The following is a 104,717-nucleotide window of genomic DNA, read 5'->3' as shown; positions in this document are numbered from 1 at the left end:
CAGCATCCTTTCTCCCAGCAGCCTTTCCTCTGGTCACCGCAAAGCTGCGTGGCCCTTGGTGATGGAACGTTTTGTTCATGCTTGTGACATTCTCTTGATAATTGGTTCATTCAGCAGCTTGGGAAGATAAAGTTGTTTTGCGCAAGTTGTGAAAACAAAAAATGTGTTTCTAAATTCATGCCTTTGTAATTCCCCAAGAGAAATAAGGTTGTCAGATGGGGACTTAGCATTATCCAGGGGATAAAGATACTGGCTGGTAAGCTTGGCCTAGAGGAATGGTTATTGGTAAATAAACATCTTGGGAGTGAGTTGTGTTATCCGAGAGATTTGGATACCGGGAAGCTGGTTTATCTCAGAGGATTTTTATAATGGATTAAGGGAATTCCATGAATAAAAATGGCCTGCTCTTGGAGTAACTCAAAACACTTTGCCTGGCAAAATTTAAAGCCCCAGAATAATGGTTCTAGTTTCCTTTAGGAACAGATCCTTGGTGTTACATTAAAACTCTGCTCTTGTTTTCTCTTCCACACAAGTGAGCAAGAACGATATTAGTAAAGTCACATACGCTTCTAGAGGAGAGCTGCTGCTTTTCTGCAGTTCAGTGGCTGCATCACAAGTAGGGAGGTTTTTTAGTTGCCCAGTGTGATGATGTAAACTGATGATGTGAGTTTGCTTACCAAGACACTGGTATGGAGCTCAGTACCAGTGACAACAAAAGCTTTTTGTTGCAAACAGCCATGCTGGATAAGTTCCACTCTTGCAGACCACAGTTCTGCAAATACTTCTGCCTGTGCTCACAGACACCCACAGTTAAATCCCTGAGGCCAGTGGATTAATCACGGGCATCAAGTTAAGCATGCATGTCTTTAGCAGGAGTAAAGATTTGTTCCAAGCATCAGCTTTGTTCCAAGGATCAGCTTTGTTCCAAGGCCTGGCCCTGATCCACAAGTGGGATTTCTCTGTCCTACGGCAATGCAGGTAACAGAAATGTTTGCCCCGCTGGTGTCTTGAAATGCTTCTGCACTCTCCTTGCTCCTCTGCACACCTCGAGCCTTGGCTGGATGCTCTTGCTCGAGCAGAGCCCTCCACTCTGGGAGCCCTGCGTGCGGGAGCAGGCTCTGGGATTTTGCCTCCCCTGTCTTGCACCCCCCTGTATTCGTCCTGCTGGGTGGGGGTGGCGGGACTTCTTGTGTTCCTCCAGATGGGAACCCCTCTGTTTTCAAACTTGGAGCAGATGAATGCACGGGGTGTTACATTGAACCAGAGGTTTGGTTTTAAATGTCGAATGGACAGGATCTGGGAAGATGTGTGTCTCTGAGCTGCTTTCCTGCCTTTTAGTCTCAGGCATGTGGGACACCAGTGGGAATTCTGTTGTTGATTTATGGTGGGTTTTTTCTATTTTTGAGTCACCTTACCAGGAAATGTGATCAGCCTAGGTTATTTCCCATTTCCCCTGTTGCATTCAAATTCAGAAGCCGTGATTACCCTGTTAATTTTCACCATCAGAACCTGTGGCCCTATCTTATGTTAGAAGGAATTTCCTGTAAATGAAGTTCTGATAAAAGAGAGCTGCATTAATGCTAGAGATGAAAACTAATAACTGTCGCTTGTAGAACGGCCGGCTGTTGTCGCCTGGCCATACAAGGAGATAAGAGAAAACTATCCAGAAAACAAATGCATCTTTTTGTAACCCACACTTCATTTTTACAGCATTATTAAATTCCCTTGGAAGGCTTTCAGCAGAATTGGTTATTGAATTCAAAAGCCTGGCAGTCGTAGTATTTTTCCACATACATTTTGATCTGATCTATTTATCTGATGGTTTCAGATATGATGCATCGAGCGCTGGCTCCCAGTGCTAGCAGTTGCAAAGTTTCAGCAGTTATTTCTGATCACGTTTGGGTCTTTGGCTTCATTCCCTGTGGAGTCTCAAACAGGTACCGTGCTGTAATTAGGAATCGTCTCAATAAAACACCCCTGCATTGTAAATGCTTTTGTTTAGTGAGAGGCAGCGAGTGTCAGAACTGGAAGTGACCCACCAGATTGGATTGCTTCCTACCGAATAGGAACGGCCAAGGGGGACTTGGGAACGCAAGCTCATGGGAATTTGGTAGGCATTGGCTCTTGCTCTTCAACTAAATGATCTACTTTGAAATGTCTCAGTCAAACTTCATTTCACTCCACAGCCTTTGCTGGCCATTCTTTTTCGGGGATGAACTGTATGTTTGCCGTGGCTGTGAAGCTTCGTCACAGTGCGTCCCCGGGGCAGGATGCAAGCCCCTCTTCTGCAGTAAACACACCTCCGGTTTTCTTGTCCCCTTTGAAAAGGGACAAGAAAAAAAGAAAATTGTCCCCCACGTGAAACCAGCCTGCGATACTCCGTGTTCCATACTGTTTTCCAGAGGATTAATGTTTTGGGGCCTCAGTCTGGTCGGGACTTGCTTCCTCAGGGGGTTTCTGTTTCCAGGTGCTTTTTCCATTTGTGCACAGAGCTCAGATTTTAATGCTGCCTTCCATTACACCATGATCGCTTTGACTTTAAAACGGGCCAGGGCTTCAGGCTGTGGGAACGGGGCCATCAATTTAAACGAGGACAGGGTTTCTCTGCTCTCGCAATGTGCCACCCTGGAACGTGGAGTTACTGCATGTACTCCGACATACGGAAAACCCATCCCTCTACTGCAGAAAAAGTCACTCCAAGCTTTTCATCCCTGCTACCAATTTCTCACGATTTTTCTTGTTTTCAGCCAGACTCTCTCCCTGCTGGCAAAGGGGAAATCTGGGATAGTTTTTCCTGCTGGGTGAGTTTTCTTGGTGGAAATCTTCCTTGTTATTTCTGTATCACAAGGATTCCCTTTGATACAGGTGTGCCTGGGTGGGCCACACAGCAGATGTCTGGATATTTAAAATTCTTCCTGAGCGCTGTAATCTGTAATCTCAAGAACCAGCAGTGTAGAGCCAGGAGTTGTTGGTTTTGTTCTCCTTTGAGGAGGATTAGTTCCCAGCAGATGCCCTGAATTATTTCACCTTTTGTCTTTCATTCTTTTTCTTATCAAATAATTCATCCGTTTGTCATCTTTATATGGTCGCTGGTGACACAGGGAATGGTTCAGATGTAAAATGAGCCCCTCTGCTTCTCATCTATAAATGGTATCATTTTGGCTCTGCCAGCCACCCCGTCAGGTCTCCTTCTCCATCTAGGTGTCCGCAGGCTTCGTCATCTCCTATCACCTCTTGCTCTTGCTCCTTTCCCAGACACCCGAGTAACATTCATCCTCTTTCAAAGCTGTTTCATCCTGTTACATCTTGTGCTCTAAAGGTACTTGCTAGGTTATTTGAGGTAAGCAAAAGCTCTCCACACCTCACTGCCCAACCTAATGAGTCCAGAAAGTTTTAAAGCACCTCTGCTTAAAGTGCTTAACTCACTCACACCGGTCTCTGCTCCCAGAGCGGCATTGTTATTTCAATGATCTGTTAATTCAGTTCCTCCCATCTCCTCCCCATGGCCCAAGCACTCCTTCTTTGACGGATGGGGAGGTGGAGAGCAAAGAGCAGTGGTGGAGTTTAATGACCATTTTCTTCGGTGGTGGAGCTGGCAGAAGGAACCTTCTCCTTCCTCCTTTGGCCACGCAGATGTAACCACACTGATCAGAGTTACAAATAACCCGGTGTTTATGCTGTTGCTGGGCTCCCCGCTCTGGTCGGCTGTGTTGCCCAAGCTTGCACCATCACTGCAAGAGAAACATCAAGGGCTACGTGGGCATCTATGGCAGAGAGAGGAACAGCCCAAACCCCAGGGAGAAGGCTGTACCTCGCCTTCACCGCCCGAGTCCTGCTCCCTCCAATCTTGCTTGCTGTGGTCTAGCAAGAAAATGCGCGGTGTGTTTGTTTTTTGTTTTTTTTTTTTTTTTTTTTAATCTTGTCCTGGGAATTGCTCAAAACTCCACACGCTCCTGGCCTGCTCTGCCCAGGATTACCAGCCTCTTCCTCCTCCCTTGATGCAGCTGCCACTGCTCTCTTAACGGCTTGGTCATGCTCTCCTCATCTCCAACCAAAAAGCTCTTTAAATCTAAAACAAAAATGATTAGGCAGGCTTAGGAAACAGCAAAAGCTTCAAAGGATTAAATGCTAACGCTTCCTGCTACCCTTAGAGAGATCAAACATTCTGCTCTGTTAGCCCTGCAGCAGCAGAAAATGGTACTAAATCTTCCCCAGCAATCAGGGGATTTTGGTGGCCGCGCAGGATTGCATGTAAGGAGAAGAGCGGGAGACTGATTTATGAGGAAAGATTAAAATGACTAAATATACATCTCTTGGCCCCGCCATTGCTAAGGAGCAATGTGACAGCCACGCAGAAGGACCTGAAGGGCACGAAGAATGCAGGGAGAGTGGAAAAGTTCGGGGTGTTGCAGAGGTCCGTGATGGTAGAAATGGCTCAAAATGTGGGGTGATGGTAGAAATGGCTAAAAATTTGGGGATCTTGATGTGGCGGCAGGAGGCTGAGGCTCAGCTGCCACGTCCCCCGATTGCCGTCCATGCAATCCTGGGGCTTAAACCCCAGCGAAATCACTGCGAGTGAAACCCCAAAGAAACACCCATTTTAGCGAGCTGAAACCAAGGAGAGGAGCAGGATACGGCTCTTTTTGGGGAAATGCTGGATTAAGGAACAAAGGCGGCTTTGGAAACTCGGGGGGGGGGGGGGGGGGGGGGAGACGCGCCAGTCTCCCATCGATAATTAAAAGCAAAAACCATGGAAAGCGAGGAGATTGCTGAAGAGGAGGGCGATTAAGCTCCTCCAAGAGTCCTTGCAGCGGAGAAATTTAAGGCCCAAAAGTGGGGTTTTTTCGGCCGGACTCTAGGAAGGTCTCTACGGGGGCCGGAGGAGGGGGAGAGGGGCCGGACGGGGGCCTCGGCCCCCGTCCGGCCCCTCTCCCCCTCCTCCGGCCCCCGCGGGGAGGACTCAGGCCCCCGCCCGGCCCCGGCCCCTCCTCGCCCGGCTCTGCCCGCCTGACGCCTCCCCCGGCCGGCGCGGCCATGGCGGCGGGGCGGTGGCGCTGAGCGAGGCGGGTATGGCGGGTCCCGGCGCGGCCCCTCCGCGCCTGGCTCTGGTTCTCGCCGCTTTGGCAGCCATAGTGGCCGTTAAATACTACCGGGACGCTGAGGTAGCCCGGCAGCAGGTAACGGGAAGGGCGAGAGGTGGCGGGGGAGGAGGAGGAGATGGCGGGGGGACGGGGACGGTCCTGAGGCTGCGCTGCCCCTCACGGAGGGGAGGGAGGGATGAAATGGCGGGCGGGACGCCATCGCGCCGCCGGGGCTGAGGGGACCGCGGGCTTTGAGGTGGTCACCGCGGTTGAGGTGGCTGTTGCCGGGCTGAGGGGACCGCCAAGCAGCGGTGGCCACTGGGGTTGAGGTGGCCACCACTGGGCTAAGGGGACCACCAGGCATCGGTGGCCATCAGGGGGGCACTGGGGTTGAGGTGGCCGTGGGGCTTGAGGTGGCCACTGGGGTTGAGGTAACTGCAGGCATTGGTGGCCACTGGGGTTGAGGTGGCCATCAGGGCTGAGGTGGCCACTACTGGGCTAAGGGGGCCACCAGGCATCAGTGGCTGTCAGGGTTGAGGTGGGCACTGGGGTTGAGGTGGCCATTGGGGTTGAGGTAACCACCAGGCATCGGTGGCCACTGGGGTTGAGGTGGCTGCTGCTGGGCTGAGGGGACTGCCACACATCAGTGGCCACTGGGGTTGAAGTGGCCACTGCTAGGCTAAGGGGAGCACCAGGTGTTAGTGGCCACCAGGGTTGAGGTGGCCGTGGCCAGGCTGAGGTGACCGTCAGGCAGCGGTGGCCACAGGGGTTGAGGTGGCCACTAGGGTTGAAGTGACTCCCTGGCGTCAGTGGCTACGAGAGTTGAGGTGGCTATCAGGCATCAGTAGCCACTGGGGGTGAGGTGGCTGCTGCTGGGCTGAGGTGACCACCAGGCATTGGTGGCCACCAGGCTTGAGGGGATCACCAGGCATTGGTGGCCACAGGGTTTGAGGTGGCCACTGCTGGGCTGAGGGGGCCACCACACATAGGTGGCCACTGGGGTTGAGGTGTCTGTGCCTGGGCTGAGGTGATCGCCACGCATTAGTGGCCACTGGAGTTGAGGTGGCCACCAGACCCGAGGTAGATGCTGCTGGGCTGAGATGACCACCACACATCGGTGGCTACTCGGCTGTCACCAGGCCAAGGGGACCACAGAGCTGTGGTGGCTGCCACTGGGTTGTGGTGGCCACGGGGCATTGGTGGCTGAAGTCTTGAGGTGGCTGCTGGGATTGAGGTAGCCACTGCTGGGCTGTGGTGACTGCAAAGCCGTGGTAGTCACCAGCTAGGCTGTGGGGACAACCAGGTATCAGCAGCCATGGAGCTTGAGGTGGCCACCACCAGGCCATGGTGGCCACCAGCAGGCTGAGGTGACCGTTGAGCTGTGGTCCTCATCGCACGCCAGCAGCTATGAGCTTGAGGTAGCCGCTGCCAGGCTGGGGTTTTGTAGAGCTGTGGTGGCCACCGGGCTTGAAGTGGCCACAGGGATTGCGGTGGCCACCACCAGGCTGAACCAACCGCCCAGCTGTGGTGACTTTGCAGCCAGCCGCTCCCGCCAGAAGATGGAGGGAGAGCGGGAGCACCAGACCCCAGCCCTGCTCTTGGCGTAACGCTTCGCAGCTCCTGGCGATGTGGCCTCTGAAGGGGTCTTTCCTTCCTGCTTTATTCCCTGGAAAAAAAGGCCCAAAACTCTCAGATGTTCATGGATTTTTTTTGTATCAGAAATGCAGGTCTTGTGTGCCCTGAGTGACTCTGACCGTAGAAGCGGCAAAAGAATGGAGGATGTGAGCTGAAAAACAGGAAGGGGTTTTTTAGGGGTTTTGTTGTGGGGTTTTTTTTCTTTTAAATTAGGCTGATTGATATTGTTTTGGATTGTAATCCGTATAATTCAAGTGACTGCTGCGTGCTTTGGAGGGAGCATACCTTTGTTAAAGATCGTACTCCCCCGGCTCTTCGCTTCGGCGTGCGTCTTTGAACGTCTAAAAAGGTTTGCGGAAAAGAGCGGATATTTCTGTAGTAAAAAGACAAGTGTTTTTAAAGGATGCCTCTTTTCTTTGTCTCTTCTTGCATTGCAAAAAGGGAAAAATGGCTCAGAGGAGTTAATTAGAAGAATTCTTCTGATAGGGACAGAAGGGTCAGGACGGTCCTTCACAGGCTGGCGGAGAGGACCTCAGCCCTGCCTGACAAAAAGCCAGATTTTCTGGAAGTTTTGTTTTTCCTAGAGGACAGGCAAACAGCTCTGACTGGGCACCGCTGGAGAGGAGAACGAAACGTGAACAGCCCAAGGTTTTTATTTTTCCTTCATCTTGCTTAAAACATATGTCTTGTCTCTTTCTATGGAAATGTTTATTTAGCTAAACAACCCACAAGCAGGTGGGAGAAGAAAACTCTTTGTGAAAACCACAACTCTCCTCCTCTACAAAAAGACTGAAAAAGCTCAGTCTTACTCCTCTGGCACAAACAGGGAAACTTTTTATTTCTTATAATCCCAGATTAGAAAGAAAAAAGGAAAAAAAAAACCACAAGCTCTGGAGAGCTTTCTTTAACATGAATGTTATCAGAAAGCAAAAGGCCAAGCCCTGACATCTCTCTCCCCTTTTAAACATAATTTTTATCATCCCTTTTGACTGAGCGCAGCAGGACTGGTGCGTGCTCTGCGGAAGTCTTTGTTCCTCCGTGGCTGGGGTCTTATCTCCGGCCCGGTGCGTCCCTGCGGTCCCGCTGCAGGTGAGGCTGTGCAGAGGGGCTTGCGCCATGCTGCCGCTGAGCTGTCCTGCTTTTGTGAGTGTAGAAATGAACGTTTCCGAAGGGAGCGATCTGTCCTGTGGGGTTGCGCAGAGCTGATGTGCTGTGCCAGTCCTGCCTGGAGCGTGCCGTTGCTGGAGAAGCGGCTGTTTCAGCCGGCTCCGGGGAGGGCAGCGTCGTCTGGAGCAGGCAGGAGCCCGGTACCCATCCTATTAGCAGGGAGGCCGCGTGCAGCCAGCTGCTGACACGCGTGTGAGATGTGTGCATGCATGTCAGTCGCCTGACCGCTAAGCTACTGTATCTCTGGCCCGTTGTGGTTGTAGGAATAACCACCTGATGGTTCTGCAGCTGATGGTTTGTCGTTGCTTAACCTATGTGAAAGCGCAGTCTGAGGGGATGGGAACATGCTCTCGATTTAGATTGATTTTTGGATGCTAACATCCAACACTGGGCACCCGTATTCCCCCCTTCACGTTCTGTCTTAGACGCGGTCAGAGATGGTCTTCGGCATGTGTGGAGTATAACTGGTTCTCTTTCTTCCTTCAGCCCTGTTAAGTAAATGATCATGACTTTTTCCTTAATACTACAGCAGCAGGCGGTCTAACCAACTGAAAATGTTGTCGCTCATTTGCCTCCCATCCCTCGAGGTCCATGTCTGTGAATTGCGAAAAGAAGAGAGACTCTGAAAGATTCATCAGCAGGGAATTGCTGCTGCGCTGTGGAGAGGACTAGGAAATGGACCATCTCTTCAGAGCTCAGTACGCATCCAGGACAGCCTCCTCTGCAGAGGAGGAAGCCATCGTGCGCTCCCTGCACGCTTCCCTGCGCCGTGAGCCGGCTCCCAGACAGCGAGCGATCACACGGGCCCTTACGAGGTTAATGCGTTATGTGCCATGCACAAGCAAGATCTAGAGCCGAGGGGGTACTGAAGCCTGGCCCAAGGCTTCATGACGTGACCCTGGCACCTGGCTGTCAGGGAACGGGGCAGTTGCTCAGGAAAATGTCGTCACCTGTTTACAAGGCCAAGGACATGCATCCCCATTCATTTGGGGAACAAAGGCACAGTTTTGGCCCCAGGAACGTGGACAGTCGGGAGTGGATTGTTGCTGTGCGTAGATAAATAACCATCTTGTTCCTTCCTTCCTTTTTTCATCTCTGTAGTTCCTGTGCGCTCCCCTCCTTGTCTTTCCTCAGCCATGTCTGCGTCCAGATCTCTGGTTCGTATTCCAGGGTCTTTATTTCTGTCTGTCTCAGTCCTGAAACTGCCCTGGAAGGCTCTTAAGTGCTTTTGTTGCTGCAGTTGATGGGAGCAAAGCCTTCCAGGTTGCATTAGTGCTGCTTCAGGCTGGCAGGCAACAGATGGAAAATAAACTAGTTCAGGAGCTCTGGGGATGGTAATGGTGCTGCAGGCAATAGAGAATAAACACAGTTAAACAGCAGAATACAGAGTATTTATCCTCGCAGCTTTAGGCTTTTATGGGGGTGGCAGGGGAAGCTGCCCCAAATGATGGGTCACAGGGGATGTGCTGCAGGCTGGCTGGCAGGGATGTGGCTTGTCTGACTTGCTCTGTCTCTCTCTTCCTCTCACACCAACGTGGAGCTCTCTTGTCCTGCCTACAAGTTGTCCCTTTCCCTTCAGTGCTGAGTGCTGCGGAGTGGAAATGACTAGAAGCATCTAGAGCCTTTCTGGGGGCTGCTCCAAGGGACGCCTTGCCTTTCAGTGGTGTTTTCCACTGGATGTTCTCCGTCTGGACTTGGCAGAGGGAGAAACCGAGGCACAGGGTGGCTGGGATCTTGCAGAAATTTCTGGAGAAGACCATGGGATTTGTGGCTCCTCACTGTATGGCTGAATGGGTAGGCAGCGCTGCCTACGGAGCAAGGGGCCGAAATGCTCCATCCAGTCCTGAGGCTGGGGACCTGGAGGGGAACCTGAGCAGCAGTTGCGCACCGTAACGCTGGCACGGATCTCAGCACGGGTGTAGGCTAAGTTGCTTTCTGCAGAGTTACAAGGGCTCAGTTCATTTCCTTTGTGTTTTTGTAATGTGGATAGTCATGTATTTGACCGCCTTTGTTTCACTGCGCATCAGTTAATTACAGAATTCACGGTCTCCAGGTGCTCTGAATATCTGCCGGTTTAGGACTAACTATCTGGAAAAAGTTGGAAATTTTTCTGATGAAAGACTCTGAGGCCGACTCTGAGCAAATGATTCAGTTTGAATTACTCAGCCAGATGTAGTTTTAATATGCTCATGCCAACAGTTCCTGGACACCGATCCCTATTGTAAATAGCACAAAATCCTGCCAAGGGGCGTTAATCTTTCAATTTGATGGCTGTGTTTGTGTGCTGGAAAGAATGCAAATTAACTCTGAAGCTGAGAGGGGCCGGAGTGCGTTTCTGCAAGAGGTTGGAATGAAATCTCACTTGCCTCTTCTTCCCCAACTAGGAGCTGGCACTGAAGTCTTTGGGAAGCGAGGGGCTGTTTCTCTTTTCTTCTCTGGACACAAATAATGATCTGTACCTCAGTCCGGAAGAGTTCAAGCCGATAGCTGAGAAGCTGACGGGTAGGTATCTGTCTACCTCGCAGAGCTCTCTCTGCCAGACCGAGCAAAAGCCAAAGATAACGCACTCAACAGTTTTTATTCACGTCTTATTTTTTAATGGGTGCTGGTTTGGGTCTTATTTACGTGAAGAGAGGCTGCTAAGCTTTGCGTGTTTTTGAAAAGGCTGAAGCACTAGACATCACTTTCACAAAGTAGAGTTTTTATAAGACTGAAGATCGCATTGCTGGACTAGCAAAGGACGTAAGTTACTTTGTCTGGAGCTTAAAGGGGATTTGGGATAGGCGAATGCAACAAATACAGCTCAGCCCAGGCTAGGCCAAAACTATTACGGAGTCGCAGCGTTCCAGTCGTACGCTCCTCCGGCCATAGCAGTCTCTCTCGGATAGCAATTGTGAGAGATCGTGTTTGGAGACCGTATCAGCGTGTGGCAAATGTCTCTTGCTGGTGCCAAGCAGGAAGAAGTGTGGTGATAATAATGCATGGGAGAGCTTACAGTACAGTCAAAATACAGACAATTGTTTGCTGGTGCTGTAGTGAATTGGCCAAAGCACGTGTTCTGATCCCTCCTAGGTGAAATGAGGCAGCTTAGCTGAGCCATGGGGTTTAGAGGGTCCTCCACTAAAAGGAGGGCTCCCCTTTTAATTCATGCAGCCGAAGCTGGTCTCTGGGGCAGGTCTGAGTTCTGCCACTGCATAGAGTGTAGCGACAGCTGGGAAACTCCCAGTGCTCCTGGATTTGCCAGGATAAATGTGTAATCGCTTCACAATTGCTTAAAAGGGGAGGGAGGGGAAACAGCTGCTTAAGTTCCTGTCCTTTTGTCTAGGGGTTGCTCCCACCTCAGAATTTGAAGAGGAGGAGACGCCTGATCCAAGCGGGGAGACGTTGTCCATTGTGGCTAAATTCCAGCCTTTGGTCATGGAAACGATGACGAAGAGCAAAGATGGTTTCTTGGGAGTAGGTATCATGCAGGATGCGTATGGCCAGAAATTCTGGTATGAAGACATCCAATGGGCTGGTAGCATCACCAGGAGTAAGTGCTGGCGCATTAGGAGGGGGAGATGATCTTGCTCAAGCCCGTGGGATTTGCTTTGACGAGCAAGCTCGCTGCTTTCTGCAGCGTTTCGTTGTTTTCAGTGCACTCAGCAGCACTGTGCCCCAATTAATACGCCCTTCCTGGGAAGCTTGAAGCAGACGTTAGAGATGGCTCTCCTGGAGCTAAGTCCAAAAGCAGTGGTGTTATGTGGCATGTTCCCCTCTCTCCCATTTCCTATTACTCACATAATTGGAGGTTGACAGAACTATTTGGTGGTGTTTGGAGCGGTAGGATGAATTTAAAATGTCATACTTTTTTTTCCCCTTCTTCAAAGCCCACTTACACCCATCAGCACTACTGCACATTTGAAGAGTCCTGTCTAGGCTCTGATAGTGTCTTTTGTTCACAGATTTCTCATGTCGCTCTGTCCGGGCTGAGGAATTGGACTGCTCCGGCAGCCCCTATGAGCGTGATGCTTGCCAGACAGTTTAAAGCCTTTCTTCCTCCAAAGAATAAACTGGATCTTGGGGATCCGTGGTGGATAATTCCTAGCGAATTGAACATCTTCACTGGGTATCTCTCCAACAACAGATTTTACCCTCCACCTCCCAAGGGCAAAGAGGTGAGATACGAAACTCAATTTCTATATACCTGAGAGGTGGTTTGCATAAGTGTTCTGCCTTATAGCTCAGGTGAATCGCAGGAGTCCCTAGAGCGGACAAGGCTGTTGCATTATGTCTCCCTGGACTTTCTACAGGAGCAAAAAGGCTGCAGCCTACACCCAGAGTACCGTCTCCTAAATTGGAGATAAAACTGAGAGCAGGCAAAAGCGCTGGGTGTCTGTCATGGCCAGATGAGGCTGACTTGAGTAACTTCATCTTGCTTCATTTAAGTGTTTGGGTTTTTAGGTTAGTCTTTCCCGGGCAGGGAGGGGAGAGGGTTGTTCAGAAAGCACTTCTATGAAGAGATCGTGCCTTGTGGAACAGTTGCTGAGTGCCGTCCCAGAGGTGAGCATTTCACTGACAAGTGAAAGGATGTGTGTACATAGTTTGTAAAGCCAGGCGTGTATATCGCTGTTCCCCGGGGTACCCGGGTAGGTGTTAGTGATCACATAGTTGATATACCTTCGCAGCCTGGTGTGTTTATTGATTGTATACCCACTCTTTCAAAGTCTTAAGTAGTATTGATGGAGGCAAGTAGTATTGATGGAGGCAGCCTCGTAGATCAGTTTACCGTACTCAAGACATTCAAGCGATTGGGATGATGGAAACTTGCAAACAATGGGAACAGCATAAAAAGTGTGGAAGATGGATTTATTTTTAAAAGCAGTCTCTTGCTTTATCTCCTTGTTTTGTGATTAGGTAGGTCTCTGAGCTAATTTTTAAGTCACAGCGATTCTCTTGTCTTTCTGATCTGGTGGAGAGTTACTTTGGAGCTGCAGCTGACCTGCTGTGGAGGAGGTGTTCTCATTTTTGCTCTCTTAAAATTCTTTCTCTAGATCATAATCCACAGGCTTTTGAGCATGTTCCACCCACGCCCCTTCGTAAAAACCCGCTTTGCTCCCCAAGGAGCTGTGGCCTGCATCCAAGCCATCAGCACCTTCTACTACACCATAGCGTTCAGGTAAGGCCACAGGTCCGGGGTGTTAGAGGAGGGTTTGGGAGCAGTCCTGAATTTGTTCCGTATCTCAGAGGAGGGGAGAAGGCTGCTGTGAGCCCGTGGCAGAGAGTGTGCATGTCATTGCATGTGCAGTCATGTTCCCAAGCAAGACCAGATGTCCTGGCTGGGAGGGAGGCGAAGCAGTGCGAGGAAGAGGGTGGTTCACAGCCAGCTCTGGCCCGTGTGTGATGCTTTGCTGACTCCCGAAGAGGGCACCCGTGCTCCCAGTGTCGCTGGGGCCCTGGTGAGGCAGGGACTGTTGCCCAGATCCAGGACAGCAGCCTTCCTCCATCACCCTTGGTTTGGAACCATCCCTGGCTGAAAGGGGAGAGTCTGATTAGCAAGGAATTTGTTAGATTTTGTTTAATCAGGGAGTGGAGTGCCTTTCCAAGGGGGAGGGTCTGGGGAATTGTTCTCTTGTTTTACTGGGAGTGTTTGTTACAGACAGCTTTGATTTGCCTGATCAAGCTGGAAGGGAGGCTGAAGGGGTCTTAGTCTGTTCTTGTGTTTGAAGGAATGATACTGTAATTCATCCTTCCTGGATGGACACTTACTGCCCAGTTCCAAAAGGCATTGATACTGGAGATGATCCTGACCCAGGGGATCTGCTCCAGTCTTTTACCCTCTTCATCATGTGACATGAAAAGCTTTTTGAACTGAACCTCTGCCCCAGTTTAGCTTCATAATTTCTGGTGCCTGGAGATAGCTTCTCCCTGCTGTCATCTGCAGTGCTTGATCTGTTCTTGCCTCCCGGCGCTGCAGCTGATGGCTCCTTTCTCGTTTCAGGATCCACGCTGAGTTCCAGCTGAACGAGCCACCAGATTTCCCCTTCTGGTTTTCCCCAGGCCAGTTCACAGGTCACATCGTTCTTTCCAAGGATTCTTCCCATGTCCGAGAGTTTAAGCTCTTCGTCCCTAACAACAGGTACAGCTGTTTCGCTCTCTTCCTGGGTGCTGAACAGACCTGAGGATTGTTATAAATGAGGCGCTGTGGAACCCAGGGGCTCTGGGATCCTGTCCTGTGCAGGAGTGGGGGCTGGGGGCAGGGAGGCTGGTGGGCTCTTTTTTTATGAAGATGTAAGTGCGGTGACAGCTCTGTCCCTTGCAGTATGAGGGCATCCTGGCCCGTGCAGGGAAGGCAGATCTGCAGACTGAGCTTTGGGCAGGCTAGTTCTGCTGTTTGCTTATCTGTTTTCCCCACACATCCTTCTCTGCCAGCGGTCATCACAGTCATCATGTCCTCAATTCTCTAGATACAGTTGCTCCCTAAACTGGTTCTGATGCAATTTTTCGGGAATAGCTCTGTTTATCAATGGGTCTGGGGGGCATCTGGCTTGGAAGAGGCAGGGAAGGACAAGGGCAGAGGAGGGACAGGGGAGAAGCAGGGCAGAGGTTGCTGGGGACATGGAGCATGGGGTTGGGGACGGATGTCCTTGCACAACCTGGCTGCAGCTGGCACGTGCGTCAACTGAGCGTCCAAGCCTGAGCTGTCCTGTGCCAAACCACTTTAGAGGGAGGTATCTGCAGGCACATGGGAAGATGCACAGGGATGGAAAATTTAAATTGTCCTGAGGTTGCCCTAGAGACAGGCATCAGCTTCTTCGTTAGTAGCACTGCTGCAAGCACTGCTCCCCTTGACCTGTTCCAGCAGTCCCTGGCTGTGGCAGGGACTCTTGCAGATGTCAGATACCTGTTGCAAGCTGTAGAAGGCTCCTCGGGTGTCTGTGATGGATGAGCTCATGCTTTTCAGCCAAGTCCCTGGAAAATCTGAGTGAATTGAGCTCTGCAGTTGCCTGTAAAACTGGCAAATGCATTTCTACTAGTCACTGAGGATCCCTGACCCGTTTCAGAGTCTGATTCACTCACCAGTAACTGTCCCTTGGTACTTGGAGGATGGGGAGAGACGGGCAGGGTGTGGAGAAGCAGCCCCTGGCAATCCCAGTGCCTGGCTCAAAGCACGGAAGTTCATCAAAGCCTGATGCTCTTGCTTCAACATATTTTTTGCTTGGTGTTTCACAGGTTAAGGTTTTGCATGCATAGCTTCACACTAGCTTGTTCCTGATCTCTGGCAAGCAGCTGGAAGCGTTTCAGGGGAAAGAAGCTTCAAATCTCTTTGCCCATGACGGCTGGAGTGAAAATTCTATTATAACATTACCCTGGTGACTCAATCCCTACGGCTCTTGTCAGCACATTTGTGACAGCAAGCAGACACTTACGGCTCTGCCAGCAAGTCCTTACAAAAGCCTTTTGCTTCCCAAAAGCACTTTTAAAAGTTCAGCAGAATCAGAATGTGCAAGTTAAGTCCTGGGAAGGAAGGGGGAGCAAAGACACCCCTCTCCCTTACTTTGATGGTACTCAAGGGTGTGAGTGCCTTTGCCCACAGTGTTGGGTGGGCGCCTGGGCCCTGCTCCAGCAGCGATCTGGTGTTGCTGGTCTTGTGCAGGGAACACGGTGATCTCCAAGGAGCCAGAGGCTCTGGGCTTTAGTGCTGACCCTGCAAGAGGAGCACTGGATGTTCTCATTTGTTTGGGGTTTCCCCTACACAGCTTTAGCCTTGGATGACTTTGAACGTATCGGGTTCACCTTGCAGGTCTCTGAACGTTGATATGGAGTGGCTGTATGGGGCGAGCGAAAGCAGCAACATGGAAGTGGATATCGGTTACCTGCCTCAGGTCTGTAGTCACTCTCAGTCCTCTGTGTCCGTGCAGCATCTCAGCAGGGTTTTATGCTGCCATGATAACCTTAGGGATAACCTCAGTTAGCCCTGTTCTTTAGAGCTTTCTCTTGAACATTTCAATATAACAATATAATCTCTGTTGATCTGTGTACGTCCTTTGCAGCTGTGTGGCTCCCTGTTGCCTGTTCTTGTGATATTTTATTGTTTCCCTCTGTCTGGGTTGAATCCTAAGCTCCTGGAGCTGTGTGACTTTTTCCATTTTTAAAAAGTTGTCTGATAGGTAGGGCGGAAGATTAGGAGCTGAACCCAGGCCCTGAGCCCAGAGGGGTGTATTTAGAAACTGCGTGAGGTTATTCCTCTATTTTGTGGTAATCCCAGCTCTTGGGACAGGAAACATAAGTCAGGATTTCGAATGCCTGAATTTAACAGTCCCATTTTCTCCTAAACTAGATCCACAATTCTTTTTAATTGCCAAAAGTCAGGAAAAGAGACTTAGAAAATAATTTCAGATGTACCAGCACACTGAACTGCAGGAAGCTCCTGAACAGCTTTCCCTGTTGCACCCTCTTGCGGCTAGCCACGGGCTGTGCCAGGGCTCTGCCGGTGATACGAGCAAGACCTTCAAACTAGCCCTGCAGGTCCCAAGGATTTTAAGGATCTGGGGTCCCACAGTCAGAAATCTCCACTGGGAAGGTGGGAACATGGAGTGAACAGGTCTCATGCATTTCCAATCTAGCGAGCACAGTCAGACAATAATGGAAGGAAATGAAGTTGTGTTCCTGCTATTCCCTAACAAAACAAGTCTGCAACTGGTAAAGACAACAGATCAAGCTGTATCTTCACTAGAAGCTGCACAGTCTTATTTTGCAGCTTTATCCTGTCCTGGAGTACAGAAAAAACAGGAGTGGGATGTCTGCAATGTCTAACTCCGCCTGTTCTCCTGCAGATGGAGCTGGAATCGACAGGGCCTTCAATCCCCTCTGTGATCCATGATGAGAACGGAAATGTGATTGACAGCAGGGATCCCTCAGGGGAGCCCATTCAGTTTGTGTTCGAAGAGATAACCTGGCAGCAGCAAATCCCCTGGGAAGAGGCAGCTCAGAAGCTGGAAGTGGCCATGTATCCATTTAAGAAGGTGAGGAAGGGGCCGGGCTCTTCCTTGGCACGTTTATTTGGGGCAGGTCATCTTCACTGAGGTGTCCAGTCACCTCGAGGACCAGCAGAAACCAGAGGCCACAACCTGATCAGCATTCAGAGTAGTGTGAAGGTCTCCCAGCTCAGCGTGTGCCTCCCAGGCACTGCGTGTGTGGCTCGATGGGCTTCCAGTTTCCAGATGAGGGAGTAAAGGCCATTTGGGGTCGCGCAGCAGCACAGGCAGGAGCAAAGCCTGGATGTCATGTGTCCCAGGCTTGTAAATGTAGGCTCATCCTTCCTTCCTCTTATCAGTAGCTGCCGACGCGATTTCTGACTGAAGCAGGTAATCGCGCTGCTTACAAATGGTTTTCCTCTGGCGTTACTTTTGCATCGTTCAGCTACCTTTGGACCAAGCTTTCCTTATCAGCAGAAAACACACAATCCGCCTGTGCCTCTGCATCCCCCAGCGAGGCACAAATTTATAGCATTGGGTGACCCAAACTATATAACATGCCAGTAGCCTGGGGAGCAGATGGCTACTGCCTGTCACTGCTTGCTTGGCTGAAGGGACACGTTTCAGTGGCTGCCTCTTTGTGCCTGAGCTTACAAATGTCCCTTTGAGCTGCCAAGATGTTAATAAAGTTCTCTTCATTTGAGCGATTGGAACAATCTGCGCAGGGTCCCTCACAGCCAGTTTTTAGGCCGTTTCAGTGAGGTTTTGTAATAAATATCTCGAGGCCAGATTTCCCAGGCTGCTGAGGTGCGTTTGCAGACAGCCTGCCCGCAGTTGTGCAGGTGCTTTCTGCAGCATGTAAAGATGGGGCTCTGCAGGTGCCGGTAACAGCCCACTTGCTGTGAGGGGCTCGCTACAATCTCACCGGGAGATGAAGTTGTCCCTGGGGAAAGCACCACAGTTGTCATTTGCTTTAATCTGCAGGATCTACTGCAGATAAAACTCTCTGTGTGTCACCTATGGGATGTGGCAGGTCTGGTTCCTTCAGACGCGGCTCATATTTGAGATGGGCTGTTCTGTGTCTATTTCTCAAGCAGTCTCTCTGCCTCCAGGTCTCCTATCTTCCCTTCACACAAGCTTTTGAGAGAGCAAAAGCAGAAAAGAAGCTGGTGCACTCGATCCTGCTGTGGGGTGCCCTGGACGACCAGTCCTGCTGAGGTGAGGACATTCCCAGCGTGGCTAGAGGAATGATGTGCCTAGTTCAGGCTCTGAGAAGAGCTGGGGGTCAGGGAGCTGGTCACGAGCCAGCAGTAAATGTTGTGTTACTCCTTTTGGCATCGCTCATGCTGAATAGAAAAGGGCTGGAAGTGGGGAATTACTGATCAGAGCTTAGGTCCCCAGTGGCAGGATCAGATCTAGTTGAGGCAAGCCCTAGACCTACTTGCTAATTCGAGTGCCTTTGTCGAGGTGGAGGCATGGGTCTGGTCTTTCTCTTTTCTCTTCCCCTCAGTCTGCTGGGGCAGAGGCAGCATTTGAAGGGTGAAAGGGACGCTGCTCCCTGCTTTGTCCCTGACACCTGCATAGGAGAAGCCAGAGCCAGATGTGGGCTTGGGATTGTCCTGATGCTGTTTCCTCCCCCCAGCACCTAAGAACTTGCATGCCACGTTGAACAGCAGTGATGGGTGGGAGAGGGGCAGATATCTGTAGTCCTCTCTGCCCTTAAAATCTCTCCAGCATGTATGGGCTCTGCTCGGCATGAACAGCAAGGGGCACTCAGGGTGGATCCGCGGGGCCTGATCCTTTCCTAAATGCACCGCACCAGTCAGCCTCTGTGGCAAGCTTGTCCTGTTCCTTCTGTGGCCTTGGAAGTGGCTGGGGTTTGCTCTGGTGAGTCTTCTCTACCAGCAGCACACACAGGAAACAATAAGCTGTGGAAAACTTCCAACGAAGGAGAAAAAAGACAATGGGCTGGGCCGGGGGGAGCCCAAGCCAGCTGCCCCAGCAACCGGAGCGGTGGCATCAAACATAGCAACAGTCAGCTCGGGAAACACAGCAAACCACCGTCTGCCTCTCTTCCTGTGCCAGGTTCGGGGCGAACTCTCCGGGAGACCGTCCTGGAAAGTTCGCCCATCCTCGCCCTGCTGAACGAGAGCTTCATTAGCAGCTGGTCACTGGTGAAGGAGCTGGAAGAGCTGCAGGTGAGTGCCGCAGCCACATCTGCTGCCTTTGCGTTTGGCGCTGGTGAACGCAGACGTTGCTTGGCTCAGAGGTGCCAGTGGGAGGGGGAGCTCACACCTGCGCCAGTGGGGGATTTCGGTTCCAAGCCCTCCGTGTCCTAGCGATTGCAGGGGCCAAGCAAACACTGGATGGAGGCAAGCTAAGAAAATGGTACAATGACCCCCTTCGCTCTGTCACGGTGCCAATTTTAAAAGCCAAACCAGATGCTTCACTGTGAGATAGCCCTGCCCAAGGCCATTTGTGCCATCAACAAATTGACTTCTCTGTAACCCAGGGAGCAAGCAAATACTGTCTGAACCTTGAGTCTCCTGATTGCACTTTTCCCCACTTACGAGTTTGTCTCTGAGCCTGTGCTGTCAGCTGGGGTCAGTCACAGAGCTGGAGACTCTGGGAAAAGCTGGGATCACATTGTTGGTGTGCCTGGGAACTGCCAGTGATGGGGTGATTTTATTGTTTGGAGAGAAAATCTACAGCTGAAACGTGAGAGGGAGACTGACTGAAAAAAAATAGTAAAGCAGATCATGAGAATGGAGCCAGTTACCACCACGCTACAAAGCAGCTCTTCAGTCCCTCCCTTCCTCCTGTGTTCGGTGTACTCCTCCTGCGCCATTCTGCTAGTTTTGGTGCATGCAAACATGTTTCTTTCGGGTCTCCTTACAGACCAACAGAGAGAATGAGTTCTACAGCAAGCTGGCTGACCTGCACCTGGAGAAATACAACTTCCCCGTGGAGATGATCATCTGCCTCCCCAACGGCACGGTGGTACGTTCCTTACCCCTTAGCTAGGCTTGGCTCTTCCCATTAGAACGTGGTCTCTTCAGGGTCATCCGCAGATCCTGAAGCGAGTGTCCGCTCCCCCAGTCTCTCCCTGGCTCCTCGAGCCTTTGTGGGGCTGTTGTCCCTCACAGTGCCACGCTCTCAGGGATGCTGTGGCAGGCAGACAGCAGCTCTACCAAGAAATCTGAAACAAATGTCTTTTTATTCAGAGACAGAACAGCAGCAGCTCTGGGCGGGGCGGGGTGAACAATCAGACTTGAACCAACTGTCTGCCTGTGATTCCTCATTGTCCCTGGTTGGAGTCAATGACCTTTGGGAAGCCATCGTAGCTTGTTTCCTGCACCCCTTGTCCCTTGTGCCCATGCTTTGGAGAAAATCTCTCCTTATGAGCACCTTTTAGCACATTTATCTTTCTCTTGATTTCCCGAGTTTGTCGCAGCAGATCAGCCATTAGCAAGTCCACACGCTTCGGCTCTGCTGTGCTCCCCAGCAGCCCCCCTGCCTTGGATCTGAAGAACGACAACGGTTCCTGACACTTGACAGTGCGGTGCTTTGCTTTGTGTCAGCAGCCAGGCTGTCTGGAGTGGAGGATCCTGCCAGGGCTAATCTGATTGTGCCCCACACTTGCCAGATATTAGCTAGTAACACGCGCGGTGACTCCTTGCTGTCTCTTCAGTGGCTCCCCTCCAGCTGAGGCTGTGGGCTGGCGAGCGGCCTCAGCCTAGCCTGTCGAGGTTGCCGTGTTCAGTGGCCACGTGGCCCCCTTTCCCACCTCCGTGGGGGAGCAGAAAGCCCGGAGGCGTTTGGAGCTCAGGTGCTGGTTTTGCAGCTACGCTGGGCCGAGAGCACGCACTGCAGCGGTCAGTGTGGTTGGGCTGCCATCTCCCCAGCCCTTGCTCAGAGCTAGGTTTTATGCCTGTGTGATTTTTCCCAAATCGCCTTCATCTTCTTAACCTAAGTGAGGGGTCAGCACTCTTGGGGGAAGAAACAGACCGTTGTCTTTCAGACATCTTTCTCTGACTGTAAAATGCAAACCTGAATCCCAGATGCTGAGTTAGCATTTGCAAAGTATTAGAGATTCTTTAAGAGTTGTTAGTCTTCTCACCTGTGTCCTGGGCTAGAGGCCGAGGCAGCGGTTGGAGAATTGTTCGGGCCTTTAAAGACTCCTCTCCTCATCTGTTTTCTTTCCCAGGTTCACCATATCAATGCCAACTACTTCCTGGACATTACTTCTATGAAGCCTGAAGATGTTGAAAGTAGCATCTTTAGTTTCTCAAACAATTTTGAAGACCCTTCTACTACAACTTACCTCCAGTTCTTGAAGGAAGGACTGCAAAGAGCAAAACCGTACATGCAGACCTAAAAACAAAGGCACCTGAATGCCCCACAGAGATGGCCAAAGACTTCAGAGATCTATTTTGATTACAGCAATTCCTCCTCATCTTCGTGGCAGATGTTGATGTTAAGATGCAGGCAGTCCCAGGACTGGGGCTTTGCTCTGGGTGTTGGTTTGAGGCTAAGTTTCAAGTGATACCAGTTTACATAACCTGCCCTTTTGAGTTCAGGCAAATTTTTACAGGAGTGAAAATACTTGAATCTATAAACATTCTCGGCGCATACACTTTGGTTTGCCACTTACCCTCATGTTTTTCCAGCTCCTGTTCAGACTCTGTGGTGAAACTCGTCTAACAGCTATGCCAAGCGTCACCTGGAAAGCCCTGATCTCAAGGACTGGACTGTGTGTTGAATCACGGAGAATAGCGTTGCCGTTACAACCGAACACTCGCAGTGAGCGCCTGTGCCCTGGGGCCAAAGGCGCAGAATCCAGCGCGGGTAGGGAGCTCCTTCCTGGGAGCCGGTGTCCTCCACGCCTCCTCGCCAGTGGCAGCTCTGCACCGTAAGCTGCCGGGCGGCTTGGATGCCAGCTCTTCACAATGGCATTTATTGACAGCAGTGGCATAACGGGACTGTAGCTGGTAATGTGTAGGCATGAAAGGAGGAGGTTTGAACTGGAGGCTCTGGAGTAGCCTCCTCCCAGCACCCTGTGTGACACGGGAGAGCGGCCTCACTTATTCGGGTTCTGGGCATCTGAGGGAGGTGCTGAGGTTGACACAGTGAAATTAGGAATGGAGACGAGGGCATCGGAGGTATGGTGCAGCTCAGAGACGTCAGGCGTGGATTAACTCGGGGGGATTAGGGGCCAGAGTTTGTTGGTTCCACCAGTGCAGCACGTGCGCTCCAGGCTACAGGGCACAGTACGGAGTCGTGCCCCCACCCCATTCAGCCCAGGGCCGCTCCCACCCCACCGGCTTTGAGAGCTGTGTTCTCCCAGTGTCTCCTCATTGCTGGTGAAATGCCCTGTCCTTGTTTGCTTTGAGCTTCCAAGTCACACTGAATGCTGAACCATGGTGAAGTTCCCTTTGGGAACGGGAGGTTCAGCGTTGCCCTGAGAGCATTAGCTGGTTGAGAACCGAGCAGTTTTAAAAGCCAGCAGTACTAAAGAAATTTTTGGGGGATTTTTCCAAAGAAATTGTTAGGACAGAACACCACTGTCCCTTATCTGTAACCACCCTGAGCAGCTGCTCCTACTCTGTACCAATGCCTGGCTACTGAGGGAGCGTAATTTGGAGAAGGAAAGGTTAAACAAAACGGGTTTTAAAGCATATTCCTGCAGATAGGTGAGGAGACAAAGCATCTTCAATAGATGGCTGCAAACAGCCGTGGCTGTTGATGCTTTTTCTGCTCTCTGAAGCACAATTTTGTTGGACCAAATCAAACGGGGAAAAGCCATTTTTTTTGGAAGGGGTATTTTCATTCCTGGGCCTCCAGGACCTGGGAGGAACCCGGGGGCCGTGATTAGCCTGTCCCCACCCTGCCCCAGCCCCTCCTGTCTGTGTCCGTGGCTGGAGATGGAGCTTAGACGGACCTCTGGGCTGAACCGGTGTAGCTTCACTAATTGCTCTAGTGAGATTAATTACCCCTGGGATGTTTCTCAGTGTTGCCTTTTATAACTATGCATTAGCTCTGCACTTTTCTCGCACTCCAAGGGGCCTGTGGTAACGACAGGCTTGGATCTGGCGGCGCTTTCAGGTGTGGAAAGCGCCAAAGCCTCCAGGCAGCGTTCGAGACCGAGCTCCTGTCGCACCGGCGGTCTCGTCCCTTGCAGGGACTTTGGCCTGAGCGGAGAGCAGCAGAGGAGACCGAGTGCCTGCCTCCCCTGGCTCCTCGTGAGGCACAGCTCTCCCGTACATCTGCCCTTCTGGCTTTTACAAAGCTTCACGTGAAGTATTTTTGTTGCACCTTTCCCGAGCCCTTCGGTCAAGGGCTTCGGACTTGGTGTCTGTCAGTTGTGCTCAGGTGGAGAGTTCATTCCATTTGTTTTTCCTTTTTTGCAGCAGAAGGGCCCGGAGAGGCCAGCGGCCGAGCAAGCAGGGATTGCTTTTGTCTTTCAAGGCTCGGAAAACCAGGCGCAGGAGCGGTTCTGCAGGGCCAGGAGAGCCCCTCTCCCTCGGGCTGGGAGCTGCAAAGGGCAGCGTCGCTCTGTTGATCCCGCAGACACAGAGCTCTGGCAGGGACAGGGCCTGCCATAGTCCCACGCACAAGTAGGGCCCGTGCCTGAACCCGCGGCGAGCCCGGGCTCGTGCAAAGCCTTCAGGCTCCCTGAAGTACTTTGTTTTTTCGCTTGTGGTTCTCGCAGCCCTGCCCGCAGCCAGCCCTTGAGCGCTCCTGGGCCGCTTGAGCTGGGGGTGCAGGGGGTCGGGTGGCAGGAGGAGCCCAAACAGCCCGGTCCGGGGGATCGGGGGGACTCGCCCACGGCCCCCCGTTAACCCGCTGACCGCAAACCCGCCTAACTGGTGTGCCACTGCCGCGGGTGGCTGCGACAGGAGCTGTTGCCTGAGGCTTTAACGGGTGCCTAGCTTTTTGTCTCCTCTTTGTACACTTCCTAAGTTGTTTTTTGGATAGGTTTGCGGTGCCTCGGGGGGGGAGGAGGTGCTGCTTTCCCCCCCCTCCCCGCCTCCTGTGCTTTGTGACGCTCTGGTCTGAAACCCACGGCGGGCCAGAGCCGATGTTTGTCACAGAGGGTCCCGGGGGGGGGGGGGGGGGCAGCCCCGCGCGGTTCGGTGCCGGTTGGCGTGAGGGGCCCTTGGCCCCGGCTGTAGCTGCACTCGTTAAACCCATCCCACCAGCCCTCGCCTCCTGCAGTCCTTGCCTCCGCCGAGACCGGGGCCGGGTTTGGGGAGGTGGGAGGGGGGCGGCGGGCGCCATCGCGGGCCTGGCCCCGCCCCGTGTCGCGGCGCATGCGCGGGCGGCGCCGGAAGTGCGGGGGGCGCCGGAAGTGCGGGGGGGCGGGTTCTGCTTCCGGGTGATGGCGGCGGAGGGGCCGGGAGCGGGGCCGCGCTGCGCCGCTGCCCCTCAGGTACCGGCGGGGCCCCGGGGCGGGCGGAGCGGGGCGGGCACCGGCACCGGCCGAGGGGCGGGGGCTCGCTGCTGGCCGCGGGTGGGGGGGGCCAGGCTCGGGGGCTCCGCGGGCGGCCCCGGGCGCTGCCGGCAGCGAGCCACTTCTGCCTTGCAGTGAGAAGCGGCGGGCGGCGGGGGAAGATGAGCCCGGCCCGCGCCCGCGGGAGCCGCAGCACCCAGCGCTGAGCCCGCCCCGGCGGCCGCCGCCGCCACAGCCGGAGATGGCAGCGGACTCCGTAAGTGCGAACGGCGCCCGAAACGCCTCCCTCAGCCGGCGGGCACCCGGGCCCCGTCCCTCCCCGCCCCGGGCCCCGTCCCCCCCGGCTCTCCTGTGGCCGGCAGCCCCGGGGCCGTCACAGCAGTCAGTGCGCTCCCAGCTCAGAGATTCGATATGAAAATGCACATCAAGAATTGGAAATTTAAGGGTGTAAAACCGACGTTCAGGTATTGCGTGTGTAAGAAGCCTTGGTAATAAATAAATTAATGGATTTGTTGGCGGACTGAGCAAAATAACCTGTTTGGATTCCGGTTTGTCATTGTGGTATTCACTGTCCCGAGCCTTGCGCTGCCTCCTGTCATGAGAGCCTGTGGCGGACGTAAAACTGGCGGCGGGGAAGACGGTCAAAGGACGGAGAACTTCACCTTTTGAATCGGTTTCAGAAATATCCAGAGATCGCTAAAACAGTCGCTGCCCCTGAAAACATCCCCCAAGGCTCTTCTTGTCAGCCCTCAGTTGGGATGGGCTTCGAGTACACTTGTCGCTTTGCCGTCATCCAAGAAACGTTCCCAGTCTTTGATATCAGAGCTGCTTGTATTAAAGATCCTGTGGAAGTGAGAGTGTCCTTTAAATGAGACTCTCTTCTGATTTAAATTTTCTTCTGGGCCCCTCACATGACGCTGTTTTCCTCCTTTTGGCGTGTTTTCATTGGGAGCTCAGCGTCTGTCACTGAGTGCTTTTAGTTTTCAGTCCTGAAAATAACTACACCTGTGTTTAAAATGCTCCTTAAAATGCTCCTTAGTAACTGGCTGACTTTCACGTGTGTTCAGCTGAAACACAGTTTTATGGAATCGGGGCCTTAGTTATTAGAAGGTTTCCAATTAAAAGTATCACTCAACAAATAAAAAGTCGGAGATCGGAGCTCTTGAGTAGATTGTATAGGGCAATTTCTAATTTAATAAATTTTAAGAAGGGCTAGTGACTTGAAATATTAATTATATCACATGTCTTCTTGTAGACGATCCCCATCTGGCAGAACAAACCCCATGGCTCAGCACGCAGCGTTGTCAGGAGGATCGGGTCAAACCTCCCTTTAAAACCCTGTCCCAGAGCAACCTTTGAGGTAAGCGGACTCGCGGGGATTTGGTGGTCGCGTATAGAGCAGGACGAGGCACTGTCACGAGCTGCTGTTGTGTCAGCCACCTGTGTCTGCAGAGCTGTATTCACAAAAGTCATGTAGCAGTATAGTTAATCTTAAGATTTTTTTTTAATTTCCTTTTTTTTTTTTTTTTTTTAAATTCTGTTCTTGTAAAGTGATCACTGGTACCTTGAGGAAAATACCTCCTCAGATAGTGCCTACAGGCTGCGTTAGGAAGCTCAAGGAGATGGAAACATGGAGCTGCTGAACCAGTGCTTTGCTGTGTGACCTCCAGCAAGCCACGTGCCCGCCAGGCCTGTGTTTCCTAAACAGTAAAACAAGGTTTATGGAAACGCTTACCTCACCGTTTAAGTTCAAGGACAGCGCTGGGACTTGTAGTGGCAAAGTGTTGCACGTGGCCTCGGCAGCATGCTAAGCTGTATCAAGTACCCCTCTGCTGCCTCGCTCTTCAGTCTCACAGAGCACAGTGACATGCCCAGGAACGCGTGCGGAAGCGGACACGCGGAAGCGCTACGTTTCCGTAAGCCAAACGGCGTTGCTGTCGTGCATCTGACAGATGCAGCTGCCGGCCCGGTGCAGAGGAGGAAGGCTCTGACAGCCAGCACGGCGCATCTGGGGCGGCTTCGGGAGGCAGGACCACCATCTCCTTAATCACAAAATCATAGAATCGTTTAGGTTGGAAAAGACCTTTAAGATCATCCAGTTCAACCCTTAACCCAGCACTACTAAGTCCACACTAAACCAATTAAACCAATTAAGGGTAGAGTAGACTAAACCATTAATGTAACTTTCTTCATTTTAGGTTCTACCAAATGTTTCGGAGCTCTATTTAAATGACGTCCCTCCAGTCCCCACCTTGGCAGACATTGTGTGGATAGCAGCAGATGATGAAGAAACGTATGCCAGAGTCAGGTTGGTTCCCTCCTTGTGTCTGCTGATCCTTATTTTTATACGCTGGTTTATTTCATATAGCATAGGCCAGGCACTGATCAAATGCTCACAACTTCCAGTCCTGTCGAGATCTGATGTGGTGGTGCCTGTTGAAAGACATTTTTCCCAAGAGACAGGGAAAAAAAAAAATTGGACAAAGGACCCTGGCAATTCCCATAGGAAGTGCTAAGAGCCCGTGCCCTGCCGTTTTTTACTCATTGAAAGATCTGTGCAGAGTAACCCCCCTGATCCATGGTATTTTCTGGTGCTGTGGTTTAACCCCAGGCAGCAGCTCAGCACCACACAGCCGCTTGCTCACCCCCCTGCCCCAGTGGGTTGGGGGAGAGAATCGGAGGAGTAAGAGTGAGAAACACTCCTGGGGTGAGATAAGAACAGTTTAATAATTGAAATAAAGTAAAGTAAAATAGTAGTAGTAATAATAACAGTAATAATAATAATGTACAAAGCAAGTGATGCCTAATGCAATTGCTCACCACCCGCCGACCGATGCCCAGCCAGTTCCCGAGTAGCGATCGCTGCTCCCCAGCCAACCCCCCAGTTTCTATCCTGCCCATGACGCCGTATGGTATGGAATGGCCCTTGGGCCAGTTTGGGTCAACTGTTCTGGCCGTGCCCCCTCCCAGCTCCTTGTGCCCCCGGCAGAGCATGGGGAGCTGAAAAGCCCTTGACTGGCGTAAGCACTGCTCAGCAACAACTACACCATCAGTGTGTGATCAGCGTTATTCTCATCCTAAATCCAAACCACAGCACTGTGCCAGCTACTAGGAAGAAAATTAATGCTATCCCAGCCGAAACCAGGACATTTGGTTAGAAAGTTGAAGAGTTGAATTCTCCTGGGATTGAAATGTTTGGTTCTGGTCAGTTGAGCTTTTGCCCTTAAAGCAGGGCAGTAGTAATAGGTGTCTTGTGAAAGATAAAATGGACTTTGAAATCAGGCAAAAGTTAACAGGTAAGGACATTTCCCATGTGTACCCAGCGCACTGCCCGGCATGGAGACGCAGTTACCAGGAGAGAAGTGACTTGAAACCACGTGAGCACGCCCAGACTTTTGTCCCTGAGCCCTCTCCCCACATCTTGTGCCATTGGGTCATGATTTCTGTTCCTTGTAGCGCAGAGAGCACGTACAGCGAGCGCGTCTATACGGTGGTACGTATGGTGGTGCGTACGGCGGCGTGGCGCAGAGGCTTAATTCATTGTGTTGGAAGTCTGCTGCTGTCCTGAGGTGGAGGCACGGAGGGGCCTGGGCCATGTAAATGACCAACAGGTTTGTGTCCTGCAGAAGTGACACTCGCCCGCTGAAGCACAAGTGGAAGCCGAGTCCCTTCACCGTTATACAGCGAAATGCTTCAGTCCCCAACCTGAGGAAGCAGGAGGAGAAGCTGCTCGCCTTGAAGAAACCTGGTTTACCAGCACTGAGCCGAACAACAGAGCTCCAGGATGAGCTGAGTCACCTTCGGAGTCAGATAGCTAAAATAGTCGCTGCAGAGTCAGGTAGGAATAGAATGAGCTTTTCTTTGTTGAGCGAGAAGGGCTGAATTAGTGAACTGTGTTACTTCCTCCACGCAGAGCAGACTGGCACGTTTCTCCAGCAGAGCTGTGGCTCCCGTTGGTGAGATGCCGCCTTTGGCGTCAGCTCAGCGCTGGTTCTGCATTTAGCTGTTTGCTTCTTTCGCTGGAGGAGTCCTGCTTGTTTTTAAGAAATACCAAATGCTCCTTTGTTGACTGCATTTGCTGCATTTGATCTGGAGGCCAACTCTCATCTCGAGCACCGTGTTTCATGAAAACATTTGGTGTATTCTTGCCATTCCTGCTCCGAGTCAGCCATGCATCTTGATTTGGGTTACATCTTGATTTGGGTGGGAATGAGGTGTTAGTGTTTGTTTCTTCTGTGCAAACGACAGTGCCATTTCTGTAGCAAATGAGGTATTTGGGGAAAAGCCTAGCTGAACTGATTTATTTATTTCTTTTAGTAAATTTGTACGCAACTAAAAGCCATGTTTCAGTCGCAAAAGTGAACAGTGAGGAAAGACTTCTCTTCCTTTCACGGTTTTTCCTGTATACTCAAGCTCTGAAAATATGAAGACATTTGGTAGAATCCAAACCCAGCGGTTCTGCAAGGCTTGCTGGAACAGTGGCTGGTTTAGAGTGTGGAAACTAGTCAGATAAAAATACCTTGGTATCTATTCATGGAGGGTTCAGAAGGCAGAGTTGTTGATCTCCCAGCTCAAAAACATTGAACAGTTTTGCAAACTAAAGGAGTTTAGTCCTTCTTGAAGACAGTTTTTCTGAAAAGGTGCGTTTCTTGTATGCAGAATACTTTTGCCAATAACTAAGATGGCAGCTGTATTACGGCTGCTTTCCAGAGGAAAAGGAGGACCTGTAACTCTTCCTATTACTTTAAAAAAAAAAAACCCAACAGCAGGATTGTGCCACACTTGAAATGATATCAGGCGCGTTAGTTCCTGTTTATGATGGGTAGTAGTGGCTGATGAAACCTTCCTTATCCTGCATCTGAAAGCAAAAATTTTTCTTTAATTCCCAGATTACTACTTTGTGCTGCGCTGCATAGCGTGTGCATGAGACCAAATCTCTCATGATCTGGGAAAGGCGACGTGGTTGTCTGATTAGTGTGGCCCCAAGGGACTTGCAGCTTTAATGACTGCTTATATTTAGTCCAGCTCTCTGCGAGCCGTAAACGCATTTGAACACAAAGCAGAGTTGTGGTGGTTGATTTAGTTGGAACGGTGGTTTCTGCGTGAGAGATTTGGGGTTCTTTTTCAGTTCCATGTGGTGGTCGGTGGACTGTAAGAATCGGTTTGATATCAATAGTGTAAATATATATGCCACCACGTGAGAATATATACGATGTTTTTAGTGTGTGAGGCTGTATTTAGCTGAGCTAGTTCTTCACTTCCGTGGCAAAGGGCTGTTGTGAGGTGATGCACGTGCCGGCATTTCTTGTCACTTTGGTCCTGTCACAGGACACAGACGTGCCTCGACTCTTACAGCAGCGTGGTAAAATGAAGCCGCTCCGGGGGTGGGGGAGCCGTGTTTCCCTCAACTCTGCAGGGAATAAGCGTAAAACAAGGCATCGCAGGTGTCCCCTTCAGAGAGGCTGCCTGTGTCCTCTTTCTTCTTTTGTACAGAGGAACAACCAAAGTGAAATAAAGAACAGGGGAAATTCTGTGATTGATTTTTTTTTTTTCCTTCTAAGTTCTGTCTCAGCTCGACAGTTGCTCAAGCTGTGTGCTAGAGAAGTCCATTTTAATTCAGGGAGAGTAATAATGAGGAAAATTAGAGATCCAGATGGGAGAAAAATGATTTAATCATTTAATACCTTTTTCTCTCGTGCTCTACTCAGCAGCATGCCTGGTTGTTATCAGCTGGCATTTGAGAACAGCGCATATCGACTTCGCGTCCTCTAAGTCAATAACGGGGAGCTGTGATTTAGGGCCTAGCTGTAGCTCGGTAATCTGATGGAGGAGATAACTGTTTAGCAGGCTTATTTTAGAAAGATTGATGTCAAAAAAGAAATATTGTGCAATCTGCTTTATTATATACTGTTAGAGAAATCCCTTAATTGGAAATTGATAACTATCTACAAGTTTACTCCTGAGGCCAAGGGCTTTAGTGCGGTACGGTACACTTTGTTTTCCATACAGGAAGGTTCTTTCAAGGAGATGTGCACTAAGCATTTTTCTGGATTTTTGGTTGTTTTCCATTAGTGTTCTACACTGGAAATATCCTAACTCATTTTCACTTGATAACACTCAGAATTCATATAGCTGTTCTTATCCTCACCGCATTTTAACACGTGAACAAATAAATCCCATCTTCCCTGTGGAATAGGTGGATGCTGTTCTCATTTTACAGATGGCGATGGAAAGCAAAACAGGTCAAAATGCCTGCAGTCACAGAGTGATTGCTGTGACCCTCTAGAGTAAAACGCTGGAGCTCCTGAGCCAGCTCTGCGTTCTCCCCAGGCATAATGGTTAGGGGGGAAGGAGCCTGAAAGGAAAAGAAGGGCAAGCAGTTCTCAAGGCAATGAAGAAAAAGAGGAGGAAAGTTAAGACAATTAAGACCTATTAAATGACACGGGCTTCCTCCCTGACCCCGAGCAGCAACTAAATCTCTGCTCCTCCATTTCTTATCTGTAAACATGGAAAAAGTAAACAGTGCCTGACTTCTGCAGGGAGGGGGTGCAGTGTTTGAACTGGAGGGGTGGTACGGTGGTGAGCACCATAGGAATGGAGATGCGTAAGGGGGTTGGTGGGATAAAAGGGGGGAGAAGGTGGGAGAGGAGGAAGAGGTGGGAGAAGGTCTTGTGTTGCAAGATGGAGTCACAGGAAGCAGAGTGGACATGGAGGGTAACAGAGAATATGACGGATTTGTTTTCTCATAGCATGAGGGAGGCTGGCTGATGGTGCCACTTGATTTATATTCTGTTGTTTTGGGGAAAAAAATACCTACATGGTTTGGCATTAGTTTATCTATCCACCTATCCTGTTTTCTTTTTCAGCTTCTGCTTCGTTAACACCAGATTTATTATCTCCAGGAAGTTCAAATGCATCTTCTCCTTTACCTTGTTTTGGACCCTCTTTCCAATCTACAACTTCCTTTGTCATTAGCGATATCACGGAGGAGGAGGCAGAACTCGAAAGCCCCGAGCTCCCGTCAGTCTCCATGCTTTGTTCTGCAACCTCCGAGTGTTGTAAACCAGAACCAAAGGATCCTGACGAGGAAGATTCTGTGTCTCTCTCGAAGGCCAGCAGTTTTGCAGATATGATGGGCATTCTTAAAGACATCCATAGGATGAAGCAGAGCAAAGACTTGTAAGTGCTTCCTGAACTCTCTTGATTTTATCTCTTTTTTTTTAATCTGTCAAATCATTGTAGACACCAGACATGGCATTCACTGCTTGTTTGGTGCTGCTTTATATCCATGATTCACAGCGGGGAAATACCTGTTTATAGCAGAACTTGCTAACACTTAACATTTCTGGGCGGTTTTATTAATGATGGCCTGGATAGAAAGCAATGGAGGGGAATTTAAACCCATTAGCACAATGTTTGGCTGCTTCAACTTGGCCACCTGAGAAAAAGCTTGCGCTTGCCCAGATGAAGACCAGAACCGTGTGTACTGGCAACCGTCAGGGTGAGGGCCACACCGCGCTCTCTGCTTGCGGTGGTTCCAGGTGCTGGTGCGCAGACCGAGCAGTTGGGAAGCTCAGCAGCTTTTTCAGCCTGGCACATGCAGGAATTCACACGCAGAGCTTTTCGGCTTCTCAGCTTTTGCATCTGGCCCAGCTCTGAGCGTGGGCAGAGTGAGTTTTCACTTGTCTCGTGATGGGTTTACGCACTGATCATGAGAATGCCTCGAGCTGCTGACAGGCCAGCTGCTGTACAGCAGGGTTCTGCCCCGCTGATGAAGTGGCTTCTTTCGCGTTAGCTGTACGGCTTCTTTTCACATATGAAATCACAGTGATAAAGTTCAGTTTCCACAGTTTTCAGCCCAAGGATCTCTCCAGCCATTATGTTGTGCGAGTAAGATTCCTGGCCAAAAATACCATGTTGTGTGATGGCTGTTCGCAATTTCTATGCCTAATTCAGTTTAAAAGAAATTAAATTCTCAGCACTGAAAAAATTATATAGTCAAATGAGAGAAACATGTTCAGCTTGCATCCAGCATGCCAGTACAGTGTTACGCATCCATAATTCACACAGTGTAGCCTTTTGCTCTTGTTTTCCTAACACTACTCAAAGCTTAAATGCTCACTTGCTTTATATAAATGCCTGTAATCTTTCTTGGGGGTGCATAGAATTCATGGACCACAGATGAATTGCTCCTCTTCTTTCTTCCTGTCTGTTGCAAAGCAGTGTTTTGAGCATCCAAAAATAATTCTGAATTATTAGTCAAAAGGAGAGAGAATTCTCAAGAAAAATACCTGCTGCTGTGTGCGGCTCGGCCACGTTGGCTCAGCAGAGGTTTGGGTTAGGCTTTAGGCAACTTACTGCCAAGACTAGAACTGTGCCATTCTAATGGTTCTTCAATTAAATATTAAATCCAGAAAAGCTTGCAGGTGTTTCATGTTGTGACGTGGAATGTTTTAGCTTTATCAGAAAGGCTTGTACCTCTAGGACTAAGCATTCACATGTGCAAATGTAATTACCAGTCTTCTAATTAGCGCAGACTGGTATGTCAGCCTTCTATGGAAGCAGACTTTTCAGGGTAAGAAAACTGCCACCACCTGTGCCAGGTGAAGATAGGGAAAAAAAAATCAGGGGAAAAAACCTTGTACAAATCCGGGTTGTGGCGGGGAAATGGAGGCGTTTCTTACCCACGCCTGGCTGTGCCACCAAGGCTGCTGCCGGCGCTGCCCGAGTCACGAGGAGCCTGGTGCTGCCTGGGGGTCCACTGTGAAAAGCAGCATGTAGGTGACAGGGAACGTCGCGATATAGCGGGTCACAACTGTACTTGAATTTCCTCGACAGAACATATGAGAACAACTAATAATGGATGAAGGTGTTTGATCTTGCTGTCCCCCTGGGAGAGAAGCTGTGTGAGCGAGTGGGAGGGAGAGCTGGCTTGTGCACAGAGAGGATTTACTGACAGCGTCGATTCTTTTTAAGGTTGCAGGAGATGGGGGAGAGCAAGGCTTTTGTACTCTAGAATACTTGGGGGGATGGGGACAGCTGCCAAATCCCTCCTCGCTGGGGTGCAGTACAGGGACCCCTTTCTCCCCTTGCGACGGCTTGACTGATTAGCCGGGAGCTGGGGCACGCTGCTGCTCACGTCAAGGCTAGGAACGCTTCGGTAGAAAAGCTGGAGACTGTTTCTTGCTGGAGCTGAACTGTTTTCCTCTTATCTCTTTCTCTCAGCCTCTAACTCTGCCTCCTGCATGCAACAGTGATGGTTTAGGATACAGTTATTACAGCTTAAAGCTGTTTGAAGAATCTGAGGTAGTTGAAAAATGACATTAAATAAATCACTGATGTTCATTACTCGATGAGCTTTAATTCCTAGACACGGTCCCCTAGTGTCGATGCAGCTGTGAGCAGCCCCATGCTTCTACAGCTGCGCTCACCTCGCCACGTGCCGTGAGCTTACACAGAGCAGTTGTGCGCGCGTAGGCGCGCAGCACTCGCAACACCTAAAAGGCTCGTGTACTTTTTACGCGGATGAAGGTACCAAATGATGCTTAACGCACTAACTACATCGATGCTTCTCTGATGCTCCTATTTAGGACTTGGTGCTTAAACACAACCTTGGAAGCTTCAGGAATGCGTGAGAAACGCTTGCAGAATGTGCATGTTTCACCAAATGTGAAATAGAGCCTGTTACAGTGTCTGTGGTGCCCTCTGCGAGGGGAGTGGCTGGGCGCTGTGCCTGCCGGGCCGCGCGCCCGGTGTGGGGTTAAGGACAGGTAGCGTGAGGAACCGCTGGGACTGTGAGTACACGTTCACTTGTAAGTACTGCTGTTACGGGACTCAACAACTTAATTTTGCCGTGATTATTTCCTTGGCCCTTCGAGTGGCTGTAAAGGGCTGAGACGCTGACATTGAAGGCTGGCGCTCCGCTGCTGGTCGCGCCTCGCTGGAGGACACCGTACCCCTTGGGGTGTTCCTGTCCTCACCCCGGTGCGGGTTATCTGTCTCTTCGCTCATCCTGGGAGAGCTTTGCCTTGTGAGCAGCACAGCTCGGGGCTGCATCAGCGCTGTCCCTCCGCACCGCTGGTAGCGTCGCCGCTGCCTCTGGCTGCTTCCATTTCCCCCCCGTCCCTCTTCCGAGGCAGCCGACGGACGCGTGGCAAATTCTCAGGTTTGCCCATGTGGAAGGAAGGGTTTGGGGAGGGCTCCCTGTTTTTTATTCCGCACCCTTTTCAGAAGGAACGGTTCTGTCTGGATGAAGTCAAAGGCATGTTTCTGGCTACAAAATCATCTTTTAAACAGTGATGCATTTATGCAACTGGAAGTTAAGAACTTGCGCCAGCTAACTCCGACATAGTGCTAAGGGTTACCTGTGAGCAGCTCAGTGGCATCTTACACAGCATACTAAAAGCCTTCGCTGTTCCTTTGAGAACAACCCCTTCCCAAACACATAAGGAAATACGGGGGGGGAGGGGGGCAGATTTTTTTTTTCTTTTAGGAATATTTAAAACACCCATAATGTTTTCTGACCAAGGGAGGACTTCAGCTATTTAAAAAAAAAAAAAAAAAAAAAGTTAAGGTCTGAAATTATTACAGGTTCTAAACAAAACCTTAATGAGCAAATTCATGATACCTGAGGAAAAAGAACTGGGTTTTGGCTTCCTGTAAAATAAGCTCACTAACACTTCTAACGTGCACTGCTCCCCTGAACTTGCTGAAGGAGGCGGGATGCTTTGGTAATGGAATGCTACAGAAAAACTCGTGTGCAGTAGCTAAGTGGAGGGAAATGTCTACCAGCCCACCTTTAAAATACCTGTAATTACCCATATTTAAATATGAAAGCATGTATGTGTTGTACAGCAAAATTCATTAAAAAAAAAAAATACTTCCAGGACTTCAACTCAAACACCGCTTGTAGATTTATATTGAGGGGACATAGGCTGTAAATAATAAACGAAGTTTTATTTTACTTACTTGTTATTAACACAGTTGAATGAAAATTACAAAGAGCTTTGCTGCTGAGATTTTTCAGGATACCCCTTGATCCACAAAACGAGCTCCAGGTTGTCTAAGCCAACATGAAAGGTGCATTTTTAACTACTTTTTGTTGGTTTGTGGTGGTGGTCTTGCACCTCCTCCACTTGCGACAAAAGCTGATGATAAAGGCTGCAGAAAAATACTTAAACGACTCCAACCAGAGCTGTAAACCGTTAATTTTGGCACTTCTCTTCGCTAATACACTGCGCTTTTTGTCTTGCATGTAGAAGCCGAACTTCAATGAAGGAGGAGGACCCAGCCATTCTTATAGCAGAAGTTCTGAGAAGAAAATTTGCCCTAAAGGATGAAGATGTGGTCCTGAAGGAGAAATGAAAGGGATGAAGATCTGGCCCTGAAGGAGAAATGCTGTTACGGTCATTAAACCCTGTAAGCAAAAGTGTTACGCTCCCAAAATTTTCTCCACAGTAGCTGCCTTCCTAAGGCTTGAGCCTTTTGCCTCTTTTATTAATTAGAAATGGTTTCTGCACTGGACACTTACTTAGGAAAGACCCGGTGGATTTGATGTGTTTTCCATGTATTGTTATATTTAAGAAAAAAAAAAAAAAAAAACTTTTTAAGATGGAAATTCTTTTCCACCTGTATTTTGATGTTGATTATTGATAAGGATCTGCTGAAGAGTGCAGTGAGTGTTGCTGGGTGATGTTCTTTCTACCTACAATTTTCCTTAGGTTCAAGTTAAGCATTAACTTGTAACGGCCTCATTACAGTATAACCAGTTACCATTTCCAGTGTAAGCGGATGGCACACATCCAGTTCTTTCTCTGTTCTGAGGATGGTACAGAGCTACTGAGAATAAGCTAATGAACGCTTCCAGGTCTTCAGTGTTAGGCGGTTGTTGAATCACGGCGGTAAAAGGCGTCTTCCCGGTCACTCTGTCCGAGCCACTGGCAGGATGAAACGGCAGTCAATGATCAAACCGCTCCGTCACGTCTAAGGGATGCTGGCTGGTTTTAGCGTGCCCTGGGTGTTTCTTAACTCACCAATTATCCCCACAGTTGCATGACAGAATGGCCTTAATTTCTTGCCAGTAATTTAATGTTTCATTATTAGTCCTTGTATTCCGATAATGTATTTTATTTAGCATTCAGAAGGTCTATTTATTGAACCACCAGTGCTAAGAGCCAAGCACCCACCGCAAGAGCTGTCAGCTGAGAAAAGGGAAGAAGGAACTTGGCACTGTCTGGGGCTACAGTTCTCACTAACTGAAGGTTTCCTTCAGCTACACATTCTCTGCAATGATGTTCCTCATGGCTGTATTTAAAGTATGATTTTTTCCTTTATATAAAATGGAGCCTTAATAAGACACCGGTTGTCCTTGACATTACTAATGCGCAGATGCCCCAACATGGCAGCAGCAGCGCTTGGATCCTGGGGGGGTTGGGGGGGGGGTGTGGAATTTCAGCTGCTGCAGCTGAAGCGTTGGCTGGTGGTGCTGCAGATGCATGCAGGCAGATGCCAAGGGTTTTCTTAATCCACCAGGCCTTCAGCCCTTGAAAAATTAAACCATTATCCCCTGAAAAAGTCAACCATCATCCCCACCTTAAATGTGAGAGAAGGGGCTTGGGTTGCCTCTGCCCACCCAGTGAGTGAGAGCAGAAACAGCATTTACGACTTTGAATCACTTTTATAGGGAGCTGCTGCAGCTCTTCCCCTCTCAGATGCTATGGTTGCTCGCCCTCTGTCCCAGAAGGCTCCTCAGTGTGACAGTTTGGTGGGAATACCCCTGCCTGCAGGGAAGATGGAGCTGTAACCAAGGTCCCTGGACACGTGCTCCATGTGCAGGCTGGATGTAAGAGCCTGTCGGAGCAATTATCTTCTGGACTGTGATGTAACTCCAGCTGGAGCTGTTGTACTGAAATTCTGGCCCAAGGGGAAAGTAAAGATAGTTTAAATGGCAACACTTAGAGTGTTAAAGACATGCTCACCATTTAAAAACCAAACAAAAAAAAAGGTAAAAAAACTGGGCGGTTGCTGCTGACAAAGCAGGCTGTTGTCTGGAGCGTGATCGTGGTCACAGATGGACTCTGCTGCCTGCTGCTCGTGCCCCCCGGGGCCTTTGTGCAGCTGGCCCCTGCACTTCAAAACCAGATCCAGTCTAAAGCACGCCCCTCCAAAATGCTGCGTATCCAGAAGCAGGGGATTATGTTGAACAAGCCGTACAAGTGGCGTACAGAAGAACCGCGGCTGTCGGTGAGCCACGGCAGCTGCCACACGCAGTTAAACCAACACTGACCCATCCTCACTCCGGCCTGAGTGCTCCCCGCTCCGCTTTTCACCTCCCCAGGGCCAGACCAACAGCATCGGCCTGCGGCTGTAGGCCCTTGGGGGCACGGCCCACTCCATCCAGGTGCGTCCTCTCCTGCCAAAGAGCTACGAGTCCAAGGTTAGGATTACAGTTCGGACTTACCCAGAACAGATGCGCTGCTACAACTCCTTTGTCACACTCCTCCTCACTGTAAACCTCTGGTAAGTCTGGCAACAGCAGTTCAGTGCTGTGCTCCCACCTGCAGCTGGCAGAGCTGCGTCTGTCACAGTTACAGACGCACAAGCTGAAAAAAATCATGACCCTGCCATTGCTGTCACACACCCCGGCTGTCACGTACAGGGGCTGGCGCAACCACAGTCCTGAAATAAGCAGCGTGTAGCTGAGCCTAGCGCTTCCTCGCGGCAGCTAACGTGAAGTAGATGGTGTGGTGCCTGAGCTGAGCCTAGAAAACCTTTAAATTTGGACTTCCAGGATCTTAAGAAATAGAGATGCGTTAGCAGTGGGCTCTTCCGGGCTGAACAGCAGCATGCTACAAAACACCAGGCCATACCAGAGCCAGGCCTTAATCACACAGGCTGTAATCGTGCTTGAAACAGTCAAACCATTACAAACATCCTCCTTCAAAATTTTATTTTCATTAAAAGCAAAATTTCAGAGATCAAAGAGGCCCTGCCTGTTGCATGGGTCTACTGCATACACTGGCTAGACCATACAATAGCAACAACGGGTACACTTACCCAATTCTGACCACCTTCTTACAAAAAAACCCCGCTTTCCTGAGGCCTCACAGGAGGTCATTAGGCAGCCCATTCAAGGTCACCTATCAGTGTTTAATCACTCTGTTCCCTTCCGAATCCTGCGTGAAGAGTAAATCATAGCACACCTCTAACCACTGCTCCCCCGGTTTGCTCGAGCTCCTGTTGGCAGCACGGCTGGAACAGCCCTTGTAGGGAGAGTCAGGCAGCTGCCTGCGAGAGCTGCCGCTGTCCTTGCAGGGAGAGGGGACCTTCTGGCAGCGGTGAGCGATTACCGTGTTCCCCTCCGAATCCTGGGTGAAGAGCTGCCTGCAGGGACTGCTCGCTCCCCTCTTCCTGCCCCATCCCTCCTCGGCTGAACCGGCCCCCACGTTCTGGCTGCACTCTCTCAGAGGCTGTGCTCTGGCTGGTCGTTGTGGAGATGAATAAAAGTCAGCAGCCCAGGGACTGTCTCTCGTTACAGTAGGACTTCTGTTCTCAGTCTCAGAGAAATCAATTAAAGAATTAACACTACTCAATTGGTGTAGGCTCTTATTCTGGTTTGCACCAAGTCTTGGTTGGAAATCAAGCCCGGTCCTTGCCTCCTCTGGGAGCGGCTGGCCCTCTCGTTTGTTTATCCCACAGTCCAAAGTTACGCTGCCGCTTGCTGAAACCGTTTCTCCAGCAAATAAATCGGACTCACCTCTGTGAGCGATGATCCGGTTGCCCTCTGAATCCTGGGTGAAGCTGAAGCAGCAGCAATCCTCTCCCGCCCCACAGGAGGCTTCGCTCCCGCTGCAGGACTCCGCTCGTAACAGGGAAGGAGAGCCTGGCAAAGGCGCGGGCGAGGCCAGTGCTTTCCCTGCACGACGCTGGGGTGTAAGCCGCACTGTCTCCTCCTCGGCTCTGTAGGATTGTTTCTGGGCTTTCTCCATCTGTGGCAAAGCCAAGATCTTCACAGGGGAAGCAGCCAAAGAAATACCTTTTTCTGTACGGTCTTTATTCAGGATGAAAGGGGATGGCCTAGAGTTTTCTTTGTCTTTCTCATCTGAAAACAACACGGAATCGGTTAAAGCCAGAGCTGGCACACACATTTCTCAGGGTTAGTCACTACCCACAGCACCATTCCTCAGTGCTCGACTCAGAACTGCTGCTTTACTCCTCTGAGTAGCAACACGCAGACTGTTCTACACCAGACTAGCGCTGCCGCCGCCTCGCAAACATCTGCACTGGTGCTGCTGAGGCTGGGATGGAATGGCAGCCCAACACGCTGGGGTAGTTCAAAAAAGCAAGTTTCCCTCAAGCAAGATGCAAGAGCTGCATCTCCAGCTGCTCCAGTCTTTGGCTTCCCTGCCTTCCTCCTCCCAGCTTCCCAGGCAGTTCACCTATGACATGCCCTTTTAAAAGCAGATGCTCAAAGAGTTACTTAAAAAAAACCCAACCCAGTGAAACTTCTACAGCTTGCCTTCATCGCCTGATGGAGGCATCAAGTCCCACATTTGCTTCCGAAACCATTTAATATAAAATCTAATACAACTTCTCAATATAAGAGAGCTCATCCTCAATTCAGGATATGCTAAAAGAAAAAAAAAAATACAAATAATAAATACCCCAGCATCTTAAATCCTATGGACCTGTGGATGAACAGCAGCAGCATCCAATGAATCCAAACACAAACAGTGAATAAACGAATGCAATCAATCAAGGGAATCAAACAAAAGAGGAAAGCACACAACACATTCAAAAGGAGTAGGAATAACAAATCCAAAGCAAAAACCATCAACAGCCCTGTCACAACACAAAAATTCTGTCAAATAATTAAATCATACAATCTACGTAATGCTTCCTCTCATCTACTTATTGCTAAACTAGTTTAATGTTGATGAACTAGCCACTGCACAGCTTACAACGCACAAACAACTGCACAACCCTACACTGCTGGTTTCCACATCCACTTCATTTCTCTCCATATTTGTTAAGACCCACAGACAAATCCCAGTTTGTTGTATCCCAGAGCACAAAAGCAACCTCAAAAGCACAGAATTTGTGAGCTGTATTAGTTAGCTTAAATATTCCAGTTCCCTTGTAATGCCTTCATTGGTGCAGCTCGGATCAAACATTGCATCCTTTAGAAAAGGCTTTGTCCAACCCTTCATAAAAAACTTTCCTCACACACCTCCTGCCAACTCCCTTTACATGGAGGTTGGTTGAACCAAGTAACGTTAATTTTCACTTCCAGCTATGACGTTCTTCCAAGGGCATTTAACTGACAATTTAGGGCTGCTACCATTTAGAACAAATCTGGCGCCTAATGCCCTGGACGCTGCCCCTTCCCCGGGCAGGGAGAGCTGCCCACAGGGCACCGCCGGGCTCGGTGCTGCTGCCCAGACCGCAGCCTGCCCCAGCAGCATTCCCGACCGGATTGTCCTTTATGTGATACCATCAGGCAACCCAGAACTGGGTGTTTTACCACCTGGATGGCTTGTATCAGCGCTTGGGCTGAGCCAGGCTTCCCAACGTTCCGCTGAAAACTCCAGTTTTGTAGGGAGTAAAGCCTGGTGTATTATTTAGAGCTCAGACTGCTCTCCAGCGAGGACTGGCTGTAACTGCTGTTCCTTATGCTTTAGTCTGACGCTGTAAAAGGTGCCTGCATTCAGATTAACCATCACAATGAAATCCCTCCTGGCAGTTCAAACCCTCTTTACCCTCTTCACCAGAAAATGCACTTTTCTGCCTAGTAAAGCTGCCAAGAAATAAAGTGAGCTGGGTTTTCTATTTGTCGTGGTTTAGCCCCAGCCAGCAGCTCAGCACCACACAGCCGCTCGCTCACTCCCCCTACCCTGATGGGATGGGGGGAGAGAATCAGAAGAGTAAGAGTGAGAAACACTCCTCGGTTGAGATAAGAACAGTTTAATAATTGAAATAAAGTAAAATAGTAATGCTAATAGTAACAGTATAAGAATGATAATAATAACAATGATATACAAAGCAAGTGATGCACAATGCAATTGCTCACCACCTGCCGACCGATACCCAGACAGTTCCCAAGCAGCGATCACTGCTCCCTGGCCACCCCTCCCCCCAGTTTATATACTGCCCATGACGTCATATGGTATGGAATAGCCCTTGGGGCAGTTTGGATCAACTATTCTGGCTGTGCCCCCTCCCAGTTTCTTGTGCACCTGGCAGAGCATGGGCAGCTGAAAAAGTCCTTGACTAGCATAAGCAGTACTCAGCAACAACTAAAAACATCAGCGGGTTATCAACATTCTTCTCCTACTAAATCCGAAACACAGCACTGTGCCTGCTACTAGGAAGAAAATTAACTCTATCCCAGCCGAAACCAGGACACTATTACAGCCCAAAACTACTTTCCTACAGGGGCACAGGCTGTTGCTGTTACCTGTCTGGGTGCTGAAGAAGGCGGAGATGGTGGTTTGCTTGGTGCGGGGCTGAGAGGCTCTCGTCTGCATGAAAGTGACCGAGGAGTGTTTCCTTTCCAGAACTCGACTGGATGCTTTTGGCTTGGCTGGGAGAGACTAGGTAGGGAAAGAAACAAATGGAAAGTGAATATACGTCATTAAAGTAAATTCTGCCCCTCTTCCAGCGTTGTGGCACAGTTCCCACCTTTGTTAAACTCTTCCTGTGGCCCCACCGCAGAACGGCTGAGGCTGGAAGGAGCCCGCGGAGGTCACCTTGTCCGACCCCCTGCTCAAGCAGGGCGGCCCAGCGCAGGACGCTCAGGACCAAGGCTGCAGGCTGTCCCTGCCGAGCTCGGCTAACCTCACCCCCTCCCTGCGGCAGCTCCTGAAATACTTCCTCACTGCATCCATCTTACAGCCTTGCTCTGCCAGCCTCTCCGCACTCGCGGTACCACGGCATCTCCCCTCATAACCACGGTACCTCCCAGGCCCAGGGAGCCACACGCTCCCTCGGGACGGGGATCTGGGCACAGCCCGGCTGGCAACGCCGGGGGCGGCTGCAGCAGCGCTCCCCGCCCCGGCCGGGACCCACCTGCGCCGCGCCCTGCTTCAGCTCGGCGGTGTCCAGCCAGACATCGCACGCTTCGGCCCGCTGGGCCGCGCCGCGCCGCCGCTTCATCCCCGGCGGGCTCGGTCCGGCCCCCCCGGGGCGCGGGGCTGAGCGGGGCCCCGAGGAAGGGCAGGGACCGCCGCCGGCCCGCCGCCGGCCCGGGGGAGCCGGTACCTCAGGCACCGGGGCCGGGGCCGGCTCCGCTCCGGGTTCCCGCCGGCTCCCGCCCGCCTCTCGCTCGCGCCGCCCCCGCCTAACGGCCGCCAACGGACACCGCGCGCGCTCGCCGTGGAGAGGGACCAATCCGAGCGGCGGGGCGGGATGAGCGGCAGGCGGAGCCCCGCCCACCCTGGGCCGTGCCCTACGTAAGGCGGCGGCCGCCCGAGGGGAGAAGATGGCGGCGGGAGCGGCCGCCGGGGGGGCCCGCGCAGGCGGCTTCGGCCCGCGAGCAGCAGAGGAGGGGCGGCCCAGGAGGAGGGGCGGTCGGGGGGGGGGGGGGTGGCGGGTGGCTGTGCAGGTCCGCGGGACTGCAGCACCACACGCCTGGGCTTTTCCCTCTCCCAGCGCAGCCGGGCACTAAACACAGCCCAAGCCCTGACCCCCCCCCAGCCCCTCACCGTGCCTTCACAAGCTGCAGCTGCGGGCTCAGCACCCTCTGTTCAGGCCAGGGTTGTGTCTGCTTCCAGGGCCTGATCTGGAGGTGCCTGTTGTTGCCCTGGGGCTCAGCCTCCATCAACTCACCCCAGCCCTGCTCTCTGCCTCTCCTCTCACCGCACTAAGGACGGGGTCCTTGCCTTTCTCACACCCCCCACACTCACCAGGTAAGGGACAGGGCCCTGTCACCGCATGCATAGCTCCATACAATGCCCTAAAGCCATGTAATAATAATATTAAGAATACTAAATAAGTTTGCTACCCTTGTCTGTGGCTTATACAAGCTCACCTGGGTCTGTTTCCAAGGATTTGATTCTGCCACCACTAGCAGGGGGCCAGATGACCTCTTCTCTCCTTTTGCTGTGAGACCGGGTAGCTTCCAAAAAAGCTTTCCCAGCCCACTGCTGTTAGGTTACAGGGCTGCAGCACTAACAACATTTTGTTCCAACTGTTTATTCAGACTTGTGAATTAAACCAGTGTACCATTTTAAGAGCAAGCTGGACCTAACTGAATTTTTAAAGAAAAAAAAATAATAAAAAGCAGCTTCTTTCCCTCTATAGAGAGCACCACTGAGTAACAGTTTGAAGCATTTCATTCCTCCTCTTGAAGTTTGTGGCCAGATTCATGCCAGCGTTGCCACAGCTGGCTGCAGATCAACCATTTGGCTGGCTCACCTGCTTCTCCTTCAGGGCTCTTACTCTTCTTTGAAGCTCAGCTTGTTCTTCACCTTCCGGGCCATGTAGGCAGCTGTGAGGACAGAGCAGGTCACAGTGAAGAGGCACAGGGCAGAGAAGTTGTGCGCCAAATCACCCTGAAGAGCGGAATAGATCTGTCGCCTGGACTCGTAGTCCAACACCACCGCCTCGATCTGCGCCAGCGTGCAGAGTACCAGGCACACGTGAAAAATCTGATGGCTCTGCCCGAAGAAGTGACATTTCCCAGGGAACCACTTCTCAGGGTAAGGGTGTGAGAAAAAAAAGGCACCAATGAGGAAAAACAGCACCTGGCATTTGTGATACAGAAGGGCCGGGTCAGCCCGCTCGGAGGGCGGCGTGGTGCAGATGCGGTGGACCACGGGGCTGATGTCCAGTACGTACGCCAGGCCGGAGGGCAGCTCCTGGCAGAGCCGGCTCAGCAGGCGAGCGGACTGGTGGTACCGGTACTTGGCGTAGCAGGAACCGGCGCAGGACAGCCATGCTAACAGGACGGCCGCCGGCATGTAAAACCCCTTGATCTTCTCGTGCCAGCTTGGCTCGATGGCATAGTAGTAGTGCCCCAGAGCGCTGCCATACTGGTAAATGGCGACCCCCACGTAGTCCATGAAGAAGAAGCTGTAGTGCCAGAACTCGGATTTGGCCTGCAGAAGGTGAGCGAGGGTGCTGAACGTCAGGTAGGTGATGGACGCCACGATGATGATGAGGAGGGGTTGGGCGTGCAGGTCCCGTCCAAAATCCACCCTCTGCGAGAGCTGCTGGAAGCGCAGCAGCAGGATCAGCGCGGCTACCAGATGGGTCCAGACGTTGATGGCCTCATTGTGCTGCTGGAAGAGCGTCGAGAAGTAATAGCGCCAGGTCTGCTGCACGGGCCGGTAGCCGGTGTGGATGTAGGGCTTCCAGAAAACCTTCGGCACCTCCGAACTGCTGACGGTGGAGGGAGAGAGGGGGGCCAGCAGCTGAGGGACCTGCCGCACGTTAATGAAGAGGCGACTAAGCTTTTCGGTGACAACCGTTGCCATGATGCAGCCAAACTCCGGTTCCCTGCTGCACAAAACAACCTTTGGGATGGAAAAAAAGTTTTGCTGAGGGGTTTAATAGTGACTTTACCCAAAATATCAAGAAGCAGGGGCTGTTTGAATGCTTTGGCTTTTTTCTCCAAAGATGTGTAAAATCACACGTGACTGGAGAGCGGCCATTATAGCTGAAATAAAAGAATCACCAAAAATATGGTAATATGAAGGAGGCTGGAGATTTAAAAACCCCTGCCAGAGTGCCCCTTGCTGTACAGGCGTCCTGTCTGGAGGAGTACAGAGGTAGAGGACACAAGTACGGGGTTAATTGACACAATAATTAACACACCAGGATGTATCAGTTCCTAGGCTCACCCCTTCCCAGCGGTTTGGAAACTGCTAAACAAACTAAATATCCTAAACAAACCTCCCTCTCCAGGAGCAGCCCAGATTCTCCCCCTTGTAAACTGTTTGCAGTATCTGTCTTTACAAGTAACAACGAGCTGCATTCCCACAAGCGGCGAGACGACCTGCTCTGCCTCACAAGGGGGTGCATTTGAGAATGTAAATGACTGTAACACCAGTAACAAAAGATGTAACTTCTGTTTAGAGTTTTTACCGTCTTTTTTCAGCTCCTGATTTTCCACGCAGCTTTGCACAAAAAAACCAACGCAGCTCAAGTGAGTTTATCCTGTTGCATCACTGAGGTCCAGCAGCGTAATCTTTGTGAGCAAGCATTTCCATATTTACATTTTTTGAAGCTGCTGTCCTTACCAAGATAAGGGCAGCCTTGCTGGCTTGTTCTGCCTTTTCACGACAGCCTTAAAAACATATTGGCAAGAACGTGCTCGAAATGAGACTTCCCCCCCATTCTTTACCTGCTCTTGCTCAGACAAGTTCTGAGGAAGACAGCCCAACTGCCGTCCGGCTCCAGCGCTGATTTACGCCTCAAGTCCTGGCAAGTGCAGTCATTTCAGGGACAGCTCAGACAGGAAAAGCTCTTCAAAGTTTGGGAACAGGAAGAGGAAGGGATTGGACTGTTTATCTTAAAGAAATCTCTAATTTCCTCATCAAAATGGAGTAGATAGATCTGTAACTCATGCCTGCCTGAAGCAGAGGAGCACAGATGCAGATAAAAACAGGCTCTTTGCTGCTCAGCTTCCCTCTTGAATGCTCTTTCCCACCTTGCCCAGTTAAAGAGGCCCCACGTCAAACACAACTGCCCTGGCTCGGGGCAGCACCTCGCAGAGGGCAATCCTGACCCTCGCCTGGCCTCCCAAACCCCTCCTATAACCCTGCAACACACAGAGGCTGCTAGTGAAAAATTAACTTTGTAAACCTCTTCCGGGCTTCCAGCTACTGCACGGAACTGAAACAGCCTCAAGTCCTGTCAGGGAGATGTGGGCAAAAGCAGAACTTCCCAGGTTAAGCTATTTTGACCAAAATTCTATGGACAGTTTAGAAGAAAACTCTGCCTTTCCAATCCCCAGAGGACTTGCCTTTGTGCCAGGGTTGCCGCTGCCCACGAGGACGCCCAGGTACACAGGGAGGGGGGCTCAGCTCCAGACCGCGTCCAACCCCGTCACGGCTGCCAGAAAACAAATTCCTATGGGAAAGGCACCCCTGGTTCTGCGCAGGGAGACGCTGCGGCACTGGGAAACGCTGCGTTCAGAGCGGGCAGGCACGAGACAGGAAAGGGAGCCGTGTTTACTTCAGGTCCTCCAAAATTTGTTGGAACAGGGCTTAATTTGCAAAGCTCTTCCTTAGCTACGAGCCCTTAGGCAACGCTCAGTTATGAGCGGAGAACATCCTGCGCAGCGCTGGGTATCACTAATCCAGCTTGTACTCCGAATAGTAACCGCCACATACCTACGAGATGTCAATAACATTGCCTCAAACACTCGTTATTTCCCATGGAGCATTTCCTTTCCCCAGCAGCATCCACTCATCCTGCTGAATTTTTTTTTTTTTTTTTTAAAACTACACAGACTCAGCCCCCAACTGTTTACTCCCACACATACACCTGTATTTAGCCTTCTAAAGCACAAATACGTTTCTTGTAAGTTATGATTGTTTTCTTCTCAGCACAGGCTCCCTGAGCCCCCAGTACCCACGAGCCGAGCGTGTTTTCAGTGGCTGGGCTCCCGGCCCCGTGCCCAGGGAAGCCTCTCCCTCCTCCCGGCAGGGCAGCCCTGCCAAAACCCCTTCTGTGGCAGCCAGGGATCCATCCCCCATCCTGGGAAATTTTTTTCCCTGGCAGGGGGTACGTCAAGACACGGGTGCAGCTGGAGGTCAGGGTCAGCGGGACCCTAGACCCTCGCCCTCCCCTCCTGGTGCCCCCCCAGGACCCAAGGCAGCAGCTGAGCCCACCGCAGCTCCGCTCCACATCGGGCCTCAGCAGCGGCCATCTCCTCCGCTCAACCCGGAGCTCGGCCCCGCTCCAACACCGGCAGCTGCGGCCGCAGCTTCCCCCACCAGAGCCTTCCGTGCTTGCTCGTCCCCTGTGACTCTGCCAGCTGGGGTCCCAGGGCCGCTTCCCACCCTCGGGGTGCAGGAGCCAGCGCTGGTGCTCTGCTCCAGGCTTCGCTCCTCAACCACTTACCTGTCACAGACCGGAGCGTAAGGAACCCAGCGGGGTTTCCGTCCCGGAACGCAGCCCCTGTCTATCTACAGGCTGGTTGGAATCGCTACTCCTCCGGTTTCCCTTACCACACCCATCATACGGCTGACAGCGGCTTTTGTAGCTTGCTACCGCACAGTGGGCTGTCTAGCCTAGGAAATAAAGCAGTGGAGCTTTTGTCTTTTTTTTTTTTTAAGCAATCCATTTATAGTCCAGCTTTCCCCACCAGAGAGACTATTATTTCTGTTTTCCTGCCTGAGCACCATCTCCTCCATGCTAGTTTTCCCTCCCCCTCTTACTCTCTTCCCAGATCGTTAACAAATCCTCTCGCTATTTGCATCCCCCAGTCTCATTCCCACTCCTCAAACCTCCCACTCCCCCCAGCAGCTCTCCAAGGAACTCAAACAAGCTCAGGCCCTGGGCATTAAGCTCCAGTTAAGCATAACAGCCAGCCATGTAAAGCAGAACTAAGACAAGGAAACAGAAGGCCCCAAGCTGAAATCTGACAGCTTTGGCAAGTCAAAAACTCACTTTTAACATCTCTTTGTGCTCTTAACACCATCTGGGGTTTGGCAGTGCCAGCATCCCCCTACCCCACCCCTTGAGAAGATGGGGGGAATCCCACACATGGGATCTGGGACACGTGGTCTTTTCTCAGCAGGTAAAGAAATACATTAAAATGAAGAGCTCATTTTTTTTTTGATTGCTAATTATGCCTGATCTCATATATGGGAGCTGATCCAGCGATCACTTATGCCTCCATTACGTGGTATAGAGACACTCAACCTCTTTCAAGAGCACATTATGCAGGGGTTCGAGCCTGCATCTCAAAGTTCAGCTCTGTAATTCCCCCGTCCTCCTCGCCTCCCCAGACAGATCCGGACCCACATCCCCACGCTCTCAGCTTACACAACATGGGTACGTGCCATTAAAAACCCCAAACCTGCCCTGCTACTCCACTGCAGATGGGTGGGTGCTCCCCAACAGGTAGAAGTACAGTCTCTCTTACCTGAAATTATGAAGTATCATAACACTTCTGAAAAACCTTCAGGGAAAGGATCCAATCCCAGCCCTCCGGCGCATCAAGACTGACTTTATCTCACTGTTCTTCTGTCATTCAAATGGTGTAATACCAGCTTTTGGTTAAGTACAACTCTGATGCAATCAGAAGCGGTGGGATATATGAAAGCTTTCTAAACCAAGGTTGCTTCTTTAGCAAGCCCCAGAAGACAAGTCAAGTAGTCCAGGACTCAATTAGCCTCTTTAAAAAAAAAAATCCCTACCAACTTTTCCATCCCCAGAATATGGCCTGTCACCTGGCCAGCACAGATGCTCCAGGTGCAGAGTTAACCTCAAAACAAAGCTGGTAGCCAAGCCTCAAGATCAAGGACACAGAAGGGGGAAGACAGGACCGAGTGTGCCTCACCGAGCCCAGTGCCACCGAATGTTTGACATTAACAGAAGCTGTGCAACCCCAGGCTTCCCCGCTCCAAGGGAACGCGCTTACTAAAGCCGAGTACCTCGGAACACGATGCTGTTTATACCGAAGTGAGGTGTGGCTGTTCACACACACCAATTGCAACCTTGTCTTTACCACAGAGTAGCACAAGTACTTGCAGATGTGCAGGACGCTCTCTGGGTTAGTCTTAGAGGAAGGTTTTGGGGCTTTTAAGGTACCTGTACAACACAGCAACTCGGTAACCAATCCGCCTAAAAAAAGCATCTTTCCCCAGAGAACAAGTAGTAGTGCTTATTTCTCACATCCCAGAAAAACAAAGCTGACACACATCTCCTTGTGGGCAGGAGTGAACCTTCAGACTCGCCCTGCGGCACAGCGTACTATCCCAACGCATCTGCAGCAGACACCAAATCAAAGATAATTCTTATCCAGAACAGCATTTTCAATCCCAGCGCAGAACAGGTTCCTGACTTTTATGCTCTACAGGAAGCAGTACACAAGTCGCCATTCAATAGCACAAGTCATCTTCTAGAAACCGTTACCAAAAAAAAAGGCTCAGATCAGTCATGTGGTAACAAGGACTTGTTTGTTGAAGTGTCAGCATCCAAAGGGAGGTGGTTCTGAACTCTTTTTAACAAAAACACACAACAGCTGACAACTGCTGAGGTGTCAAAACAAAGGTCTGATTGTAAAATTAAGACAATGAGAGTGCTCTAGGGAAAAGGCAGTCATGCAGCGTGCCTGTGGATGTAAGGAACTGCTGCTACAGACCTTTCCACCCAGCACTGGATAAGGATGCCTGTTGCAGACCTCAGCCAACCGATTCTGTTTCTTATGTCATTTTTCAGAAGTAATTCTCATAACAGCACTGTGCAGCTTTATTTAGTCACTCAGTTACAGCAGTATTTTAGCAGACTGGGACAGGGTCAGATTTTTTTTGAAGTGTAACATATTCAGCATGGAACAGTATATTACATATTCCTTTCACAAACGTCTTACAGAGCTGATACAGTACTAGCCATCAACCCAGTAGCGAGCGCACTGGAGTAGAAAAGGATGCAACAAGAAGATAGCTACACTGGAAAGACAACACTTTAGAAAAAGTGAAACATGTAAGGTTCTCCCCTCTAGCCCCCAAAGAAAGTGTACAGTTTGGATCTAATTTTACAGTTCTACATCAGTTTCTAGAAACTTTTAAAAAAAAAAAAAACAAAACCAAAGATAAAACCACTGGCCAGTACAGTCTTTGGATATTTAGAGGAGGGGGAGAGAGTCAGTTTCCAGAATGAAGTCAGTCGGTTTCAGCCTCACCAGGGTCTTTGCCTTCTTTGTTCTTTCGAACCTCTTCAATATGCTTGTCCTGAAAGACAACAGCAGGGGAGCGGTTAGCTGCCCAGGCACGGAGAGGCAGGGCTCCGGGCCGGCAGGACGAGCCTGGGCTTGCTTCCCACCCCACAGCGGGAACCCGTGGGTTACTGAAGGGGGCTACAGGATGAAGCTTTGTAAGAGAAAGCGAGACGCTGCTCAAACTTCATCCATCCCCTCTGCCCCAAGAGGGGGCTTTCTGCAAAGTCTTTACAGATTTAATACTCTTTTGAGATTAGACCACCACAGAACTCCCAAGGGTGTCTGTCTACTCACAGTACCCCCGTCACTTGGCCATTTACTTGGCTTTATTTAGCCAGTCTTCACATGGATAAATTCTCTCCCAAGGGACTCTACACCCACCTTCTCCCTCAAGCGTTCCAGTTTAGCAGCCATTTGTGCCTCCCGGTTTTCTTTGTTAGCTTCCATTTTGTGGGTCAGCTTCTCCTCTGCCATTTTGCTGAAGTTGTTGTTTTCTTCAATTGCTTTCTGAAGCACCTCTTTTTCATGCTCCCGCTTCTCAGCTAGCTGCTTCAAGACTTCCGCTTCATGAGACTAACAAAACAGAGGATGCACGCTTTGAACATAAAACAGATGAACTACACAGACAACTACAGTCGAGTTGCTCACAACTCCCGAGAGAAAAGATTTTCCGCTATTTTACCGGAGAACAGTGTAACTTCGTGATGCAGGACAAAGCTCCCTGGTGCTTCCTCCACCCACATAACCGATATTTCACCAGTATAAACTACCAGAAAAGTTAGGTTTCTGTCACTACTTGCAAATTTTATTAAATGGGATTTTCCTGGAAAAAAGAACATGGATCTTTATGTTAACATCAGTAGATCTTTCCTAGAAGGTTCTCACTTCTCCGAATGGTGAATCACTGTGATTCAGGTCACACAGGAGACTGCACTTCAGTTAGTAAGCCTCTGCACAGCCAAGGGCTCTAAAGCCACATCTCAACAGCAAGATCTTACATCAAGTCAGATGTTGTACTGGCAAACCCTCTCATTACAGATTCACCACTACATTTTCTAGGAGGAAATTAATCTGGTTATAATCTTAAAGACAAGAAAAACAGCTTCTTCCTGAAAGAGCATCCCCTCCCAGTTAAATACTTTCTCCCGGTTTCTCAAGTGACCATTCAAGATCACCTCGGGAACAAAGCTATGGCCTTGCAGGCCATAATAAAGGTTCATAAGAGCCCCAGAGATTCCAACAAAGTTCAATTACTATTCCAATTACCATAAAACAAACTGCTATTCACTTGCGCCAAGCAACAGGTAAATTTAGGAACAGCTTAACTGAGCTCTGCTCAACTAGTCTGTGCAAGTCATGCTGTTTTTTTGGTTTTTCCTGGGTTTTTTTTGTTTGGTTGGTTTTTTTAACTTTACCTTGCGTCTCTCTTCTGCTGCTTCCAGCTTCTTCTGAATCTCTTCCAATGACACATCCTTCTTCTTTGGGGGAGAAAGAGGGAATTCTGGGACTGCTTCTTTTGAGCGGGGACTCAGTATCAGCTCAAATGCCTGCCCAGAGGCACGCTTTTCCAGTTCCTTCACTTGAATATCTAGAACATGGGGAAAAAAACACCCAAACAAACAGTATTTTAAGCCAGGAACTGGCTTAGGTAACTTGAACAATAGCCTTCAAAAATTCAATGCCAGAAAGCTCGCTTAAGGAGACAGTGAGGATCCGAGCTGACAGCAGCAGCAACACCATTCAAAAATGTGGTGGGGAATTTTGTTCGCAGTTCTTGCTTGATACTACATTACCCAGGCACCTGACATTTTATTTTAGCCTTTAATATCCAGGATCGTGAAAACAATTTTATCAGTACTTCAAATGAAAAATCATTCTTTTTCCAATGACAAGTCTGAGGAAGAGTTCAAGGCGTTGGCGTAGGACCTGACACAGCCAAGAACTGAAACCAGTTTTCAAAGAAATACGTTGCCAGCGTTCTCTCTTCAAACACCTCTGAACAGGCACGTCAGCCCTGCACGGTGTCAGTTGTACCAGCACACCAGTTTTGATCACCAAGATGTCTAGATGACAGTCAGCTCTGTTAACAGAGCAGATGGCATGCAGATGAGCTGAAGCCCATCTGCTAACAGCCTTGGCTGAGAGGGCTTGTGGTATGTTTTCACAAGCACCCGGTTTTAACAGCTTCTCCAAAGCAGCCTAGATATGGGAGGGAAGGCATGGTGACAACAGTTTATTTTACTATATTAGATTTAAAAATATTTCTGAGAAATTAAGAGGAAAAAAAAACCCACAAGAGTATTTCATACATAATCCTACATACCAGAAGTAGCCATGACCAAGAAAAAATGACTCCAGAAGCCAACTCTTGGAGATCTTCAATCTGTTGGATTCCTAGATAACAAAGAGACATGCCTTTGAACAGTAAGCACACGAATTTCATTTCTTCTAACTCCTAATAAAAATTGCCAAGCATAACCAGACCCGCTGAACAAAAGACAGCCGGGTAGGTTCCTGCAGTCAGGAATTCCAGTCAGTCTGCGGGGCTGAGGCTGATGTACATTGCAAGGAACAGCAGAGATGTTCTCAAATTATTGGTGTTGCAGGATCTGTACGTATGACTGTACAGCCGAGCATTTTCAATCCCTGTTTTACTCCACCGTAATTAAGATACGCAAACAAAGACTCCATTTTACCATTCATTCAGCAGCATGCAGCGCTACGGATATTTCACCGGTAGCACACATAGCGGATATACCTCTCTGAATTAAAATACAGCACACAACGGGACAGCACAGCCAGGATTCCTGCTGCTGCCAAAGGATCTTAAATACGCGCATCGAGCTCGTTTAAAATCGGATTTTATTTCTACACCTGAAGCCGGATGCCGCACATCACGACAAACAGGGAGCACGCACGCTGACCAGCGTCCCTTGTGATAAAGAGACATAATTAAAAAAACAAGAAGCCACAAAGCGCTCCAAAAAACCCTAGAAGGAGGATTTTGGGTTTTTTTCCCAAGGTTTTAAGATGACGATGAAGGGGGGGGGGGCGGGTGGATGCGCGGTCCCAGCGCCGCCCGGGCGGGCGGCGCTGGGACCGCGCATCCACCCGCCCCCACCCCCAAGGTTCCGCCCCTTCCGCCACCAACCAATAGGCGCCGAGGCCGTCGCGCGGCCGGGCGGAGGCCCCACCCCCTCGCCGCACGCGCCTTCCTAACCGCACCGAATTCAAACCGCCGGGGAGAGAGAGGAGGGAGAGAGCGCGCGCGCCCGCCCCTCAGCGCGCGCGCGAGGGGCTCGAGGGAGGGCGGGGCCAACGGTAACATCCGGGCACCTGCCGCCCCCCGCCGCAGGTGCGGACCCCCCGCCTCTACCCTGGGGTGAAGGGGAGGCGGCGGCGGCGGCGGCGGGGGGGGGGGGAGAACCGGACACAGGCGGGACGGGACCCTCGCCCCACCGCCGCCGAGCGGGGATTGAACCGCGCGGGTCCTCGGAGCTCGATGGCGCCGGGGCGCGGCCGCCCGGGCGCCGCCCCTTCCCCACTAACAATGGCGGGGTCCTGTCAGGGAGGGGAGGGGGCGCCGCTGCCGCGAGCAGGGCGTCGCCCCTCACCGAGCGTCGCCCCTCAGGGGACAATAGACACCCCCTTCCCCGCCGAGATCTCGGGGGGCTGGAGACGCCCCCCCCGCCCATTGTCTCCCGCAGCCCCTTTGTCACCGCGACGCCCGAACAGCGACAGGCGGGCGGGGACGCGACCCCCCGCGAGGAGAAGGGACAAAAAGAGGCAGGCGCGGGGCCCCCTCCCCAAGCGCCTGCGGAGCCCCCGCCGCCCTGACACCCATCCTCAGACCCCCCACCCCGGCTCCGCTGCGGCACCGCCGCCCATCCCACGGAGCGCCGGACCTCCGCAGCCCATCACCATCGCCCCCACGCCTTCTCAACACCCGAAGGGCCACGGACGGACACCCCAGCCCCGCCCGGCCCGCAGCCGCACCGCCACCGCGCACCCACCTGCCCGCTCCGCCGCTCCAGCCCCACTCCGCTCCCGCCCGCCCCGCCGCGCACAAAAGCGCCAAACAATGGCACGTGACCCGCCCCGCCCCGCCCCTATTGGCCGAGCCCGGCGGCACGTGCCGCCCGCCGGGGGGCCGGCGAGGCGCGGGGCGCGCGCCCCCTCCCCTCCCCCCCCCGCCCGCCCTTCCCCGCCGCCCGCTGCATGCCGGGACGCGTAGTCCGCCACGGGCGGGCGGTGGCGGCGAGGGGAGGCGACCCCCGCGGCCCGGCGGGGCCCGGGCGGAGGGTGCGGGATCTCACCGCGACGCCCCTCGCCTCCGCGGGCCGCCCCGGGGCTGTGCGCCCCGCCGCGCCGCGCTCTCCGCCCGCAGCCGGAGGGCGGTGGGACTCCCTTTGTCTCCCACCCCGGTGGCGGCAGGGAGCGGGGCCCCGGTGCGGATGCATTTGGTCGGGGTCGCCCGTCCCCTCAGGGGTGTCTGGTGGGAGCGGAGCCGTGGCTCGGATTGTCGCTTCAGGGCTGGGCACTTACATCAGGGCCACGGTCACCTCAGGGCCATGGTCACTTACCTCGGGGCCATGGTCACCTCATAGCCACAGTCACTTACCCTGGGGCCATGGTCACCTCATAGCCACGGTCACTTAGCTCAGGGCCATAGTCACCTCGGAGCCATGGTCACCTACCCCAGGGCCCTTGGTCACCTCAGCACTACAGTCACCTCAAGGCCATGGCTGCTTACCTCGGGGCCATGGTCACCTCAAGGCCATGGGCACTTACCCTGGTGCCATGGTCACCTCATAGCCACGGTCACTTACCCCAGGGCCCTTGGTCACCTCAGGGCCATGGTCACCTACCCCAGGGCTTTTGGTCACCTCAGGACTACAGTCACCTCAAGGCCATGGCTGCTTACCTTGGGGACATGGTCACTTCAAGGCCATGGTCGCTTACCTTGGGGCCATGGTCACCTCATAGCCACGGTCACTTACCCCAGGGCCCTTGGTCACCTTGGAGCCCTGGTCACCTACCCCAGGGCTTTTGGTCACCTCAGGACTACAGTCACCTCAAGGCCATGGCTGCTTACCTCGGGGCCATGGTCATCTCAAGGCCATGGCCGCTTACCTTGGGGCCATGGTCACCTCATAGCCACAGTCACTTATCTCAGGGCCACGGTCACCTCGGAGCCATGGTCACCTACCCCAGGGCTCTTGGTCACCTCAGGGCCATGGCCACCTGCCTCAGGGCTTTCGGTCACCTCAGGACTACAGTCACCTCAAGGCCATGGCTGCTTACCTCAGGGCCATGGTCACCTACCACGGGTCCCTTGGTCACCTCAGGACGACGGTCACCACAGGGTCATTGCCACTTGCCTTGGGGCCACGGTCACCTTGGGGCCGCAGTCACCTACCTGAGGGCACGGTCACCTCAGGGCCAGTCAGTTATCTCAGGGCCATGATAATTTCAAGGCTCTTGGTCATCATCAAGATGACCACCATGTTCCTTTGGTCACCTCAGGGTCACAGCCACCACAGACCAACCCCAAAGAGGATCTGTGGGTCTGACCACGCGTTGGCCCCACAGCCCCTGGCAGCGTGTTTTGGGGGACAGCCACATGGCCACCCTCTTTTTTGGGGTGACACCAGCAAGTCAAAGCATGTCCAGAAAAGCCATCGTTCATGCAGCTTCTGTAGTATGTACATAATGGCTGTGTAAAGACAACCGGTCCTTCTCCTACGGGCTGCATTGTGAGCGGTTCCCTCCCCAAGACAACGCTATTGCCGAGCGTAGATAAGTGGTTCGCTCGCAAATGTGCTTTAAATGAACTGGCTGCGTTTTCGCATGTTCCGTACAAATGACTTCTGTACAATTCCCGTGGTAGTTTCCACGCTACGGTCACTTGAGTTACACCAAGAGTCAAGATGCACAAAAGGCAGATGGCCGGAGAACAGCACGAATCTTCTGCTACAATGCAAGCCCGGTGCAGCAGTCTCCCTACCCTAAATGCTGACGAAAGGACTTTTCTGAGGGGACCCACCCTTGTTGTGCACACTCTTACAAACAAGGGGCTTGCACAAAAAAAAAAAAAAAATCCTACCTTGAGGAAGGTTAATATTGTGACAGAAATGCATAAAGCTTTCAAAACAGAGATTATTTTAAACACTTGCCCTGTTTTTTGCTGATCTGACGTCTATTTCCATGGAAACCACATCTAGCCACCGAGCTGCTAGAATTGGGAGAGGTTTTTGCCGGAGTGGCTCGCTGGGCATGGGAAGAGCCATTTTCCAGCAGCATGGTAGAGCCTTTTTTGTAGGCTTGAAGGGATTTCAGATTCAAAATGGTTTGGCTGCTTGGCCCTTCAGGAGCACGCCTGGTGCATTCACGGGGTTCTTGGCTCAATACCAGCGGTATATGCATGGATATCACATACGACACACGTGTTTTTAAATGAAACATCTTGAGTGCTTGGATTAAATTGCACTAAATGTTGCTGGAAGACAAAGCAGCCAAGAGACCGTGCCACCAGCCTGTGTTTTACTTTATCATTTATTAATTATCATCCATGTAGATCAACAGCATGCTGGATGCTTTAATATTAATGCATTTTAGTAAAATCAGTGAGCTTATCCTGGGATGATCTCAGGATTTCCCAGAGGAAACAAGGCTTCCTGGGCTCGGGGTTTTTCGTTTGGTACCTGTGTGTCTGCCTTTAGTCAGTCCTCACGCCCTGGAGAGATGATGATGAAATATCATTTACCGCTTTTGAAGAAGGGATGCAGGCTGAGATAAAACCATGAGTCATGCAGGGTCTGTGCTCAGTGCTTTCCATCTTATTTCCTGGGCTTCTCACAGGGACAAGAAAAAAGAAAGAGAAAGAAAGAAAGAAAAAAAAAGACTGGAATGTAACTTACCTTCTTTTGCAGATCAGCTTTAAAGCCAAAAACATTTCTTTCAGATAAGAACTCTCCTATGTAAGTGGCAACACGGTTTATTGACGAGAGGCATTGAGCTGAGAATCAGATTTGGGATCTGTTCTCAGCTCTGACATTTTCCATGCCGTGTCACTTAGGTTAAGACTCTTTAGCAACCTCTTTACAACACCTGCCGCAACTGGTTGCAATTTAAACCGCTATCTTTGAGTACTATTGTGATACAAAGAGAAATAACAGCTCTTAGCAGCTGGAAAGGCATGGAGAGGATCTCATTTTTGGCCTCGTTGCAAGAGTGGTTTTATTTTTGGAACATTTCATAAAACTCATTTGTTTATGTGGCATTTATTTTTGTCTGATCTCAAGGAGAATGGAGTATATGAAAAGCTTTTATTTAATTTGCATTTGATTTGTGTTTATTGACACATTTACTGCAATTCCAAACAGACTTTTCTTTTGTCGAGCCTAGCAGCATGTGGCTGCGGTAGTTTTTGTCTGCTGCATTCCTTATCACCAACAAAAGCTTTTTGCCATAATCCCAGTTTTTCCAAAAAAAGAGCAAGCACCAGGATCAGACATTTCCTCCAACATGTCACTATTTAGCCCCAAAACAGGGTTCGAGAAGGAAGATACCCTTTCAAACCCAAATCTAACCACATCAGCCAGATGAATTTGTGTATCTTGAGGAAAATAAAGGACCACGGGCAGAACCTGCAGAAGATATTCCCAGAGTAGAAAGGGACAAAGGCTCTATAAATTAGGAATACGATCTACTCTCAGGGTCAGCGGCTGTGATGCATCCGAGCCGGCAATAACTGCACCCGCTCAAAATCATTGCCCTCGTGCAACTCGCAGCCCCAGCTGTAGCTACCCACGGGTTGCTCAAGGGGGGCTCGTTCTCAGCACAAAAACCGAGGCCCCTCGGCTTCGGTTCAAGAGGCTCCGCTCCCAGTGAAACAGATAAGGCAAGGTCTCATCGGGAGGACTCCTTGTACGTGTGAATTTAGGACGTGACGTGATCAGATTTAGCGTAACGATTAAAGCGTCTCCTCTGATGTGCTTATCAAAATACCCCACAAAGAGACTGACATAATTAGGTGACAACTCAGCCCACGGCAGCTCTTTTAACTTGCAAAAATATTTAATCTCCAATAAGAAAATATGCTTTCTGAGTATTAAATTGGCACCCTTAAGCACCTATGGTGGATGGACTGACAGCTTATTTGTTAATCAGAGAATGTTTTAAAGCACCTTGGTAAGTAATATTAGTAAGTATTTGCCAAGGCTGGTAACAGTCACTGCATTAGTGAAGTTCATTTTAAAACCAGAAATCCAATACGCTATTTTGACCTGAGTCAATCACTTTAACTGATTTCATAAATAACCTGCTAGAGGAGACAGTAATTTAAAAGAAACTTGCACTCAGAGGTAGAGAGAAGGGCTATGAGATTTCTTTCTATCCATGTTTCTCAGTCTTTGTAGGAACCTTCAGCAAATTTTTCTCTACACTGCAGCTTACCCATCTTCACGCTGGCCGTGCTGATGTGCTGCTGCCTGACAAAGGTCTCGCAAGTAAAATTAGTGGCTGCAAAGGTCTTGCTGATCTTCAGATAAAAATACATTTTAATCCAAATGCAGTCGAGGGGTCCACAGAAATTAAGAATACAGTAAGACTTTTAGGGATTGTCTCCATCACAATGAAAGCTCCTCCACAGGCAAGAAATATTTAAGGTAATTGATATTTGTTTACTGGAGGTGTTTATGCTGGTACTACATTTATGCTGAAAAACACCATTAAGAAAATGTTCCCTTCGGAACAAATTTGCACTTGCCGATGTGCTGTTGGAAATTACTTAATTTTTTTGCAATCAGGCAGGGCACCTGGCTTCTATTGCTAGTTTGTTTTTTGAGAAATTCACTCAAACTCACTTAATTCCTCCGTAAAATGAGACAAGTAAAAGCACTCACCACAGATGGCGATTGTGCCTGCAGCAAGAGAGATGAAAATATAAATTAATTGCTTTGATATTGGGGCAATATAACCCTGAAATGTCATACTCACCTCTTCAAATGCAGTCATAGCACTGTACTGCATGATACCCAAATACTATGGTGATGAGGGCTGGCAAGGCTCTAGAGTAGAAAAATACTGTGAGCTTCTAATGAACTAAAGACAAAGGGCCCGCAAGCACTCTGCTCTCCTTGCAAAAAATTCTCCAACGCGCTGAAATAGTGACAGACCCTAAAGTAATGGCAGCGGCCGCGGTACCCACACACGGGCACCTTCATCCTGGCTGCAACCAGGATGCTGAACGAGATCTGGTCTTTCTCCTAAACGGTGATCTCTGCCTCCGATTCACCCTGGGCAAAGGAGCAGCAGAATTCCCTTCCCAGCCTGCTGGCAGATCTCCTGGCATGTTTTTCATTCTTTTTTTCCTAAGAAAATGAGGTTTTACATGATCAAACTACTTCCGTAGCTCTGACTAGTCTTCCCTCCCAGCTTTTAGCTTTGTGAGCCAGCCTCTGCCCCCCCGATAAATATGAGCAAGAGCGCAGTGACATGAATTCCACAAGTTTCTTGAAAACAGATGGCAGGGGAGAGGCAGGAGTGAGAAAAAGGCTTCAGCACAAGCCCAACTATTATTAGAGCCCAGAGACTTCACACCGAGGAGAGCTACCACAGACACTCCCAACAGCGGGTACGATTTCAGAGCTGGTTGTTTTCTCCGTGGCACCAGCAGATTCTCCAAGACGCTAATGTGCAGTTGTGCTCTCCTGGGAGCCGCCTGCCAAAGAGAAGGACAGATCTATGTGGATGCTGGCTCCCACCTCCACTACGTCCAGAAACACGCAAGGAAAGCAGGCCTGGAGATCTCCTCACATTGCTTTCCCCCCGCCCTTGCTCCCATAGCTCCCAACCGAGCCGGCAGCCTCGACCCATTTCTCTGCATCCTCGCTGCTTTTCCCTTTCTGCTCCCAAGCGGAGTCCACAAATTTGCATTTCCCATATGGAGCACCAAGAGCTTTGCTATTCAAGGAAGCCCGTAAACAACTCGCTGCCGAGGGTTCAAAAATAACTGCGCTGCACAGAGCTGCATCACCCAGCGATAGCGAGTGGCTGGGAGAGAAGCACGAAGAAAGGGTTTATGGTTGGGTTTTTTTTTTTTTTTGCTTGTGAGCCAACAGGAGATGCACTAATTAGATTTCAGAAGTGTCAGAGTCAGCCATTTCAGCTGAGAGCGAGCAAAGGAGAGAGTGTGATTTTGACAACCACATGGAATAGCAATGCATAGGGAAGCCATCAAATATTCAACAGCCATAGAAGATTCCAGTAAAGACATTTGCTTTGGCTCTTTGAAAATGAAGTGGGGGGGAAAGAAAAGCCGGGTATAGCACTAATTATTCCCCAGTTCCTAATTAGTTTCTTGAATTTAAAATATGGATTCAGCTCCACCAGGAGCTCAGCAAGCCTATTGTGCTATTAATACTTCCCTGACGTGATATAGTTAAAAATACTCCCACCCTTTCAAGACAAAATGTAGCTTGGAAGTGTCATGATGGGAGGAGTTCAGGGATGGAAATCCTCTTAAAGGAATACGACTTCCCCAATGTCATATAAACAATATGAATGAGCTTGTCACAGCCCCCAGACTGAGCCTGCTCCCACTAAGAGCAAATTTGAAAATAATGCTCAATGCAGAGCTCTCGGGCCGCTTGCTATCAAAGCTGGTTCACTGACAAAATTGCTGCGCAGCCAAATGGTAACAGGTTTTACTTATTTTTCAGAGATCTGCCGCCTGGGGAGCAGGTGGGTTTGCAATTCTCAAGTGCCTGGCTTGCTTCAGACGGACAGCGCAAGGCTGAATCCAGATCAAAAGGCAGGATTTTGAAGTGTTCCCCCCTTCCTTGCATCCAGCCCCACGCTCAGGTAACGCAGGAGATCCCGACCTGCCCAGTGCGACAGCCACGGCTGACTTTTCTGTGGCAATATCTATAGGCGCTGTTTGTGGATGAGATCTGACATACACCATGGGCAGAATAAGATGTGCCTCTTCCCACAGGATTTGTGAGCCAAGGAAACAAGTCTGGGTTGTTTTTTTTTTTTATGGCGCCTTTCGACTTCAGTCGGACAAGGAGGTCTAGATCTGTGCTTTCACACTTCAGACCCTCTCAGGGGAATAAGCAGTTCCCGTCTCATCTCCACCGACAATTCTGCATCAAAATGGGTTAATTCCTGCTCCATCCCGCTGGCTCTTCACCCGCTGCCTGTAATCACTCCGCAATACCAGCATGGAAACAATACCTGCACTTAACATTTGCTCAGTGCTGTTTGATCCCTTTTTCCCCCACTAATTTGAGTTCATAATATACCTATATATATATTAAAAGAAGAAAGACCAGACACATCCACTCCAGCTGTGAGAACAGGCAAACAAAGCCAGCCTTTCTGGAGGAAAACCACATCTCTGTCTTTTATGCCATAAACTAGCAAACTGCTGCCGTACGCTAAAATCAATACCCGGAGAGACACGCTTATGTTGCGATTGCCAACATAAGTGCTTCATTTTAATTAAAAAAAAAAAAAAAAGAACCCACAAAAAAACCCAACCCCGGCCTTGCGTGATGAACATCGTTAGAGAGCCGCTACCAACGCGAGGAGATGAAGGCATCCTGAAGCTGGTGGGTTGGGGGTTCCGGTGCCACCGCGTCACCCGGGGAGGGGTGCCGACAGTCTCGGCACCTCCCCGCACCCTGGTTCGGGGTGAAATCGTAAGCCAAAGGGTTAAAAAGGAGGATGGGACATTTGGGGTCCCTGCCTCGCCCAGCTGCCCGCTCTCCCCCACCACCACGCTCGGGTGCAAAGCCGGAGCTGGCAGCCACGGGGCTGAGCTCAGCCTGTCCTTCCTAAAATGGGGGAAATCTGGATATTGACCAAAACTGATCCCTCCAATCTGTCTCAGGGGCTTTTTCGGAGTAGCCTGGAACTAGAGAGACCTCACGCAGCCCCTTCTCTCCTCCAGCGCCTCGGTTTCCCTTCTCAGTCCTTTTTCCCCCTGTTTATGCAGGAATTATCCCTAGGGTCAGCGAGAGACCGCTCCAGCCTGAAACAAGGCTTCTGCTGCAGCGTAAAAACTGTCGAAAAAAACAGTTGTGCCCTCAAAATACCCTCAGTGCCGCTGGCTGAGGGAACAGGAGCCCTCTTGGCCCGCGGCGTTGCATTTTGAAGTTCAGGGAACTCGGCAAGCGTCATGCCTGCAGCCCAGCCCTGCAGCACTGCACCTCCAAGCCGGGAAGCACGTGCCCTGCGCCGGATCCCACGGGTCTGCCCGCCTGGCAGAGCCCCGGTCCTGCCCCGCAACCCAGCGCGGGAGGGCCTGGTGCTTGGGAAGATGACAAAGTTGAGCTGAATCCCTCGTGACTGCGAGCAGCCGGGGCTTTCAGCTCAAGGCAGCCTGGAAGCCGACATGTTGGATGATAACAATTCGCTCCGGAGATTGAGAAACTCGATTTTCCTTCGGAACTTCACCCAGAGCAAAGCTTTGATTTGCCAATAGAAAAATCAACATAAAGCCAAGTATATACTCACCAATCAAAGGAATCTAAGGAACTCTGCTCAAGAGGGTGCTGCCCGGGTTTGGGTTAGGAGCGGGGTCAGCACAGCACCTGCAGCCGCGCTGGTCTTCGGGGCTGGTACCGCAGCCCATGGCCGGACACCGAGCTCCTCTACCAGAGCTCGTGCGGTTCTCACTGCACGCACTGGGCTCAGCTTGCAGGGCTGTGGGCCTTCATAAGCTGTTGTGAATCCAGGCCTTAGTATTTTCCTTAAAAATACGAGAAAAAGGAAAAAAACCCACAACAGTGTGTGTTACGGTAATTACAAGGAGGTTTTAACACATGTCTCAATTTGCATTAATTAAATCAACAGGGAAGCTTCAATGGAGTAAATGGGGTTTTTTCTGAGCGGCAGCAAATGCTGCGGCAGGCTGGAGCTGGTAACTCCGGTTTGCTGCATGCATGTGCGGCGGGATGGGGAGGGATCTGCTGGCTGGAAGGGGCTTCCCAGGAGGGAGGGAGCCGCAGGCAGGACGAGCTGGGGGTGGGGAGGATGAGGAGAAGACTCTCAGCTCTAAAATGCTAAGAGCTCCGAGGCGGGTCTGTGCTGACACTGTCGGATTTCAGCCCCCAGCCCGGAGAGTGGAAAGCTTTGAAGCCGAAGCCTGTTGGAGAGCGGAGGTTGCTCTGCGGAGATAAGCCGTGGGTAAGAGGAATGTGTCCATTCATACCCCAGCCATGCTGCAAACACAGCTGTGAGGGGAATATAAATGGGCAGCTTTTTTTTTTTTAATTTTTTTTTTATTTTTAAAGCCACTGGTTTGAATATTAAAGCAGATCAGACACATTGAAATGCTTGGCTGGAAGTGAACTCTTCCCAACGCACAACCCTCCAGGGCAGGGGACGGCTGGGCTGCCAACCTGCGGGTGGGTGCCCCAGGTGCCAGCCCCCCTGAGGTAATGGAGCCGGTGTTTCCTTCCCACATCCCTGAGAAGCAAAGTCCCACCATGGATAAAACATGGGGGATTTACGGATATAAAACCTGGCCAGTTCGCATTCAAACCCAAACCTCTGCGTTGTAAGGACACAGCAACCAAGAGCTGGTGCCGGTGGGCTGCTGTGGCAGATCGCATACCAGGCTAACCCTTAACTCCTGCTTTTTTTGCCAGAAAACCTTCCAGCGTGGCACAGGCAAGCCTGGGGCAGCCTGGGCCACCCCAAAGACCGGAGGGCTCTCCCCTCCCGTCGCTGGCCCAGGTGGGTGGCCGGGAATGTCTCTGTCCCTGCCCATGGCTGGCCTGGGAAACGCTGGCTCTGGCAGAGCTGTCCCAGCCCCTTTCCAACCTCTCAGGCCCAGCAAAGCAATCCGAGCAAGCTGGGACGCCGGGAAAACACCTTCCTCGCGTGCTGCGCTGGGGTTGTGTGCCGCATCTTTCATGCACGCTGCCTCCAGCCTTGAGGCTAGAGGGTGTAGAGGGGATCTGCAGGGAAGTGCTGCTTGCAAGGGGAGCCTGGTTGAAGAGGTGGCTCTGGGCTGGATTTTAAAGCAGATGCAGCGAGTCAGTGAAGTAGGAAAATGCTCGGAGAGGGCTCCTGCACCACCACATCCCAGAGAGAGCGGAGAGGGGCCGACAGAGCGGAGGAAAGAGGGTGTCTGCCCTGCCTGAGTGACACCGGGGCTTTTCTGAACTCTACTCTTTCTTCTGGCGGGGTTTTCCTCCAGAGGCACAAAGACAATCGGGAACAGAAGATACAGAAACTGGCTCTGGAGTGGGGAGCAGCCCACGGGTGGGATGCGGGGCCAGGCAGAAGGACGTTTGCCTGCTTCCCTCTCTCCTCCAGCCCCACGAGCAACGGGGATGGGAATAAGCAGCTTTCTGTGATCCGAAGGGTTAACAAATGTCCGAGTCACCCCCTGAGGTCAGTGGGTTTCTGCCACCCCCTTCCCGAAAGCCTTTACATAAGAGTCTTGCAGAATTTATAGCCTGCCTCAGCTGTGCGGTGCTGCAGCCACAACCAGGCTGCTCCCCTGGAGCTGCCAGCACAGATCCCCGGCCGTGCTAATTCGGGGAGGAAAATGGGATTTGATTTCTGCACCAGTCACTGTCTCTCACTGTTAAAACGGGACCTGACGGGCTCTGCTCCCCCCGGCTCGCCCACACAAATTCGTCACGTACATCGACCTTGAATGTCCCCCCCCCACCCTCAGCATCTCAACAGAGTGGTCCTGGGGCTCCCTGGGTTGTCACACCCCAGCCTGCTCCCAGGGCTAGAGGTGGTGGTTTAGGTGTAAAACAATTAAAAAAAAGAAAGGTATCTGGAAGTCTCAAAAGCACTGGGGTCTTGCGGTCCTGTTCACATCAGTCCTTTGTGTCACTGGAGGGTGGAGGAGATGTTGAAGGATGTCCTCTCTGCTGCTGCACCGCGCTGCGCCTTCCCCCCGAGGCCATCCCGGAGCATCCTCAGCCCTAGGACTCGCCCTCGACTGAGAGGGGCCGGGGGCCACCGGCGAGGCGAGGACGTGGCTGTCACGGTGCCACAAACAGCTCGCTGGAGTTGTGCGAGATGCTGCTTTCCCATTCCCCTTTCTTCCCCCGGGAGAAAGGCTTTGCTGGCACCCGTGCCACCCGCTCTCACGGGGTGAGGAATAGCACGTGCCACCCACACCCCCCTCTCCTCCAGCCTCGGCACCCCAGGAAATCCTGCCTCCGCGCGGCACCGGGCGCTGGCGTCTGCCGCAGCTTCTCTCTGCGATGGCAGGAGGTGAAGCAAAGCCAGGGCTGCCGCTGCCGTCCCCCCACGTGTCCCCCAGCAGGAATGCCGTGCCGGCGGCGGCGGGGACAATGCAAAAGCAGATGGTGTGCCGGGAGCCCGGACGATTCCAGCAGCTGCCGAGGCAGCGTGTCCGGGATTGCCTGCCACCTCTCCCACCGCAGTGCCAGAGAGGACCCTGGGGAGAGCCTCCGGTGGAGTAAATCCGTGCAGCTCCGCTCGCTTCAGCCCTGCTTTGGGATGGCTGAGGATCAGACCCCCCCTTGAAACCCGCCCCTTGCTCTAACATCTCTGCTGTTACCCCGGAACGTGCTGTAGGCACTTCCAAAGTGCCTTATTCCCACCGCCAGCATGTGCCTGTTTGCAGCAGCGTTGCTCTTCATGCTGCCAAACCAGGCTGGGCTGTTTTCCTTCCATCCCTGGGCTGATCTCAGTCCCCGTTTCACACCCCTGCACTGCTGGGGTGCTCAGAGATGCTTCCAGCTGGCCCCTTGTTCTTTTTTCCCCCAGATTTTAGGTGTGGAGTCAGCAATCTGGCCCGCTTTCCAGGATGATGACAAGATTTTTGTTACCTTTGTGCTGGGAACCTTGATGCTGCATCTCTTTGCCCTGGTTCTTTTGGCCATGGTTGAACTACTCCCAACCCACGGCGAATGACTCCCCTGCCTGCTCCTGCCAGATGTGCCACAGCTGCAGCAGATCCAGCCAGGCCCAGCGAGGGATCGATGCTCACCTACCCCCTGCGTGCAAGAAGGGCATCACCTCGGGCCCAAGCAACAGGGTCTGCTTTTGGCTGGGACAGTCAATTTTCTTTCCAGTAGCTGGCACAGTGCTGTGTTTTGGATTTAGGATGAGAATAACGTTGATCACACGCTGATGGTGTAGTTGTTGCTGAGCAGTGCTGACACCAGTCAAGGGCTTTTCAGCTGCCCATGCTCTGCCAGGGGCACAAGGAGCTGGGAGGGGGCATGGCCAGAACAGTTGATCCAAACTGGCCCAAGGGCTATTCCATACCATACGGCATCATGGGCAGTATGGAAACTGGGGGGGTTGGCTGGGGAGCAGTGATCACTGCTTGGGGACTGGCTGGGTATCAGTTGGCGGGTGGTGAGCGATTGCATTGTGCATCACTTGCTTTGGATATTACTATTATTATTATTATTATATTATTATTACTACTACTACTACTATTTTACTTTATTTCAATTATTAAACTATTCTTATCTCAACCCAGGAGTGTTTCTCACTCTTACTCCTCCAATCCTCTCCCCCATCCCGTCGGGGCAGGGGCAGTGAGTGAGCAGCTGCGTGGTGCTGAGCTGCTGCCTGGGGTTAGACCAGGACAGGCAGCCAACTCAGTCTTTGTCTCCAGGGATTTTATTCCCTTAGCCCCACAGCCCCCACTGCAGGCAGCAGCCGCAACAGGCAGCGCTTGAGCAGGGAGGGCTCTCCTGGCACGCTCGGTGAGCACCCCAGGCACCAGACATCTTATGAGCATGGTCCCCAGGTCCTGCTGTCCCCACGGGTCCTCCTGCCCTTGTCATTTCAGACAAGAAGCAGCCGCTTTCCCGGTACCCGGCTCCCACCAGCGACCTCGGAGCAGGCTACAGGTTGGAGCGGCAAAACGGTGCTTCTGGAACAACCGAGTCTCCGATGCCTTCAAGGAGGTTGTCCCATTGATCGAACTCCTCTTCCAGGTCTGCACGGGGCAGAGGTGGTGACGGGGTTACTGCAGCGATTATCAGTGCAGCTCCAGGCAGAAAGGAGGAGCAGCCACCGGACCCTTTTGCTTTGTGCAAGGGGATGGGAAGCACCAAACCCAAGCCCAGGGAGGCAGCGGTTGCCCCACAGCCCCCTGCAAGCAGGGCAGCTCTCACGCCCTCCCAAGCCCCCGGCCAGCGTGCCCTCCACCCCGCGCCGTACCAAGATGCCTTTGCAGGAAGGCCAGAGCTGCCCGGCTGGTGATGTCCAGACCCTTGTAGGGGTTGAGGGTCCCCCTTGCGCCAAAGATGCGTCTGATGAGCTTCCCGGTGAGAAAGGTGAAGTCGGTCTGGCTCTGGTGCACGGATCCCCTGGGACAGAGAAGGGATCTGCTTCAGGGGGAGCTGGGGAGAGGTCCTCCTACAGCTTGTAGGTGCTCCCAGGAGGTTGCCGGTGGGTGGGCGCCCCCAGCCCCTGACTCACAGGATGGTTATAATCTTCGTCTGGCTGTTTCTGGAGCTCAGCCTCTTCATTTTGGCAATGCTTTCTGGTGTCTGGAACTTCTCGGTGTTGATGAAGAGCACGGGCTTGGGCACCTCGGGGTACAGCACGTTCTCCAGGGGGAACATCCAGGCATCGAGAGCCACTGCGCACCTGCAGCAGGATGGATGCCTGGCAGTGCCACCCACGCCACGGCTTCCCTTCCCACCGGGGTGAGCCACGTGTCCCCAGAGCTTCCCGCGGCTCCTCATCGCTGCTGCGGCTTACCTGAAGCTGGGTTCTTTCACCAAGGCCAGCACTGCTGTCACCCCGCCAAAGGAATGGCCCATGACGGCGACTTTGCTCAGATCAACGCTGTCCTGCAAAAAGGAGAAGGCTGAGGAGCCTGTGCCCAAACCTGATAGAATCATAGAATCGTTTAGGTTGGAAAAGACTCTTAAGATCCAGTCCAACCATTAACCTAACGCTACCAAGTCCACCACTAAACCAATTAAGGGTAGAGTAATAATTAATTTCATGTTTCCTGGCTTGGTGGCTGGATCATTTTTTAATGAAAGTAAAACTAGGAATCACTAAGGTTGGAAAGGACCTCTAAGATCATCAGCCCAGCCATCAACCCAACACCACCGTGCCCACTAAACCATGTCCCAAAGTGCCGCGTCTACACATTTTTTGAACGCTTGAACCTTGCTGCAGAAGGTCCCTAATTAGAGAAGAAAAAGCCAAGGGAAGAAGATCAGCAAAGCCCCACTGCTCTGCCCTCTGCAAGGGATGCTGTGTCCTGTTTTCACCACTAGTGCGATGGGACCTGGCTTCCCTGGCATGCATGGAGGCGAAAAAGGAGGAGAGGCACCAAGCAGCCGAGATGTGGAAGGCTGCGGCTCTGCACAGACCCTGCTTGTCCCAGGAGGAAAAGTCTCATGCAACAAGGACTGATCCTGCCAGCAAAGGGCACCCGGACCCCCCCATCAGCCAAACGATCCCCCCGGCTGGTCCTTCAGCACGGACAGACCCAGAGACCTTCAGCACGGAGAGATCAAAGTCTTGGTGAAGGACGTTTGGGACAGATTTACCGCTGCTGATGTCCTTGAAGAGCCGGAGCGCTCGCACGCATTCCTCCGCTCTCTGATGAACCTGGGAGCGAGAGGTGCCCCTTCCCCGGTTAACCCAGCTCCTCCACCCTGCAAGTTTGGGGCCAGATCCTCCCCATGATGTCCCCCAACACTCATCCCTCTAAAACTGCAGCACTCACATGCAACCTTTCCCTCTGTTTACAATTTATTTCTCATTCACCCTCAACATTTATGCTCATGGGTTCATCTTTATAGGAAAACTGTTGCCCTTGTTTGTGCAATGTGCTGTGAGGCAGCGCATACACAGAAATAAGAGGCTGGGAGGTGATTTAAGACTACCAAAAGCACCTCCAACCACTACATTTCCTAGAGAGCTTTTCTACAACAAATCTCGACTCCATGTTGTCCTTTTAAATGAGGCAGAAATGAGCAAGGGTGAACCTGGCTCAGCAGGAAACCTTCCTGCTCCCCAGCAAGCAGCTGCCCGGGGTAATCCCGGAGAGAGGCAAAAATCAGAGTGTGAACAAACCCAGCAGTCGGTCCGGAGCCTCGCCAGCCCGTGGTGCCGGGCTGGGCAGAAAGCCCGTTCCTGCCCGGGGTGCAGGTGACATTAAGCATCTGGGGACACGGCAAAGTCCAGCTTGGCTCCTGCCAGGGCCAGCTGGAGCCAGACAGAGAAACCCCATGAAATGGAGATAAACAGGTTGAACAGATTTTTCTCAGCTTGCAAGGAGAAAGCTCAGCCCCAGCATCACGGCGGTGCACGTTTGGGAAGGGCAGGCGATGAAGACCCCAGGCATGGGGGGCCAGCTCAACTTGCAGGAGGGATTTCACGCCTGCCAGGTGCCCACCCTTAACCCCCCACCTTGGTACCTGCTTGTTTCGGAAATAAAACTCCTTCTGCCCTTGGGGCACCCGTCGGTAGGGGATCCACTCCTCCCTCCCGGCCTCCGCTGTGCAGAAATACGTCATGGAGGCAGAATGGTCCCTGCAGCGGCAGGAGGGCAGGCAGCCACGTCGCAGCGGGCACCGGCAGCTCCCCGGGGCACGATGCCCTCCAGCCCCGTCCTGCCCGGCTGGCGGATAGGGAGCTGCATGGGAAGTGCCGGTGGGATCGCTTGCCCCTCACGGCTGCCAAATTTGGCAGGGACCGAGGCATCCACCTGTGCTCCAGCGCTGCCACCGCGAAGCCCCAGGACGCCAGCTCCGAGCAGACCGAGGAGTAGAGGGTCCTGTCAGGGGGCCGGGGGGAGCGGGTCAGGGCTGCCCCGCCGACACAAGGCAGGTCTGAGCAGGGCCGTGGGGGGTCCAGGACACCCGGGTCCCCATCCTGGCTCTGGCCCTGAGCAGGGGCTCAGCACCCCCAGCCCCACTCGGGGACCGTCCTACCGAAAGGCTCCCAGGCCATGGGAGAAGATGATCAGCGGGTACACGCTGCTGCAGGGCTTGAAAGGCCCGTTCCAGCTCACCGGCACTCTGCAGGAGCCTGCGGGGAAGAGAAACCCCCCAGGCACAGCGGGGAGACGGCAGCGGGGTGCTGCTGCTGCAGCGGGTCCCCGCTCGGCTCCGTCCCTGCCACCCAGCTCCCCCGAGCACAGGGTACAGGCTTGGCGTCCTTGAACTCCGCTAAGGGAGCGGGTGCCCAGGGGACGGGGGAGCAGCCGGGATGGGGGACGGGGTGCTGGCAGCCCCCTTACCAATGGCGATGCTGAGCAGGGGCGCGCACCAGCGCCGGCTGCGGTCGGCGAAGTCGGCCAGCCCGCTGCAGTACTCGTAGCGCGGGATCCAGAGCGGCTGCTCGGCCCCCGCCCGGGGCAGGCAGGGGTAGAAGAGGCGGAGGAAGAGCCCCTGGGGGAGAGAGGGGAAGGGGGACACGGTGGGGACAGCACGGAGCAGCGGTGGCCGTGCCCTCAGCAAGATCAGCCCTTGCAAATCCTGGCTGGCTGCAGCCACCCTGCTGTGCATGGAAGCCTGTCCCTGTCCCTGTCCCTGTCCCCATCCCCGTCCCCATCCCGGTCCCGTACCTGCCGTGCATGGCCCACCATGACATCCGTGCAGCCCACGTCGTGAGGTCCCTTCCCCCGGGGCAGCGCCAGCAACTGCGTCCCCCCCATGCTGCTGCATCCAAACCTAAGCAGGGGCACGGGGTCAGGGCCCGTCCCCCACCCGGGGGACCCCGACTCGGTCCCTCGCCCTTCCCCCACCCCTCTCCTGTTGCCCAGACCCCGGGCACCCCCCCAGCACCGCACCAGCAAACGCAGCGGCAGCAAGAGGAGAAACGCGGCTCCCGATTCCCACCCCACCGAATTCCCACGGATGAAGACCCTGGGGGATGCTCAGGGATGAAACCCCCCGCGGTTTCTCTCCTGGGCGCTGCCGGAGCGGGGCGGTGGGGCTGACGGCTGGTGGGTGCCAGACGGGGCAGGTGGGGGTCAGCAGGAGCTGCCCCACGGCTCCCCTCCTGTGGGGCAGCCCCGTCCCCATCCCTGTCCCCTCCTGCACCCGGGGGGGCCGAGGGCTGGGGGGAGGCAGCGCAGCCGGACGCTGCAGAGCTGGGGTGGCCCGGGGGATGTGCGAGCAAGGGGTCAGTGCGGGGCTGACACGGCCGTCTGCCAGCCTCAGCACCCATGGGTGCCACTGAGGACACGGGGGGGGACAGAGCCCTGCACCCCCCCCCCCCCCCCAGTGCAGAACTACGGCTCCCAGCAGCCGCCGGGGCTGGAGAACCACAACTCCCAGCATAGCCCCGGCCTGGGACTACACCTCCCAGTATGCGCTGGGACCCCTGACTACACCTCCCAGTATGCCCAGCTGAACTACAGATCCCAGTGCTTCCCAGTGCCCGTCTCCCAGAGCCCTCCCCGCAGCCCCCAGTGCTCCCCCCAGCGACCCCAGTTACCATCGCAGTTCCCAGTGCCCGCCCTGTTCCCAGTGCCCCCCAGTTCCCAGTACCCCCCAGCTCCCAGTGCCCCCCCAGTTCCCAGTGCCCCCCCAGCTCCTAGTGCCTCCCCAGCTCCTAGTGCCCTCACTTACCCCCCCAGTTCCCAGTGCCCCCCCAGCTCCCAGTACCCCCCAGCTCCCAGTACCCCCCCAGCTCCCAGTGCCCCCGCTTGCCCCCGCAGCTCCCAGTGCTCCCCAAGAGCTCCCAGTGCCCCCCACCCCAGCTCCCCCTGCGGCTCCCAGTGCCTCTCCCAAGCTCCCAGGGCTCCCTCAGCTCCCAGTTTCCCCCTGTGCCCCCAGCTCCCACCACGCCCCGCAGCACCCAGTATCCCACAGCTCCCCCCCCCCCCACCCGGCCCAGTCCCCCCGCCCAGCCCTCCCCGCACTCCCCAGTGCACCGGGTCGCGGCTCCCAGCACGCACCAGTGCGCCCAGCACGACAGCTCCCAGTGCCCCCCGTGCACCGGGACTACAGCTCCCAGTAGCCACCAGTATAGGACACAGCTCCCAGTGCCCCCAGTACCCCCAGTGCCCCCAGTGCAAAGTCACAGCTCCCAGTGCCACCAATGCAAGATGCAGCTCCCAGTCCCACCAGTGCAAAACCCACAGCTCCCAGTGCCCCCAGTGCGGGGCACAACCCCAGTCCTCCCATTGCAGCCGCAGCCCCTCCGTGGGGGGCTGTGGGGGGCCGTGCCCATGGGCAGCACCCTGGCCCCGGGGCTGCCCTGGCCCTGTCTGCACCCCAGCCGGGTTCCTGCCCGCCTGGGCTGGGGGCTGTCCCCATGTCCCCCCCAGAGCCCCTGAGTGCCCCGGGGCTCCCACTGCCCGTCCCCACGTTCCCTGTCCTTCGGGTAATCCGCTTTCTGCAGCTAAGGCGGCTCCCGGCCTGCGGTAATCCCCTCCATGGCTGGGGATTAACTCCCCACGGGGCCGAGCCGGCCAGGCCCGGCAAATAAATATCCAAAGATTTGGGAAAAAATGTCCCTACCAAGCTGCTGCGCACACAGCCCCACGGTGGGCTCCCCAGCGTGGTCCCCTGGGTGCACGGGGAAACTGAGGCACGGACGGGCACCGAATGGGGCCCTGGGGCTGTCACTCTCTGCGTGTCCCCTGGGTCCCACCTGGCTGCTGGGACAGGGAGAGGGGACCCCAAACCCACACCCACCACTGCAGCCCCCCTGAGGTGCCTGGCACCTTCTCCCCTGAGGCCGGTGGCACCCTGACCTGTGCCGGGCACCCGTCCTGCCCAGAGGCTGGCCCACTTGCAGGCTGAGGCCGGCCAGGTTGTTACACCCATGGATGGGATCCAGCGCCCCATCACGTCCCAGCTTGCCTGGCCGGCGGGGCAGGGCGGAGGGTGGCAGGCGCGGGCGGGGATGCCGGGGCAGGGTGGGAGAGGCGAGCCCCGACGTGCCCCTGCTGCCCGCTCCAGCCCACGCCTGGCTCCCCACGGCAGGGCTCAGCCCCCCCAGCACCCCCACACCGCCCCGGCAAAGCCGCCACCGGGAGAGCGTCCTGCCTGGGGATGCTGGGGGCTGCTGAAGGCGGCGAGTCCGGCTGCTCGCGGCCGTCCCGCTCTCGCCTCTGATTGAGCCCTGTGGGGTGGGGGTCCTGCAGGCGAACCCCTGGGGTCCTGGTTACGTGGGAGCCGCTGGGCGAGTGCTGGGGGCCGGTTGGCTTTGCTGCTGGCCACGTCCCCCCCACGCTGGGCTCATGCAGTGGCGTTTGCAGGGGCTTTCTTTAAAAGGATTAACTTGGCCCACGCTCCCACTCAGCTCCCGTTCCAGCCACCCTGACAAGAATTCCCACAGCCGTGCGCTGTGGATGGCTGATTTGGGGGGGTCAGGCCAGGCTGGGACCCCCACCTCTGCCCCGTGGGAGGGTGAACCCCTCAGTCCACCACCAGTTTTGCACCATGGCCTCTGGCTCCCATGCATGGATGGGTTTGGAGCCAGGTTTGACTTAGGCAAGAGCTGTCAGGCTGCAAAAGGGCTTCTCCTTCCCACCCCGCGCTGGGAGCCCGGGGGTCCCAGTGCAGCCTGGGGGTGTCATTGGAGCCCGGGGGTGTCATTGGAGTTTGGGGGTGTCATTGGAGCTTGGGGGTGTCACTGGTGGAGGTGGCCTCAGCTTTGTGTCTGGCCACTCCGTGCTCCCCATCGCTGCCCCATCGTGACCCCATTGCTTCCCTGTAACTGCCCCATCCCTTTGGGGGGTCCCCGGGGTTCCAGGGCACAGCGGGGCTGAAGGCAGCCGCACCCGAGGGGTGAGAGCAGCGGGACGGGCCTCTGCCCTCGGGCTCCCCGGCACCGGACGCCCCCGCAAGCAGGGACGCGAGTGGGGACACGGGTCGTGGGGCGGCCCTCGCGTGGGGTCCCACAGCGGGCGGGCGGCGCAGGGACCCTGCGGAGCCCCGCCCCGGACACCCCCTCCCGGCGCGCGGGGAACCCCCATCCCACGTGGTCGCTGTGCGGGCGGCAGGGCGCGGCCAATGGGAAAGCGCTGCGGGGGCGGGGCCGATGAGGGTCACGCCCACTGAGGAGCGAGCGGCCAATGGGGAGGCGGGTGGGCGGGGCCAAGGGCGAGTGTGGCGGTGGGAGCGGGACGCGGGTGACAGAGGCGGGCGGGGGGGGCACGGAGCGGGGCCGGTGCTGGAGCACGGGGAGCGGCCGGGCAGCGGGGCCGGGCACTGACCGGGGAAGCGAGGGGCAGGCAAGGGGACAGGGGGACAGCCAACCCCGGGGGGGGGACGGACAGACGGACAGGGGACAGCCAGCCCCGGCGGGGGACGCGGGGACGGACAGACGGACGGCGGACAGCCAGCCCCGGCGAGGGCGGACACAGGCGACCTGACACGGGGGCAGGCGGACAGGCAGCCACGAGGGGTGCAGGCAGCTGGGGTCTTGCACAGGCAGCCGGGGCGAGGGGGACGCGGGGACAGACAGCCCCACGCAGGGACAGACGGACACGGTGACAAGGGGAGGACACCCCCCCCCCCCCCGCTCCCCCGGGCACCCCCGGGACAGGCGAGCGGAGCGGGGAGACCCCCGGGACCGGGGCTGCGCGGAGCCTCCCCTCCCGCAGCGGCTCCGGCTCCTCCGTGCGGCCGCGCAGCGCGGGCGGGGGGGGCCCGGCACGGCGGCAGCTCCGCCGCCTTCCCCGGCCGGGGATGCGGCCCCGAGCCGCGGGGAGCCGCGTGTCCGGACTTCGGGGCACGGCGGCGCGAAAGCCACCCGGAGCTGCGTGTCCCCAAAGGTAACCGGGGGACCAGGGCTCGGCGGCGGGGAAGGAGCAGGTTGGAGAGAGATGGGGGCTCCGGTGGGAGCGGGAGGTTTTATTCCCAGAAAGGGAATCAATTTAATTTTAATTCCCAGAAGGGAGGGGGGTCCCGCCGCGGGGATGTGGGGAGCCGCTTGCGGTGATACGGTTGGCGGCGGCAGGACGGCGACGGCGCGACCTCTCCCCTTCTCCAGGGATTTGAAGCTGGGCCAAGCGGCGATGGAAATGTCATTGTCGCGGCACTGGGGCCCGGCGAAGTAAACGCGTTGCCGGAGCGAAGGGAGCGGGACGCTGCTGCACCCAGCTCTGCTCCGCAGCCGGAGGAAGGGACTCCTGGTTGGAGTGGGCAGCAAGAGGACCGTGGGGTTTATCCACGCTCCCACGGGCTGCAAGGGCCACGGGAAAATACCTGGGGGCCGGGAGCTGTCCCACTGCCCACCTGGGGCTCAGGACATCGGTCTTTGGACCGGACTCCGGCACCCATCCGAGCCTGATGAGGAGCCGGGGCCGTGCGTGAACCTATGCAGACCAGGAAGAAATACATTTTCCTGACTTTCCTTGCCTCTTGGCTCCTGCTTTTCTTCTTTGGAGGAGACCAGCTGCGCCGTTTCGCTTTCTTTTCCGGGAGGAAAGCTGAAGCCCGGAGGAACTGGCCCCGCTGGACGGATCGGTCCCTTCTCAAAAGCTTTGCAGACCCCGAGGAACTCCAGAGCGATGGGGACCCCTCACTGCCATCGCCCCGGGCACAGCGGGCGACACGGCTGAGCGTCTACAAGAACAGCAGATGCCGGATGGAAACCTGCTTCGACTTCTCCAGGTGCGAGAAGCACGGCTTCAAAGTCTTCACCTACCCCCGGGAGAGGGACCAGCCCCTCTCGGAGAGTTATGGCAAAATCCTCGCCTCCATCGAGCGCTCTCGCTACTACACCCCGAACCCCGAGGAAGCCTGCCTCTTCATCCTCAGCATCGACACGCTGGACCGCGACCATCTCTCGGGTCAATACGTCCATAACGTCGATGAGAAAATCCGCAGCTTCCCGCTCTGGAATGGCGGCCGTAACCACCTCATCTTCAACCTCTACTCGGGCACCTGGCCCAATTACACCGAGGACCTGGGCTTCGACATCGGCCAGGCCATCCTGGCCAAAGCCAGCTTCTACACCGAGAGCTTCAGGCCCGGCTTCGACATCTCCATCCCTCTTTTCCCCAAGGACCACCCGCAGCGCGGCGGGGAGAGGGGCTGGTTGTATCAGGACTCGATCCACATGAAAAAGAAATACTTGTTGGTGTTCAAGGGGAAGCGATACCTGACTGGCATCGGCTCCGGCACCAGGAACGCGCTGCACCACATCCACAACGGGAAGGACATCGTCTCGCTCACCACCTGCAAGCACGGCAAGGACTGGCAGAAGCACAAGGACACGCGCTGCGACAAGGATAACGTCGACTACGAAAAGTGAGTCGGAGACGGGGTGGGAAAGGGGGTCTGGTGAGGGGAACACCCCACAAATGTTCCTGCCCCTCTGCGGGGTGCAGCCGTGCCCGTCTGCGGTGGCTGGACCTCCAGATGTGGGGAGAGAGGAAAGTTTTGGGCTCTGCCGAAATAGATGAGAGTTTCATTTCCATAGTGGGGAGCGAGGCGCTGGTTGTTCAGGGCTTTCCTGTTCTGTATTAAAGTCCGAGTAATCTGGCGAGAGCGGCTCTTATCTGCAATCACCACGACTGCCTCTAATACGATTTTCCTTTTTCCTAACGCTGATGAATGATGCTTTTCTTCTCCCGCCTTCTGCCCTCCCCTAACATAAACATTTATCTTGGAGATGAGCCTGAAACATCCCCCCCCATCACTAGCTCCGCTAAAAATCTTGCAAAATCGGTGGGTTCTTGGGCATCCCGGTGTGGGCGGCCCTGAGCTCACCTGGATGTGGTGGGGTGGGGGGTCCCCCTCTGTCCCCCCTCACAAACGGGGATGGCGGCAGCAGTGTGTGATGGACCTTGGTGAAAAAATTGAGGAGACAAATTTCTGTGAGTCTGGGGAGCTCCGCGCTGTGGGGACGCACACCGGCTCCTCGCCTCCCCATCCTCCTGCTTGGGACCCGTCACCAGCTGCCTGCTCCAGGGCTGGTAAGCACAGACCCCATCCCGCTGGCGATGGACAGGTCCCCGTCCCGCTGCCTGGGGACATCCCGCAGCCACCCCTCCGGAGAGCAGATGGGGAGAGGCCACGGTGGGCATCATCCTCAAAGCATCTTAGGAGGTGCTGGGAGGTAAAAGTGGAGCTGGGGTGCTGCGGGCACTGGGATTAGCCGGGGCTTCGGGGCGGCTCGGGCACCGTGTGGCCCCGTCCGGCGGGTGCCACCAGCCCGGCAGGGTCAGCCCCTGCAGCGGAGCCTTTTTGGGGACGGGGAATCGCAGGATGGCGGGAGACGCCATGGGCTGGCGGGACAGGGGGCCCAAGGTCAGCCCTGCGCCGTGCCGAGGGGCAGTGGGATGGGAAATCCCCCTCCCACCCGGCCCAGGTAATCCCCTAATGCTGTTTGCAAGTACAGGGAGATTTACACCTCGCCCGGGACAGCTTTAGGCAGCAGATGATGGGGAACACATGGTGCAGGGCAGCGTGCTCGTGCATGACCCCAAGCCTCCGCCATTCTGCTTGTCCCCGTGGGACACCCAGGCAAAAAGCCATCGGCACATCCACTGTGCCGGGCCAGCTCTGCCCGACCTCGCACGGGGAATTGATGCCCTCCTGCCCCCGGAGAAGATGTCCCCAGACCTGGCGCTGGGACAGTGGCAGAGTGACAATGGGGACAGGCCAGCGGGGAAGGGGACACACCACAAAAGTTGGCAAAGTGAGACTCCAGCTGCACCGTTCACCCAGTGCATTGGGGATGTCCCCGTTCACCCGGTGCAATGGGGATGTCCCCATTCGCCCGGTGCATTGGGGATGTCTCCGTTTGCCCGGTGCATTGGGGATGTCCCCGTTTGCTCAGCGCATTGGGGTGTCTCCGTTTGCCCGGTGCCTTGGGGATGTCCCCGTTTGCTTGGTGCACTGGGGATGTCCCCGTTCGCCCAGTGCACTGGGGATGTCCCCGTTTGCTCGGTGCCTTGGGGATGTCCCCGTTCACCCGGTGCCTTGGGGATGTCCCCGTTTGCTCAGTGCCTTGGGGATGTCTCTGTTCGCCCACTGCATTGGGGATGTCCCCCTTTGCTCGGTGCCGGCGTGGCAGAGGGCGGCACGGGGAGCAGAGGAAGGCCTCGCTGGGGGCTCCATCCTCCTCCTCGCGCCTGGGGGGCTGCGTGAAACAAACCGGTTCTGTGCCCGGATAAAGGGCGGCTTGTAGCAGCGCCGTGGTCCTGCCCCGCTGCAGGCTGCCCCAGGTTTAAAGCAATCAAAGCGGGTTGGGAAAGGCTCTCTGGAGCCAACAGGTCCCCCAGCGGCACCGTGCCCGGCCGGAGCCATGGAGGGGCTGGGCGGAGGGAGCACGGCGGGCGGCCGTCCCGGCTCCTAACAAAACAAGGAAGCCCTGACGGCGTGATTACCCGGAAACCGCAGCGCGTCAGGAGCAAAGTATTTCCATCGGGAGGTTTTGGCCCCGCAGCCCGGCCGGCGCCAGCCTCCCCACGACGGCTGCCTGCGAGGGGAAGCTGCCCGCGGCCGCTCTGTCCCTCGGGACGCATCCTGCTGCCCACCCAGCCTGGCGGTGGCAATGGCCGCGCAGGGGTGCTGGTGGTCACGGCTGGGCTGGGGTCCCCGAGGAGCGGGTGGCAGCGGGGCTGTCCCAGGGGCGAGCGCCGGCAGTGTCTGTCCCTGGGGATGTGGCCGTCGCTGCTGCCATTTCATGGGGGGGTCTGAGCTGCCCTCACCCCTCCGGCGGGTCGCTCGGCCAGGAGCTGGGGTGTTAACGGGGCTCATGGGGTTTTCGGCATCTGTTGAAGACGTTGGGGTGGTTCATCTGGAGGTGGGTTTTGATCGTAAAACTTTGCACCTTGGGGCCGATTTCCCACATCCCGAGGTGCCGGGATGCTCCGGGGTGCTCCCACACCCATGGAGGGGACAAGTCCTCAACCCCCAGGTTGGCAGCAGCCCCACATCCCCACCGTGGGGAGACCCTTCCCCCCGGGACCAGCACGTTTCCCGCAGCCCTTTGGCCTCACGGCCCCCCCGGCTGAACCATGCGCGTGTCCCCCAGCCCATCCGGGACCCGGCTGCCCCATCCCTCCCTCCCTGCGGGCAGGAACAGACGGGGTCTGTCCCGACCTAATGTCAATATTGGATTTTCCGGCGCGGTTGCAGGGACCCGGCAGCGGACGCGCCTCTCCCCACCGGCTGCACAGAAGGGGCTTTCATAGCCCCGTGGCGTGAACCTGGCCCTGGGGGGGGGACGCTGCCTGCACCCCTGCGGTGCTGCCAGCGCAGGCAGGGCCGGTCCTGCCCAGCAAGTCTGGGCACGGCAGAGGAGTCCCCGCAGTTTCGGGCTCCGGGGATTCGGGCGCTGGCTTCGCGCGGGGTTTCATTACAGGTGGGTGGAGGGAGCTGGGTAACACCATGGAAAGCCAAGCACTGCCTGGGCACCGGGTCCTATCCTGCCCCCCCCTCTTTGAGCTGAATTTGGTTCCTGGCTCCACCACAGGTTCCCTTTCTATCATCCCTCCATCACCCAGGGCATCCCTGCTCCGCCAGCCCCATGGAGCTGGGGCTGTGCAGAGCCAAAATCAGCCCCGATCAATCCTAACGCTTCCCTGGGCTGGCCCTGTGCCCCCCCGGGAGGGATGCTCAGCCTTGCTGCGTGTCAGCGAGACCCCCGGGGATGATCATGGGGTTGGGGGTGGCCGTGCCTGACCCCCACCTCATCTCCCATCCCAGGTTCGACTACCAGGAGCTGCTGCACAACTCCACCTTCTGCATCGTGCCCCGGGGCAGGCGCTTGGGCTCCTTCCGCTTTCTGGAGGCACTGCAGGTACGGGGTGGGCGGAGGGGATGGGGGACCCCCGCTCCGGGGTCTGGGGGCTCTGTCCCAGCCTGTGTGGGGTCCCGCTGCAGGCTGCCTGCATCCCCGTGCTGCTGAGCGACGGCTGGGAGCTGCCCTTTGCCGAGGCCATCGACTGGGGCAAAGCCGCTGTCGTGGGCAATGAGAGGCTGCTGCTGCAGGTACCACGGCCGGATCCTGCCCCACGCCGGACACAAGGGACCCCCCGTAATGACGTCAGTGGTGGTGGACCCCCCAGTCAAGCTTGGGGGTGAAACCTCCACAGCCGAGCCCGGCAGCCCTTCCGCGGGCAGATGCAGGGGGTTCTCATCCAGCCCGGGGTTGGGGTCTCCCATCCCAGCCGCAGCCCTGGGGCATCGTTCATCTCGGGGGGGTGCTGAGCATCTCCACAAACCCAAAGCCCTTGCGGGGTGTCCTGGGCCAGATCCTGCTCCAGGGAGAGGAGGTGGCAGAGCCACAGCGGGGTGGTGGCACAGCATCCTTGGCCACGGGGTGTCCCTGGGGATGGCACGGAGGGCATGGAGGCAAGGCAACCCTGCCGGGGGGCTGGCGGGGGCCAAGGTGAGACACCAGCTCCCCCCCACCGCCATAGATCCCCTCCGCCGTCCGCTGCATCGACCCGGAGCATGTGCTGGCTTTCCAGCAGCAGACCCAGTTCCTGTGGGACGCGTACTTCTCCTCCGTCGACAAGATCGTGCACACCACGCTGGAGGTGAGCCCCCCCGAACCCCTCCCCAGCCCCCGGGGTCACAACCAGGGTGCTGAGAGCATCCCTCCGGCCTCTGGCAGATCATCAAGGACCGGCTGCTCCCACACCGCTCCCGCTCCCGCTTCCTCTGGAACGCGCTGCCCGGGGGGCTCCTGGCCCTGCCCGACTTCTCCACCCACCTCGGGGATTTTCCCTTCTACTACCTGCAGCACGGTAGGACCCCGCCTGCCCCGGCTGAGCACGGCAAACTCAGTGCATGCCACAACACCTATCCTCTCCCCGGCTTTTTCAGGCTCCAGCCCTTCTGAGAAGTTCACGGCTTTCATCCGGGCCGTCTCGCCGTCCGGCTCCCTCTCCCAGCCCATCCTCAGGCTCATCCAGGCCGTCTCCGGATCCCAGTACTGCGCCCAGGTGGGGGAGCTGAGCCCTGTGCCGCTCGGTGCAGCTCCCCGGGATGCAGCGGGAGGGATGGGGCAGGGTCCCGTGGGCTGGGAAGGGCGAGGGTGGGGTGGGGGGTGGCAGGGGGTGGCTGATGGCGTCACGCTTGGGTGGGCAGAGCTGTCTCCCCAGCCCGCGGGGGCGGAGGTGGGACCACCCATGGGTTTATTGTGGTCCAAACCACCGTGAGATGGTGTCGTGGTGTAACCCCAGCCAGCAGCTCAGCACCACGCAGCCACTTGCTCGCTGCCCCTGCCCCGGTGGGATGGGGGAGAGAATCGGAGGAGTAAGAGTGAGAAACGCTCCTGGGGTGAGATAAGAACAGTTTAATAATTTAAATAAAGTGAAATAGTAATAGTAGTAATAATAATAACAATATAATAATAATAATAATAATATACAAAGCAAGTGATGCACAATGCAATTGCTCACCACCCGCCGACCGATGCCCAGCCAGTCCCCAAGCAGCGATCGCTGCTCCCCAGCCAACCCCCCCAGTTTCCATACTGCCCATGACGCCGTAGGGTATGGAATGGCCCTTGGGCCAGTTTGGATCAACTGTTCTGGCTGTGCCCCCTCCCAGCTCCTTGTGCCCCTGGCAGAGCATGGGCAGCTGAAAAGCCCTTGCCTGGTGTCAGCACTGCTCAGCAACAACTACACCATCAGCGTGTGATCAGCGTTATTCTCATCCTAAATCCGAAACACAGCACTATGCCTGCTACTAGGAAGAAAATTAATTCTATCCCAGCCAAAACCAGGACAGGTGGTTTTGGGGTGAGCTGGGTTGGAGCAGGTCCCGCTGTGGTGCTGGGGGGGGGCTCAGCCCTGGTTGCCCTGCAAACACCGATGCACCCTGACGGGTCAGCCCGGCCAAACACCCCGGGACACGCCGGTCCTCCCCCCCTGCAGATCCTGGTGCTGTGGAGCTGCGAGAAGCCACCGCCACCGAGTGGGCAATGGCCCCAGACCACCGTGCCTCTGACCATCATCCAGGGCAGGAGGAAGGTGAGAGGAGCCGGGATGCAGGCAGGGAGCTGGGACACGGGCAGGGAGCCGGGGCACCCACCCCATGGCACATCCCAACCTGTCTGTCCCCTCTCTGTAGCTCAGCGACCGCTTCTTCCCCTACGCGGCCATCCAGACGGACGCCGTGCTGAGCCTGGACGAGCACACCAGCCTCTCGACCAGCGAGGTGAGGCGGTGGGTGCCGCGGTCCCCGGCCCCGTGGAGCTGGGGCAAGCCCCGTGCCGAGCCAGGAAGGATGCTCAGTGGTCTCTGCGGGGCTGGCAGGGAGCGATGCCCGCTGTCCCCATGTCCCCACGCCCTGGGCACACCTTCGGGGGGAAGGCAGGGGTGGTGGCGAGCCCCGTCCCGCAGGCTCCCACAGCCCGCTGGCACTCTCCCCCATTCCGTGCCAGGTGGACTTTGCCTTCGTGGTGTGGCGCAGCTTCCCCGAGCGCATCGTGGGCTTCCCCACGCAGAGCCACTTTTGGGACGCCGAGCAGAGGCGCTGGGGCTGCACCTCGAAGTGGACCAACGAGCTTTCCATCGTCCTCACCGCCGCCGCCTTCTACCACAGGTGCCCAGCCGGGGAGGGGCCGGTGGGGCGGGGGGCTCGGCCGCATCCTGACCCCGAACCTCGCTCCCTCCGCAGGTATTATCACAGCCTCTTCACGGAGTACCTGCCGGCGGGGCTGCGGGAGCTGGTGGACGGCCTGGCCGCCTGCGAGGACATCCTGATGAACGTCCTCGTGGCCACCGTCACCAAGCTGCCGCCCATCAAGGTCACCCAGCGGAAGCAGCACAAGGAGGCCATGCCCCAGCAGGTAGGGTGCAAGGATGGGGATGCGGGGACCCCCCCAGCCCCGGCCGGGGAGCAGAGCCCCTCACCCCCACGCTCCCCTCCTGTCAAGGTGAAGGGCACGGCGGGGGCGGCCGGCGGCCGGCATTTCTCCCAGCAGCAGGACTGCCTCAACCAGTTGGTGGACTGGTTCGGCTACATGCCCCTCGTGTCCTCCCAGCTGCGCCTCGACCCCGTCCTCTTCAAGGACCAGGTGTCCGTCCTGCGCAAGAAATATCCGCGCTTGGAGAAACCCTGAGGGTTGCCAGGGATTGGGGCCGGGGCCGGCCCCGGGTGCCCCGTTCCTGGTGCACGGAGCCCTCCCGGCGCAGGCGGTCGCTGCTGACGGGGTTTTACTCGTTATTGGGTTTTACCAGTACAATAAAGGTGGGTGGAGAGGCAGAGTCCGGCCGGTGGCTGTAGGATGCGGGGGAGCGTGCTGTGCCTGGCGGGGAGCACCGGCATTTGGGTGCACCGGTGCTTCTGCCATCGGTGGCTGCCCGGGCACCCTGGGAATCACCCATGCGGCCCCCGGCCCCGTGGGGAGGGCGAGTCCTTTGGCTTCCCAAGGGCAAACAGAGGAGCGATAAGAGGCAAGAGCAGGGTGAGCATGTGTCCTCCCTCCCCCCAGCTGGGATGGGTCCCCCCCGGAGCCGCCGGCCACCCCAGCACCGCATTGCCTCGCAGCGCTCCCCGAAGAAGGGAAAAGGGTCATTTCAGCTTCTTTTCCCCGCAGCTGAATAGGGACTATTAGGGCTGCTGGCTTCCAGCAGCTACTCTCCTCCAGCCGCTGCAGCCATGGGTCCGTCCTTGCCATCTCTGCTCCTAGCAGACAGCCGAGATAACGCCCCAGTGCTGCCAGACCCAACATCCCGCCCTGCACCCACGAGCCCTTTTCTCCGGTTTATTTTCCACACATGAAAAGTCCCCTGCCGGGACATGAGGGGGCTTGCCGGGACATGAGGGGGCTGCTGGGGGGGGGGGGGGGGTCTCAGTCGCGGGGGGGCTGGCACTCCCGGCAGTCCCGCATCTCCTCGGAGTAGCTCTCCACCTGGATGGTGGTGGTGTGGAAGCGGAAGGTGCCCTGCAGCCGGGAGCTGGCCTCCTCCAGCACCTCCTGCGCGCTGGCACTCGCATCTGCAAAGAGCAAGGGAGGGGATTTTGGGGTGGGGGTGAATCCCAAATCCCTCCCGCCCTCTCCATCGCTTCCCCGGGGAGCGGCACTCACTGATGGCGATGTGCACCGAGAGCAGCGGCTGCGCCGCCGTCAGCGCCCAGATGTGGAGGCTGTGCACGGCCTCCACCCCCTGCACTGCCAGCAGCGTCTCCCGCACGGCGTTGAAGTCCATTCCTTTGGGGGTGCCTGGGTAGGGAGAGCCGCAGGCGCTGGAGGGACGGGGGCAGCTGCACCCATGGGTGGCCCCGCGGCCCAGACCCCCCCAGTGGGTCCCTACCCTCCATGAGGACAAGGAGGACGTCGCGGAGGATGGTCAGCGTCGTCCCCAGCACCAGCGCGGAGAAGAGGAAGGTGCAGATGGGATCCACGTACTTGTACTCAGGCTGGAGGGGATGGGAGAGCATGATGCCACTCTGGGGCCATCACCCCACCCCAAATCCCCGTCAGCGCCAACAGGGAAGGGACACAGTCCCCTCTGTCCCGTCCCTGTGCAAGGCCAGGGCTGGCTGAAGCCGCTGTCCCCATGTCCCCAGCATCCCCTTTGCCCCCAGTAACCTCCCAGACCTTAAAGAAGATGATGTAGGACGCAATGAGGACGCCGAGGCTCTGCAGCAGGTCCCCCACGACATGGACGAAGGCAGCGCGGACGCTGGCGTTGGGCTGCTCGCCGGCTGCCCCATGGCTGTGCCCGTGCCCTGTCTGGTGCAGGGCCACCCCCATCCTGCGGGCAGGGCAGCGGTGATGTCCCTGGGGCCACCGGGCACGGGAGGGGGGGACACCCGGGGCGGGTGAGAGCTGGCCATACGTACACGACATTGACGGCCACGGCGCAGGCGGAGGTGATGAGCATGACGCCGCCCTCGATGTCGTAGTTGGCCGAGAGCAGGCGCTGGGCCGCCAAGTAGACCAGGACACCCGTCACCACCCAGATAGAGAGCACGGAGAGCAGGGCCCCCAGGATCTCTGTGGGGAGGACCTGCCCGTCCTGCATGGCCGCTTCACCGCCGCGCCAAGCCCGAGCACCCTCCCAGCCCCTCTGGCAGCAGCGGGGCTCAGGGTGGGCACCCAGCACCCATCCCCGGGATTGCTCCCTGCACGGGGACGGCGGTGCCTCTGCCGTGCCCATGCACGTGGTGCCGGGGCTTTGCCAGGGCTCCCCATGCCCCCCCGGGCTCCCTGAGGCACCCGGTCCCCATGGGGAGGTCACCGGGGGGTGCTCCGAGTGCTCCCTGGGGTCCCCGGGAGCCAGACGGCAGCGCCGGGGGTGGTGCCGCCCCATTACCTGCCCGGTGCCAGCCGAAGTTCATGGTTTTGGTTGGGGGGCGTGAGGACACCCAGAGCGCAAAGAGGCTGATCATGATGCTGGCAAAGTCCGTCAGGAGGTGGGCTGCGTCCGTCAGGATGGCCAGGCTGCGCGCCAGGTACCCGCCTGCAGAGAGCGGGCAGCGGGGACATCGGGGGGCATTGGGATGGTGTCCCACCCTGAGACGGGCACGGACCAGGTCCCCCCATGCCGCAGTGGGGGCCCCACTGGGCGCTTCAAGCCGCCAAAAAGCAACGGGGAGCCCTGCCCGCACCCTGCCTGCACCCGCGGCGGGGAATCCAGACAAGAGGGGCTGCGGGCAGACACTCGGGGTGCCCCCATGGGGACCACCCCGGCCGGACCCTGCACCCACCACTCACCCACGGCTTCCCCCACCATGAAGACGAGGCAGATGCTGGCGGCCAGGTAGAGCTTCCTGCGTGCCCGCTGCTGCTGGCCGGGGCGGCCGGCGGCCCCCCGCGCGTGGCAGTGCCGGCTGCGCCGCGCCCCCAGCTCCAGGGCGGGCGCCTGTCCCTGCGCCGAGTTGTGCCCGTTCTTTTGCGCGGCCCCCAGGTAGGACCTGCCGGGGAGAGGGGTGGCCAGGGGTTGGAGCGAGGGGCTTGGGGGAATTTTAGGAAGTGGGTTGGACCCTGAATGCTCCCCCCCCAGCCCCTTCCCTGGCCAGATGCCTCCAGGGGACCCCAGCTGGGAGCCCCACGGGTAAGAGGGGACACCACGTCCCCTACCCCCCCCGGGCACCCGCCTACCCGCCTGCGCCCTCGCTCAGCAGGTGCCGTTTCTCCTCGCCGGCTGCCATCCTCCTCCGTGGCGGGGGCCAGGGCGGGTGACCCCGGTGCGTGGCCGGTGCTGGTGGCAGCCGGTGGCCTCGGCCCGTGTGAAACGCAGGGGACTCGTGTGCAAAGCCCGGCCGGGGGAGGGAGGGCCAGGCCGGCTGCAAAGCGCCCGTGGCCACCTGCCCCGGGGTGGGCCTGCTCACCCGGCACCCGGGGGGCTGCTGATGGAGGGGGGGGGGATTGCGCTGGGACCCCCCATGCGTACCCCCCAGGAACCGCGCACCAGGGCGTGGACGCAGCCCCCGAGGCACGGGGAGGATGAAGCACGCCCCTGGCCCCCCTAAAGGCACCCGGTGACCCCCCTCCCCGCTCTGGGGAGCCCTCAGGCCCCCCCAGTTTAGAGCCAGCCGCGGGGCAGCCATGTGACGGATTAGCCTGGGACCAGAGCCCCCCTCCCCCAGCAATGACTCCTGCCCACCGCCCCGGGGGAGCAGGGCTAATTGCCCTGGGGCTAATTGCAATTGTGGCACGGCCCAGAGCACCCCTGCGGGCGCTGCCTCAGTTTCCCCTTGGCCAGGCGCTGAGCCAGGCTTATATTTTTGCAGGAGAAAAGCGTTTGTGGTATATTTTTGCATCATGGTATATTTTTGCAGTTTTGTGAGCTCAGCCGGCAGCAAACCGGGAGCCCCATGCCAAGGCCGTCCCCATTTCGGGGACTGGCACGGGCTGGACCATCCTCACCCCCCCGCCGCATCCCCAAGCCCGGGCAAGCACTGGCCCCGGGCACCCCATCACCAGGAGATAAATCCTGCCGGGTGCCAACCTGTTACATCCCCAGGCGGGCGGCCAGGCGCGGGGTGCCAGTGCTGCCAGAGGTGCTAATGAGGCTGAAAATTAAGTGTTGGACTGGGAGGCTTCCCTCTGTCGCGCTGGGTGCTGGCAGGGACACCGGCGATGGCACCGGCCCGGCAAACCCACCTGCATCCCCAGCGCCCACCACGGGGCTGGCAAGCCGAGAACAAAAGGCGAGGAAAAAAAAAAAAACCACCCAAAATACCAGTTTTCTTTACAAAATACACAAAATTCAAATCCGTGACAATTATATACAAAACAAGGAAGATATAAAACGTGCGGAAATGTCCTGTTTGCACCCGTATAGAAAAGTGTCCTGTGCTGGAGCAGGCACCGGCTCGCGAGGCCGCCGGCCCCCGCGGCGCATCCGCCCCATCCCGAGTTCCGTCGCCGGACATCCTGCGCCCGCGGCGTTGCTCCTGCGCCGGCAACGTTGCTGCGGCTACTGGGGAGCTGCCAGGAGGGGAGGATGGGGGATCAAGGGGGGTCCAAGCCCCTGAAGCTCCCCCATGGGTGGCTTGAGTGTCCCAGGGAGGTGGGCTTGGCTGTGCCACCCCTCTTACCCATCACCGTCCTCTCGGGCGCTGTGTCCTCCTCCACCTCTTCTTCCTCCCCATCGAAGTACTCCTCATCTTCCTCAGCTGCAAACAGGCAGCCAAACGTCACCGTGGGGCCACCGGGAAACACGGCGGGTGCCACCGGGTCGGTGGGAATTGGTAAAGGGGCATCGGGGGGTCGGGGGCTGAATTACCGGGGCTGAAGTCCAAGGCGCAGACCGCCTCGGCGAGGTGGTCCAGGCTCACCGAGAAGGCGTCCATGCTCTCGTAGCCATGCTCGATCTTCTCCAGCCTGCTGCCCTTGGAGGCCTCCACGATGCTGGGCAGGGAGAGCACAGCCGTGTCCCCCGCTGTCCCCTCACTGGGCTGGGGGGACCACGGGGTGCCGGGATGGGGGGTCGGGGCATCCCCACGCTCACTGCCTGGGTGCCCCGTGGTCAAATCCTGCCCGGCTGCAGGACAGGGAGTGGGGATGGCTGAATTTTCCCCAATTTGGGCACTTACGTTTTAATGAGCTGCTTGGCGTTCTGCGGGGAAGAAGAGGAGAGGTGAGCGAAGCTGCGTGGCAGCCGCACGGCAGCCACCGGGACGTCCCTGAGCTGGTGGGACCCCAGGTGAGCACCGGCGGGGTGGGGTTTGGGGGTCTCACCATGAGGAAGGTGGCCCCCCCGGTCTCCTCCATGGCCTGGATGGCCGTCTCCACCAGCCGGCTCGACTTCTCCAGCTGCTCCTTGTACTGGCTGATGAGGCCCTGGACGAAGCCCGTCTTGTCGCTCTGCTCGCGGGCGATGCGCTGCAGCAGCTCCGACTTCTTCTCCTCCAGCAGTGCTGCCAAGGTGTCGAAGCGAGCGCACAGCTCCCGCTTGGCCGCCTCGCTGTTCTCCTGCAGGGACGAGGGGCAAGGGATGCCACGTGTGTGTGCACTTGTGTGTCCCTCAGCACTGGCAACATCCCGGGGGCTTCCCTGCTCCGTGGGCTCCAGTTCCCTCCCGGCCATCCCAAATGCCCCCAGCCAAGGTTTCACCCCCGGGTTTCGGGGGGCTCCTTTTCGCCTTTTCTCACCTCGGTGCTCCGGCATGAGTCCTCCAGCTGGGAGATGATCGTCTGGATCCGGTCGTTCCCCGCCACCAGCATGGAGATACAGTTGTTCAGCTCAGTCTGGCAGAGGCGGACAGACAGAAACAACTTGAACCCCAGCGGGGATGGGGATGGGGACATCTCCCATCCCTACGTGGGGACAGGCTGGGCATTGCCCGGCCCCAGCTCTGCTCCCCCCACGTCCCCCCCGAGCCGTGGCTGCTCTATATATAGGCTGTCTCCTGGGCGAAGTCACCCGGGTGCTATTAATACCCCGTGAGCGGATGCCGGTGCTATTTGTGGCCGTCCCAGCTCAGCACATCGCCCCGCGACAGGCCATGTCCTCCCTGGCCCCCCCGGCCCCCCGCATAGCACCTTCTGGCCCTGGAAGATGGTTTGCAGGGGGGCAACCTCGCAGTCCTTGTGGGCACCGAAGACTTTGCACATGGAGCAGGTGGGGACCTCGCAGGTGACGCAGTAGATGTTGATCCGCTCGTCCTCGTGCTCCTTGCACATGGGGTGCTTCCCCTTCTTCAGCGGCCTGCTGGAGAGAGCGGCACGGCCGTGGTGACATCCCCATCAGGGTGACATCCCCATCAGGGTGATGTCCCCATTGCAGTGACATTCCTGCCGCGACGATGTGCCCATTGCAGCATCATCCCCACTGTGGTGACATCCCCGCCGATGCTGCACAGCCACCCTGCAATCAGGTCCCCGGGCAAGAGGCCAGATCCTGGCATAACCCCACACTTGCTCCTTGGGAGCCATAAACCTCTGCACCTCCATAAGCCCCAAGCCCAGCAAGCCCCAGTTTAAACCAGTGCGGTGCTGGGCATGGCAGCAGTCGGCACTGACGGGCAGGGGGCCCAGGGCAGCGCTCCAGGGACGCTGCACAAGCGCCTAATTTTAGCCTTGGGCTGCTGGGTTTTATTGTTGTCACCCAACGTGTGACTGGGGTGGGGGCACCCAGAAACTCCTGGGGGGGACCCAGCTGGGGGCTGCAGCTGAGTCGTCCCCTCTGCAGCAAGGGAGGGACATGGGGACAAGCTGACCCACCGAAGCAAACCCAGTGCTGGCCCCCTGTGTCCCCCCCCCGGGCTGCAGACACCTGCTGTGTGCCATCGTCCCTGTCCCCATGGCTCTGAAACAATATTTACAGTGGTTCGAGGAATTTGGCCAGGGCCACCGCTCTGTCTCGAGAAGCTGTGAGCCCCCCGCCCCCCCCCAGCCGCACGCTTCTCCCAAATGGGCCCCCCCCCCCAAACTGTCCCTCTGCCCCTTATCAGCCAGCAGTGCCCGCTATCATGAGCAGAGCCCAGATTTGTCCCCCACAGCTCTTATCTCCCACCGAACGCTCCAGCAGCAGAGCCCGGGGGGGCAGGACCCGCCACCACCCCCCCAGGGACCCACCACCCCCCTGAGCCGCCCAGAGACCCAAACTGCGCTGGACAGGGTGGGAGTTTGGGTCAGGGGAGGAAGTTTTGGGTCAGAGGAGGAAGATTTGGGTCAGGGGAGGAAGATTTGGATCAGGGACCACTGAGCCAGCAGAAAAGCCCCCCCGATTTCTTACCCAGCTGCAATCTCCTGTGGTCTCAAGGGTCGTTCTGGGGCTCGGGAGGTGGGCATCCCCACGTCCCCGCATCCCCCTGTCCCCCTGTCCTCGCCGGGGCAAGGCGCAAGCACTCAGCTGCGGCCGCCCGCGCTTACCTTGAGCACTCCTGCTTGTAGATGTCAATGATGTTCTCCACGAGCAGGTTCCTCTGCAGCCCGTAGACGCCATGACGATCCAGCAGCACCTCGTGGCGGCACGACGGGCACCGGAACCGGCCCCCCGAAATCACGCTGCCCCGGTTCTGCCAGTACGGGTTGGCAGCCTGGGAGGGGGAAATGCACATTGAGGGGGGGTCCCTGAGCATCCCCACAGCACCACGAGCATCCCGGTGACCTCCAGCCCGGGCTGGGGTGGGGGGGGAACGGGCGCAGGGACCCCCTCTCACCTGGAAGACATCGTTGGCACACTTGCGGCAGAGGTTGTGCTGGCAGGGCAGGATCACCACCGGCTTGCTGAACATCTCCAGGCAGATGGGGCAGATGAGCTGTTTCTCCAGGCTCTCCATGGGGCTGCCATCCTGCAAGATGCCGGCTTGGAAATCCATCGGCACGACGGTGCGCTCCTCTCAACTGCTCTCGGCTGCCGGCGGCACCCGTCGTCCCGCTATTTATAAGTCGCTCCCCGGTCACGAGGAGTCAAAACCCTGTGTGGGGTCGGGTGTCTGGGGAAGCAGCACCTGTCACACAGGACTGAGCCATCGGGATACCGTCGGCAGCGGTAAACAAGCCGGGGACAGGCTGTCCGGGAGGCCCTGCCCGCCCGTGCTGTGGCTGCCGGCACGCCGAAACTGGAGCTGGGGGGTAAACAGGGCCAGGCTTCGCCCCTGGGCCAAATGGCCGCCCAGCCCGGGGAGCAGCGTGGCCGCATCCTGGGGCTGGACCCCACAACGGCGCAGGGGTGGGGGCATGGAGGGGCAAAACCCAGCCCCGTGGTCATTCAGACGTTGTGATGGTGCCAGGAATGGGGCAGAGCCGGGGCCAGCAGCAGCGGGGGGTGGCTTAGAAGGAGCTTCTCCCTTTGCACCCCCAAAATGCGGCCACTGCTGGGGTGCAAACCCACGCCTCACCAATGGGCTGTGCTCAAAGGGGAGAGGCAGCATCAGGGAGATGCGGCCCCCGTGGCCGGCACACGCACCAGGATCCCCCCTCCCGTCCCCAGGCAGGGGTTGGGGGGCTCTTTTGCACCCCCAAATGCAAGGGCAGCCACAGGGAGGGCTGCGAGAGCCGGCTCCCCATGCTGGCGTGCACGGCCATGACCCCGCCGGCCCCTCCGCTCAGTTGCAAAACCTGACCCAGAAACAGCGGGGGGGGGGAAGCGGCCGTGCACAGTCCCTCGGGACCTGCACCCCGCCGGGGAAAACAGCCCCGGTGCCCAGCTGGTGCGGCGATAAACAGGGTGTTGTGCCAAATGCCAGCACCCGTCCACAGGGAGACCTGTAAATATTGGCAGCTGCACGAGGAGAGAGGGGTAATTATAGCGGCGTCGCCTATGGGTCACGCTGGCAGGGGGACAGAGTGGGGTGGGACGGTGGCTGCTGCTGCGCCCACAGCAGCTGCAGGCAGGAAGGGATGAGCGCTGGGGTGCACGAGTGCATGGGTGCACAAGTACAGGGGTACGTGGGTGCACAGGTAAATGGGTACACAGGGTGCATGGGTACATGGGTGCGCAGGTAAATGGGTGCAGAAGTCCAGGGGTACACGGGTGCAGGCGTGTGCAGGCGGATAGGTACAGGGGTGCGCGGGTGCAGGGGTACATGGGTCTGTGGGTACACGGGTGTAAGGGTGCAGGGATGCATGGGTACATGTGTACGTGGATGCATGGGTACAGGGGAGCATGGGAACAGGGGTACAGGGGTGCATGGGAACAGGGGCGCATGGGAACGGGGTGCATGGGTGCACAGGTACATGGGTGCACAGGTACATGGGTGGGTGCACAGGTACATGGGTGCACAGGCCCCATTTTTGCTGCAGCCAGCCCCCCCCAGGGCAGGACAGCCCCGCAGCTGTTTTGGGTGTTCCTTCCGGGCAGGCTCATGCGTCGACCAAGTGACTGTGCTGAGACTGGCTAAGCACATCTTGCAAAATTGTCCCCGTTTTGGCACTTGGGGCTCTTCCAGGGAGGTGCTGGCATGGAAGCAGGGCTGGCTGGGCACTCGGGAGGGCAGCGCGGGGGTCGGCCAAAAGACCCGAGCCAGGAGCATGGCACCCCGATGTGCACCCACCCCACGCCCACGAGCCAGCTGTGCCTGGGGGTGGCATTGATTAACTAATTGCTTCTGGACTCGATTAAGGGGATTCGCGGGAACGGAGGGGTTGTAATGCCCTAATCAGCTTTCAAAACCCACAAGGGGCTCATCGGCCCCTAATTGGCTTGGGGCAGCTTAGGCAAGGCCCGGGGGCACTAATCGCCACCGGGCTCCTTCCCAATTAACGGGGGACAGGCGGGAGCGCGTGTTTCTCCGGCGGGAGCGTGTGTGAACGGCCTCTGCTCGCTCTCTGCAGGACTCCGAGCAGCGGCTGGCACTGGTTTCTCCCAAAATGACTGCGACGGCCCTATGGGGTGAGGGGACAGCGGGGACCATGGCAGGAGCCCCATGCCCCCCAACTCCTGTGCACGGGGGGGCCCTTCCAGCCCTGCAGCCTGCGGAGGAAAGGGGGCAATGGCAGAGAGAGGGGCCGAGGGACAGCTCTCCATTAGGAGCTCGGTCGCCATCACGTAAAGCCAGAGAGCAACCAAAGGTGTGAGGGACTCGTATTTTTTTTTTTAATGCCAAGCAATAAATTAATAAATAAATTTTAAGAAAAAGGCAAAAAAACCCGCGGAAAGGCCTCGTTGCAAAGCGGGGCGAGCACAGCGGTGGGGGGTGCCGGCACGGGGGAGGGCGGAGAGCAGCCGGGGGGGGGCAGGAGGGGATGCACAAGGCTCTGCGCACCCCCTTTTGCACGGGCGGCTGCAGCGGCCGCGCGCGCGCCGCCGGGGAAGCGCGGGAACGGCGCGCGCCCGCACCTCCCCCCCCCCCCCCCCGCCAGGGCGGAGGAGCGCGCGCGCACTCCCCACTCGCCCCCCTCCCTCCCCTTTCGCCGCCGACCAATCAGAGGGCGCGGCGGCGGCGCGGGGGGCGTGGCTGGCGCGGGGGCGTGGCGGCGGCGGCGGCGGGCAGGGAGCCCTATAATGGCGGCCGGGCGGAGGCGGCGCGGCGGCTGCGCTGAGGTAACGCGGGGCCCGGCCTGGCTCGGCCTGGTCTGGCCCGACCCGAGCCGACCCAGGGACGGCGGCGGGGAGCGGGTCCGGGCGGTCACCCCGGTGCGTCATAGTGGGGGGCCGCACGCAGCGGGGGCCTCCGCCCCAGGTGTGCGCGGGGGGCTGTGAGGGGCCCGGGTACCTGCAGGGGCGGGCAGGGCCCGGCGGGGCGGGCTCCCCATCGGGCCGCTGCTGGCGGGGTCGGGACCCTGCCCCCGGCCTCCGCCCGAAGCGAGCGGTGCCTCGGTAATTTCCCTCTGGAGCAAGGTTCCCCTCGGTGCAGGTGGGGCCCCGGTGTGACAGCCGCTTGCAGGGCCTCCCTGCAGGAGCAGGGCGAGGAGGAGGGGGGCGATTGATTTTGTTCCGGAATTACTGCTGCTAACCAGGCAGCCGGGGAGGGAAAGCGCTTCCAGTGTGAGGGGCCGGCTGCAGCTTCCCAGGCCTGCGGGAGGGAGCAGGGCAGGCCCGGCCTGTTTGCTCTGCACAGCCTGGCCTGTGCCTGGCCCCGCTGCCAGGGCCCTGCCGCTTGGCATGAGCTGCCCCGGTCGCTGCCCTGGGGAGCAGGCGGCACTTCTCATCGCGTTGGGCAATAACCCTCGGTGGCATTTCCAGACCGGCCTAGCCCGCTGTGGGGGTGAAGGAAGGCGGGTAGCAACCCCGGCGCTTGGCAGAATGACAGATCCTCTCTGGGAACAGCGCGCAGCTAACTGACTGTCAACGTGGGGGGACGTTTTTCTGCTCATTTTGAACCTGATGTGATAGTGTTTGAGTAACGCGATCTCAATTATTTGAGAGTTATAACTCGGGAATTATTTGGCCTCTGGTGAGGTTACAGATCCTGCTCTTCTCCCCTGCATGGGAAGGGCTATTGGCCCATCAGATCTTAATGCGCAGGCTGTAACTTTAATCTGTTCCTCATAGCCCTGCTACAGGGGCAGGCTCAATGCCTCTTGTGAGCAGAATCTCGTGGTAATGCGTTTCTTGGGCCCATCACATTTCAGTTCAAAATATTCTTGTAAATGTGCATCGCAGAACTTTGCTGAAAGGTTAAAATGTCTATGTAGTATTGCCATGAGACTGATTATACCTTTTTTCCTCTCTCTTTTTCTCTTTTTTCCTTTTTTCTAAAAAAAAAAAAAGTACCTAAAACAGTGGAAATACTTGAAAACTTACTACTAATAAGAGGCTGTTTTGATGTGGTCCTTATTGCCCTGTTTACTGACATAAAGCGAATTACATTTATCACTGGCAATCTTACAAACTATTTTAGTTCTGATATACTAGTTGTGATTTTTTTTTTTGGTGTCTCATTCTGTTTGACCAGTGATAATTGGCTAGCCAAGCTTTTTTTTCCAAGTCTATAGTCAGTGTCCCATTTTGGTTTGGTTGTGTGAAGGTGGTGCTGGTGTGGTTTGGGTTATAATCTTGCAGGGAAGTGTGCAGGGAGGGTCATAAATCTGTAGCAGTGTTTGGTGGCTTTTTTTTGTGTTTGTTTGTATGTCTCTTGTTTTGCTTATAGAGCAATATCTTAACTTTTGTCCTTGCCCTGTTGAGCAAAAGTGAAAGTTAGATGCTGGGTATGAGCTTCTGCAATCAGCTACCCTTTTTAACTTTTTGTGACCATAGACTCCTCATTCAGAGGAGACTAGGTGAAAAATCCTAGTAATATTAAAAAATAAATCGGAAACAATCCGAAGCATCCTCTTGTCTTGATATCAGTAAGAGAATTTCATGATTAAATTATAACAGAAACATTTACTTGTGAAGTCACCTCCATAAAAGGCAGTGTTAATTAAATCTGTTACTGCCCAACCACAGGCTTCAACTAGAACCTCTTCTCTGCTATCCCAGGCGTGGATGGAGAGCATGATACCATACTATTATTCCCGCAGATGTTCATGGAAGACACTGAGCGAAAGGAGCAGGAGCATACGCGATAGTCCTGTCTCGGCACAATACAAGTCTAGGTTTGAATTGTTGCCACCTTGAAAACTGGGCTGTATTTGAAATCTTAATAGTCCCACCAAAATGATATCAATTCACTTCTAACTAGTCCGTGGCAACAGGTACAGGTTTACAGAATAGCTTCTGGAATGTTCTAGCACTCGAATGCAGCAGTTCAGTCTAACGCTCAGAGGCACTGCCCTGTAATTGCAGGGTTTTGGTAGGCCTAATATCGCTGCAGCGAGCCATATGGGGGAAAATACAGCCCAGTTCTTGTTCATAAGTTTTAGTTCTGTGGGTTTTTCCCCCTTCCCCAGAACCCTTGATCTTGAAGATGGTGAGTAGCCAGCCTAAGTACGATCTAATACGGGAGGTTGGTCGTGGCAGTTATGGTGTGGTGTACGAAGCAGTCGTCAGGAAGACCTCTGCACGGGTCGCGGTGAAAAAGATTCGGTGCCATGCTCCAGAGAACGTGGAACTAGCTCTGCGTGAGTTCTGGGCACTTAGCAGTATCAAGAGCCAGCATCCCAACGTCATTCACCTGGAGGAGTGCATCTTGCAGAAAGATGGTATGGTGCAGAAGATGTCCCATGGCTCCAGTTCCTCCCTTTATTTACAGGTACATGAAGCTGAGGTAATGGGGTGGAAGTAATTAATACGGATGTGTAGCTGGGAGGGAAGGAGGTGGGTAGCTAAGATTTTTTTTTTTTTTGAGGTATGCTTAGTTAGGAGAGGGTATTGTTCGTGTTGTTGACACCCAAAAATTATATCTTTAAAAAAGTGTATCTATTGAACAATCATCTATATCTTGTAATTTGATGCCATGCCACTCTAAAAGACTCCAGGATTTTCTTAATGCAAACCTGCTTTGATAATTTGAGGGAACACCACAGGTAAAGCACAAGGGAGGTGCAGGCTGTTGTATTACTTGGTAGAAGCCCTGCTGCAGGGTTAATGAGCAGACATGTACGAATGTCTTGGGACGGAGCTCTGAAGAATTTCTTCATCTCGGATGTCCTTGGAAGAGGAAGTAACCATCTTGATTTAGGAAGCCAACACTTAAAATTCTTTCAGAAATAATAAGCAATTGGTAGCATGCAGTGAGCCGTTTTCTTTTTTGAATAAGTAACTGTTAATCTCTTCAAAGAAAGGTAAAGGTATGATAAATAAGGGAATAAATATCACTCCCCCTATGTGCCTACTGACAGTGTCCTTTAAGTTGCCTTGAAGTTTGAAGAGGCATATTTTTGAAGAGTAAGTAGCTCTGGAAAGACTTTGAAAGATAATCTGATTCATTCCCTTGTCAGGAAGCTGCCCCAACTATAAATCATCCCCTGGCAGAAATTTGTGTCTCTGGTTTAAAAAGTCAGTAGCCTGCTCAATGTTCATTGTGTTATCCCTAGTCAGCTTTTCTCATTTCAGTTTTTATTGTTGTCATTCTTGCATGTCTAACGTAGGACCTTTTGTTAGTGAACATTCATCTGACAACCCTTCACGAATGTCCAGATTCCGTTGTGCTGAGTGCTGTACGAGCCTGAGAAAGAGGATTCTTGCCTTTGTAAACTCGCTGCAGCTTGGCAGTTGTTACTGACCTGCTTTCATGAAGGCATTAGGGTAAAATAATACTGGCCAGCTCATGTGGGAGAAATTAGTGCCTTACCTTCATAGTCTTTGGTGGATCCTTAAAAATTTGCATCAAACTCGTGGACAGCTGTACAGGGAGGAGCCTGAAAAAAAAAATGGTGCAACAGCAAGGTGGGGAAGAGCTTCCAGATCACTTGCAACAGTGTTTTTTGATGGTAGTGCCTGTTCAATGCGACATGTAGGTCTCCCCAGTGTCAGGCACGAGCATTGCAAATTGTTTTCCTACTCCAGAGAGCAGAGAAGCGCAAAGGGCAGAGCTGAGCTGAGTCTGAAGGGCCCAGGATCGCTTTATAATAAATAGCATGTGCTAAAATAGAGAAAATCGGATCTCCCCTGGTTTGCCCTCTCCCCACCCCAGGTGATATTACATTAGAGCTGAATGGGTGTGGTGGGGGAGGAGGCTGGCCGGGGAGGGGGGTATTAGTGTCTCCTGAAGGGCTTTGGGGCAGATGCTGAGCTGGTGTCAGCTGAACTGAGTAAAGTGAGAGTCCTAAACTAGCCCGGTCTCGTGCTTTGCCAGCATCACAGATGAGGTAGTGGGTTTTGTTGGTCTTGATGCTCTGAACTGAGATGCAAGTACAGCTTCTGTAAAGGTGTCTGGAGGGAAGAGCTGTGTGTTGGGGCTCACTTGGCAAAGGAGCTCCCTGCTGCCCTGTGATATCTTAATCTCCCTGTTACTGACTATAAACCCTAAATATGTAGTTTTCTAGTTCAACCATGGATTTTCTGTTTTAAGTTGGTCCGGTTTGAGTACTAGTTGTGCTAGCAATTAAAGATAGCTATAAATTGCTAGTAATTTTGCTCTTGGATGGAAAAGGTAATTCTTTTAAAGCACTTTAAAATGCCTCTCTAAATATTAATAGCTACCTTAATTTTTGAAAGCCTGTAGGAGCTACATTTGGTTTAGTGTACATTGGTTTACTACTAACAAATAATTGCAAGACTTGCCTTCCAGAGCATGCTAAGAGCCACCTCGGAGGAGCTGAGGAGGCAAATGTGTAGTTGTGTAAACAGGGTTAGTAAAACTGATTGCTGGTTTTACTTTGCTTTTTGTATGAAGTAGCTATTAGAACTGGCTGCTCGAGCTACTCGCTGCTTATATTCTCGAAAATAGCTAGTGGATCATGGTGGTGGGAGCGGTGTTACGTGCAGCAGCTGTCAGCTGTGCCCGTAGATTAGCATTCTCCTGAGTTAAGGGATCCTGTGTTAACACTTGCTAGTGCACATTCATGTGTAAGGAATGGAGAAAATTCTATTAAAAATCTATTGTGGTGCCGCTTCATCAGCGGAGGACAAATACAACCCACTGGCACTGTACGGAGTTACTTGTTGAGACTTTGTTTATACATGAAAGTTGTTAGCGAAATGGGTGGGACAGGCTTTGTTGGGGTGGGACACGATCCAGCTGAAACAGATGGGAGTGCAATGGCCACTTAGTATCTTTCAAAATACTGTTATCTGGGTCTAGCTTTAGCTTCTGGGCAGGAGCGTGAACTTGATATGCTTCGCACCTATGAAAATAAGGAGGCTGTCAAATACATTGTGATTTTTTTTTTTTAAACATCGTAAATTTTACATAGTTTTATTTTCACCAGTTGCAGTATCTTGCTCTCTGGATTGTCGAGAGGAAGATCCAACCTTCATGCATTTTTCCATCATATCTTTATATTCTTGTGATCATCAGGTAGTTATGACATTTCTTTTCCTTGTTGCAGCTTGTAGAGACCTCATTAAAAGGAGAAATAGTCTTTGACCCCAGAAGTGCTTATTACCTCTGGTTTGTAATGGATTTCTGTGATGGAGGAGACATGAATGAGTATCTGTTGTCCCGAAAGCCGAACCGCAAGACCAACACCAGTTTCATGCTTCAGCTCAGCAGCGCACTGGCATTCCTGCACAAAAATCAGATTATTCATCGTGATCTCAAACCTGACAATATTCTGATATCTCAGAGCAGGATGGATGCCAGTGACTCGGAGCCTACCCTGAAAGTAGCTGATTTTGGGCTGAGTAAAGTATGTTCAGCCTCGGGACAGAATCCCGAGGAACCAGTCAACGTAAATAAGTGTTTTCTATCAACTGCGTGTGGGACTGACTTCTATATGGCCCCCGAAGTCTGGGAAGGACACTATACTGCCAAAGCAGACATCTTTGCTTTGGGGATTATAATCTGGGCAATGTTGGAAAGAATCACATTCATAGATACGGAAACAAAGAAAGAACTTCTGGGCAGTTATGTCAAGCAAGGGACAGCGATCGTGCCTGTTGGAGAGGCGCTTCTAGAAAACCCTAAAATGGAACTGCTCATCCCCGTAAAGAAAAAATCCATGAACGCTCGAATGAAGCAGCTGATCAAGGAAATGCTGGCTGCCAACCCGCAGGACCGACCCGATGCTTTTGAGCTAGAACTGCGATTAGTCAACATAGCTTTTAAAGACAGTAGCTGGGACACGTGACCTGCCGAGCGGCGTCTCTCGGTAGAGCTCCTTATCACCTAACTGATGGTGCAGCTTAATGGCAGTAAAAGAAACGAGCCTGAACTCAAACCTGCAGGGTGTAGTTTCTACCAAACGAATCTCTTCCGAGTTTCATAAACGATATGAATGTTGAGTTGGCCATTGTGTTAACAATGCGTTGATGTGTATAATACCAGGATGTTACATGCAGGTGTAAGATGTGACGATGTTCGTTTGTGTATGCTGGCAGTGGGACGTCTTAAGAGCTGAGACTTGATTTCCAGCACTATGTCATGGAGTATTTCGTACATTCCAGTTTCCTATGTCAGTATTAGGAACCCTCATGAAAAAAAGAGATTTGCATGCTGGTAGTGCAAATCTTCAGGCTTTGTAAAGTAATTCTGTGTATATATTTATGTACATGAGTGACTGGGAGTGTATGCCACTTTTCTTAAATTATTTGCTATGGGTCTGAATGATTGGGGTCTGCTAGAAAACTAGGTGAAGAAGATAGATGAGAAGCATTCCTTCTTCTCCAGGCCTGAAGAACTTTATTATTTATTTTTGTTATCTAATGTCAAAGATAGGGTCTGAGACTTGACTTGGTAGACAAAAAATGCAATGCAATGGGATCAGCAGTTTTTAAAGTGCTGACATGGCCAAGCTTAGCACTTACAGCTTAATGAGCTTGTCACTGAGGGAGTCAAATTGCAAGTGTATGCAACCAGGTGCTAGCATGATGGCTAGTTCATTAATCATTTGATTTTGCTTTCTTCTAGTAGTCAAATACTTTATTAATCAGTTAATCTAGTTTCACAACATGCTCTCTACTCTTGTATCTATAATCCAAGAGCACCTTGGGTCCTTCAGATAGGAGGGTACGGTGAGCTTAGCATATGAAACCGTGGATGAGGGAATCCAGCAGCATAGAGCGTTATTTTTTTAAGATACTTCAAAATATGGTTGCAGCACAGTTTTCCCATTAACTGAATCTAATAACACTGGTCATGGTCTCTTCCTTTCTGGCACTGACTCTGACCTGGTAGTGATGAGGAGATAAAGGGGTGACTGTTTGCCTTGCAGAACACACCTATTCTCAAATATGGGAGAAAACTCATAACCCGTATGTGAAAGGTATCTGTGGTTTGTGTGGCAACCTTGGCTGATTTTTTTTTTTAATGTTTTCTTCCTTTTAAAGAAGTAATATTTATTTAAAACCACAGACAGTAGGATGGAAGGCTTTGAAGTAGTTGAAAGGCTGCTTTATCCCCAGCTGTTATTCCCCAGAAGCAGATTGATATGCTAAGAGAGGTTTCATGAAGGCCACCTGATGCTGTACAGCAGACAGAACCTGCTTCGTAACAGTATAACACTTTGTTCTTTTGGGTGCAGGGCCGTGACCTTTCTCATCAATTTGACCTTTTGGAAAAAGTAGAGTCTTAAAAAATTGCCTTTAAAGGCAGATATATTAAAGCTGCACACAACAAAGGCTGGTTTTCTTAATAAAATCAATTTAATGTTTTTTTTTTCCCCCCAAATCTTACCTGAAAACTACCATAAATATTCCAATATTCCCTTGTGTAACTTGCTTCTCAGACACTGTTCCCTCTTAGTGCTGTAAGAGCAGTTCTGATCAGTCAGTGTTTATTCTGCCCGAGTGTGAATAAACAGCACGAACAAAATATAATTTTTTATTCTTCCAAAAGCAAAGGATTCTGACTCTAACAAACTCCTGAGGCTTTACAGACTACAGCTGGTTCTTACCTGGTGCTGTGTAGAGCTGGTGGCAGTCACCCAGGGAGCCTTAGTCTTTAATTCTTGTTATCTTGCTTCACTCTTAAGGCGTGTTGTCTGAACAGTGATTGTCAGACAAATATACTTTGCTGTCTTAAAGCGAAATTTCTTGTTTAGAAGAGGCTATAGAAGTAACTTTCTGAAGTAACTTTCAGAAGACAGTGCTCCCGAGTACAGCAGAGTGCCGGGGACGCTGGCAGGGACGGAGGCGACGGCGTCGTACCGAGGATACAGCCTGTCGCCTGCGTAGATGTCGCAGTGTCGCTCCTTCCCTGCAGAGAGCTTAGTCTGTAAAAGAAGACTTGGAGCCTGTCTGTGAGTAATGATAAGGAGAGACCTATTTATTCTTATGTTCTAGAAGAGGAGATCTGTTCTCATATTTTAACTGAGTTCAGTACAACTGAAGCCTCAGCTTCTTACTCAAAGGAAGAAAACAAACCTCTTGCTGTCTGTGCCAGCACTTTCACAGAACTTAGGTTTCAGCACGGTCATTCGATGAGTAAAGTTCTGAGAGGTTATATAACTTTTCCATGTTAAACGTGAGAGCTTTTTCAAAATACATTGCTAACTTCCTCTTCTCTCCTGCCTGCCCAAAAGTCAGAATTCACTATGTTATCTTATAAAAGTGTGAATCTACTACAGAATAATACTACTTACCTTTAAGGCGCTTTGCAAATCACCTGATTCTTCCCTGAAGTATTTCAAAGGATGAACACCAAATGTGCTGTCTGCCTGCTGTGCAGAAACGAGTGCTAGTGAATGGCACAGGAAAGGTGTGTTTTGGGGTTTTTTTTGACTCCCAAAGTGTTTCTTTGCACTGATTGCCACTTTAAAGGGTGGGGGTACCTGAAATCCCTCTCATGGTGCTTAGCCTTGCTGTTGGGTGACACTGAGTGTTTCCTTGGTTAACACTGAATGGTAGTCCTCGAGGTCTGTGTTCTGTTTGATTTTTTTTTTAATTGTTGTTGTTGTCTGAGGTCTTTGTTTTAAAACCTTTGATAAATCAAATTGTCGTAGCAGCTACAGAGTTAGTCACCAGCGTGACACGAAGTCAAGATACTTTTCAGCACTCGGAAAAGATTTTTTTTTTCCAAATCTTTCTTTAAAAACTGTAAAATATATTTTATGGAGAATTTATAATGAGGAAAATTATTGTGTAGTTTATTAAGTTCATGACTGTTTTTTGAAATAAAATCTGAATTTCGATTAAGTTTTTGAACTTTCTGTGGAGAAATGCTTTCTTCTCGGTCAGCGCGATGTCATCTAGCGGTCAGCAAAGCTACAGAAGGGTTAATTTGCTGCGCTAGGACGGCAGTAAGCTGTAGTCCTTCATCACAGGCACACCATAAGTGGTCCTAGGCTTGTAAGAGGTGCTAGACTGGCTAAAGCTGTGCCGCTCCTCCTCTGTGGGCAGCGGCAGTGCCAGGCTCCCGCTGATGCGTGACATGCTGCCAGAGGACTTGACGGAGCGAGGCCCAGCGACGTGAAAACCACGTCCGTGTGGACCCTGCGGCTTCTGCCCAGCCCTGTAAGAATGAAAACAGTGCTCTTCTGGGTGTGCTTTGTTTTCAAAGAGGGGATTAAAGACTGAAAAAAACCATTCTTGCATCTAGTACATACTTGCAGTTGTTAGTACAGGCAGAGTGAGTACCACCCTGGGCTGTAAGGAAATCTCTGGCAGGCTCTGCCTACCCCGCTACTGGTACTACTGGATTTTTGAGGCTGCAAATAGATGCTGCTGCTCTCCTGGGCACTGACGCTCCTCCTGCTGAAGCGAGCCTTTCCCCTCTAGTTCCTGCGCGTGCTGGAATTTCACCGGCCGAATTTCACCGAAAGCCGCCAGCCCTCGTTCTGTGGGTGAACTCTGTTGCCCCCCCAGGCACACCACAAGCCCCCACGCAGGGGGCCGAAGGCAGCCCGGTGAATGTGTGCCCTGCTCTGTTCCCCTCCTGCGTGCGTGGGCCGAGCGCTGCTGCCTTCGTCTGGAGCTGGTGAGGGAGCCGGCGTGCGCGGGCTGTGGGGGCAGCTCCTGGGGCTGACCCCGGTGTAAACGCTCTTCTGGAGTTTTGCGAGGGCTGGTGGCCTGCTGCTCTCGCACGCCCTGAGAAACCTTAGAAATAAAGGTGAGAAAACACCATTACTTATACACAATCCAAGAGTCTAGGAGTCATTTGCATGTTTTAATTAACAGTGCCCTGGAACAAAGGGTTGTGCAGACTGGGAGTGGGAATAGTGCAAACTGGAAACGCTGTAAATTGGTTTGTCTTGCCGTTTGTTACCCCCGCAACAAAGCCAAGCCCAGGCACCTCCCGTGTGCGTGCATCGTTGCCAGCGGTTTCCTGCATATCCTGGTGCTAGAAATAGGCAGATTCCCCCCCTGGCAGGAGCTGCGTGGTTAAATCCGTAAGTCAATGCAGCCGTTGTGAAAGAGGAAGGGATTGAAATTTAGATTATTTTTTTTAATTAAAGTGCTTATCCTTTAATAAAGGAGAAAGTCACACCTCTGTGATTAGTCCTTAGAGGGGTGATTTTAAATATAGACACAAGCTAAATTCCTCACCCACAAAATAAAGAAAACTAAGCCTACGTACTTGAAATCTATCTAGCCCATGGAGTGGGGGTGGAAATCTGCAAGGAACTGCCCTGGTGCAGAATTCAGGTGTAACTAAGGCTGCAGCTCAGCTCCAATAACCCAACCCCAGCTTTATTTTCCTTGCTCTGCAGAATGCTGAGTTCTGGGGCTCCAGCTTGCCCACCCCGTTTCCTCGGGCAGGGCTCGGCCTGGCGATCCCCGCTCCGCTGCGCCGGGCTCGGCAACTCGCCTTGTTTGTATTTTCGCTTTCTGTCCGTTTAAACGGAGTTTTCCTTCGTGCCGGCTAATCGTGGCCCCTGTGCAAACTGCAGCGTAATGGCAGATGTTGCTTTGTGGTCGAGATAAAGTCCCGTCTCGGGGAGCCGGCAGCCGCCTGCTCGCCCCTTGGAAGGGTGCCCTGGCTTCAGAGAAACAACTTTTTTTTTTTTTTCCCCCCCCTGCTCAGCGGCTGGTCGAGCAGTCGCGCTCAGGTGGCCTTTGGACTGCGGGCAGCGCCAACGGCCGACTTTTTGCATTGCTTTTCCCTTTGCTCCACCATTGCCCCGCAAATCCTTCTATGGGGTATGCTATCCTCAAGCGTTTTAATCTTTACTGGTGGTCTGCGTGGTGAACGCGAGGAGTTGTCCCACGGAGAGCTAGTTAGGAGGATTTAAACGCAACCCGTATTTAATGGGTGCTGCTGAGCACTGTTTCGTTTCCCTTTTGGTCTGAGGGGCTGGGAAGCAGTTTATGCAAAGTGCAATTTCTATTCTTAAGTGCAG

At 54.3% G+C, this 104,717-nt stretch overlaps 10 protein-coding genes and 1 long non-coding RNA gene across 14 annotated transcripts; 4 read left to right on the top strand and 7 right to left on the bottom strand.

Moving 5' to 3' along the window:
- The first annotated feature begins 5,069 nt into the window (after window positions 1-5,069).
- Window positions 5,070-21,407, top strand: SELENON (selenoprotein N). 2 transcript variants are annotated; one of them, XM_075721863.1, is made up of 12 exons: window positions 5,070-5,177; window positions 10,268-10,385; window positions 11,209-11,339; window positions 11,828-12,040; window positions 12,917-13,041; window positions 13,864-14,001; window positions 15,667-15,748; window positions 16,700-16,888; window positions 17,953-18,058; window positions 18,926-19,038; window positions 19,739-19,840; window positions 21,048-21,407. In XM_075721863.1, exons 1-12 carry the CDS (start codon window positions 5,070-5,072, stop codon window positions 21,216-21,218), a joined length of 1,596 nt encoding a protein of 531 aa, XP_075577978.1. In that variant the 3' UTR covers window positions 21,219-21,407. The 2 variants fall into 2 exon arrangements, with proteins under 2 accessions (XP_075577978.1, XP_075577977.1); XM_075721862.1 differs by having other exon boundaries at window positions 10,268-10,440; window positions 11,207-11,339.
- Window positions 21,408-24,221: 2,814 nt separating this feature from the next.
- Window positions 24,222-36,631, top strand: MTFR1L (mitochondrial fission regulator 1 like). 3 transcript variants are annotated; one of them, XM_075721864.1, is made up of 6 exons: window positions 24,222-24,272; window positions 25,549-25,653; window positions 26,492-26,601; window positions 27,920-28,131; window positions 31,160-31,472; window positions 35,552-36,631. In XM_075721864.1, the coding sequence occupies exons 1-6, from the start codon at window positions 24,222-24,224 to the stop codon at window positions 35,655-35,657; spliced, it is 897 nt and encodes a 298-aa protein (XP_075577979.1). In that variant the 3' UTR covers window positions 35,658-36,631. The 3 variants fall into 3 exon arrangements, with proteins under 3 accessions (XP_075577979.1, XP_075577980.1, XP_075577982.1); XM_075721865.1 differs by lacking the exon at window positions 24,222-24,272 and adding an exon at window positions 24,517-24,549; XM_075721867.1 differs by lacking the exons at window positions 24,222-24,272; window positions 35,552-36,631 and adding exons at window positions 24,517-24,549; window positions 33,884-34,009.
- Window positions 36,632-38,288: 1,657 nt separating this feature from the next.
- AUNIP (aurora kinase A and ninein interacting protein) lies at window positions 38,289-42,446 on the bottom strand. The gene is made up of 3 exons (XM_075722058.1): window positions 42,360-42,446; window positions 41,749-41,884; window positions 38,289-39,393 (listed from the first exon to the last, which is right to left on the bottom strand). Exons 1-3 carry the CDS (start codon window positions 42,444-42,446, stop codon window positions 38,435-38,437), a joined length of 1,182 nt encoding a protein of 393 aa, XP_075578173.1. The 3' UTR covers window positions 38,289-38,434.
- A 1,090-nt stretch (window positions 42,447-43,536) lies between these two features.
- Window positions 43,537-45,698, bottom strand: PAQR7 (progestin and adipoQ receptor family member 7). Its single transcript, XM_009492404.2, has 2 exons — window positions 45,637-45,698; window positions 43,537-44,806 (listed from the first exon to the last, which is right to left on the bottom strand). Exon 2 carries the CDS (start codon window positions 44,765-44,767, stop codon window positions 43,727-43,729), a length of 1,041 nt encoding a protein of 346 aa, XP_009490679.2. The 5' UTR covers window positions 44,768-44,806; window positions 45,637-45,698; the 3' UTR covers window positions 43,537-43,726.
- A 4,397-nt stretch (window positions 45,699-50,095) lies between these two features.
- On the bottom strand, window positions 50,096-52,574 carry STMN1 (stathmin 1). Its single transcript, XM_009492405.2, has 4 exons — window positions 52,508-52,574; window positions 51,600-51,772; window positions 50,566-50,757; window positions 50,096-50,197 (listed from the first exon to the last, which is right to left on the bottom strand). Exons 1-4 carry the CDS (start codon window positions 52,518-52,520, stop codon window positions 50,129-50,131), a joined length of 447 nt encoding a protein of 148 aa, XP_009490680.1. The 5' UTR covers window positions 52,521-52,574; the 3' UTR covers window positions 50,096-50,128.
- A 14,478-nt stretch (window positions 52,575-67,052) lies between these two features.
- Window positions 67,053-70,837, bottom strand: PAFAH2 (platelet activating factor acetylhydrolase 2). The gene is made up of 10 exons (XM_075722018.1): window positions 70,748-70,837; window positions 70,421-70,571; window positions 70,113-70,209; window positions 69,887-69,955; window positions 69,597-69,711; window positions 68,671-68,784; window positions 67,918-68,009; window positions 67,633-67,803; window positions 67,372-67,520; window positions 67,053-67,147 (listed from the first exon to the last, which is right to left on the bottom strand). The coding sequence occupies exons 1-10, from the start codon at window positions 70,835-70,837 to the stop codon at window positions 67,053-67,055; spliced, it is 1,143 nt and encodes a 380-aa protein (XP_075578133.1).
- Window positions 70,838-75,459: 4,622 nt separating this feature from the next.
- EXTL1 (exostosin like glycosyltransferase 1) lies at window positions 75,460-83,172 on the top strand. Its single transcript, XM_075721952.1, has 11 exons — window positions 75,460-76,394; window positions 79,803-79,896; window positions 79,980-80,087; window positions 80,519-80,638; window positions 80,716-80,848; window positions 80,928-81,046; window positions 81,983-82,078; window positions 82,179-82,265; window positions 82,492-82,652; window positions 82,728-82,899; window positions 82,987-83,172. The coding sequence occupies exons 1-11, from the start codon at window positions 75,460-75,462 to the stop codon at window positions 83,170-83,172; spliced, it is 2,211 nt and encodes a 736-aa protein (XP_075578067.1).
- A 732-nt stretch (window positions 83,173-83,904) lies between these two features.
- Window positions 83,905-86,210, bottom strand: SLC30A2 (solute carrier family 30 member 2). Its single transcript, XM_075721990.1, has 8 exons — window positions 86,161-86,210; window positions 85,774-85,973; window positions 85,373-85,519; window positions 84,900-85,053; window positions 84,655-84,811; window positions 84,368-84,473; window positions 84,142-84,276; window positions 83,905-84,050 (listed from the first exon to the last, which is right to left on the bottom strand). Exons 1-8 carry the CDS (start codon window positions 86,208-86,210, stop codon window positions 83,905-83,907), a joined length of 1,095 nt encoding a protein of 364 aa, XP_075578105.1.
- A 1,306-nt stretch (window positions 86,211-87,516) lies between these two features.
- On the bottom strand, window positions 87,517-90,829 carry TRIM63 (tripartite motif containing 63). Its single transcript, XM_075722179.1, has 8 exons — window positions 90,671-90,829; window positions 90,381-90,547; window positions 89,049-89,217; window positions 88,659-88,754; window positions 88,246-88,479; window positions 88,101-88,123; window positions 87,791-87,915; window positions 87,517-87,680 (listed from the first exon to the last, which is right to left on the bottom strand). Exons 1-8 carry the CDS (start codon window positions 90,827-90,829, stop codon window positions 87,517-87,519), a joined length of 1,137 nt encoding a protein of 378 aa, XP_075578294.1.
- A 2,628-nt stretch (window positions 90,830-93,457) lies between these two features.
- Window positions 93,458-100,280, top strand: PDIK1L (PDLIM1 interacting kinase 1 like). Its single transcript, XM_075721773.1, has 3 exons — window positions 93,458-93,495; window positions 94,666-96,088; window positions 98,829-100,280. The coding sequence occupies exons 2-3, from the start codon at window positions 95,804-95,806 to the stop codon at window positions 99,567-99,569; spliced, it is 1,026 nt and encodes a 341-aa protein (XP_075577888.1). The 5' UTR covers window positions 93,458-93,495; window positions 94,666-95,803; the 3' UTR covers window positions 99,570-100,280.
- Window positions 100,281-103,522: 3,242 nt separating this feature from the next.
- Window positions 103,523-104,266, bottom strand: LOC142594993 (uncharacterized). Its single transcript, XR_012831661.1, has 2 exons — window positions 104,186-104,266; window positions 103,523-103,750 (listed from the first exon to the last, which is right to left on the bottom strand). It is a non-coding gene; the product is annotated as an uncharacterized LOC142594993 (long non-coding RNA).
- Between the last annotated feature and the right edge of the window lie 451 nt (window positions 104,267-104,717).

This window comes from Pelecanus crispus, chromosome 16, assembly GCF_030463565.1.
Source record: "Pelecanus crispus isolate bPelCri1 chromosome 16, bPelCri1.pri, whole genome shotgun sequence".
NCBI lineage: Eukaryota > Metazoa > Chordata > Aves > Pelecaniformes > Pelecanidae > Pelecanus > Pelecanus crispus.
This window is presented reverse-complemented; position numbering and strand designations above follow the sequence as displayed.

Excerpts from the sequence above, each read along its gene's own strand:
- PAFAH2 (XM_075722018.1), bottom strand. The coding sequence starts at position 70,837 with ATGGGGGGGACGCAGTTGCTGGCGCTGCCCCGGGGGAAGGGACCTCAC. Across the intron at positions 68,010-68,670 it reads TTGATCTCTCCGTGCTGAAG|GACAGCGTTGATCTGAGCAA; the intron begins GTCTCTGGGTCT and ends TCCTTTTTGCAG. Across the intron at positions 67,521-67,632 it reads ACGAAGATTATAACCATCCT|GGGATCCGTGCACCAGAGCC; the intron begins GTGAGTCAGGGG and ends TCTCTGTCCCAG.
- EXTL1 (XM_075721952.1), top strand. The coding sequence starts at position 75,460 with ATGCAGACCAGGAAGAAATACATTTTCCTGACTTTCCTTGCCTCTTGG. Across the intron at positions 80,088-80,518 it reads ATGAGAGGCTGCTGCTGCAG|ATCCCCTCCGCCGTCCGCTG; the intron begins GTACCACGGCCG and ends CCACCGCCATAG. Across the intron at positions 82,266-82,491 it reads CCAGCCTCTCGACCAGCGAG|GTGGACTTTGCCTTCGTGGT; the intron begins GTGAGGCGGTGG and ends ATTCCGTGCCAG.
- AUNIP (XM_075722058.1), bottom strand. The coding sequence starts at position 42,446 with ATGAAGCGGCGGCGCGGCGCGGCCCAGCGGGCCGAAGCGTGCGATGTC. Across the intron at positions 41,885-42,359 it reads TGAAGCAGGGCGCGGCGCAG|TCTCTCCCAGCCAAGCCAAA; the intron begins GTGGGTCCCGGC and ends TTCCCTACCTAG. Across the intron at positions 39,394-41,748 it reads CTTCTTCAGCACCCAGACAG|ATGAGAAAGACAAAGAAAAC; the intron begins GTAACAGCAACA and ends TGTTGTTTTCAG.
- PDIK1L (XM_075721773.1), top strand. The coding sequence starts at position 95,804 with ATGGTGAGTAGCCAGCCTAAGTACGATCTAATACGGGAGGTTGGTCGT. Across the intron at positions 96,089-98,828 it reads GTTCCTCCCTTTATTTACAG|CTTGTAGAGACCTCATTAAA; the intron begins GTACATGAAGCT and ends TCCTTGTTGCAG.
- MTFR1L (XM_075721864.1), top strand. The coding sequence starts at position 24,222 with ATGGCGGCGGAGGGGCCGGGAGCGGGGCCGCGCTGCGCCGCTGCCCCT. Across the intron at positions 24,273-25,548 it reads GCTGCGCCGCTGCCCCTCAG|ACGATCCCCATCTGGCAGAA; the intron begins GTACCGGCGGGG and ends GTCTTCTTGTAG. Across the intron at positions 28,132-31,159 it reads AATAGTCGCTGCAGAGTCAG|CTTCTGCTTCGTTAACACCA; the intron begins GTAGGAATAGAA and ends TTTCTTTTTCAG.
- PAQR7 (XM_009492404.2), bottom strand. The coding sequence starts at position 44,767 with ATGGCAACGGTTGTCACCGAAAAGCTTAGTCGCCTCTTCATTAACGTG.
- STMN1 (XM_009492405.2), bottom strand. Across the intron at positions 50,758-51,599 it reads CAGCAGAAGAGAGACGCAAG|TCTCATGAAGCGGAAGTCTT; the intron begins GTAAAGTTAAAA and ends CTGTTTTGTTAG. Across the intron at positions 50,198-50,565 it reads TGGAACGCTTGAGGGAGAAG|GACAAGCATATTGAAGAGGT; the intron begins GTGGGTGTAGAG and ends GTTGTCTTTCAG.
- TRIM63 (XM_075722179.1), bottom strand. The coding sequence starts at position 90,829 with ATGGATTTCCAAGCCGGCATCTTGCAGGATGGCAGCCCCATGGAGAGC. Across the intron at positions 89,218-90,380 it reads TACAAGCAGGAGTGCTCAAG|CAGGCCGCTGAAGAAGGGGA; the intron begins GTAAGCGCGGGC and ends CGCTCTCTCCAG. Across the intron at positions 88,124-88,245 it reads GGGGGGCCACCTTCCTCATG|AACGCCAAGCAGCTCATTAA; the intron begins GTGAGACCCCCA and ends TCTTCCCCGCAG.
- SLC30A2 (XM_075721990.1), bottom strand. The coding sequence starts at position 86,210 with ATGGCAGCCGGCGAGGAGAAACGGCACCTGCTGAGCGAGGGCGCAGGC. Across the intron at positions 85,054-85,372 it reads CTTCGGCTGGCACCGGGCAG|AGATCCTGGGGGCCCTGCTC; the intron begins GTAATGGGGCGG and ends TCCTCCCCACAG. Across the intron at positions 84,812-84,899 it reads GCCGTGGCCGTCAATGTCGT|GATGGGGGTGGCCCTGCACC; the intron begins GTACGTATGGCC and ends CCCTGCCCGCAG.